The sequence below is a fragment of the Protomyctophum parallelum genome, assembly GCF_964188405.1.
Source record: "Protomyctophum parallelum genome assembly, chromosome: 6".
NCBI lineage: Eukaryota > Metazoa > Chordata > Actinopteri > Myctophiformes > Myctophidae > Protomyctophum > Protomyctophum parallelum.
This window is the reverse complement of record NC_139701.1, coordinates 43132570-43275586: the sequence shown is the minus strand read 5'-3', so window position 1 is coordinate 43275586 and position 143017 is coordinate 43132570. Positions and strand designations below refer to the sequence as shown.

At 38.7% G+C, this 143017-nt stretch overlaps 2 protein-coding genes and 1 long non-coding RNA gene across 3 annotated transcripts; all 3 read right to left on the bottom strand.

Moving 5' to 3' along the window:
* Window positions 1-46320: 46320 nt before the first annotated feature.
* On the bottom strand, window positions 46321-64766 carry LOC310860571 (myosin heavy chain, fast skeletal muscle-like). Its single transcript, XM_083767563.1, has 40 exons — window positions 64639-64766; window positions 64287-64508; window positions 64042-64185; window positions 63614-63770; window positions 62853-62880; window positions 62658-62766; window positions 62432-62524; window positions 62274-62337; window positions 61984-62082; window positions 61186-61289; window positions 60538-60676; window positions 60061-60179; window positions 58471-58620; window positions 58194-58364; window positions 57515-57818; window positions 56459-56523; window positions 56164-56251; window positions 55956-56073; window positions 55720-55843; window positions 55486-55622; window positions 54328-54583; window positions 53333-53575; window positions 53021-53197; window positions 52783-52928; window positions 52587-52677; window positions 52111-52500; window positions 51851-51977; window positions 51570-51688; window positions 51278-51474; window positions 50524-50707; window positions 50098-50263; window positions 49841-49965; window positions 49394-49702; window positions 48670-48873; window positions 48451-48576; window positions 47782-47952; window positions 47431-47535; window positions 47235-47330; window positions 46546-46674; window positions 46321-46451 (listed from the first exon to the last, which is right to left on the bottom strand). The coding sequence occupies exons 2-40, from the start codon at window positions 64494-64496 to the stop codon at window positions 46434-46436; spliced, it is 5802 nt and encodes a 1933-aa protein (XP_083623689.1). The 5' UTR covers window positions 64497-64508; window positions 64639-64766; the 3' UTR covers window positions 46321-46433.
* A 4392-nt stretch (window positions 64767-69158) lies between these two features.
* LOC310860568 (myosin heavy chain, fast skeletal muscle-like) lies at window positions 69159-86002 on the bottom strand (the record flags this gene model as incomplete). The annotated part of the gene is made up of 39 exons (XM_083767560.1): window positions 69159-69226; window positions 69321-69449; window positions 70014-70109; window positions 70204-70308; window positions 70555-70725; window positions 71227-71352; window positions 71449-71652; window positions 72158-72466; window positions 72605-72729; window positions 72862-73027; window positions 73301-73484; window positions 73879-74075; window positions 74177-74295; window positions 74472-74598; window positions 74717-75106; window positions 75198-75288; window positions 75400-75545; window positions 75634-75810; window positions 75945-76187; window positions 76926-77181; window positions 78089-78225; window positions 78323-78446; window positions 78562-78679; window positions 78770-78857; window positions 79061-79125; window positions 80111-80414; window positions 80769-80939; window positions 81046-81195; window positions 82310-82428; window positions 82782-82920; window positions 83434-83537; window positions 84223-84321; window positions 84422-84485; window positions 84580-84672; window positions 84802-84910; window positions 84996-85023; window positions 85124-85280; window positions 85548-85691; window positions 85793-86002. 39 exons carry the CDS (start codon window positions 86000-86002, stop codon window positions 69206-69208), a joined length of 5805 nt encoding a protein of 1934 aa, XP_083623686.1. The 3' UTR covers window positions 69159-69205.
* An 18072-nt stretch (window positions 86003-104074) lies between these two features.
* On the bottom strand, window positions 104075-108535 carry LOC310860292. Its single transcript, XR_014569364.1, has 3 exons — window positions 108440-108535; window positions 107362-107500; window positions 104075-104483 (listed from the first exon to the last, which is right to left on the bottom strand). It is a non-coding gene; the product is annotated as an uncharacterized lncRNA (long non-coding RNA).
* Between the last annotated feature and the right edge of the window lie 34482 nt (window positions 108536-143017).

The window sequence follows — 143017 nt, the reverse complement described above, 5'->3', positions numbered from 1 at the left end:
TGATGAAAAACGGCGTGCTAGAGTATGCCGTACGGTAGGGGCTATAGCCCATGTTCAAAAATGATGAAAAACGAGGTTAATTCTTTTTTTCAAAAATTCAAAAAACGATGGACTATAACCCATGTTTTTTTAAATTTTTAAATTTTTTCAAATCCTCAAAAATGATGAAAAACGGCGTGCTATAGTATGCCGTACGGTAGGGGCTATAGCCCATGTTCAAAAATGATGAAAAACGAGGTTAACTTTTTTTTCAAAAATTCAAAAAACGATGGGCTATAACCCATGTTTTTTTTTTTTTTTTTTTTAATCCTCAAAAATGACGAAAAATGGCGTGCTATAGTATGCCGTACGGTAGGGGCTATAACCCATGTTCAAAAATGATGAAAAACAAGGTTAAAAGAAATTTCAAATTTTCAAAAAACGATGGGCTATAACCCATGTTTTTGGAAATTTTGAATTTTTTTCAAATCCTCAAAAATGATGAAAAACGGCGTGCTATAGTATGCCGTACGGTAGGGGCTATAGCCCATGTTCAAAAATGATGAAAAACGAGGTTAATTTCTTTTTTCAAAAATTCAAAAAACGATGGGCTATAACCCATGTTTTTTTAAATTTGATTTTTTTTTTCAAATCCTCAAAAATGATGGAAAACGGCGTGCTATAGTATGCCGTACGGTAGGGGCTATAGCCCATGTTCAAAAATGATGAAAAACGAGGTTATTTTTTTTCCAAAAATTAAAAAAACAATGGGCTATAACCCATGTTTTTTGAAATTTTGAATTTTTTTCAAATCCTCAAAAATGATGAAAAACGGCGTGCTATAGTATGCCGTACGGTAGGGGCTATAGCCCATGTTCAAAAATGATGAAAAACGAGGTTAACTCTTTTTTTCAAAAATTCAAAAAACGATGGGCTATAACCCATGTTTTTTGAATTTTAGACTTTTTTTTCAAATCCTCAAAAATGATGAAAAACGGCGTGCTATATCGTATGCTGTACGGTAGGGGCTATAGCCCATGTTCAAAAATGATGAAAAACGAGGTTAACTTTTTTTTCAAAAATTCAAAAAACGATGGGCTATAACCCATGTTTTTTTTTTTTTTTTTTTTTTTTCAAATCCTCAAAAATGATGAAAAACGGCGTGCTATAGTATGCCGTACCGTAGGGGCTATAGCCCATGTTCCAAAATGATGAAAAACGAGGTTAACTCTTTTTTCAAAAATTCTAAAAACGATGGGCTATAACCCATGTTTTTTTATTTTTTATTTTTTTTTCAAATCCTCAAAAATGATGAAAAACGGCGTGCTATAGTATGCTGTACGGTAGGGGCTATAGCCCATGTTCAAAAATGATGAAAAACGAGGTTAATTCTTTTTTTCAAAAATTCAAAAAACGATGGGCTATAACCCATGTTTTTTTAATTTTGGATTTTTTTTCAAATCCTCAAAAATGATGAAAAACGGCGTGCTATAGTATGCTGTACGGTAGGGGCTATAGCCCATGTTCAAAAATGATGAAAAACGAGGATAATTATTTTTTTCAAAAATTCAAAAAACGATGGGCTATAACCCATGTTTTTTTAAATTTAGATTTTTTTTCAAATCCTCAAAAATGATGAAAAACGGCGTGCTATAGTATGCCGTACGGTAGGGGCTATAGCCCATGTTCAAAAATGATGAAAAACGAGGTTAACTTTTTTTTCAAAAATTCTAAAAACGATGGGCTGTAACCCATGTTTTTTGAATTTTTGAATTTTTTTAAAATCCTCAAAAATGATGAAAAACGGCGTGCTATAGTATGCTGTACGGTAGGGGCTATAGCCCATGTTCAAAAATGATGAAAAACTAGGTTAATTATTTTTTTCAAAAATTCAAAAAACGATGGGCTATAACCCATGTTTTTTTAATTTTTGATTTTTTTTCAAATCCTCAAAAATGATGAAAAACGGCGTGCTATAGTATGCCGTACGGTAGGGGCTATAGCCCATGTTCAAAAATGATGAAAAACGAGGTTAACTTTTTTTTCAAAAATTAAAAAAATGATGGGCTATAACCCATGTTTTTTGAATTTTTGATTTTTTTTCAAATCCTCAAAAATGATGAAAAACGGCATGCTATAGTATGCTGTACGCTAGGGGCTATAGCCCATGTTCAAAAATGATGAAAAACGAGGTTAATGTTTTTTTTTTCAAAAATTAAAAAAACTATGGGCTATAACCCATGTTTTTTGAAATTTAGATTTTTTTTCAAATCCTCAAAAATGATGAAAAACGGCGTGCTATAGTATGCCGTACGGTAGGGGCTATAGCCCATGTTCCAAAATGATGAAAAACGAGGTTAACTCTTTTTTCAAAAATTCTAAAAACGATGGGCTATAACCCATGTTTTTTTAATTTTTTAATTTTTTAAAATCCTCAAAAATGATGAAAAACGGCGTGCTATAGTATGCCGTACGGTAGGGGCTATAGCCCATGTTAAAAAATGATGAAAAACGAGGTTAAAAAAATAAATTCAAAAATTCAAAAAACGATGGGCTATAACCCATGTTTTTTGAAATTTAGATTTTTTTTCAAATCCTCAAAAATGATGAAAAACGGCGTGCTATAGTATGCCGTATGGTAGGGGCTATAGCCCATGTTCAAAAATGATGAAAAACGAGGTTAAATGTTTTTTTCAAAAATTCAAAAAACGATGGGCTATAACCCATGTTTTTGAAATTTTGATTTTTTTTCAAATCCTCAAAAATGATGAAAAACGGCGTGCTATAGTATGCCGTACGGTAGGGGCTATAGCCCATGTTAAAAAATGATGAAAAACGAGGTTAAAAAAAATAATTAAAAAATTAAAAAAACGATGGGCTATAACCCATGTTTTTTGAAATTTAGATTTTTTTTCAAATCCTCAAAAATGATGAAAAACGGCGTGCTATAGTATGCCGTACGGTAGGGGCTATAGCCCATGTTAAAAAATGATGAAAAACGAGGTTAAAAAAAAAATTCAAAAATTCAAAAAACGATGGGCTATAACCCATGTTTTTTTAAATTTTGATTTTTTTTTAAATCCTCAAAAATGATGAAAAACGGCGTGCTATAGTATGCCGTACGGTAGGGGCTATAGCCCATGTTCAAAAATGATGAAAAACGAGGTTATTTTTTTTCCAAAAATAAAAAAAAACGATGGGCTATAACCCATGTTTTTTTAAATTTTTGATTTTTTTTCAAATCCTCAAAAATGATGAAAAACGGCGTGCTATAGTATGCCGTACCGTAGGGGCTATAGCCCATGTTCAAAAATGATGAAAAACGAGGTTAATTCTTTTTTTCAAAAATTCAAAAAACGATGGGCTATAACCCATGTTTTTTGAAATTTTGAATTTTTTTCAAATCCTCAAAAATGATGAAAAACGGCGTGCTATAGTATGCCGTACGGTAGGGGCTATAGCCCATGTTCAAAAATGATGAAAAACGAGGTTATTTTTTTTCCAAAAAACGATGGGCTATAATCCATGTTTTTTTTAATTTTTGATTTTTTTTCAAATCCTCAAAAATTATGAAAAACGGCGTGCTATAGTATGCCGTACGGTAGGGGCTATAGCCCATGTTCAAAAATGATGAAAAACGAGGTTAATTATTTTTTTCAAAAATTAAAAAAACGATGGACTATAACCCATGTTTTTTTTAATTTTGAATTTTTTTCAAATCCTCAAAAATGATGAAAAACGGCGTGCTATAGTATGCCGTACGGTAGGGGCTATAGCCCATGTTCAAAAATGATGAAAAACGAGGTTAAAAAAAAAATTCAAAAATTCAAAAAACGATGGGCTATAACCCATGTTTTTTTAAATTTAGATTTTTTTTAAAATCCTCAAAAATGATGAAAAACGGCGTGCTATAGTATGCCGTACGGTAGGGGCTATAGCCCATGTTCAAAAATGATGAAAAACGAGGTTATTTTTTTTCCAAAAATTAAAAAAAACGATGGGCTATAACCCATGTTTTTTTAAATTTTTGATTTTTTTTCAAATCCTCAAAAATGATGAAAAACGGCGTGCTATAGTATGCCGTACCGTAGGGGCTATAGCCCATGTTCAAAAATGATGAAAAACGAGGTTAATTCTTTTTTTCAAAAATTCAAAAAACGATGGGCTATAACCCATGTTTTTTGAAATTTTGAATTTTTTTCAAATCCTCAAAAATGATGAAAAACGGCGTGCTATAGTATGCCGTACGGTAGGGGCTATAGCCCATGTTCAAAAATGATGAAAAACGAGGTTATTTTTTTTCCAAAAATTCAAAAAACGATGGGCTATAATCCATGTTTTTTTTAATTTTTGATTTTTTTTCAAATCCTCAAAAATGATGAAAAACGGCGTGCTATAGTATGCTGTACGGTAGGGGCTATAGCCCATGTTCAAAAATGATGAAAAACGAGGATAATTATTTTTTTCAAAAATTCAAAAAACGATGGGCTATAACCCATGTTTTTTTAAATTTAGATTTTTTTTCAAATCCTCAAAAATGATGAAAAACGGCGTGCTATAGTATGCCGTACGGTAGGGGCTATAGCCCATGTTCAAAAATGATGAAAAACGAGGTTAACTTTTTTTTCAAAAATTCTAAAAACGATGGGCTGTAACCCATGTTTTTTGAATTTTTGAATTTTTTTAAAATCCTCAAAAATGATGAAAAACGGCGTGCTATAGTATGCTGTACGGTAGGGGCTATAGCCCATGTTCAAAAATGATGAAAAACTAGGTTAATTATTTTTTTCAAAAATTCAAAAAACGATGGGCTATAACCCATGTTTTTTTAAATTTTGATTTTTTTTAAAATCCTCAAAAATGATGAAAAACGGCGTGCTATAGTATGCCGTACGGTAGGGGCTATAGCCCATGTTCAAAAATGATGAAAAACGAGGTTAACTTTTTTTTCAAAAATTAAAAAAATGATGGGCTATAACCCATGTTTTTTGAATTTTTGATTTTTTTTCAAATCCTCAAAAATGATGAAAAACGGCATGCTATAGTATGCTGTACGCTAGGGGCTATAGCCCATGTTCAAAAATGATGAAAAACGAGGTTAATGTTTTTTTTTTCAAAAATTAAAAAAACTATGGGCTATAACCCATGTTTTTTGAAATTTAGATTTTTTTTCAAATCCTCAAAAATGATGAAAAACGGCGTGCTATAGTATGCCGTACGGTAGGGGCTATAGCCCATGTTCCAAAATGATGAAAAACGAGGTTAACTCTTTTTTCAAAAATTCTAAAAACGATGGGCTATAACCCATGTTTTTTGAATTTTTTATTTTTTTTTTAAAATCCTCAAAAATGATGAAAAACGGCGTGCTATAGTATGCCGTACGGTAGGGGCTATAGCCCATGTTAAAAAATGATGAAAAACGAGGTTAAAAAAATAAATTCAAAAATTCAAAAAACGATGGGCTATAACCCATGTTTTTTGAAATTTAGATTTTTTTTCAAATCCTCAAAAATGATGAAAAACGGCGTGCTATAGTATGCCGTATGGTAGGGGCTATAGCCCATGTTCAAAAATGATGAAAAACGAGGTTAAATGTTTTTTTCAAAAATTCAAAAAACGATGGGCTATAACCCATGTTTTTGAAATTTTGATTTTTTTTCAAATCCTCAAAAATGATGAAAAACGGCGTGCTATAGTATGCCGTACGGTAGGGGCTATAGCCCATGTTAAAAAATGATGAAAAACGAGGTTAAAAAAATTAATTAAAAAATTAAAAAAACGATGGGCTATAACCCATGTTTTTTTAAATTTAGATTTTTTTTCAAATCCTCAAAAATGATGAAAAACGGCGTGCTATAGTATGCCGTACGGTAGGGGCTATAGCCCATGTTAAAAAATGATGAAAAACGAGGTTAAAAAAAAAATTCAAAAATTCAAAAAACGATGGGCTATAACCCATGTTTTTTTAAATTTTGATTTTTTTTAAAATCCTCAAAAATGATGAAAAACGGCGTGCTATAGTATGCCGTACGGTAGGGGCTATAGCCCATGTTCAAAAATGATGAAAAACGAGGTTATTTTTTTTCCAAAAATTAAAAAAAACGATGGGCTATAACCCATGTTTTTTTAAATTTTTGATTTTTTTTCAAATCCTCAAAAATGATGAAAAACGGCGTGCTATAGTATGCCGTACCGTAGGGGCTATAGCCCATGTTCAAAAATGATGAAAAACGAGGTTAATTCTTTTTTTCAAAAATTCAAAAAACGATGGGCTATAACCCATGTTTTTTGAAATTTTGAATTTTTTTCAAATCCTCAAAAATGATGAAAAACGGCGTGCTATAGTATGCCGTACGGTAGGGGCTATAGCCCATGTTCAAAAATGATGAAAAACGAGGTAATTTTTTTTCCAAAAATAAAAAAAAACGATGGGCTATAACCCATGTTTTTTTAAATTTTTGATTTTTTTTCAAATCCTCAAAAATGATGAAAAACGGCGTGCTATAGTATGCCGTACCGTAGGGGCTATAGCCCATGTTCAAAAATGATGAAAAACGAGGTTAATTCTTTTTTTCAAAAATTCAAAAAACGATGGGCTATAACCCATGTTTTTTGAAATTTTGAATTTTTTTCAAATCCTCAAAAATGATGAAAAACGGCGTGCTATAGTATGCCGTACGGTAGGGGCTATAGCCCATGTTCAAAAATGATGAAAAACGAGGTTATTTTTTTTCCAAAAATTCAAAAAACGATGGGCTATAATCCATGTTTTTTTTAATTTTTGATTTTTTTTCAAATCCTCAAAAATTATGAAAAACGGCGTGCTATAGTATGCCGTACGGTAGGGGCTATAGCCCATGTTCAAAAATGATGAAAAACGAGGTTAATTATTTTTTTCAAAAATTAAAAAAACGATGGACTATAACCCATGTTTTTTTAAATTTTGAATTTTTTTCAAATCCTCAAAAATGATGAAAAACGGCGTGCTATAGTATGCCGTACGGTAGGGGCTATAGCCCATGTTCAAAAATGATGAAAAACGAGGTTAATTATTTTTTTCAAAAATTAAAAAAACGATGGACTATAACCCATGTTTTTTTAAATTTTGAATTTTTTTCAAATCCTCAAAAATGATGAAAAACGGCGTGCTATAGTATGCCGTACGGTAGGGGCTATAGCCCATGTTCAAAAATGATGAAAAACGAGGTTAAAAAAAAAATTCAAAAATTCAAAAAACGATGGGCTATAACCCATGTTTTTTTAAATTTAGATTTTTTTTAAAATCCTCAAAAATGATGAAAAACGGCGTGCTATAGTATGCCGTACGGTAGGGGCTATAGCCCATGTTCAAAAATGATGAAAAACGAGGTTATTTTTTTTCCAAAAATTAAAAAAAACGATGGGCTATAACCCATGTTTTTTTAAATTTTTGATTTTTTTTCAAATCCTCAAAAATGATGAAAAACGGCGTGCTATAGTATGCCGTACCGTAGGGGCTATAGCCCATGTTCAAAAATGATGAAAAACGAGGTTAATTCTTTTTTTCAAAAATTCAAAAAACGATGGGCTATAACCCATGTTTTTTGAAATTTTGAATTTTTTTCAAATCCTCAAAAATGATGAAAAACGGCGTGCTATAGTATGCCGTACGGTAGGGGCTATAGCCCATGTTCAAAAATGATGAAAAACGAGGTTATTTTTTTTCCAAAAATTCAAAAAACGATGGGCTATAATCCATGTTTTTTTTAATTTTTGATTTTTTTTCAAATCCTCAAAAATGATGAAAAACGGCGTGCTATAGTATGCTGTACGGTAGGGGCTATAGCCCATGTTCAAAAATGATGAAAAACGAGGATAATTATTTTTTTCAAAAATTCAAAAAACGATGGGCTATAACCCATGTTTTTTTAAATTTAGATTTTTTTTCAAATCCTCAAAAATGATGAAAAACGGCGTGCTATAGTATGCCGTACGGTAGGGGCTATAGCCCATGTTCAAAAATGATGAAAAACGAGGTTAACTTTTTTTTCAAAAATTCTAAAAACGATGGGCTGTAACCCATGTTTTTTGAATTTTTGAATTTTTTTAAAATCCTCAAAAATGATGAAAAACGGCGTGCTATAGTATGCTGTACGGTAGGGGCTATAGCCCATGTTCAAAAATGATGAAAAACTAGGTTAATTATTTTTTTCAAAAATTCAAAAAACGATGGGCTATAACCCATGTTTTTTTAATTTTTGATTTTTTTTCAAATCCTCAAAAATGATGAAAAACGGCGTGCTATAGTATGCCGTACGGTAGGGGCTATAGCCCATGTTCAAAAATGATGAAAAACGAGGTTAACTTTTTTTTCAAAAATTAAAAAAATGATGGGCTATAACCCATGTTTTTTGAATTTTTGATTTTTTTTCAAATCCTCAAAAATGATGAAAAACGGCATGCTATAGTATGCTGTACGCTAGGGGCTATAGCCCATGTTCAAAAATGATGAAAAACGAGGTTAATGTTTTTTTTTTCAAAAATTAAAAAAACTATGGGCTATAACCCATGTTTTTTTAAATTTTTGATTTTTTTTCAAATCCTCAAAAATGATGAAAAACGGCGTGCTATAGTATGCCGTACCGTAGGGGCTATAGCCCATGTTCAAAAATGATGAAAAACGAGGTTAATTCTTTTTTTCAAAAATTCAAAAAACGATGGGCTATAACCCATGTTTTTTGAAATTTTGAATTTTTTTCAAATCCTCAAAAATGATGAAAAACGGCGTGCTATAGTATGCCGTACGGTAGGGGCTATAGCCCATGTTCAAAAATGATGAAAAACGAGGTTATTTTTTTTCCAAAAATTCAAAAAACGATGGGCTATAATCCATGTTTTTTTTAATTTTTGATTTTTTTTCAAATCCTCAAAAATTATGAAAAACGGCGTGCTATAGTATGCCGTACGGTAGGGGCTATAGCCCATGTTCAAAAATGATGAAAAACGAGGTTAATTATTTTTTTCAAAAATTAAAAAAACGATGGACTATAACCCATGTTTTTTTAAATTTTGAATTTTTTTCAAATCCTCAAAAATGATGAAAAACGGCGTGCTATAGTATGCCGTACGGTAGGGGCTATAGCCCATGTTCAAAAATGATGAAAAACGAGGTTAATTATTTTTTTCAAAAATTAAAAAAACGATGGACTATAACCCATGTTTTTTTAAATTTTGAATTTTTTTCAAATCCTCAAAAATGATGAAAAACGGCGTGCTATAGTATGCCGTACGGTAGGGGCTATAGCCCATGTTCAAAAATGATGAAAAACGAGGTTAAAAAAAAAATTCAAAAATTCAAAAAACGATGGGCTATAACCCATGTTTTTTTAAATTTAGATTTTTTTTAAAATCCTCAAAAATGATGAAAAACGGCGTGCTATAGTATGCCGTACGGTAGGGGCTATAGCCCATGTTCAAAAATGATGAAAAACGAGGTTATTTTTTTTCCAAAAATTAAAAAAAACGATGGGCTATAACCCATGTTTTTTTAAATTTTTGATTTTTTTTCAAATCCTCAAAAATGATGAAAAACGGCGTGCTATAGTATGCCGTACCGTAGGGGCTATAGCCCATGTTCAAAAATGATGAAAAACGAGGTTAATTCTTTTTTTCAAAAATTCAAAAAACGATGGGCTATAACCCATGTTTTTGGAAATTTTGAATTTTTTTCAAATCCTCAAAAATGATGAAAAACGGCGTGCTATAGTATGCCGTACGGTAGGGGCTATAGCCCATGTTCAAAAATGATGAAAAACGAGGTTATTTTTTTTCCAAAAATTCAAAAAACGATGGGCTATAATCCATGTTTTTTTTAATTTTTGATTTTTTTTCAAATCCTCAAAAATGATGAAAAACGGCGTGCTATAGTATGCTGTACGGTAGGGGCTATAGCCCATGTTCAAAAATGATGAAAAACGAGGATAATTATTTTTTTCAAAAATTCAAAAAACGATGGGCTATAACCCATGTTTTTTTAAATTTAGATTTTTTTTCAAATCCTCAAAAATGATGAAAAACGGCGTGCTATAGTATGCCGTACGGTAGGGGCTATAGCCCATGTTCAAAAATGATGAAAAACGAGGTTAACTTTTTTTTCAAAAATTCTAAAAACGATGGGCTGTAACCCATGTTTTTTGAATTTTTGAATTTTTTTAAAATCCTCAAAAATGATGAAAAACGGCGTGCTATAGTATGCTGTACGGTAGGGGCTATAGCCCATGTTCAAAAATGATGAAAAACTAGGTTAATTATTTTTTTCAAAAATTCAAAAAACGATGGGCTATAACCCATGTTTTTTTAATTTTTGATTTTTTTTCAAATCCTCAAAAATGATGAAAAACGGCGTGCTATAGTATGCCGTACGGTAGGGGCTATAGCCCATGTTCAAAAATGATGAAAAACGAGGTTAACTTTTTTTTCAAAAATTAAAAAAATGATGGGCTATAACCCATGTTTTTTGAATTTTTGATTTTTTTTCAAATCCTCAAAAATGATGAAAAACGGCATGCTATAGTATGCTGTACGCTAGGGGCTATAGCCCATGTTCAAAAATGATGAAAAACGAGGTTAATGTTTTTTTTTTCAAAAATTAAAAAAACTATGGGCTATAACCCATGTTTTTTGAAATTTAGATTTTTTTTCAAATCCTCAAAAATGATGAAAAACGGCGTGCTATAGTATGCCGTACGGTAGGGGCTATAGCCCATGTTCCAAAATGATGAAAAACGAGGTTAACTCTTTTTTCAAAAATTCTAAAAACGATGGGCTATAACCCATGTTTTTTGAATTTTTTTTTTTTTTTTTAAATCCTCAAAAATGATGAAAAACGGCGTGCTATAGTATGCCGTACGGTAGGGGCTATAGCCCATGTTAAAAAATGATGAAAAACGAGGTTAAAAAAATAAATTCAAAAATTCAAAAAACGATGGGCTATAACCCATGTTTTTTGAAATTTAGATTTTTTTTCAAATCCTCAAAAATGATGAAAAACGGCGTGCTATAGTATGCCGTATGGTAGGGGCTATAGCCCATGTTCAAAAATGATGAAAAACGAGGTTAAATGTTTTTTTCAAAAATTCAAAAAACGATGGGCTATAACCCATGTTTTTGAAATTTTGATTTTTTTTTCAAATCCTCAAAAATGATGAAAAACGGCGTGCTATAGTATGCCGTACGGTAGGGGCTATAGCCCATGTTAAAAAATGATGAAAAACGAGGTTAAAAAAATTAATTAAAAAATTAAAAAAACGATGGGCTATAACCCATGTTTTTTTAAATTTAGATTTTTTTTCAAATCCTCAAAAATGATGAAAAACGGCGTGCTATAGTATGCCGTACGGTAGGGGCTATAGCCCATGTTAAAAAATGATGAAAAACGAGGTTAAAAAAAAAATTCAAAAATTCAAAAAACGATGGGCTATAACCCATGTTTTTTTAAATTTTGATTTTTTTTTAAATCCTCAAAAATGATGAAAAACGGCGTGCTATAGTATGCCGTACGGTAGGGGCTATAGCCCATGTTCAAAAATGATGAAAAACGAGGTTATTTTTTTTCCAAAAATTAAAAAAAACGATGGGCTATAACCCATGTTTTTTTTAATTTTTGATTTTTTTTCAAATCCTCAAAAATGATGAAAAACGGCGTGCTATAGTATGCCGTACCGTAGGGGCTATAGCCCATGTTCAAAAATGATGAAAAACGAGGTTAATTCTTTTTTTCAAAAATTCAAAAAACGATGGGCTATAACCCATGTTTTTTGAAATTTTGAATTTTTTTCAAATCCTCAAAAATGATGAAAAACGGCGTGCTATAGTATGCCGTACGGTAGGGGCTATAGCCCATGTTCAAAAATGATGAAAAACTAGGTAATTTTTTTTCCAAAAAAAAACGATGGGCTATAACCCATGTTTTTTTAAATTTTTGATTTTTTTTCAAATCCTCAAAAATGATGAAAAACGGCGTGCTATAGTATGCCGTACCGTAGGGGCTATAGCCCATGTTCAAAAATGATGAAAAACGAGGTTAATTCTTTTTTTCAAAAATTCAAAAAACGATGGGCTATAACCCATGTTTTTTGAAATTTTGAATTTTTTTCAAATCCTCAAAAATGATGAAAAACGGCGTGCTATAGTATGCCGTACGGTAGGGGCTATAGCCCATGTTCAAAAATGATGAAAAACGAGGTTATTTTTTTTCCAAAAATTCAAAAAACGATGGGCTATAATCCATGTTTTTTTTTATTTTTGATTTTTTTTCAAATCCTCAAAAATTATGAAAAACGGCGTGCTATAGTATGCCGTACGGTAGGGGCTATAGCCCATGTTCAAAAATGATGAAAAACGAGGTTAATTATTTTTTTCAAAAATTAAAAAAACGATGGACTATAACCCATGTTTTTTTAAATTTTGAATTTTTTTCAAATCCTCAAAAATGATGAAAAACGGCGTGCTATAGTATGCCGTACGGTAGGGGCTATAGCCCATGTTCAAAAATGATGAAAAACGAGGTTAACTTTTTTTTCAAAAATTCAAAAAACGATGGGCTATAATCCATGTTTTTTTTGTTTTTTTTTCAAATCCTCAAAAATGACGAAAAATGGCGTGCTATAGTATGCCGTACGGTAGGGGCTATAGCCCATGTTCAAAAATGATGAAAAACAAGGTTAAAAGAAATTTCAAATTTTCAAAAAACGATGGGCTATAACCCATGTTTTTGGAAATTTTGATTTTTTTTCAAATCCTCAAAAATGATGAAAAACGGCGTGCTATAGTATGCCGTACGGTAGGGGCTATAGCCCATGTTCAAAAATGATGAAAAACGAGGTTAATTTCTTTTTTCAAAAATTAAAAAAACAATGGGCTATAACCCATGTTTTTTGAAATTTGATTTTTTTTTCAAATCCTCAAAAATGATGGAAAACGGCGTGCTATAGTATGCCGTACGGTAGGGGCTATAGCCCATGTTCAAAAATGATGAAAAACGAGGTTAAAAAGAAATTCAAAAATTCAAAAAACGATGGGCTATAACCCATGTTTTTGAAATGTTGCATTTTTTTCAAATCCTCAAAAATGATGAAAAACGGCGTGCTAGAGTATGCCGTACGGTAGGGGCTATAGCCCATGTTCAAAAATGATGAAAAACGAGGTTAATTCTTTTTTTCAAAAATTCAAAAAACGATGGACTATAACCCATGTTTTTTGAAATTTTGAATTTTTTTCAAATCCTCAAAAATGATGAAAAACGGCGTGCTATAGTATGCCGTACGGTAGGGGCTATAGCCCATGTTCAAAAATGATGAAAAACGAGGTTAAAAAGAAATTCAAAAATTCAAAAACGATGGGCTATAACCCATGTTTTTGAAATGTTGAATTTTTTTCAAATCCTCAAAAATGATGAAAAACGGCGTGCTAGAGTATGCCGTACGGTAGGGGCTATAGCCCATGTTCAAAAATGATGAAAAACGAGGTTAATTCTTTTTTTCAAAAATTCAAAAAACGATGGACTATAACCCATGTTTTTTTTAAATTTGAATTTTTTTCAAATCCTCAAAAATGATGAAAAACGGCGTGCTATAGTATGCCGTACGGTAGGGGCTATAGCCCATGTTCAAAAATGATGAAAAACGAGGTTAACTTTTTTTTCAAAAATTCAAAAAACGAGGTTAATTTCTTTTTTCAAAAATTCAAAAAACGATGGGCTATAACCCATGTTTTTTGAAATTTGATTTTTTTTTTCAAATCCTCAAAAATGATGGAAAACGGCGTGCTATAGTATGCCGTACGGTAGGGGCTATAGCCCATGTTCAAAAATGATGAAAAACGAGGTTAACTTTTTTTTCAAAAATTCTAAAAACGATGGGCTATAACCCATGTTTTTTGAAATTTTGAATTTTTTTAAAATCCTCAAAAATGATGAAAAACGGCGTGCTATAGTATGCCGTACGGTAGGGGCTATAGCCCATGTTCAAAAATGATGAAAAACGAGGTTATTTTTTTTCCAAAAATTAAAAAAACAATGGGCTATAACCCATGTTTTTTTTAATTTTTGATTTTTTTTCAAATCCTCAAAAATGATGAAAAACGGCGTGCTATAGTATGCCGTACGGTAGGGGCTATAGCCCATGTTCAAAAATGATGAAAAACGAGGTTAACTCTTTTTTTCAAAAATTCAAAAAACGATGGGCTATAACCCATGTTTTTTGAATTTTAGACTTTTTTTTCAAATCCTCAAAAATGATGAAAAACGGCGTGCTATATCGTATGCTGTACGGTAGGGGCTATAGCCCATGTTCAAAAATGATGAAAAACGAGGTTATTTTTTTTCCAAAAATTAAAAAAACGATGGGCTATAACCCATGTTTTTTTTTTTTTTTTTTTTTTTTCAAATCCTCAAAAATGATGAAAAACGGCGTGCTATAGTATGCCGTACCGTAGGGGCTATAGCCCATGTTCAAAAATGATGAAAAACGAGGTTAACTTTTTTTTCAAAAATTCAAAAAACGATGGGCTATAACCCATGTTTTTTTTGTTTTTTTTTTTAAATCCTCAAAAATGACGAAAAATGGCGTGCTATAGTATGCCGTACGGTAGGGGCTATAGCCCATGTTCAAAAATGATGAAAAACAAGGTTAAAAGAAATTTCAAAAATTAAAAAAACGATGGGCTATAACCCATGTTTTTTTTTTTTTTTTTTTTTTTTTCAAATCCTCAAAAATGATGAAAAACGGCGTGCTATAGTATGCCGTACGGTAGGGGCTATAGCCCATGTTCAAAAATGATGAAAAACGAGGTTAATTTCTTTTTTCAAAAATTCAAAAAACGATGGGCTATAACCCATGTTTTTTTTAATTTGATTTTTTTTTTCAAATCCTCAAAAATGATGGAAAACGGCGTGCTATAGTATGCCGTACGGTAGGGGCTATAGCCCATGTTCAAAAATAATGAAAAACGAGGTTAACTTTTTTTTTTTAAATTCTAAAAACGATGGGCTATAACCCATGCTTTTTTAATTTTTTAATTTTTTTAAAATCCTCAAAAATGATGAAAAACGGCGTGCTATAGTATGCCGTACGGTAGGGGCTATAGCCCATGTTCAAAAATGATGAAAAACGAGGTTATTTTTTTTCCAAAAATTAAAAAAACAATGGGCTATAACCCATGTTTTTTTTAATTTTTGATTTTTTTTCAAATCCTCAAAAATGATGAAAAACGGCGTGCTATAGTATGCCGTACGGTAGGGGCTATAGCCCATGTTCAAAAATGATGAAAAATGAGGTTAATTCTTTTTTTCAAAAATTCAAAAAACGATGGACTATAACCCATGTTTTTTGAAATTTTGATTTTTTTTCAAATCCTCAAAAATGATGAAAAACGGCGTGCTATAGTATGCCGTATGGTAGGGGCTATAGCCCATGTTCAAAAATGATGAAAAACGAGGTTAAATGTTTTTTTCAAAAATTCAAAAAACGATGGGCTATAACCCATGTTTTTGAAATTTTGATTTTTTTTCAAATCCTCAAAAATGATGAAAAACGGCGTGCTATAGTATGCCGTACGGTAGGGGCTATAGCCCATGTTAAAAAATGATGAAAAACGAGGTTAAAAAAATTAATTCAAAAATTAAAAAAACGATGGGCTATAACCCATGTTTTTTGAAATTTAGATTTTTTTTCAAATCCTCAAAAATGATGAAAAACGGCGTGCTATAGTATGCCGTACGGTAGGGGCTATAGCCCATGTTAAAAAATGATGAAAAACGAGGTTAAAAAAAAAATTCAAAAATTCAAAAAACGATGGGCTATAACCCATGTTTTTGAAATTTTGATTTTTTTTAAAATCCTCAAAAATGATGAAAAACGGCGTGCTATAGTATGCCGTACGGTAGGGGCTATAGCCCATGTTCAAAAATGATGAAAAACGAGGTTATTTTTTTTCCAAAAATTAAAAAAAACGATGGGCTATAACCCATGTTTTTTTAAATTTTTGATTTTTTTTCAAATCCTCAAAAATGATGAAAAACGGCGTGCTATAGTATGCCGTACCGTAGGGGCTATAGCCCATGTTCAAAAATGATGAAAAACGAGGTTAATTCTTTTTTTCAAAAATTCAAAAAACGATGGGCTATAACCCATGTTTTTTGAAATTTTGAATTTTTTTCAAATCCTCAAAAATGATGAAAAACGGCGTGCTATAGTATGCCGTACGGTAGGGGCTATAGCCCATGTTCAAAAATGATGAAAAACGAGGTTATTTTTTTTCCAAAAATTCAAAAAACGATGGGCTATAATCCATGTTTTTTTTAATTTTTGATTTTTTTTCAAATCCTCAAAAATTATGAAAAACGGCGTGCTATAGTATGCCGTACGGTAGGGGCTATAGCCCATGTTCAAAAATGATGAAAAACGAGGTTAATTATTTTTTTCAAAAATTAAAAAAACGATGGACTATAACCCATGTTTTTTTAAATTTTGAATTTTTTTCAAATCCTCAAAAATGATGAAAAACGGCGTGCTATAGTATGCCGTACGGTAGGGGCTATAGCCCATGTTCAAAAATGATGAAAAACGAGGTTAACTTTTTTTTCAAAAATTCAAAAAACGATGGGCTATAATCCATGTTTTTTTTTTTTTTTTTTTAAATCCTCAAAAATGACGAAAAATGGCGTGCTATAGTATGCCGTACGGTAGGGGCTATAGCCCATGTTCAAAAATGATGAAAAACAAGGTTAAAAGAAATTTCAAAATTTCAAAAAACGATGGGCTATAACCCATGTTTTTGGAAATTTTGAATTTTTTTCAAATCCTCAAAAATGATGAAAAACGGCGTGCTATAGTATGCCGTACGGTAGGGGCTATAGCCCATGTTCAAAAATGATGAAAAACGAGGTTAATTTCTTTTTTCAAAAATTAAAAAAACAATGGGCTATAACCCATGTTTTTTGAAATTTGATTTTTTTTTCAAATCCTCAAAAATGATGGAAAACGGCGTGCTATAGTATGCCGTACGGTAGGGGCTATAGCCCATGTTCAAAAATGATGAAAAACGAGGTTAAAAAGAAATTCAAAAATTCAAAAAACGATGGGCTATAACCCATGTTTTTGAAATGTTGCATTTTTTTCAAATCCTCAAAAATGATGAAAAACGGCGTGCTAGAGTATGCCGTACGGTAGGGGCTATAGCCCATGTTCAAAAATGATGAAAAACGAGGTTAATTCTTTTTTTCAAAAATTCAAAAAACGATGGACTATAACCCATGTTTTTTGAAATTTTGAATTTTTTTCAAATCCTCAAAAATGATGAAAAACGGCGTGCTATAGTATGCCGTACGGTAGGGGCTATAGCCCATGTTCAAAAATGATGAAAAACGAGGTTAAAAAGAAATTCAAAAATTCAAAAACGATGGGCTATAACCCATGTTTTTGAAATGTTGAATTTTTTTCAAATCCTCAAAAATGATGAAAAACGGCGTGCTAGAGTATGCCGTACGGTAGGGGCTATAGCCCATGTTCAAAAATGATGAAAAACGAGGTTAATTCTTTTTTTCAAAAATTCAAAAAACGATGGACTATAACCCATGTTTTTTTTAAATTTGAATTTTTTTCAAATCCTCAAAAATGATGGAAAACGGCGTGCTATAGTATGCCGTACGGTAGGGGCTATAGCCCATGTTCAAAAATGATGAAAAACGAGGTTAACTTTTTTTTCAAAAATTCTAAAAACGATGGGCTATAACCCATGTTTTTGAAATTTTGAATTTTTTTAAAATCCTCAAAAATGATGAAAAACGGCGTGCTATAGTATGCCGTACGGTAGGGGCTATAGCCCATGTTCAAAAATGATGAAAAACGAGGTTATTTTTTTTCCAAAAATTAAAAAAACAATGGGCTATAACCCATGTTTTTTTTAATTTTTGATTTTTTTTCAAATCCTCAAAAATGATGAAAAACGGCGTGCTATAGTATGCCGTACGGTAGGGGCTATAGCCCATGTTCAAAAATGATGAAAAACGAGGTTAACTCTTTTTTTCAAAAATTCAAAAAACGATGGGCTATAACCCATGTTTTTTGAATTTTAGACTTTTTTTTCAAATCCTCAAAAATGATGAAAAACGGCGTGCTATATCGTATGCTGTACGGTAGGGGCTATAGCCCATGTTCAAAAATGATGAAAAACGAGGTTATTTTTTTTCCAAAAATTAAAAAAACGATGGGCTATAACCCATGTTTTTTTTTTTTTTTTTTTTTTTTCAAATCCTCAAAAATGATGAAAAACGGCGTGCTATAGTATGCCGTACCGTAGGGGCTATAGCCCATGTTCAAAAATGATGAAAAACGAGGTTAACTTCTTTTTTCAAAAATTCAAAAAACGATGGGCTATAACCCATGTTTTTTTTGTTTTTTTTTTAAATCCTCAAAAATGACGAAAAATGGCGTGCTATAGTATGCCGTACGGTAGGGGCTATAGCCCATGTTCAAAAATGATGAAAAACAAGGTTAAAAGAAATTTCAAAAATTAAAAAAACGATGGGCTATAACCCATGTTTTTTTTTTTTTTTTTTTTTTTTCAAATCCTCAAAAATGATGAAAAACGGCGTGCTATAGTATGCCGTACGGTAGGGGCTATAGCCCATGTTCAAAAATGATGAAAAACGAGGTTAATTTCTTTTTTCAAAAATTCAAAAAACGATGGGCTATAACCCATGTTTTTTGAAATTTGATTTTTTTTTTCAAATCCTCAAAAATGATGGAAAACGGCGTGCTATAGTATGCCGTACGGTAGGGGCTATAGCCCATGTTCAAAAATAATGAAAAACGAGGTTAACTTTTTTTTTTTAAATTCTAAAAACGATGGGCTATAACCCATGTTTTTTTAATTTTTTAATTTTTTTAAAATCCTCAAAAATGATGAAAAACGGCGTGCTATAGTATGCCGTACGGTAGGGGCTATAGCCCATGTTCAAAAATGATGAAAAACGAGGTTATTTTTTTTCCAAAAATTAAAAAAACAATGGGCTATAACCCATGTTTTTTTTAATTTTTGATTTTTTTTCAAATCCTCAAAAATGATGAAAAACGGCGTGCTATAGTATGCCGTACGGTAGGGGCTATAGCCCATGTTCAAAAATGATGAAAAATGAGGTTAATTCTTTTTTTCAAAAATTCAAAAAACGATGGACTATAACCCATGTTTTTTGAAATTTTGATTTTTTTTCAAATCCTCAAAAATGATGAAAAACGGCGTGCTATAGTATGCCGTACCGTAGGGGCTATAGCCCATGTTCAAAAATGATGAAAAACGAGGTTAACTTTTTTTTCAAAAATTCAAAAAACGATGGGCTATAACCCATGTTTTTTTTGTTTTTTTTTTAAATCCTCAAAAATGACGAAAAATGGCGTGCTATAGTATGCCGTACGGTAGGGGCTATAGCCCATGTTCAAAAATGATGAAAAACAAGGTTAAAAGAAATTTCAAAATTTCAAAAAACGATGGGCTATAACCCATGTTTTTGGAAATTTTGAATTTTTTTCAAATCCTCAAAAATGATGAAAAACGGCGTGCTATAGTATGCCGTACGGTAGGGGCTATAGCCCATGTTCAAAAATGATGAAAAACGAGGTTAATTTCTTTTTTCAAAAATTCAAAAAACAATGGGCTATAACCCATGTTTTTTGAAATTTGATTATTTTTTTCAAATCCTCAAAAATGATGGAAAACGGCGTGCTATAGTATGCCGTACGGTAGGGGCTATAGCCCATGTTCAAAAATGATGAAAAACGAGGTTAACTTTTTTTTCAAAAATTCTAAAAACGATGGGCTATAACCCATGTTTTTTTAATTTTTTAATTTTTTTTAAATCCTCAAAAATGATGAAAAACGGCGTGCTATAGTATGCCGTACGGTAGGGGCTATAGCCCATGTTCAAAAATGATGAAAAACGAGGTTATTTTTTTTCCAAAAATTAAAAAAACAATGGGCTATAACCCATGTTTTTTTTAATTTTTGATTTTTTTTCAAATCCTCAAAAATGATGAAAAACGGCGTGCTATAGTATGCCGTACCGTAGGGGCTATAGCCCATGTTCAAAAATGATGAAAAACGAGGTTAACTTTTTTTCAAAAATTCAAAAAACGATGGGCTATAACCCATGTTTTTTTTGTTTTTTTTTTAAATCCTCAAAAATGACGAAAAATGGCGTGCTATAGTATGCCGTACGGTAGGGGCTATAGCCCATGTTCAAAAATGATGAAAAACAAGGTTAAAAGAAATTTCAAAATTTCAAAAAACGATGGGCTATAACCCATGTTTTTGGAAATTTTGAATTTTTTTCAAATCCTCAAAAATGATGAAAAACGGCGTGCTATAGTATGCCGTACGGTAGGGGCTATAGCCCATGTTCAAAAATGATGAAAAACGAGGTTAATTTCTTTTTTCAAAAATTCAAAAAACGATGGGCTATAACCCATGTTTTTTGAAATTTGATTTTTTTTTTCAAATCCTCAAAAATGATGGAAAACGGCGTGCTATAGTATGCCGTACGGTAGGGGCTATAGCCCATGTTCAAAAATGATGAAAAATGAGGTTAATTCTTTTTTTCAAAAATTCAAAAAACGATGGGCTATAACCCATGTTTTTTGAATTTTAGATTTTTTTTCAAATCCTCAAAAATGATGAAAAACGGCGTGCTATAGTATGCCGTACGGTAGGGGCTATAGCCCATGTTCAAAAATGATGAAAAACGAGGTTAACTTTTTTTTCAAAAATTCTAAAAACGATGGGCTATAACCCATGTTTTTTTAATTTTTTAATTTTTTTTAAATCCTCAAAAATGATGAAAAACGGCGTGCTATAGTATGCCGTACGGTAGGGGCTATAGCCCATGTTCAAAAATGATGAAAAACGAGGTTATTTTTTTTCCAAAAATTAAAAAAACAATGGGCTATAACCCATGTTTTTTTTAATTTTTGATTTTTTTTCAAATCCTCAAAAATGATGAAAAACGGCGTGCTATAGTATGCCGTACCGTAGGGGCTATAGCCCATGTTCAAAAATGATGAAAAACGAGGTTAACTTTTTTTCAAAAATTCAAAAAACGATGGGCTATAACCCATGTTTTTTTTGTTTTTTTTTTAAATCCTCAAAAATGACGAAAAATGGCGTGCTATAGTATGCCGTACGGTAGGGGCTATAGCCCATGTTCAAAAATGATGAAAAACAAGGTTAAAAGAAATTTCAAAATTTCAAAAAACGATGGGCTATAACCCATGTTTTTGGAAATTTTGAATTTTTTTCAAATCCTCAAAAATGATGAAAAACGGCGTGCTATAGTATGCCGTACGGTAGGGGCTATAGCCCATGTTCAAAAATGATGAAAAACGAGGTTAATTTCTTTTTTCAAAAATTCAAAAAACGATGGGCTATAACCCATGTTTTTTTAAATTTGATTTTTTTTTTCAAATCCTCAAAAATGATGGAAAACGGCGTGCTATAGTATGCCGTACGGTAGGGGCTATAGCCCATGTTAAAAAATGATGAAAAATGAGGTTAATTCTTTTTTTCAAAAATTCAAAAAACGATGGGCTATAACCCATGTTTTTTGAATTTTAGATTTTTTTTCAAATCCTCAAAAATGATGAAAAACGGCGTGCTATAGTATGCCGTACGGTAGGGGCTATAGCCCATGTTCAAAAATGATGAAAAACGAGGTTATTTTTTTTCCAAAAATTAAAAAAACAATGGGCTATAACCCATGTTTTTTTTAATTTTTGATTTTTTTTCAAATCCTCAAAAATGATGAAAAACGGCGTGCTATAGTATGCCGTACGGTAGGGGCTATAGCCCATGTTCAAAAATGATGAAAAATGAGGTTAATTCTTTTTTTCAAAAATTCAAAAAACGATGGGCTATAACCCATGTTTTTTGAATTTTAGATTTTTTTTCAAATCCTCAAAAATGATGAAAAACGGCGTGCTATAGTATGCCGTACCGTAGGGGCTATAGCCCATGTTCAAAAATGATGAAAAACGAGGTTAACTTTTTTTTCAAAAATTCAAAAAACGATGGGCTATAACCCATGTTTTTTTTGTTTGTTTTTTAAATCCTCAAAAATGACGAAAAATGGCGTGCTATAGTATGCCGTACGGTAGGGGCTATAGCCCATGTTCAAAAATGATGAAAAACGAGGTTAATTTCTTTTTTCAAAAATTCAAAAAACGATGGGCTATAACCCATGTTTTTTGAAATTTGATTTTTTTTTTCAAATCCTCAAAAATGATGGAAAACGGCGTGCTATAGTATGCCGTACGGTAGGGGCTATAGCCCATGTTCAAAAATGATGAAAAACGAGGTTATTTTTTTTCCAAAAATTAAAAAAACGATGGGCTATAACCCATGTTTTTTTTTTTTTTGAATTTTTTTTAAATCCTCAAAAATGATGAAAAACGGCGTGCTATAGTATGCCGTACCGTAGGGGCTATAGCCCATGTTCAAAAATGATGAAAAACGAGGTTAATTCTTTTTTTCAAAAATTAAAAAAACGATGGGCTATAACCCATGTTTTTTTTAATTTTTGATTTTTTTTCAAATCCTCAAAAATGATGAAAAATGGCGTGCTATAGTATGCCGTATGGTAGGGGCTATAGCCCATGTTCAAAAATGATGAAAAACGAGGTTAATTCTTTTTTTCAAAAATTCAAAAAACGATGGGCTATAACCCATGTTTTTGAAATTTTGAATTTTTTTCAAATCCTCAAAAATGATGAAAAACGGCGTGCTATAGTATGCCGTACGGTAGGGGCTATAGCCCATGTTAAAAAATGATGAAAAACGAGGTTAAAAAAATAAATTCAAAAATTCAAAAAACGATGGGCTATAACCCATGTTTTTTGAAATTTTGATTTTTTTTTCAAATCCTCAAAAATGATGAAAAACGGCGTGCTATAGTATGCCGTACGGTAGGGGCTATAGCCCATGTTAAAAAATGATGAAAAACGAGGTTAAAAAAAAAAATCAAAAATTCAAAAAACGATGGGCTATAACCCATGTTTTTTGAAATTTTGAATTTTTTTAAAATCCTCAAAAATGATGAAAAACGGCGTGCTATAGTATGCCGTACGGTAGGGGCTATAGCCCATGTTCAAAAATGATGAAAAACGAGGTTATTTTTTTTCCAAAAATTAAAAAAACGATGGGCTATAACCCATGTTTTTTTTAATTTTTGATTTTTTTTCAAATCCTCAAAAATGATGAAAAACGGCATGCTATAGTATGCCGTACCGTAGGGGCTATAGCCCATGTTCAAAAATGATGAAAAACGAGGTTAATTCTTTTTTTCAAAAATTCAAAAAACGATGGACTATAACCCATGTTTTTTTCTTTTTTTTTCTTTTTTTCAAATCCTCAAAAATGATGAAAAATGGCGTGCTATAGTATGCCGTACGGTAGGGGCTATAGCCCATGTTCAAAAATGATGAAAAACAAGGTTAAAAGAAATTTCAAAATTTCAAAAAACGATGGGCTATAACCCATGTTTTTTGAAATTTTGAATTTTTTTAAAATCCTCAAAAATGATGAAAAACGGCGTGCTATAGTATGCCGTACGGTAGGGGCTATAGCCCATGTTCAAAAATGATGAAAAACGAGGTTATTTTTTTTCCAAAAATTCAAAAAACGATGGGCTATAACCCATGTTTTTTTTAATTTTTGATTTTTTTTCAAATCCTCAAAAATGATGAAAAACGGCGTGCTATAGTATGCCGTACGGTAGGGGCTATAGCCCATGTTCAAAAATGATGAAAAACGAGGTTAATTCTTTTTTTCAAAAATTCAAAAAACGATGGACTATAACCCATGTTTTTTTAAATTTTGATTTTTTTTCAAATCCTCAAAAATGATGAAAAACGGCGTGCTATAGTATGCCGTACGGTAGGGGCTATAGCCCATGTTCAAAAATGATGAAAAACGAGGTTAACTTTTTTTTCAAAAATTCAAAAAACAATGGGCTATAACCCATGTTTTTTTTGTTTTTTTTTTTAAATCCTCAAAAATGACGAAAAATGGCGTGCTATAGTATGCCGTACGGTAGGGGCTATAGCCCATGTTCAAAAATGATGAAAAACAAGGTTAATTCTTTTTTTCAAAATTTCAAAAAACGATGGGCTATAACCCATGTTTTTTTAATTTTTGATTTTTTTTCAAATCCTCAAAAATGATGAAAAACGGCATGCTATAGTATGCCGTACCGTAGGGGCTATAGCCCATGTTCAAAAATGATGAAAAACGAGGTTAATTCTTTTTTTCAAAAATTCAAAAAACGATGGACTATAACCCATGTTTTTTTAATTTTTTTTCTTTTTTTCAAATCCTCAAAAATGATGAAAAATGGCGTGCTATAGTATGCCGTACGGTAGGGGCTATAGCCCATGTTCAAAAATGATGAAAAACAAGGTTATTTTTTTTCCAAAAATTCAAAAAACGATGGGCTATAACCCATGTTTTTTTAAATTTTTGATTTTTTTTCAAATCCTCAAAAATGATGAAAAACGGCGTGCTATAGTATGCCGTACGGTAGGGGCTATAGCCCATGTTCAAAAATGATGAAAAACAAGGTTAAAAGAAATTTCAAAATTTCAAAAAACGATGGGCTATAACCCATGTTTTTGGAAATTTTGAATTTTTTTCAAATCCTCAAAAATGATGAAAAACGGCGTGCTATAGTATGCCGTACGGTAGGGGCTATAGCCCATGTTCAAAAATGATGAAAAACGAGGTTAATTTCTTTTTTCAAAAATTCAAAAAACGATGGGCTATAACCCATGTTTTTTGAAATTTGATTTTTTTTTTCAAATCCTCAAAAATGATGGAAAACGGCGTGCTATAGTATGCCGTACGGTAGGGGCTATAGCCCATGTTCAAAAATGATGAAAAACGAGGTTAAAAAGAAATTCAAAAATTCAAAAAACGATGGGCTATAACCCATGTTTTTGAAATTTTGAATTTTTTTCAAATCCTCAAAAATGATGAAAAACGGCGTGCTAGAGTATGCCGTACGGTAGGGGCTATAGCCCATGTTCAAAAATGATGAAAAACGAGGTTAATTATTTTTTTCAAAAATTCAAAAAACGATGGACTATAACCCATGTTTTTTGAAATTTTGAATTTTTTTCAAATCCTCAAAAATGATGAAAAACGGCGTGCTATAGTATGCCGTACGGTAGGGGCTATAGCCCATGTTCAAAAATGATGAAAAACGAGGTTAACTTTTTTTTCAAAAATTCAAAAAACGATGGGCTATAACCCATGTTTTTTTTGTTTTTTTTTTCAAATCCTCAAAAATGACGAAAAATGGCGTGCTATAGTATGCCGTACGGTAGGGGCTATAGCCCATGTTCAAAAATGATGAAAAACAAGGTTAAAAGAAATTTCAAAATTTCAAAAAACGATGGGCTATAACCCATGTTTTTGGAAATTTTGAATTTTTTTCAAATCCTCAAAAATGATGAAAAACGGCGTGCTATAGTATGCCGTACGGTAGGGGCTATAGCCCATGTTCAAAAATGATGAAAAACGAGGTTAATTTCTTTTTTCAAAAATTCAAAAAACGATGGGCTATAACCCATGTTTTTTGAAATTTGATTTTTTTTTTTCAAATCCTCAAAAATGATGAAAAACGGCGTGCTAGAGTATGCCGTACGGTAGGGGCTATAGCCCATGTTCAAAAATGATGAAAAACGAGGTTAATTATTTTTTTCAAAAATTCAAAAAACGATGGACTATAACCCATGTTTTTTGAAATTTTGAATTTTTTTCAAATCCTCAAAAATGATGAAAAACGGCGTGCTATAGTATGCCGTACGGTAGGGGCTATAGCCCATGTTCAAAAATGATGAAAAACGAGGTTAACTTTTTTTTCAAAAATTCAAAAAACGATGGGCTATAACCCATGTTTTTTTTGTTTTTTTTTTCAAATCCTCAAAAATGACGAAAAATGGCGTGCTATAGTATGCCGTACGGTAGGGGCTATAGCCCATGTTCAAAAATGATGAAAAACAAGGTTAAAAGAAATTTCAAAATTTCAAAAAACGATGGGCTATAACCCATGTTTTTGGAAATTTTGAATTTTTTTCAAATCCTCAAAAATGATGAAAAACGGCGTGCTATAGTATGCCGTACGGTAGGGGCTATAGCCCATGTTCAAAAATGATGAAAAACGAGGTTAATTTCTTTTTTCAAAAATTCAAAAAACGATGGGCTATAACCCATGTTTTTTGAAATTTGATTTTTTTTTCAAATCCTCAAAAATGATGGAAAACGGCGTGCTATAGTATGCCGTACGGTAGGGGCTATAGCCCATGTTCAAAAATGATGAAAAACGAGGTTAAAAAGAAATTCAAAAATTCAAAAAACGATGGGCTATAACCCATGTTTTTGAAATTTTTAATTTTTTTCAAATCCTCAAAAAGGATGAAAAACGGCGTGCTAGAGTATGCCGTACGGTAGGGGCTATAGCCCATGTTCAAAAATGATGAAAAACGAGGTTAACTTCTTTTTTCAAAAATTCAAAAAACGATGGGCTATAACCCATGTTTTTTTTGTTTTTTTTTTAAATCCTCAAAAATGACGAAAAATGGCGTGCTATAGTATGCCGTACGGTAGGGGCTATAGCCCATGTTCAAAAATGATGAAAAACAAGGTTAAAAGAAATTTCAAAAATTAAAAAAACGATGGGCTATAACCCATGTTTTTTTTTTTTTTTTTTTTTTTTTTCAAATCCTCAAAAATGATGAAAAACGGCGTGCTATAGTATGCCGTACGGTAGGGGCTATAGCCCATGTTCAAAAATGATGAAAAACGAGGTTAATTTCTTTTTTCAAAAATTCAAAAAACGATGGGCTATAACCCATGTTTTTTGAAATTTGATTTTTTTTTTCAAATCCTCAAAAATGATGGAAAACGGCGTGCTATAGTATGCCGTACGGTAGGGGCTATAGCCCATGTTCAAAAATAATGAAAAACGAGGTTAACTTTTTTTTTTTAAATTCTAAAAACGATGGGCTATAACCCATGCTTTTTTAATTTTTTAATTTTTTTAAAATCCTCAAAAATGATGAAAAACGGCGTGCTATAGTATGCCGTACGGTAGGGGCTATAGCCCATGTTCAAAAATGATGAAAAACGAGGTTATTTTTTTTCCAAAAATTAAAAAAACAATGGGCTATAACCCATGTTTTTTTTAATTTTTGATTTTTTTTCAAATCCTCAAAAATGATGAAAAACGGCGTGCTATAGTATGCCGTACGGTAGGGGCTATAGCCCATGTTAAAAAATGATGAAAAATGAGGTTAATTCTTTTTTTCAAAAATTCAAAAAACGATGGACTATAACCCATGTTTTTTGAAATTTTGATTTTTTTTCAAATCCTCAAAAATGATGAAAAACGGCGTGCTATAGTATGCCGTATGGTAGGGGCTATAGCCCATGTTCAAAAATGATGAAAAACGAGGTTAAATGTTTTTTTCAAAAATTCAAAAAACGATGGGCTATAACCCATGTTTTTGAAATTTTGATTTTTTTTCAAATCCTCAAAAATGATGAAAAACGGCGTGCTATAGTATGCCGTACGGTAGGGGCTATAGCCCATGTTAAAAAATGATGAAAAACGAGGTTAAAAAAATTAATTAAAAAATTAAAAAAACGATGGGCTATAACCCATGTTTTTTGAAATTTAGATTTTTTTTCAAATCCTCAAAAATGATGAAAAACGGCGTGCTATAGTATGCCGTACGGTAGGGGCTATAGCCCATGTTAAAAAATGATGAAAAACGAGGTTAAAAAAAAAATTCAAAAATTCAAAAAACGATGGGCTATAACCCATGTTTTTGAAATTTTGATTTTTTTTAAAATCCTCAAAAATGATGAAAAACGGCGTGCTATAGTATGCCGTACGGTAGGGGCTATAGCCCATGTTCAAAAATGATGAAAAACGAGGTTATTTTTTTTCCAAAAATTAAAAAAAACGATGGGCTATAACCCATGTTTTTTTAAATTTTTGATTTTTTTTCAAATCCTCAAAAATGATGAAAAACGGCGTGCTATAGTATGCCGTACCGTAGGGGCTATAGCCCATGTTCAAAAATGATGAAAAACGAGGTTAATTCTTTTTTTCAAAAATTCAAAAAACGATGGGCTATAACCCATGTTTTTTGAAATTTTGAATTTTTTTCAAATCCTCAAAAATGATGAAAAACGGCGTGCTATAGTATGCCGTACGGTAGGGGCTATAGCCCATGTTCAAAAATGATGAAAAACGAGGTTATTTTTTTTCCAAAAATTCAAAAAACGATGGGCTATAATCCATGTTTTTTTTAATTTTTGATTTTTTTTCAAATCCTCAAAAATTATGAAAAACGGCGTGCTATAGTATGCCGTACGGTAGGGGCTATAGCCCATGTTCAAAAATGATGAAAAACGAGGTTAATTATTTTTTTCAAAAATTAAAAAAACGATGGACTATAACCCATGTTTTTTTTAATTTTGAATTTTTTTCAAATCCTCAAAAATGATGAAAAACGGCGTGCTATAGTATGCCGTACGGTAGGGGCTATAGCCCATGTTCAAAAATGATGAAAAACGAGGTTAACTTTTTTTTCAAAAATTCAAAAAACGATGGGCTATAATCCATGTTTTTTTTGTTTTTTTTTCAAATCCTCAAAAATGACGAAAAATGGCGTGCTATAGTATGCCGTACGGTAGGGGCTATAGCCCATGTTCAAAAATGATGAAAAACAAGGTTAAAAGAAATTTCAAAATTTCAAAAAACGATGGGCTATAACCCATGTTTTTGGAAATTTTGAATTTTTTTCAAATCCTCAAAAATGATGAAAAACGGCGTGCTATAGTATGCCGTACGGTAGGGGCTATAGCCCATGTTCAAAAATGATGAAAAACGAGGTTAATTTCTTTTTTCAAAAATTAAAAAAACAATGGGCTATAACCCATGTTTTTTGAAATTTGATTTTTTTTTCAAATCCTCAAAAATGATGGAAAACGGCGTGCTATAGTATGCCGTACGGTAGGGGCTATAGCCCATGTTCAAAAATGATGAAAAACGAGGTTAAAAAGAAATTCAAAAATTCAAAAAACGATGGGCTATAACCCATGTTTTTGAAATGTTGCATTTTTTTCAAATCCTCAAAAATGATGAAAAACGGCGTGCTAGAGTATGCCGTACGGTAGGGGCTATAGCCCATGTTCAAAAATGATGAAAAACGAGGTTAATTCTTTTTTTCAAAAATTCAAAAAACGATGGACTATAACCCATGTTTTTTGAAATTTTGAATTTTTTTCAAATCCTCAAAAATGATGAAAAACGGCGTGCTATAGTATGCCGTACGGTAGGGGCTATAGCCCATGTTCAAAAATGATGAAAAACGAGGTTAAAAAGAAATTCAAAAATTCAAAAACGATGGGCTATAACCCATGTTTTTGAAATGTTGAATTTTTTTCAAATCCTCAAAAATGATGAAAAACGGCGTGCTAGAGTATGCCGTACGGTAGGGGCTATAGCCCATGTTCAAAAATGATGAAAAACGAGGTTAATTCTTTTTTTCAAAAATTCAAAAAACGATGGACTATAACCCATGTTTTTTTTAAATTTGAATTTTTTTCAAATCCTCAAAAATGATGGAAAACGGCGTGCTATAGTATGCCGTACGGTAGGGGCTATAGCCCATGTTCAAAAATGATGAAAAACGAGGTTAACTTTTTTTTCAAAAATTCTAAAAACGATGGGCTATAACCCATGTTTTTTGAAATTTTGAATTTTTTTAAAATCCTCAAAAATGATGAAAAACGGCGTGCTATAGTATGCCGTACGGTAGGGGCTATAGCCCATGTTCAAAAATGATGAAAAACGAGGTTATTTTTTTTCCAAAAATTAAAAAAACAATGGGCTATAACCCATGTTTTTTTTAATTTTTGATTTTTTTTCAAATCCTCAAAAATGATGAAAAACGGCGTGCTATAGTATGCCGTACGGTAGGGGCTATAGCCCATGTTCAAAAATGATGAAAAACGAGGTTAACTCTTTTTTTCAAAAATTCAAAAAACGATGGGCTATAACCCATGTTTTTTGAATTTTAGACTTTTTTTTCAAATCCTCAAAAATGATGAAAAACGGCGTGCTATATCGTATGCTGTACGGTAGGGGCTATAGCCCATGTTCAAAAATGATGAAAAACGAGGTTATTTTTTTTCCAAAAATTAAAAAAACGATGGGCTATAACCCATGTTTTTTTTTTTTTTTTTTTTTTTTCAAATCCTCAAAAATGATGAAAAACGGCGTGCTATAGTATGCCGTACCGTAGGGGCTATAGCCCATGTTCAAAAATGATGAAAAACGAGGTTAACTTTTTTTTCAAAAATTCAAAAAACGATGGGCTATAACCCATGTTTTTTTAGTTTTTTTTTTAAATCCTCAAAAATGACGAAAAATGGCGTGCTATAGTATGCCGTACGGTAGGGGCTATAGCCCATGTTCAAAAATGATGAAAAACAAGGTTAAAAGAAATTTCAAAAATTAAAAAAACGATAGGCTATAACCCATGTTTTTTTTTTTTTTTTTTTTTTTTCAAATCCTCAAAAATGATGAAAAACGGCGTGCTATAGTATGCCGTACGGTAGGGGCTATAGCCCATGTTCAAAAATGATGAAAAACGAGGTTAATTTCTTTTTTCAAAAATTCAAAAAACGATGGGCTATAACCCATGTTTTTTGAAATTTGATTTTTTTTTTCAAATCCTCAAAAATGATGGAAAACGGCGTGCTATAGTATGCCGTACGGTAGGGGCTATAGCCCATGTTCAAAAATAATGAAAAACGAGGTTAACTTTTTTTTTTTAAATTCTAAAAACGATGGGCTATAACCCATGTTTTTTTAATTTTTTAATTTTTTTAAAATCCTCAAAAATGATGAAAAACGGCGTGCTATAGTATGCCGTACGGTAGGGGCTATAGCCCATGTTCAAAAATGATGAAAAACGAGGTTATTTTTTTTCCAAAAATTAAAAAAACAATGGGCTATAACCCATGTTTTTTTTAATTTTTGATTTTTTTTCAAATCCTCAAAAATGATGAAAAACGGCGTGCTATAGTATGCCGTACGGTAGGGGCTATAGCCCATGTTCAAAAATGATGAAAAATGAGGTTAATTCTTTTTTTCAAAAATTCAAAAAACGATGGACTATAACCCATGTTTTTTGAAATTTTGATTTTTTTTCAAATCCTCAAAAATGATGAAAAACGGCGTGCTATAGTATGCCGTACCGTAGGGGCTATAGCCCATGTTCAAAAATGATGAAAAACGAGGTTAACTTTTTTTTCAAAAATTCAAAAAACGATGGGCTATAACCCATGTTTTTTTTGTTTTTTTTTTAAATCCTCAAAAATGACGAAAAATGGCGTGCTATAGTATGCCGTACGGTAGGGGCTATAGCCCATGTTCAAAAATGATGAAAAACAAGGTTAAAAGAAATTTCAAAATTTCAAAAAACGATGGGCTATAACCCATGTTTTTGGAAATTTTGAATTTTTTTCAAATCCTCAAAAATGATGAAAAACGGCGTGCTATAGTATGCCGTACGGTAGGGGCTATAGCCCATGTTCAAAAATGATGAAAAACGAGGTTATTTTTTTTCCAAAAATTCAAAAAACAATGGGCTATAACCCATGTTTTTTTTAATTTTTGATTTTTTTTCAAATCCTCAAAAATGATGAAAAACGGCGTGCTATAGTATGCCGTACCGTAGGGGCTATAGCCCATGTTCAAAAATGATGAAAAACGAGGTTAACTTTTTTTCAAAAATTCAAAAAACGATGGGCTATAACCCATGTTTTTTTTGTTTTTTTTTTAAATCCTCAAAAATGACGAAAAATGGCGTGCTATAGTATGCCGTACGGTAGGGGCTATAGCCCATGTTCAAAAATGATGAAAAACAAGGTTAAAAGAAATTTCAAAATTTCAAAAAACGATGGGCTATAACCCATGTTTTTGGAAATTTTGAATTTTTTTCAAATCCTCAAAAATGATGAAAAACGGCGTGCTATAGTATGCCGTACGGTAGGGGCTATAGCCCATGTTCAAAAATGATGAAAAACGAGGTTAATTTCTTTTTTCAAAAATTCAAAAAACGATGGGCTATAACCCATGTTTTTTGAAATTTGATTTTTTTTTTCAAATCCTCAAAAATGATGGAAAACGGCGTGCTATAGTATGCCGTACGGTAGGGGCTATAGCCCATGTTCAAAAATGATGAAAAATGAGGTTAATTCTTTTTTTCAAAAATTCAAAAAACGATGGGCTATAACCCATGTTTTTTGAATTTTAGATTTTTTTTCAAATCCTCAAAAATGATGAAAAACGGCGTGCTATAGTATGCCGTACGGTAGGGGCTATAGCCCATGTTCAAAAATGATGAAAAACGAGGTTAACTTTTTTTTCAAAAATTCTAAAAACGATGGGCTATAACCCATGTTTTTTTAATTTTTTAATTTTTTTTAAATCCTCAAAAATGATGAAAAACGGCGTGCTATAGTATGCCGTACGGTAGGGGCTATAGCCCATGTTCAAAAATGATGAAAAACGAGGTTATTTTTTTTCCAAAAATTAAAAAAACAATGGGCTATAACCCATGTTTTTTTTAATTTTTGATTTTTTTTCAAATCCTCAAAAATGATGAAAAACGGCGTGCTATAGTATGCCGTACCGTAGGGGCTATAGCCCATGTTCAAAAATGATGAAAAACGAGGTTAACTTTTTTTCAAAAATTCAAAAAACGATGGGCTATAACCCATGTTTTTTTTGTTTTGTTTTTAAATCCTCAAAAATGACGAAAAATGGCGTGCTATAGTATGCCGTACGGTAGGGGCTATAGCCCATGTTCAAAAATGATGAAAAACAAGGTTAAAAGAAATTTCAAATTTTCAAAAAACGATGGGCTATAACCCATGTTTTTGGAAATTTTGAATTTTTTTCAAATCCTCAAAAATGATGAAAAACGGCGTGCTATAGTATGCCGTACGGTAGGGGCTATAGCCCATGTTCAAAAATGATGAAAAACGAGGTTAATTTCTTTTTTCAAAAATTCAAAAAACGATGGGCTATAACCCATGTTTTTTGAAATTTGATTTTTTTTTTCAAATCCTCAAAAATGATGGAAAACGGCGTGCTATAGTATGCCGTACGGTAGGGGCTATAACCCATGTTTTTTTTAATTTTTGATTTTTTTTCAAATCCTCAAAAATGATGAAAAACGGCATGCTATAGTATGCCGTACCGTAGGGGCTATAGCCCATGTTCAAAAATGATGAAAAACGAGGTTAATTCTTTTTTTCAAAAATTCAAAAAACGATGGACTATAACCCATGTTTTTTTCTTTTTTTTTCTTTTTTTCAAATCCTCAAAAATGATGAAAAATGGCGTGCTATAGTATGCCGTACGGTAGGGGCTATAGCCCATGTTCAAAAATGATGAAAAACAAGGTTAAAAGAAATTTCAAAATTTCAAAAAACGATGGGCTATAACCCATGTTTTTTGAAATTTTGAATTTTTTTAAAATCCTCAAAAATGATGAAAAACGGCGTGCTATAGTATGCCGTACGGTAGGGGCTATAGCCCATGTTCAAAAATGATGAAAAACGAGGTTATTTTTTTTCCAAAAATTCAAAAAACGATGGGCTATAACCCATGTTTTTTTTAATTTTTGATTTTTTTTTCAAATCCTCAAAAATGATGAAAAACGGCGTGCTATAGTATGCCGTACGGTAGGGGCTATAGCCCATGTTCAAAAATGATGAAAAACGAGGTTAATTCTTTTTTTCAAAAATTCAAAAAACGATGGACTATAACCCATGTTTTTTTAAATTTTGATTTTTTTTCAAATCCTCAAAAATGATGAAAAACGGCGTGCTATAGTATGCCGTACGGTAGGGGCTATAGCCCATGTTCAAAAATGATGAAAAACGAGGTTAACTTTTTTTTCAAAAATTCAAAAAACAATGGGCTATAACCCATGTTTTTTTTGTTTTTTTTTTTAAATCCTCAAAAATGACGAAAAATGGCGTGCTATAGTATGCCGTACGGTAGGGGCTATAGCCCATGTTCAAAAATGATGAAAAACAAGGTTAATTCTTTTTTTCAAAATTTCAAAAAACGATGGGCTATAACCCATGTTTTTTTAATTTTTGATTTTTTTTCAAATCCTCAAAAATGATGAAAAACGGCATGCTATAGTATGCCGTACCGTAGGGGCTATAGCCCATGTTCAAAAATGATGAAAAACGAGGTTAATTCTTTTTTTCAAAAATTCAAAAAACGATGGACTATAACCCATGTTTTTTTAATTTTTTTTCTTTTTTTCAAATCCTCAAAAATGATGAAAAATGGCGTGCTATAGTATGCCGTACGGTAGGGGCTATAGCCCATGTTCAAAAATGATGAAAAACAAGGTTATTTTTTTTCCAAAAATTCAAAAAACGATGGGCTATAACCCATGTTTTTTTAAATTTTTGATTTTTTTTCAAATCCTCAAAAATGATGAAAAACGGCGTGCTATAGTATGCCGTACGGTAGGGGCTATAGCCCATGTTCAAAAATGATGAAAAACAAGGTTAAAAGAAATTTCAAAATTTCAAAAAACGATGGGCTATAACCCATGTTTTTGGAAATTTTGAATTTTTTTCAAATCCTCAAAAATGATGAAAAACGGCGTGCTATAGTATGCCGTACGGTAGGGGCTATAGCCCATGTTCAAAAATGATGAAAAACGAGGTTAATTTCTTTTTTCAAAAATTCAAAAAACGATGGGCTATAACCCATGTTTTTTGAAATTTGATTTTTTTTTTCAAATCCTCAAAAATGATGGAAAACGGCGTGCTATAGTATGCCGTACGGTAGGGGCTATAGCCCATGTTCAAAAATGATGAAAAACGAGGTTAAAAAGAAATTCAAAGATTCAAAAAACGATGGGCTATAACCCATGTTTTTGAAATTTTGAATTTTTTTCAAATCCTCAAAAATGATGAAAAACGGCGTGCTAGAGTATGCCGTACGGTAGGGGCTATAGCCCATGTTCAAAAATGATGAAAAACGAGGTTAATTATTTTTTTCAAAAATTCAAAAAACGATGGACTATAACCCATGTTTTTTGAAATTTTGAATTTTTTTCAAATCCTCAAAAATGATGAAAAACGGCGTGCTATAGTATGCCGTACGGTAGGGGCTATAGCCCATGTTCAAAAATGATGAAAAACGAGGTTAACTTTTTTTTCAAAAATTCAAAAAACGATGGGCTATAACCCATGTTTTTTTTGTTTTTTTTTTCAAATCCTCAAAAATGACGAAAAATGGCGTGCTATAGTATGCCGTACGGTAGGGGCTATAGCCCATGTTCAAAAATGATGAAAAACAAGGTTAAAAGAAATTTCAAAATTTCAAAAAACGATGGGCTATAACCCATGTTTTTGGAAATTTTGAATTTTTTTCAAATCCTCAAAAATGATGAAAAACGGCGTGCTATAGTATGCCGTACGGTAGGGGCTATAGCCCATGTTCAAAAATGATGAAAAACGAGGTTAATTTCTTTTTTCAAAAATTCAAAAAACGATGGGCTATAACCCATGTTTTTTGAAATTTGATTTTTTTTCTTTCAAATCCTCAAAAATGATGAAAAACGGCGTGCTAGAGTATGCCGTACGGTAGGGGCTATAGCCCATGTTCAAAAATGATGAAAAACGAGGTTAATTATTTTTTTCAAAAATTCAAAAAACGATGGACTATAACCCATGTTTTTTGAAATTTTGAATTTTTTTCAAATCCTCAAAAATGATGAAAAACGGCGTGCTATAGTATGCCGTACGGTAGGGGCTATAGCCCATGTTCAAAAATGATGAAAAACGAGGTTAACTTTTTTTTCAAAAATTCAAAAAACGATGGGCTATAACCCATGTTTTTTTTGTTTTTTTTTTCAAATCCTCAAAAATGACGAAAAATGGCGTGCTATAGTATGCCGTACGGTAGGGGCTATAGCCCATGTTCAAAAATGATGAAAAACAAGGTTAAAAGAAATTTCAAAATTTCAAAAAACGATGGGCTATAACCCATGTTTTTGGAAATTTTGAATTTTTTTCAAATCCTCAAAAATGATGAAAAACGGCGTGCTATAGTATGCCGTACGGTAGGGGCTATAGCCCATGTTCAAAAATGATGAAAAACGAGGTTAATTTCTTTTTTCAAAAATTCAAAAAACGATGGGCTATAACCCATGTTTTTTGAAATTTGATTTTTTTTTCAAATCCTCAAAAATGATGGAAAACGGCGTGCTATAGTATGCCGTACGGTAGGGGCTATAGCCCATGTTCAAAAATGATGAAAAACGAGGTTAAAAAGAAATTCAAAAATTCAAAAAACGATGGGCTATAACCCATGTTTTTGAAATTTTTATTTTTTTTCAAATCCTCAAAAAGGATGAAAAACGGCGTGCTAGAGTATGCCGTACGGTAGGGGCTATAGCCCATGTTCAAAAATGATGAAAAACGAGGTTAATTATTTTTTTCAAAAATTCAAAAAACGATGGGCTATAACCCATGTTTTTTGAAATTTTGAATTTTTTTCAAATCCTCAAAAATGATGAAAAACGGCGTGCTATAGTATGCCGTACGGTAGGGGCTATAGCCCATGTTCAAAAATGATGAAAAACGAGGTTAACTTTTTTTTCAAAAATTCAAAAAACGATGGGCTATAACCCATGTTTTTTTTGTTTTTTTTTTTAAATCCTCAAAAATGACGAAAAATGGCGTGCTATAGTATGCCGTACGGTAGGGGCTATAGCCCATGTTCAAAAATGATGAAAAACAAGGTTAAAAGAAATTTCAAATTTTCAAAAAACGATGGGCTATAACCCATGTTTTTGGAAATTTTGAATTTTTTTCAAATCCTCAAAAATGATGAAAAACGGCGTGCTATAGTATGCCGTACGGTAGGGGCTATAGCCCATGTTCAAAAATGATGAAAAACGAGGTTAACTTTTTTTTCAAAAATTCTAAAAACGATGGGCTATAACCCATGTTTTTTGAATTTTTTAATTTTTTTAAAATCCTCAAAAATGATGAAAAACGGCGTGCTATAGTATGCCGTACGGTAGGGGCTATAGCCCATGTTCAAAAATGATGAAAAACGAGGTTATTGTTTTTCCAAAAATTAAAAAAACAATGGGCTATAACCCATGTTTTTTTAAATTTTTGATTTTTTTTCAAATCCTCAAAAATGATGAAAAACGGCGTGCTATAGTATGCCGTACCGTAGGGGCTATAGCCCATGTTCAAAAATGATGAAAAACGAGGTTAATTCTTTTTTTCAAAAATTAAAAAAACGATGGGCTATAACCCATGTTTTTTTTAATTTTAGATTTTTTTTCAAATCCTCAAAAATGATGAAAAATGGCGTGCTATAGTATGCCGTACCGTAGGGGCTATAGCCCATGTTCAAAAATGATGAAAAACGAGGTTAAATGTTTTTTTCAAAAATTCAAAAAACGATGGGCTATAACCCATGTTTTTTTTAATTTTAGATTTTTTTTCAAATCCTCAAAAATGATGAAAAATGGCGTGCTATAGTATGCCGTATGGTAGGGGCTATAGCCCATGTTCAAAAATGATGAAAAACGAGGTTAAATGTTTTTTTCAAAAATTCCAAAAACGATGGGCTATAACCCATGTTTTTGAAATTTTGATTTTTTTTCAAATCCTCAAAAATGATGAAAAACGGCGTGCTATAGTATGCCGTACGGTAGGGGCTATAGCCCATGTTAAAAAATGATGAAAAACGAGGTTAAAAAAATTAATTAAAAAATTCAAAAAACGATGGGCTATAACCCATGTTTTTTGAAATTTAGATTTTTTTTCAAATCCTCAAAAATGATGAAAAACGGCGTGCTATAGTATGCCGTACGGTAGGGGCTATAGCCCATGTTCAAAAATGATGAAAAACGAGGTTAACTTTTTTTTCAAAAATTCAAAAAACGATGGGCTATAACCCATGTTTTTTTTCAAATCCTCAAAAATGACGAAAAATGGCGTGCTATAGTATGCCGTACGGTAGGGGCTATAGCCCATGTTCAAAAATGATGAAAAACAAGGTTATTTTTTTTCCAAAAATTAAAAAAACGATGGGCTATAACCCATGTTTTTTTTTATTTTTGATTTTTTTTCAAATCCTCAAAAATGATGAAAAACGGCGTGCTATAGTATGCCGTACCGTAGGGGCTATAGCCCATGTTCAAAAATGATGAAAAACGAGGTTAATTCTCTTTTTCAAAAATTCAAAAAACGATGGACTATAACCCATGTTTTTTGAAATTTTGAAATGTTTTAAAATCCTCAAAAATGATGAAAAACGGCGTGCTATAGTATGCCGTACGGTAGGGGCTATAGCCCATGTTCAAAAATGATGAAAAACGAGGTTAAAAGAAATTTCAAATTTTCAAAAAACGATGGGCTATAACCCATGTTTTTGGAAATTTTGAATTTTTTTCAAATCCTCAAAAATGATGAAAAACGGCGTGCTATAGTATGCCGTACGGTAGGGGCTATAGCCCATGTTCAAAAATGATGAAAAACGAGGTTAATTTCTTTTTTCAAAAATTCAAAAAACGATGGGCTATAACCCATGTTTTTTGAAATTTTGAATTTTTTTCAAATCCTCAAAAATGATGAAAAACGGCGTGCTATAGTATGCCGTACGGTAGGGGCTATAGCCCATGTTCAAAAATAAAAAAAACGAGGTTAATTTTTTTTTTTTTTAATTCAAAAAACGATGGGCTATAACCCATGTTTTTTGAAATTTAGATTTTTTTTCAAATCCTCAAAAATGATGAAAAACGGCGTGCTATAGTATGCCGTACGGTAGGGGCTATAGCCCATGTTAAAAAATGATGAAAAACGAGGTTAAAAAAAAAAAAAAAAAAATTAAAAAAAACGATGGGCTATAACCCATGTTTTTTGAAATTTTGAATTTTTTTTAAATCCTCAAAAATGATGAAAAACGGCGTGCTATAGTATGCCGTACGGTAGGGGCTATAGCCCATGTTCAAAAATAAAAAAAACGAGGTTAATTTTTTTTTTTTTTAATTCAAAAAACGATGGGCTATAACCCATGTTTTTTGAAATTTAGATTTTTTTTCAAATCCTCAAAAATGATGAAAAACGGCGTGCTATAGTATGCCGTACGGTAGGGGCTATAGCCCATGTTAAAAAATGATGAAAAACGAGGTTAAAAAAAAAAAAAAAAAAATTAAAAAAAACGATGGGCTATAACCCATGTTTTTTGAAATTTTGAATTTTTTTTAAATCCTCAAAAATGATGAAAAACGGCGTGCTATAGTATGCCGTACGGTAGGGGCTATAGCCCATGTTCAAAAATGATGAAAAACGAGGTTAACTTTTTTTTCAAAAATTCAAAAAACGATGGGCTATAACCCATGTTTTTTAAAAAAAAATTTTTTTTCAAATCCTCAAAAATGTTGAAAAACGGCGTGCTATAGTATGCCGTACGGTAGGGGCTATAGCCCATGTTCAAAAATGATGAAAAACGAGGTTAATTTCTTTTTTCAAAAAATTCAAAAAACGATGGGCTATAACCCATGTTTTTTGAAATTTGATTTTTTTTTCAAATCCTCAAAAATGATGGAAAACGGCGTGCTATAGTATGCCGTACGGTAGGGGCTATAGCCCATGTTCAAAAATGATGAAAAACGAGGTTAAAAAGAAATTCAAAAATTCAAAAAACGATGGGCTATAACCCATGTTTTTGAAATTTTGAATTTTTTTCGAATCCTCAAAAATGATGAAAAACGGCGTGCTATAGTATGCCGTACGGTAGGGGCTATAGCCCATGTTCAAAAATGATGAAAAACGAGGTTAATTCTTTTTTTCAAAAAAAAAAAAAACGATGGGCTATAACCCATGTTTTTTGATTTTTTTTTCTTTTTTTCAAATCCTCAAAAATGATGAAAAACGGCGTGCTATAGTATGCCGTACGGTAGGGGCTATAGCCCATGTTCAAAAATGATGAAAAACGAGGTTAAAATCAAATTCAAAAATTCAAAAAACGATGGGCTATAACCCACGTTTTTGAAATTTTGATTTTTTTTAAAATCCTCAAAAATGATGAAAAACGGCGTGCTATAGTATGCCGTATGGTAGGGGCTATAGCCCATGTTCAAAAATGATGAAAAACGAGGTTAATGTTTTGTTTTGTTTTTTTTTTAAAACGATGGGCTATAACCCATGTTTTTTGAATTTTGATTTTTTTTTTCAAATCCTCAAAAATGATGAAAAACGGCGTGCTATAGTATGCCGTACGGTAGGGGCTATAGCCCATGTTCAAAAATGATGAAAAACGAGGTAAATTTTTTTTTTCAAAAAATAAAAAAACGATGGGCTATAACCCATGTTTTTTGATTCTTTTTTCTTTTTTCAAATCCTCAAAAATGATGAAAAACGGCGTGCTATAGTATGCCGTACGGTAGGGGCTATAGCCCATGTTCAAAAATGATGAAAAACGAGGTTAAAATTAAATTCAAAAATTCAAAAAACTATGGGCTATAACCCATGTTTTTTGAATTTTTCCTCAAAAATGATGAAAAACGGCGTGCTACAGTATGCCGTACGGTAGGGGCTATAGCCCATGTTCAAAAATGATGAAAAACGAGGGGGTTTTTTTCTCCAAAAATTCAAAAAACGATGGGCTATAACCCATGTTTTTTGAATTTTTGTTTTTTTTGCAAAACCCTCAAGAATGATGAAAAACGGCGTGCTATAGTATGCTGTACGGTAGGGGCTATAGCCCATGTTCAAAAATGATGAAAAACGAGGTTAATTTTTTTTTCCAAAAATTCAAAAAACGATGGGCTATAACCCATGTTTTTTTTATTTTTTTATTTTTTTCAAATCCTCAAAAATGATGAAAAATGGCGTGCTATAGTATGCCGTATGGTAGGGGCTATAGCCCATGTTCAAAAATGATGAAAAACGAGGTTAAATGTTTTTTTCAAAAATTCAAAAAACGATGGGCTATAAGTAACATTACTATAAGCATTAGTGAACACACTCGTAAGCATTTCATCTGTACACTATTAAGCATTTGTTAATAGATTAACAAATGCTTAATAGATTAATAGAATACTTAAGTCATCATTAGTAAAGCATTGTATTGCTCACTGATAACCTACTCGTGAATGTGCTTAATCATTCTATTATCATATTTTTGTAAATGATAGATTCAGCCCCTTTATAAATAAGTGTTTTATCAATTTACAAACCAGTTATTCATGAGTTAACACATAGATTTGTACATGGTTAATGTGTGGGTAATAAATGCTTTATAGATACTCTACGAATGATTTATTCAGGTAGTTATTATTAGTTAAGCCTTTTTTGGGAACCCATCTAAAGTGAGAACTATCTATGCTGTATAAAGCATGCACATGGTTAATGAGTGTGGGTAATACAGTACATGCTTTATAAATACTCTATGAATGATTTATTAAGGTAGTTATTACTCATTAGTTAAGAATTTTGTGGGAACCCATCTAAAGTGAGGACTATCTATTCTATGGCATAGATTCTATGCTTTATAAAGCATGTACAGATGAGAAAGAAGCAGTGATATAGACAATTGCATTTTTATTTTGATGGAACATGCAGGGTAAAACAATGAAAATAAATAAATAAAGCCTTTAAACATGGCTGAAAAACCTGAAAAAAACCTGAAAAACCGATGCGAGACCCCCGGAATATTTAGAACCAGATTCAGCTCACTAATCCTTCCCGCCTATATGAGCACTCATCCTGGGCATAGAACTGACCGATAATAACAGATCTACAAACACACCACATTAAATAACTCAGAAACTAAGCATGCCAAAGTTTGTGCTATTGCCATTGAGAATGCATTGGGCGTTTATATTAAATAACTCAGAAACTACAAAACATTTCAACGTAAAAAGTTCCAGCATGTGTCTCAACAGTAAACTGGATTATAAAAAGTGTGAATGAAGTTTCTAGGTGAAAGTGATTTTTTGTCGTGCCAATAGCTGCCATTGAGCCCCATTGTAAATGTATCAAACAACAAGCTGAATTATAAAAAGTGTGAATGGAGTTTGTAGGTGAAAGTGATTTTTTGTGCCAATAGCTGCCATTGAGCCCCATTGTACATTTCTCAAATTTGAAAGCACTATATTTCTAAAACTATGAATCATTTAAAAGATTTCTTTTCAGCCAAACATACAGTCCACCGTAAGATGAACCTAAATAGGTTTGAATGGGGTTTCTAGGTGTATGTATGTAGGACAAGTAGCATGCCAAAGTTTGTGCTATTGCCATTGAGAATGCATTGGGCGTTTATATTAAAGATGGAGTGCCACAATTTTTGTATTTTTCCAGCTTTTCAGGAGGAGGAGGGACTAGGACAGGTGGGTGGTCTTAAAGTAGGAGGCGGACGGATGGATTAGGTGGGTGGTGCTAAGGATAAACTCACGCATACCTAATGAACTGGTCATTTTAACAAATACTGTACACTTTTTTGAAAAAAATTATGCCTCCTTCTATAACAATAAGACCTAATGATCATGTTTAAGGCAGGAAAACAATCACGGCACTCCATCTTTAAATAACTCAGAAACTACAAAACATTTCAACGTAAAAAGATCCAGCATGTGTCTCCACAGTAAACTGGATTATAAAAACTGTGAATGAAGTTTCTAGGTGAAAGTGATTTTTTGTCGTGCCAATATTAGCTGCCATTGAGCCCCATTGTAAATTTCTCAAATATGAAAGCACTAATTATTTCTAAAAATAACATTTCAAAGATTCCTTTTCAGGCAAACATGTCCACCGTAAGTATGTAGGACTAGTAGCATGCCACAGTTTGTGCTATTGCCATTGAGAATGCATTCAACGTTAAGCAACGGACCTCCCGACCTGATGTGATTTTTGTCCTGGCGCACGTTCAAGTTCAAGGTTTTGCAGAAATGTTAAATTGCAGTGATTTCGGTGTACACCCATATTTTGGCGCACGCCGTGTTGATAAATGAGGGCCAGTGTGTGTGTGTGTGTGTGTGTGTGTGTGTGTGTGTGTGTGTGTGTTTGTTTGTTGTAAAGGACAATCTCTTACCACCCTGTGTTAAACGTTTTGACCACTAGATGGTGATATTTTCCCACTGTTGTAATCTCACTAACTAGATGTGTGCTCTAATAAGTCATTCATACCTTTACCTATAAACTTGAAAGTGAATGTATTTGTATTTTATATATTATGCTTGCTATCCTCTGCTTTTTTTGTTTTGTTTCATACATTTAGTTTTTACATAATATGTAAAAACTATGTTTTGAAATAATATTATTATTTCAAAACATCTAAAAATAAAACCTGCTGATACCAACAATAAGTCACTCCCGACCTACTTCTTCTTTGAAAAAGTATTTAATTATTTTAATTTGTATATATATTTCTTTCATGGAGAACAAAATTCCATTCCATATATAAATGTTTAAGTAGTGAAATAGCCGATCGACATGTTCACGGTGCGAAGCGAAACGAAGCGTTGTGAGCTTGTAGATCTGATATTTCCACTAGTTTGGGTCCCGGGGAGACAATTACAATTTGTCTTTTGGGAAATGTGTTCTCCGCATTTGACCCCTCTCTTGGACCGGTGAACCACAGCCACCGGTCCATAGGCTGGGTGAGATAGCGTTGCTCCAAAAAAGGGACAAGACATAATGTGGTATCATTTTGTTCGTCTGACATCCAGGAGTGCTAAATTGTGTGATAGCAGTTTCAGAACGGCAGCTGAATATGATTTTAGGGGTATAATCTGATTAATGCAAAACCATAATTAATTGTTATCTAAACTCCAAAATTATGCACTTTTATGCACATTTCTGATGTTTGTACCATGGATGGGCATGACCAACATCATAATAGAACAACAAACATGCTGAATTATACTTCTTATAGCCATACCGGGAAATCCACAATAAGTCCTTAGGCCAGAGGCCTTATTATCGGATATTGTTGCCATAAAAAGGGACAAAGCGTGTGTGTGTGTGTGTGTGTGTGTGTGTGCGTGCGACCGTGTGTGTGTGTGTGTGTGTGTGTGTGTGTGTGTGTGTTTGTTGTAAAGGACAATCTCTTACCACCCTGTGTTAAACGTTTTGACCACTAGATAGCGATATTTGCCCATGTTGTGCCCATCATTATATTTTCTCTATTATTAAGGTTATTTTTGCAGTCGGTTTGTATTGGTGGTAGGGAGGTGGGTGGGGCGGGGGTCGCGAGACATGGCCAAAGCATTCCCGGGAGTCCCCAGCCAAAAACGTTGAGAACCCCTGCTCTAATCAGTCATTCATACTTTTACCTGTAAACTTGAAAGTGAATGTATTGTATTGTATGTATTTGTATGTATTGTATGTATTTGTATTTGATTTGTATTTGTATTTGCTTTTTTTGTTTTGTTTAGTTTTTACATATTATTTCAAAACTATTTAAAAATAATACCAACAATAAGCCACTCCAGACCTAAACAACCACGAAAGTCTCATTTTACCGCTTTCCTCGCAACAACAAAGCTGCTACTCTCCCAAATCTGGCTGTGACAGGCCGTCTGCCCCACACGGAATACTATCGCCATTTTATTTCATTGTCAACTAAATCCCATTAATTGCAAACTAGATTCAACATGCTCAAGCCTGCACACATTCTAAATTTGCCCTTGAAATATTGTACTGAGCAAATGGACTGTTACCACCTTCAATAATAATGATAATAATAGTCTTTATTGTCTCCACATCATATATTTTCTTTGTCATGGACACTTGTACAAAACATTAATAATTCTACTCGAGTTGGAAGCATTAAGACCCATTTTGACCCTCAATGGCTTCCTTTCTGAAAAATAACGTCATTGTAAAAAGATTCACACGTTTAGATATTCTATTTACAATGAGATGCGGATGGGAGCTGGTGCCACTTGGACCCGGACGTAACGTAGCACTACAAAATGACGTCGGACTTAAATACTGAATAGCCGTGTTACGGCCGCAGGCCTATAGGTATGCCTTTGTCTGCGTGGTGCGCATTACCGCCGCTCCGCTGTTGGTCGCCCGCTCCGCACCTCGCTCCTCCAACCGGCTTCTACACCTGCGCCCACCTGACGGCATAAAGGCGTCCTGAAGCCTTCCATCCCGGCCGCTGTCCAACAGCCAGTGTCCAGAGTGGAGCAGGCTAGAGGCAGCGCGCCCTCCATGCAGAGAGAACATGCACGGAGTAATATAATGTATAGCAAGAGTTGCTACATGTGTGATCAGTTTATGGTGTCACCTTTAGTATCTATATATTCTGAGCACCGGGCCACGGAAGCCTGCTTTTTGTACAGTTTGGTAGATTAGATTAGAGTAGGCAATAGTAGGGCACTGTTGTCACTTTATTTTCGTTTGTTAGGTTAGTGTCTAAAACTCAAGTTAGTTTTAGTATGATTTTGATTATTTCCCTTAGTTGCTCCGTGTGTCATTTGTTTGTACCATGAATAGTAATTCACATTGAATACTTATGTAAATATATATCGTTTCACTAATTTGTATGCCACAGAGTAATAAAGAACTTTGGCATTTTTCCACCTTGCCTTCTTTAACCGTCATAGACTCAGTGAGTCGTAACAAGCCGATCTACATGTTCACGGTGCGAAGCGAAGTGTGCTTGTATATCTGCTATTTCCACTAGTGTGGGTCCCGGGGAGACGATTACATTTTCTCTTTTGGGTCACAGGCTAAAAACAAAAAGTCAAAAGTATGAATTTTGTTCTCCGCATTTGACCCATCTCTTGGAGCGGTGAGCCACAGCCAAGGAGCAGTGAGCTGCAGCCGTACGGTGCTCGGGAATCATTTGATTAGTTGATTTGACCTGACCAATCCAACCCATTGATGCTGAGTGCCAAAGCAGGGAGGGTACCATTTTTACAGTATTTGGTGTGACCCGGCCGGGGATCAAACCCCGACCTCACAGTTTCAGAGTAACCACAAGATCACTGTCGGGATAGGATTGGGAATGGGAACCACTTAAGTAGACACTTATCTTTGCAAAGTGTGAATAAAATGGTATAATGGACATGTGCGTTGAACCCATGATTTCAAAACTCACGATAAAAAAGTATTGACAACTAAATACCGTTTTTGCCATATTTATTGAATACAATGGTTCATATTTTACGACTGTGCATGGTGCCTTGAATAAGAAACAGTATTGACAACAAAATACAGTTTGCCACCTTCATTGAATACGATGGGTCATATTTTATGACGTTGAACTGAAGAACTTATTCAGCTTCTTTTCCCTGTAACAATAGGAAAATAATGTTAGATATTCAACATGAATCTTTAGTTAAATCTTAGTTAAAGGATAATGAACCTTCAGTTATTGAACATTACCTTTGCGTCGCGACTCTTAGATCTCATCTTGTTGACCTGGGATTCAGCGATGTCGGCGCGCTCCTCAGACTCTTCCAGCTCATGTTGAATCTTCCTACACTTGGTCAGGTGAGAGTTGGCTGCTTCCTCCTGCAATATGATAGAGATATGGTTCAAAGCTGCACTATTTGAAAAGAGCATCTTGCAATTATAGACACTTTCAGGAAATTATAATATGTTTATGTGGCTAATACAGTAGCAGGTTCATGAGTGCGTCGGGACCGTCTTGAATTAGCCTTGACAGGTTCTCATTGGAATGACACGATGGCTGTGGTCAGCACCATGTGACCCGAGCCAAATATTTCCACTTGCAGGGATTTTTTTGTAATGCTTTCTGTGGTCAATTTTGGAAATGTTTTTCCATTACACACACTGACTGCATGTGTGCATTGTGTAGCAGCATGCTTTCCCTTTCAGCATCCATCCAGTCACAGGTCTTCCCAACGCCCATGTGGGCTGTGTGCGCCCCATACAGCAGAAGCATGGCAAGCTAGAGATTCCATGTGCCACTTGTGGAAAGCAGCAAGATGGACACTGAAGAATGCTCTGCTGTTGGTCATATGACATTGCATCATAACTGATTCCTATTATTCCTTTTAGTTAAACTATGACGACACACACCACTAACTAACAATGTCTATTTGACTTACCGCTTCCTCGGCCTGTCTCTTGTAGCCCTTCACCTTCAGCTGCAGCTTGTCTACCAGATCCTGAAGCCTGGCCAGATTCTTCTTGTCCTCTTCAGTCTGAAGTGAGAGTGAATTTATAACATTAGCTGCATGTCCATCTATTCATTTAGCGGCTAGCCAGTGGCTTGATGATGGTTATTTAAGTGATATAGCCTACCTGGTATGACAGCTCCTTCACTCTCCTCTCGTACTTGCGCACACCTTTAACAGCGTCTCCACTGCCTTTCGTTGCACCTTCAACCTCTGCTTCCAGTTCACGCACCTTCACAATGGAAACATACATTATGAAGAGATTGAGAGAAGATTCTACACATGTCTTCTAAATCATGACCGTTTTCTGTAAAAATAAATAAATAATACTATTTCATATCACAAATGGCAGATCTACAAGCCCATTTGCTATTTTTCAATAGCCTAAGTTAAAAACAATAATGGTTAAAGTGTTTAAAAGCCACGGCGATGCAGATGCGTTCCAGGTCTTAATGGGTTGAAGTAAACTACACCTTACCCTGCCCTCCAGTTTCTGGAGCTGCTTCTTGCCTCCCTTCATGGCCAGGTTCTCGGCCTCGTCGAGGCGGTGCTGCAGGTCCTTGACGGAGACCTCCAGGTTCTTCTTCATCCTCTCCAGGTGAGAGCTGGTGTCCTGCTCCTTCTTCAGCTCCTCGGCCATCATGGCCGCCTGGAAAGTCATCGTTGTTGTGAGATCAAATACACTTTATTGTCCCACATGTGAAACAATGTCTTGGTCTCCTGCGTCATTCAACGCACGACAATGGCTCTTTAAAATCATGAAAGGTAATAAAAAGATACATGTGTGATGTGTCATGAGACCAGAAGGAATCAAACCAGGTAATACAATCTCAATATCTTAGTACTCATATTTAGTAGTAATTGCTGTTGCTATTAAATGTCTTGATTGACTATATTGATTATATTGTTGTACCAGTTCAGTCTGCATTGTAACATTCTGAGCCATCTGCCTGAAGCCAGCACCTTATGTTAAGAATGTTCTTTTCCTGAGCACATTATGTTTGGTACAAGTGCTGAAAATAGTGATAGTTCACCCCCCCCCCCCCTCTATGATTGTCATGGCTGTTTGAACATGAAATATGAAATATGCAATGCCATAAGGATGTCTCATTGTCCTGGTATAATGGACCTCTGGAATGGAACTTACATCAGTGATGGCCTTCTTTGCTTTCTCCTCAGCATTCCTTGCTTCTTGAACACTGTCGTCCACTTCACCTTGAACCTGGACCAGGTCAGCTTCAAGCTTCTTCTTGGTGTTCAAAAGGCTTGTGTTCTAAAATATAAAGAATCGGATTAGCAATACAAGTATGCATGACTTGTATGTTAAATAATGTTGACAGTTTTTTTCCTTCTCCAATTGACTTACCTGGGAGTGCAACAGTCCAGCACGCTCACTGGCGTCCACCAGTTCCTGTTCAGCCACTTTGCGGCCTCTCTCCGTCTGTTCCAGAGCCACTCTCAGCTCCTCGATCTCAGCGACCATGAGGCCGTTCCTACGCTCCACCATGGCGCCTTGTTCCTTCACATCTTCCTGGCCTCTGAGAGCATCGTCAAGGTGCAGTTGGGCATCCTAAAGAAAAAAATGATCACATAGGAGGTGGACATGTTATGAGAAATGTCAGAATGTTGTTCGGATCAAAGACCGTGTCAAGCCCATTCTGCGGTTATTTCAAATCCGCCATATTTCTATATCCGGTCAAGAAATGAATACTATATTGTCTGCAACCGCCGTGAGGGCAGGTCTTCACTCTGTAGAACCAGTAGAATTCATTTTAAAATTAACGTGACCATAATTTACTAAACGCATATCATGATGATTTAAAAAAAAGACTTTAAACTAGCGATAACAAACGTGTTTTTTAAAAGGTTTACTAAGGTAATCAAGTGTAAAGTTCGCCCACAACCTGATTGAGATAATGTCTTGCAAACAATAGAAGACATCTGCTGGGTCATAAATAGGAACAGCAGCTTCAACGAGAAACCGGAAGTGGCTTCATCTCCAGACAGCGGATGGAGCTAGCCCCTTGGTTCAGATGTTCAGAGCAGTTCCGTTGATTGAATATGTGTCTAGTAACTAATATGTTTTGCACCTTAAGCTGTCCCTGGATGTTCCTCAGCTGCTTCTGGGCCTCAGCAGCCTGGCGGTTGGCGTGGCTCAGCTGAACCTCCATCTCGTTCAGGTCTCCCTCCATCTTCTTCTTGACCCTCAGGGCATCGTTTCTGCTCCTGACCTCAGCGTCCAGGGTGCCCTGCATGGAGTCGGTCACCCTCTGGCTGTTCCTCTTGATCTGCTCCATCTCTTCGTCCTTCTCTGCCAGCTTCCTGTCAACCTCACCCTTGATCTGGTTGAGCTCCAGCTGGACACGAAGAATCTTAGACTCCTCATGCTCCAGAGTACCCTGAAATGAAATACAGGATCAAAAGGTTGTAGGACCTTTAATGTAACATTGATCATATACTGCTATGCTGTTTGAATATAAAACGTATTGAAAGGAATCTAACAATTGCGCTGTTCATCTAGGACCTAAAAGTGTTACCTCGGCTTCCTCCAGGGCTGTCTGGATCTCTGCCTTCTCTGTCTCCACCTGCTTCTTGCCCTTCTCCAGCTCATGGATGTTCTTTCCAGTCTCCCCGATCTGTTCGGTCAGGTCTGAGATCTCCTCTGTAAAATTTTCAATGAACTTTCAGCGACTATTTTGTATTTGTGTTTGAATAAAGTTGTAGCCTGATCCATTTTGAACCTTAATTTAGTTATTCTTTAACTGTTATTTAAATAATGATGTAGAGAACTTACGTTGCAGGTTCTTGTTCTCACGCTTCATGGTCTCCAGTTGGTCCAGGGACTCCTCGTAGGAGTTCTTCATCTTAAACAACTCGGTGCCGAGAGCACGAGCCTCTTTTTGAGCTCCTTCCAACTCCGCATTGCCCTCTTCATGTTTCTGCTTCCATTCTGCCAAGACCTGCACAGCAGCCGTGATGAAATGTGTCATTTACCTCCACTTTCAGGAGGAAACAATTAAAATAATTATGTCAAACCATGAATCCGAGTGGCATTAGTCCGACAACACCGCCGCTCCCGAGATGTGCTGCCAGTTAGAACTAACCCGTGGCTTACTGTGAGGTTAGGTTTAGGTTTGGGTTTTGGGTAGAAGAGTGTCGGACTCATGACTGTAGGACTGTTAGTACGTCGGACCAAACACATGCACCCATGTCAAAGCACCTTATCGAAGTTCCTCTGTTTCTTGTCGAGGTTGGCGGCTAAACCGTTGGCCCTCTCCACGTCGATCATGAGGTCTTCCACTTCACCCTGGAGTCTCTGCTTGGTCTTCTCCAGAGAGGCACACTTGGAATTCACAGCCTCGATTTGCTCCTCAGCCTCCTGAAGACGCTGGGCGAGCTTCTTCCTGTTGATCACAAATCAAACCACTGTGAGCAATAATTTGTATAGTGAGTGGAGTACAATGTTGTATAATTGTGTGTGTGTGTGTGTGTGTGTGTGTGTGTGTGTGTGTGTGTGTGTGTGTGTGTATATATATATATATATATATGTATGTATATATATATATATATATATATATATATATATATATATATATATATATATATATATATATATATATATATATATATATATAATAATTATTATTATTATATTTTGTATAATGTGTAATAATAATATATATATAATAATGTATAATTTGTTTATAATGTGATGTAGGCCTATGAGTTTCCTGGGGTCCTTTAAATTATGTCACCTCTTTTGCAATCACAGACTCTGCTTAGCGAATGATTGGTTGTTTGATCTCCTGAAGAAGGTCAGTGACCGAAGCGTTGCCTATACTTAATAACTGTATCCTCTTGTACCGAGCAGATCAACAGTGTGCAGGCGTATTGTTTTCTATTTCACTATTGATGTGCACTTGCCTACGCACCTGTTCCTAAGCCTACTTTAGGAAAAAACACTGGTGACTTACTTAGCTTCCTCCAGCTCCTCTGTGCGTTGGACAGCATCAGTCTCATACTTGCTCCTCCACTGACACACCTCAGCGTTGGCCTTGGACATTCCACGCTGCAGCTCAGCCTTGGCCTCTTGCTCTTCTTCAAACTGCTCCCTCAGGAGGTCACAGTCATGGCGAGCTGACTGCACAGCGTGGGCGAGGGCGTTCTTTGCCTGGCAAAAGAAATACGGAAAAATAATGTCAGCTGGATGAAATTACAAAAAGATGGAATTAGGTCTGTTGGTAAAAAAAAGGCTGTTCCTTATACCTTAACCTCCTCTTCAACGAGTCTCTTCAACTCCTCGATCTGCTGGGTGAAGGCCTGCTTGCCTCTCGTGAGCTGAGAGACGAGAGCTTCTTTCTCCTCAAGTTGACGAGCAAACTCACCTAGTTAGACATTTGAGTATAAGTTTAAAACATGTAAATCATCTTTGATCAATACATACAATTCCTGGGATCGCCGCTGATAGTATCTCTAATTATGGAATTTGCTCAAGGGCCATTGACAAACCATGTAGGCTAGTAGACCTTACAATCATGAACATTTACCATTTTCCGTCAACAGTCTTGCTCTCTGAGCTCCAATATCATTGATCTGGCGAACATTCTCATCACTCTTGGCCTTGATTTCACTGAATTGGTCCTCAAGGGTGCGGCACATCTTCTCAAGATTTCCCTGTTGATTATCATTGGACACATTCAATCACTGAAGTAACCTACAATGTATTCCTTCGTCCCCCCGTCCCCCCGCCCTGATTGGTTCATTGAACGTATTTTGTCATGAATTACACACAAGCACTCTATTCTACCTTTGCCTTAGCAACAGCTTCCATGTTGCTGGACAGGTCATCAATCTCCATCTTGTATTCGCTCTTCTCCTTCTCCAGTTTCTGCTTGACACGCTGGAGGTTGTCGATCTGCTCGCCCAACTCTGCAACGCTGTCCGCCTGCTTCTTACGGAGAGCAGAGGCGGTGGCCTCGTGCTGCAGGGTGGACTCTTCCAGGTCACGACGCAGTTTCTGGAACTCAGCCTCGCGCTTCTTGTTCATCTCGATCTGAGCGGCAGTGGCTCCTCCAGCCTCCTCCAGCCTCTCACTGATCTCTTCAAGTTCCCTGGAGAGATCAGCTCTCTGCTTCTCAACCTTGGCCCGAGCTGCACGCTCTGCCTCGATCTCCTCCTCCAGTTCTTCAATACGAGCCTTTCAAATTAATGGACATATTACAATTCTAATATTCACTTACTTATCATCAATGATTTTAAATAAGTATATAATAAAGTAAATACCTGGAGTTCTTTGATCTTCTTCTGCAGCTGGGCTCCCATAGATTGCTCATCCTCAATCTTACTCAGAAGCTGGGCTACTTCAAAGTCCTTCCTGTGGTATACATACAGTACATCATATGTTAGTGGTAGTTTTTATCCATGGCATTATTATTATTATTATTAATATTGTTGTTATTATTATTGTGGTCCACATTACTTCTTTATCTTCTCATCAGACTGCTGCTTGTCATTCTCCAGATCCATGATGGCTTCCTGGGCCAGTTTCAGATCACCCTCAAGCTTTCTCTTGGTTCTCTCGAGGTCCATGCGGAGCTTCTTCTCTTGCTCCAGAGAACCTTCCAACTGCACAACAATATAGTTTTCGTATTTTTCAGTAAGAAAATAAACGTACCGTATTCAAGTTTCAAAACATCCAATTGACTTGATGAACTCACGTCATCAACTTGCTGTTCCAGCTTAGTCTTGGCCTTGGTCAGAGTGTTAACTTTGTCTTCCTCTGCCTGCAGGTCATCCAGGGTCTGCTGATGGGCCTCTTGGAGCGCCTTCTTCTCCTTGGTCAGCTTAGCAAGACCTTCATCTTGAGAGGCCATCTCCTCAGTCAGGTTCTTCACCTAAATAAGCAGAATGAATGGATCAATATTGTTCTAGAACTTGATAAGACCGCTAAGCGAGAAGAGTGTATAATCGTGAATGGATCATTATTGTTCAATAACTTAATAAGACGGCTACAGCGTATGATCATGAACCTTGTTTTCAGTGGCGTGTTTCTCCTTCTCCACTTTGGCCAAGGTGAGCTCCAGGTCGTCAATGTCCTTCTTGAGCTCAGAGCATTCATCTTCCAGCTTCCTCTTCTTGGCAGTAAGCTCTGCGTTGACCTCCTCCTCGTCCTCCAGTCTCTCGGTCGTCTCTTTGAGCTTCGCCTCCAGCTGGATCTTACTTTTAATGAGACCCTCACATCTCTCCTCAGCATCATTCAGAGCCTCGTCTCCCTGGTTGTCAATGAAAGAGATAAGTGAGGAAATGTGTCAGCATTTGTTCTGGGTGAGATTTCGCTCCTATGCCATTAAGAAATGTGAATCCCTAGACCCTACCTAGTCTAGCACTTACGGACGGCTGCAATTCGAAACTGGCGCCTGTAAAATTCCCCCCTCCACCCCCCTTTTTTCCCCATACTGTACACGTTTTCCCGTTTTACTTAACTGTATATATGACTATTTCCTTTTGTATATTTTTGTATATTTCCTAGTGTATATTTGATTAATTGAAATGGAGGACCCTGATGTAAACAAGTCTTGCTTGTACCCATTCTACAAACAGTGAATACAAATTTCAATCAAAGATATATGAGTATATTTGTTTTGCAGCTGCTTCCATGGGGGACTCCTTCGTCCACAAGGGACACTAACAGAGCTGAAGAAGCTTGTGAAAAAGGCAGGCTCTATCATTGTAAGAGCCTGGATGGTACAGAGGTGAGGACAAGGAAGAAGCTGGATGCTATCAACCTCCAGCAGTGGCATATGCAGTAGATTCACCCTCCCCACAGAAGAACCACACATTGGGTCCGGCCTTTGTGCTGCTAGCCATGTAGCTATACATGCAATGATGCCAACAGCCGTTGGACCCACCAGGCATTCTCTGCCATGTGGTCTACATCTACATTAGATAAAATATACAAGGTCAGATGATAAACAATATGAAACATTATTAGTAACATTCCCTGTACAAGTGTATGTATACTTACTGATGACGCTGCCACTGAAAGGGCATTCTTCTCCTGCGTTATAGCAACCAACTTCTCTTCCAGGTTCTTCTTCGAGGCCAGAGCACTAGCCAGGTCTGTCGTCATCTTTTCGTAGTTCTCCTTCATCGCTGCGAGCTCCTTCTCAGTCTCAGCGCTCTGCAGAAGAGGCTTGATCTTGTAGTAGACCTTCATCCATGGCCAGTGTTTCACAGCAACGAACGAGCGGAGGTTGAACTGGATGGTGAAAACGGCATCTCTGTGGAAAACAGTTTCAGTGGATCATGTTTCCACATATTACGACTGCAGGCGTAATACTAGTAGTAATAATAGTTACTCTTTTTGTGTCATAGTTAATTGCACAAGCAGAGCGCGCAAGTACTGCGATCGGTTGGGTATGTACAGTATGTATGTTGGGGTATGTATGTCGGTGTCCTCCAACAGCCATTCTTGGTGACATAACTAAGGTATGTTTCAAGGTTGGTCAATAACGGGTCTAAAGGATTTGGAATAGCAGAGAGCTCTAGGACTCAGAGCAGCAGCCGTACCCAGACAGACAGCAGAGAACTCTAGCACTCAGAGCAGCAGTCGTACCCAGACAGACAGCAGAGAGCTCTAGGACTCAGAGCAGCAGTCGTACCCAGACAGACAGCAGAGAGGTCTAGGACTCGAACATGGCCTACTTGTGTGCAAGGCGCAAGTTGGCATCTCGAGAATGTTACTATTGTTGTCGTTATTATTGGTGTTGTTATTATCTTTGTTGCCCTGTGTCGTGGCAAGGTAAATGCAGATGGCTGCCCACCCAAGAGCCTGGTTTCTTCTCCTGTATTTTCCTTGCCACCGTCACCAAAAGCTCACCGGCAATTTCTACCGGGGTAGAGTGGCTGGTAGAGCAGCCGGATGGGAACTGCGAGGTTCCCAGTTCGAAACCAGGCTCCCCCAGAGTTAGTGTTGAAGTGTCCTTGAGCAAGACTCTGAACTAATTGTCCCCGATGTGCAGGTTGGTGCCTTGAATGGTTACCTCCGCCATCGGTCTATGTGAAGCGCTTTGGATAAAAGCGCTATATAAATGCACCATTTACCATTTGTAGTGATTTGACAATTTACATTTATTGTATTTAGTTTACTTATACAAATTGTACTCAATGAATCGATGCTTACCTTTGTGCAATCATCTTGACAAAGTCCTTCCTCATGAGGTAAGCTCGTGCGAGAGCCTGAGTCATTGTGACCAGAGTGAACAGCTTCTCATCACGCATCTCCTCCAGGGTACCCAGCAGACCAGCTTTGAAGAACACCTGAACACAATGTTACAAAACACTGTCACTAAACAACAGTCAAATCAACTTTTAGTCTACTCGGGATAATGTTAAAACAGGTTCACAGTGTCCTCACCTTAGTGTGTCCAAACCTGTACTCATCAACAGGAACGTCAATGGACCCAAGCAGCTTCTCTGAAGCTTTCTTGTTGTCCATGAAGGCGCCATCGGGGCACGCGCTGGCGTTCAGTACTTTGTACCTGTTTTTATAAAAGTTCTGGTCATTTTTGCGCTGGCATTCTGTACACTTTTGTAAAAGTGGGTCATTTTGCTTTTGGAAATAAAAGCTGCTGGGAAAAAAGGAATGAATACCTCTGCTTGAAGTCAGCATATGGGATTCTGCTGGGGAAGCCCTTTCTACAGATCCTGATGCCCTCCAGCACACCGTTACACCTCAGCTGGTGGATGACCAGGAAGTTCTCCATCAGGCCTGTACAGATGTTGCTTCATTATTAGAAGAACAAACTCTGGCCAAAGTTGCATGAAATGATAGTTTATCATTTTTATTTTCAGTGTTTACCTGGACACTTGGACTCGTTGGGAATCAGGCAACGCACAAAGTGAGGATGAGTGCTCCTCAGGTTGGTCATCAGCATCCCCAAGTTTGCCTAAAATAAATAAAATAAAATAGCCAGTTTATTATTAGTAAAAAGTCATACAATATTGTACTTTTTCCTCCGCTACAATTAATTTAACTCTTTAGATACTAGTCACTTTGCAGATTTAAAACATACATTAACCACTTAAGCCCTATTTTAAACTTCAGCCACAACAGAAATTGTATAATGTTGATAATAATGAATACAAAATCTTACCCTGAATGCACTAGACACAGTCTGCATGGAACCACCCTTCTTCTTGCCTCCCTTCTTTGTATTATCTGTTTATATTTGTTAGAATCGTGAGTTATCATCATTTGTCATACAGAATGCAAATCCCTCCCTTCTTGACAGATTCTGAGTGTTAATATTCATATAACAATACCCCCAGGCTCAGGTTGGGGGATAGAACACATATTATTATCCTATATTAAAATTATATTTCTAAAATGGTTAGTCCCAATACTTGAATCTGATTGGCTGGGTTCCATTGTAAATCTCACGATAATCAACTTCAATCACTTCATTCCCAGCTGATCCCGCAGCTCTGTAGCTGAACTGGGGAGCACTTGATTGCCTTACACACCCTGGCTATGCAGGCGTCTAAGCACCGCCCACGCTCATATGACTGTGAATGTGTAGCTCCGGGCGGCTTCGTAAAGACATCAAGCGCCTCCTATTCCCCCGTCACAGAGACTAGGGTAAAACAATGAATTGTGGCTCGCTCTGTTGGGCGCAAAGCGTAGCTACTTTTGTGAATGTAATGGTTTTCATTTTAGAAAAGCAATAAGCCACGCAAGGTCCCAGCTTACCGTGTAATTTATAACGGCTGACAGGTCGGAGACCCTCCATTACACAGGTGTCACTACGCCTCTCAGCCATTATAAAATATCCGGTAACCTGAGATCTCTTGTGGCTTATTGCTGTAATTAAAATTGCCTAAAGTGTGGGCTGGTGGGTGTGTTGGACGTCACAAACGTAACAGGCACACCGCTGCTCTGAACCGCACCCAACTTGTCACCAACACTGACCAGAGGTCTGCCATCAGAATAGCTGGCCGCTGGGTGTCACAGGCGCACCATTGCTTAGCCCCTTCTGTGTTCCTATTGGCTGAGGTTTAAACAGCCATAGCTCCAGTTCCCAGCATGCTTCCACAAACTTGGTAGGTGTGCCAATTAGGGACAGCAATTGCTTAAGCCCCGCCCCTCTGTGTTCCTACTGGCTGGCCTTTAAAGCCTTTATATGGCCTGGCCTTTATATTAATAAACATACCTTCAGGCTCAGGTGGGGGATAGAACTGCATTAGAAGTTTAACTGAAGACTTCTGGTACAGCTGAATGACAGAGTCGTTAAGAGGATCTTTGTTCTTGTCCAGCCAGCCTGTGATGCTGTAGTCCACCGTTCCAGCGTAGTGGACCAGGGAGAAGTGAGCCTCGCCCTTTCCTTTGGCAGGCTTGGGCTTCTCAAAGGCCTTGTTCTTTCCCAGATGCGCTAAAATCAGCGCCTCTGCGAAGGATTTGTCTGTAGCCTTCGGGAACATGCACTGCTCTTCAAGAATGGAGAAGATGCCCAAGGGCTGTGTAAAGGAGACAAAAAAATTACATCACCAAAACTTTTTTAACATCATGTCCATTAAACTAAGCAAGTATGTAAGCCTTGCCGAGCAATGACGTACATATTGTCAAGCTACAAGCTATATTACAAGCTGCCTATCTCTCTGCAGCTTTGATGTACACGCACACCCCCTGGACATGACGCTAGTATGTCACAGGGACACAATCCAAACCCTTGATGCTGAGTGCCAAGCAGGGAGTCACTGGGTCCCATTTTTAGAGTCTTTGGTATGACCCGGCCGGGGATCGAACCCCCAACCACCCAGTCTCAGGGCAGACACTCAAACCAAAAGGCTACTGAGCTGGTGCAATTAAACCAAAGAACAGAATATCTGTACCTTCTCAATCAGCTCAATGCAGATAGCCAAGTCCATGCCGAAGTCAACGAGATCCCAGGGAATTCCCTCTTTCATGTACTCTTCTTGTTCCAGAACAAACATGGTGTGGTTGAAAAACTGTTGCAGTTTCTCATTGGTGAAGTTGATGCACAGCTGCTCCAGGGTGTTGAACTGTGAGTGGAAATATCATTATTAGTCCAATCTCTTGTAATAGTGTGAAAATTACACAAAAATAATTAGGCCTAAATTCTCCCACTTAAAACAAGTCCATGCTTACATCAAAGATCTCAAAACCAGCGATGTCCAGCACACCAATGTAGAAGTTTCTCTGCTGCTTGGTGTCCAGCATCTCGTTGATCCTGATGACCATCCAGAAGAACTCCTTCTCATAGATAGACTTGGCCAAGGCACCGACTGAGTTCATTACCTAAGGAAATAGGAACGTTATTAGAGTACGAGTGTGAATTACGCAATTTACAATTTAGCCATTAGATTATCTTAATCCAGAGTGATTTACAGTAAATAATAAGGAAAACATGAGGTAGTTAAAAATGCATAGAAATTGTAATCGAGGAGCATAGGTAAACCAAGAATCACCAGTCTAAATAGTATAATCTCAAAAAAATCTATAATCTGCACATTGAAACTATTTTTTTTAATACTTTATATTTTAATTTTTTGTGAACACCACGGTGTGGTCATACAGATAAAAAAACAAACTAAAAAAACACTTAGTACAACATAAAGACAACAGACAGACAATTAAAACAAAAAACAATGACATAGCGAAAAAAAATAGATAGGCCTACGATAAAAGAAAAAAAGGACATAGCAGAACGTAGCATAGCATAACATACCTATCAATACAAGTAAGACGCGCAAACGCGGGAAGCGAACGCAGCTCGTAAATTACGTACTTTTTTTCCCTTTTTAGTTAGTAAGTTTTCTACTGTGTGTGTGTGTGTGTGTGTGTGTGTGTGTGTGTGTGTGTGTGTGTGTGTGTGTAGTTGTTTGTGTGTGTGTGTGTGTGTGTGTGTGTGTGTGTGTGTGTGTGTGTGTGTGTGTGTGTGTGTGCTACAGCTGCGCCCTCTGGTGGCGGGCGGGTGGTGTCACAGCGGGACAGACACACAGACAGACACACAGACATGATCTGCAGGGTCTCATAGTTAGTGCTCAGTGCATTCGCAATAAACATCAAAAGGAAACAAAAACACTGTAGGCATTATGCATGGTCCGAGAGCAAAACCCTTATTTTAATGAATTGTCTTTATCTAATAATACATTTTTTAAGGTTTTTGCAGGCCAAATGCCTTGCCTAAGGGAAAACAAAAAAAAACACACTGAAAAGAGGGGAAAAAACAAAATAAAAGGTGCTATTCCTGTATGGTTGTTGACTCTTCCTAGATTTTATTCCTGTTAGATTTTAAACTGTACTTTTAGTTAAGCTGGGGTCCAGATTTTCGAATTATTAGTTTATGTTATGGTCCCGCCCCATCCACTCCCACACCTTCCAAATAGCTTTCCCATTTACACCACAGAGCGATACCCCTATCAAGATTTCCTCTAATTTTATATGTTAACTGCTCCATTACTTTAATTTGTTCCGTTATATTACATATTGAAACTATACACACTATAGGGTGCCAGGTCAAATGAACCTTATATCGTTATACATAACACGCTATCTAAATTGCAATAAATCTACATTTTAGCATTTTTATAAACTGGCAAGGTTGTCAAGGCTGAAGTCTGAAGATGATTTAAGACAGTGTGGACACAACTCAAAAAGATATTCTAATGGCATGGTGTGTTAATATAAATGTGTGTATGAAATCAGAACATGGAAATCGTGCAACTTTATATTCACCTGTGGCACAGTTTGTCCTTTCGTGACAAACTCGTTTCCCACTTTCACCCTGGGGTAACAATATGCCTTAAGCATCTCTGCTGAGTTTATGCCCAACAGGTAGGCAATCTTGTCAGCCTCTGAAATGTTCATAGAATTAGAAGTTTACATTTTAGGCATTTAGGCATTAATCCAGAAAGCAATACAGTAAGCACGAGGTACTTCATCAAATGCATTAAACAAATCAAATCAGTCTAGACGCTAAACAGTATAATTTATGTAATCATAATAATAATAGAAATATATTTAAAATAGAGTCGCGATTTAAAATAGAGTCGTGAGGAATCCACTGGGAACTGAATTCCGTCTTTTATTCATATATTTATATACTATATTTATATTCTATATTGTATAACAATGACCAAAAGCTACTACTTCTACTAGTACTAGTACTACTAATAATAATAATAATAATAATATAAATAAAGACCAGCTCACCCTCTGTGCCGTCTGGCTCGGCCTGTTCCTCACGCTGCTTCTGTTTGAACTTCATGACTCCGTGGTGCATCACTGCACCGGTGAGCTTGTAGATCAGCTGTTTCTCCTCACCGTTGAAGCCCAGGATGTCGATAGCTTCCTGATGTCAATAAGCAGAGAAGATGTGTTCAAAAGATTAAGATAATTTAATCATTAGATTAGCAAACATCCTTGGTGTACAACTCAACTGTAAACAAAGCTATATACAGTGGATGCAGGGTATCTATCTGCACATTTCTAAAGTGGCAATTTAAAGACTTTTAATACCTATAAAATAAATACAAAATAAAACAAATGAGACCATTACTGCATCAAGTAATCAACAAATACTATACTATAATAATTGTCAAGCATTGGCCAAATTGACAAATATTACCTAAGAAATAGGAAACGTGAATGCAGATCGGCTATTTTCACAATATGTAGGCCTATCTGTGAAACTGAGTCAACTTTTACAATTTTAAGTTCAGTTAAAGTAGGGTTATTTGGGGGCGGGGTCACAGCCTAAAAGCGTTGAGAAGCACTGCTTTAGTGAATACATTTTGCAGAGCAACTGACTGCAGTCCACAGTAAGTATTAGAAAGTGTTTTTAAAATAATGTCCACTCACGTCAGTAGCGTCGAGCTCCGCCTTGTCGTCAATGCTGGCCACAACGATCACACCCATGCTGATCAGTGGGAAGTCGTAAGGGTTGTTGCTGATCAGGCACATTTCTGAAAAGGGATTTAAAAAACATCTGTGAACATCTGTTTTTTTTTTTTTCGGGCGGCAGTGATCAGGAGCAGCCGGATCATATAGCTGGGAACTGCAAGGTTCCCAGTTGGATCCCTGTGGGCTCCCCCAGAGTTATGTCGTCCTTGAGCAAGACTCTGAACCCCTGATTGCTCCTGATGTGCAGGTTGGTGCCTGGATGATTTTCTCAGGCCTTATTCACACGTACCAAACACCAATCAAGCAAATGTTTGGTAGTTTTTTTGTTTTTTTGGGCCATCACAATGCTTTTCCAATGGGAGTCACATGGTTTTACCAAACATTTTTGTTTGATGAGTGGGAAGGGGCAGAACACCACCAGCAATCAGCAATCAAACACAAATGTTTGATCAAACCATGTGGCTTCGTACACACATAAAGAACAACTGTGCTGTGCTCTGCCTGTGTTTCATGGCCGCCCCAATGCTTTTACAATGGAAGTCACGTGATTTGACCAAACACTTGTGTTTTATTGCCCCCCCTCCAGCAGCTTGTGCAGTGCCTTGTAGGTGCTGAGGAGAATTTTGAGGTCACAGGCAGCCAGTGGAGGTCGTGAAGGACTGTTGTGATGTGATCTCTGGAGCGGGTGGTGGTGAGCAGGCAGGTGGCTGAGTTTTGAAAAGATTTGAACTGCATCGTCAGTAAAAAAACACGTACCAATAATCTCAGGTTTGTGGTTGGTCATCATCTGGAAAAAGATGTGGTAACCCCTCTCTGCAGCAAGCTGATATGTCACTCTGGACTTCTCCAGCAGATCTGTAGGGGTTGTACATAACTCATATAACAATGATACTATACTGACTAATTACTACTACTACTACTACTACTACTACTACTAATAATAATAATAATAATAATAATAATAATAATAATAATAATAATAATAATAATAATAATAATAAAATTAAGGCATATATATTATTTTAATCTGTGAACTTCATACTTACATGTCTCAATATCAGCACTGGCCAGTTTACCCGATGTGCCAAAATGGATTCTGATGAATTTACCCTGTTTGATAAACAGTAGCACAATTAGTTGCATCGCTCTACACTGTGTAATTATTGCAGGTTTTCTCATGAGATGTCATTATTTTTACACTTACAAAGCGAGAGGAGTTGTCATTCCTCACAGTTTTGGCATTACCATAGGACTCCAGCAAGGGATTGGCTGCAATAATCTGATCCTCCAGTGACCCCTAGAATGTTTTAGACATCGCCCAGTTTTTTCAGTCAGAATTGTTTTAAACTGAATTGCTATATTGCATATAAATGCTTTTATGTTCAAAACATGTATTTGTTAAAGTTCAGAATATATCATATAGGCAATACCTGGATTTTACCGCTATCCGCTGCAGATTTTTCTCCACCGGAACTAGCTGTTGCAAAGTACTGGATGACACGCTTGGTGTTCACAGTCTTTCCAGCACCAGATTCTCCACTGGTTAGAAGATAAATGCAATTAGTGAATGTGTGAACAAGCCTACAAGGGCCTTGTTTTAATGCCTAGAGATGATGCAAACTTACGTGATCAGGACAGACTGGTTCTCTTTATCTGTAAATTGGAAAGCACACTTTTAGTCATGGATATACAGCTCAAAACCACTATAGTTGTCTCCACCAGGCCGAAGGCCTAGGGGGAGAGTATGTTTTGCACTCCGTCCGTCCGTCCGTCCGTGTGTCCGTGTGTCCGTCCGTCCGTCCGTCCGTCCGTCCGTCCGTCCGTCCGTGAGGAGCTAATCTCGGCCACCGTTAACCCGGTCGATGCCAAATTTTGCACACACACTCCCTGGATGCCAACCATGAACCTATGCCCCAAACATTCCACAACGGCCTGTTATAGCGCCACCAGGAGGCCGCTTTGGGCAAAACAAGTTTTTGCACAGTACACCTACAGATTTTGTCCAAACATCACGCAAATTGGTACACAGTCTCTCTACAGCCATTCAACAAAACCGGTCTTTCACATTTCTCAGAATCCATCCTGATTGGCTAAGATTGGCTTCCAAAGTTCACAGGAGTGCTCAGTTTCAAACAAAATGCTGAAAATCATGAACACATCGCGTGATTTCCCTGAAATTGTGCACCCACATTCCCACTAGGCCGAGGACGAAATGCCACATGAACAATTTCAACTCAGCCTCAAGGTGGCGCTATAACTGGCCGAAAAGTGTTTTTACCTCTAACTGCACGGATCTGTGGATAACCTGGTGGAGACCTGTGCCCAGAAGGGCACTTTTTCTAGTTTAATATATTTGTTACATAGTCCTGTCTAGTACTGTACATACCCATCAGCATGAACTGATAGGCGTTGTCAGAGACAGAGTAGATGTGGGGTGGAGCCTCAATACGCTTCTTGCCCCTGTAGGCATTTACAACCTCCTGGTCGTACACTGGGAGCCACTTGTAGGGGTTCACAGTTGCACAGAACAAGCCGGAGTAGGTCTGAAGGCGAGAAGAGAGAGAACATTAACATCATGTGACATAGCACTGAGTACTACGCCACATACTTGTATCTGGGACAACGGATCACTAGAGCTGGGATTATTCACTAACGAGTTGCAAACTTGTGGCAATGAGCAATAAGCGATTTTATTTGGTTAAAACAGTGTTAAAAAGCTCTAAATTGTGATAGTTGCTTGTTCAGTAACCGGAGTCTACAGGTCACTCCATGTGCAATACTGCAATTATTTTCTCAGCGCGTAAACCACCTTACATAGATCATCCATGCTGCATAACGCTCTTTGAGGTTATACAGGACGGCGGCTTCACTGAGGTGGGTCATCATGGCCATGTCCTCAATCTTGTCATACTTGGGAGGGTTCATAGGGGTGACGTCTGCCTCAGGCACAGTTCTTTCCTAATAAAAATAAATACATACAATAAAATTAAAAACACTCCAGAATGCGTTATGATTACAGTAGTACTGTGCCAGTGTTTGATTGTAGAATACCAGCTCACCTCCGCCTTTTCAGTAAGCAACTGCACAGTGACTTTGGCACCGTCCTTACTGATAATCTTACACTTGAGGTACAGCTCTGCCTTGTCAGCCACATATGCTGCCGTTTTGGCATCAAAGGGCGCCGACTGAGACTCCATTCTCTCCCTCTCTGGCTTACGGAGATATATGGCGGCCTTGCCGTACTGCTCCATCTCTGCGTCCGTACTCATGGTGGCGGCTTTCTGTCGACGGACAAATACATGGTGTTGATGCCTTTTTCTGACTTGAGATCGGAGCAGATTAGCAGCATGTTGGACTATTACGGTTGTTATAGCTTATTGCAGGTTTAATAGAAATATTATGAACACTCACTTTTCCCTTCTACCAGTAGAAATGGAACCTCGTGTGCAACCCCTAAGTGTGAGGGGGGGGGGAAACACATTTTTAGGACATCATGATTTTTTTTTTTTTTTTTTTTTTTTTTTTTTTGTGGCTTTTGCCTTTATTTCATATTTTTTATGGAGGGACAGAACCCCCGGCACACTGCCAGACAGGGTTACCTGCCAAGGTGCCTGGACCACTAAGCCATTGCACAGGCCAAACTAAATACAATTTTTAACCATGAATTAAATTGGATTATAATGAATCCTGATGTTCATTCTTGTCAAACACCACTTTCTAAGAGAGACATTTTTAAATGTCCCTTTAGTTCCACATCTGAAAAGAGTAACATTTCAATATTATTTGCATGCATTCTGTGTTTTTGTTCTTTGCTTGTTCTTAATTCCACTAAATTGTAATTCATCATTAATTACAGACATGTTTTTTCTTTGTACTGTAGAAATGCTAGACTTTATTTTCTTACACATTGGATGAATTAGGGTAGATTAGCCAAACTGTACTCAAGTTAAAATATATATTGTTACTTTAAAATAATAATATCTCTAGGCCCAGTAGATGTAAAAGTACTAAATAATTAGAAATCGCTTGATTACGAGTAGGACATGTAAAAACACATGCAATGCAACGTCTTACCGGTATTTAAATTATCATAGCATAATTGAAATCTCTAAATAGAAATAAACAAACAAAAGCAAACAATCTCACTATAAATACAAACACACAATCAATAATTTAAATATGTGTACAATGTATCATAAATTATTCTGTCCATTCTGTGTGTGTGCGTGCGTGTGTCGCGTGCGTGTGTGTAATCTTGGATCATGTCTGTAGCTATTTGGCACTATGTACAGAGTCATGTTAAAAATGAATTAGTTAACACGTCTAATAGATTCATGAACAGCATCAGTAAAACATGGGCGACTACATCAGCTAACATCACTAAAACATTTATATGACTAAATGATGGGCAGACGCAAGGCTCACTCACCGCCAAGTGGAACTCCAGACTCCTCTGCAAAGGGTTGGGATGTCAACCATCCACAGCATGCTTATATTGGGTGTTTATTGCAGGCTATGCAGAAAGTAAAAGTAGCCTACTGTAGGGGTTTCCTTTCAAGGTCCTTCCGCGCGGGAGTCTTTCGCCATGCGTCGCACCCCCTGGCGTCAAGTTCAAGCTACGCCCATGATGGTTTAAATTAAACAAATTTTGGTTCATGCTTGGTGGCGCGCCTTTCCAAAAAAAGAATTAGCCTTCTCCATTAATACACTGCGCCATGGGGCAGTAAAATGAAGACGACGCATGGAGTTATAATAGCCGCATTTTCCTAAATGTGCTGTCATGGGTAATCAAATAATTCTAAAAGAAACATATGGCAAGATGGCTGAAATTCTCTAGATGATGCTGAGATAAAAATATTCATTTAATCACGACATTTTTATATTTAAAAAGGCTTTAGGAAAAATGGGGTTGCTTCTAAATTTATTCATGCAGGAGGCCTTATGACACGTAAGGCTGTGCTCTATCTAGGTATTCTATGTCTATGTCGTCGTGTTTGACAGTGTTTCCCAAAAAAGGACATGGTGTCTGATTCGCTGCCATGCAGCCAATTAGGCAGCAGACATGCTTCTGTGTGTGGCCTAGAGGGCATCTGCGCATGTGCTACACTACAACTCTTACGCATGTGTTCTTTGAGAAACCCAGCCAATGGCTGTATTGAACTATGGAACCTCTTCCTCATCAGAGCTGTCCTGTTCAACTGTAGGCATTGAATCTTCCTCAGGTGCTTGGTTTGTACAGTTCTGGAGTTTGCTGTGGTCTGTACATCTCAAACCATTGCTGAGACAACTGCAGTTAAGAAGCTTGCATACTTGTGCACATTTACAGGCCAAAAACTCAAGGACTAAATTTGGTGCAGGGGCTGTGCACTGAATTGCTAACTCTCCACCATCAAAGTTGTCCATCCACTCTGTTTGGGATCTGGTGCAGATGGGTGAGCCTGTAGAGAGCATCTGGTAATTGGCACGGAGGGCATGGAGAAATAGACATTCTCTACATGGTGGGAGTTGACTGGAACAACTTCCCTCTCCTGGCACAGAAAAGATGGTAGCGGATCTCGTTCACGTCACTGGAGGTGGTCCCAGATACAGTAGGTACCAGCTACGTACAAGTGAACTGCTGCAGACGGTCAAAGAGCTCTGTTGAAACATCTCAAGTCTGGCTAAGTTGTTTGAATGTCTCTTGAAAATCAGGGCTTTTCTTAATAATAATAACTTCAGTGCATTCAGATTTCCATGACCAGCAAAGGCACTCACAATGTCACATCCTGTAAATATGTGACAGACTCTCACAGAGGTTCTCTCCAAAACCAAGGCCACAAACCGTGTGCGGTTTTGTGTACCACACTTAGACTGTGTACGTGCGTGCGCTATCTCTAAGTTAAGTCCAGTTTATTACATGTTTTCCTGAGTTGCGTTGTGTGCTGGGGTACAACCTTGAGTTTGAGAGTTCATGACTCTTCAAAGTAATGTCTAAATGGTTTCTACATCCTCATAAACCCATAAAAAGACGTATCGTTCAGAAGTTTAAGATGTACCCTGTTTCAGAGAGGCAGGTATTGTGGATTTTCCCGGTATTGCTACAAGAGGTATAATTCAGCATGTCTGTTGTTCTATTATGATTATCATGCCCATCCATGGTACAAACATCAGAAATGTGCATAAAAGTGAATCATTTTGGAGTTTAGATACATATGATTATATGATGATAGATGGTTATATGGTTTTGCATAATCAGATTATACCCCTAAAATCATATTCAGCTGCCCTTCTGAAACTGCTATCACACAATTTAGCTCTCCTGGATGTCAGACGAGACATGGCCAAAGCATTTCCGGGAGTCCCCAGCCAAAAACGTTGAGAACCCCTGCTCTAATCAGTCATTCATACTTTTACCTGTAAACTTGAAAGTGAATGTATTGTATGTATTTGTATGTATTGTATGTATTTGTATTTGATATATTATGCCGCTATCCTCTGCTTTTTTTGTTTTGTTTCATTTAGTTTTTACATATTATTTCAAAACTATTTAAAAATAATACCAACAATAAGCCACTCCCGACCTAATTCTTCTTTGAAAATCTTTTTCATGAATAATATATTTTTATTTTCTTTCTTAAGTATTTCATTATTTAAATTTTGTTTATTTGTGATTTCATGGAGAACACAATTCCATTCCATAAATACATGTTTATGTAGTAGTGAAATTCAGTATTTTAGACATGACGTGAGCGCCCCCTCCTGAGATACTTCCGGGTCCTACTTTTGTGTCGCTTTTGTGTCCCCATAGAGTTATACTGTTACGCTCCGTCAGACTAAATCTGAGACGAAAACAACCACGAAAGTCTCATTTTACCGCTTTCCTCACAACAGGCCTCGCAACAGGCCGTCTGCCCCACACGGAATACTATCGCCATTTTATTTCATTGTGTCAACTAAAACCTCATTAATTGCAAACTAGATTCAACATACTCAAGCCTGCACACATTCTAAATATGCCCTCGAAATATTGTACTGAGCAAATGGACTGTTACCACCTTCAATAATAATGATAATAATAGTCTTTATTGTCTCCACATCATATATTTTCTTTGTCATGGACACTTGTACAAAACATTAATAATTCTACTCGAGTTGGAAGCATTAAGACCCATTTTAACCCTCAATGGCTTCCTTTCTGAAAAATAACGTCATTGTAAAAAGATTCACACGTTTAGATATTCTATTTACAATGAGATGCGAATGGGAGCTGGTGCCACTTGGACCCGGACGTAACGTAGCACTACAAAATTACGTCAGACTTCAATACTGAATAGCCGATCTACATGTTCACGGTGCGAAGCGAAGTGTGCTTGTAGATCTGCTATTTCCACTAATTTGGGTCCCGGGGAGACAATTATAATTTCTCTTTTGGGTCACAGGCTAAAAACAAAAAGTCAAAAGTCATATGAAATTTGTTCTCCGCATTTGACTCTTGGAGCGGTGAGCCACAGCCAAGGAGCAGTGAGCTGCAGCCGTGCGGTGCTCGGGAATCATTTGATTAGTTGATTTGACCTGACCAATCCAACCCATTGATGCTGAGTGCCAAAGCAGGGAGGGTACCATTTTTACAGTATTTGGTGTGACCCGGCCGGGGATCAAACCCCAACCTCACAGTTTCAGGGCGGACACTATAACCACAAGATCACTGTCGGGATAGGATTGGGAATGGGAACCACTGAAGTAGACTACTTATCTTTGCAAAGAGTGAATAAAATGGTATAGTGGACATTTGCGTTGAACCCATGATTTCAAAACTCACGATAAAAAGTATTGACAACAAAATACCGTTTTTGCCACATTTATTGAATGCAATGGTTCATATTTTACGACTGTGCATGCGGTGCCTTGAATAAGAAACATAGTATTGACAACAAAATACTGTTTTTGCCACCTTCATTGAATACGATGGGTCATATTTTATGACGTTGAACTGAAGAACTTATTCAGCAGCTTCTTTTCCCTGTAACAATAGGAACATAATGTTAGATATTCAACATGAATCTTTAGTTAAATCTTAGTTAAAGGATAATGAACCTTCAGTTATTGAACATTACCTTTGCGTCGCGACCCTTAGATCTCATCTTGTTGACCTGGGATTCAGCGATGTCGGCGCGCTCCTCAGACTCTTCCAGCTCATGTTGAATCTTCCTACACTTGGTCAGGTGAGAGTTGGCTGCTTCCTCCTGCAATATGATAGAGATATGGTTCAAAGCTGCACTATTTGAAAAGAGCATCTTGCAATTATAGACACTTTCAGGAAATTATAATATGTTTATGTGGCTAATACAGTAGCACGTTCATGAGTGCGTCGGGACCGTCTCCAATTAGTCTTGACAGGTTCTCATTGGAATGATACGATCATGGCTGTGGTCAGCACCATGTGACCCCGAGCCAAATATTTCCACTTGCAGGGATTTTTTTGTAATGCTTTCTGTGGTCAATTTTGGAAATGTTTTTCCATTACACACACTGACTGCATGTGTGCATTGTGTAGCAGCATGCTTTCCCTTTCAGCATCCATCCAGTCACAGGTCTTCCCAACGCCCATGTGGGCTGTGTGCGCCCCATACAGCAGAAGCATGGCAAGCTAGAGATTCCATGTGCCACTTGTGGAAAGCAGCAAGATGGACACTGAAGAATGCTCTGCTGTTGGTCATATGACATTGCATCATAACTGATTCCTATTATTCCTTTTAGTTAAACTATGACGACACACACCACTAACTAACAATGTCTATTTGACTTACCGCTTCCTCTGCCTGTCTCTTGTAGCCCTTCACCTTCAGCTGCAGCTTGTCTACCAGATCCTGAAGCCTGGCCAGATTCTTCTTGTCCTCTTCAGTCTGAAGTGAGAGTGAATTTATAACATTAGCTGCCATGTCCATCTATTCATTTAGTCAGTGGCATGATGATGGTTATTTAAGTGATATAGCGTACCTGGTATGACAGCTCCTTCACTCTCCTCTCGTACTTGCGCACACCTTTAACAGCGTCTCCACTGCCTTTCGTTGCACCTTCAACCTCTGCTTCCAGTTCACGCACCTTCACAATGGAAACATACATTATGAAGAGATTGAGAGAAGATTCTACACATGTCTTCTAAATCATGACCGTTTTCTGTAAAAATAAATAAATAATACTATTTCATATCACAAATAGCAGATCTATAAGCCCATTTGCTATTTTTCAATAGCCTAAGTTAAAAACAATAATGGTTAAAGTGTTTAAAAGCCATGGTGACACAGTTGCATTCCAGGTCTTAATGGGTTGAAGTATACTACACCTTACCCTGCCCTCCAGTTTCTGGAGCTGCTTCTTGCCTCCCTTCATGGCCAGGTTCTCGGCCTCGTCGAGGCGGTGCTGCAGGTCCTTGACGGAGACCTCCAGGTTCTTCTTCATCCTCTCCAGGTGAGAGCTGGTGTCCTGCTCCTTCTTCAGCTCCTCTGCCATCATGGCCGCCTGGAAAGTCATCGTTGTTGTGAGATCAAATATACTTTATTGTCCCGCATGTGAAACAATGTCTTGGTCTCCTGCGTCATTCAACGCATGACAATGGCTCTTTAAAATCATGAAAGGTAATAAACAGATACATGTGTGATGTGTCATGAGACCAGAAGGAATCAAACCAGCTAATACAATCACAATATCTTAGTACTCATCATATTTAGTAGTAAGTGTTGTTGCTATTAAATGTCTTGATTGACTATATTGATTATATTGTTGTACCAGTTCAGTCTGCACTGTAATATTCTGAACCATCTGCCTGAAGCCAGCACCTTATGTTAAGAATGTTCTTTTCCTGAGCACATTATGTTTGGTACAAGCTCTGAAAATAGTGATATAGTTCATCCCCCCCCCCCCCCCCCTATGATTGTCATGGCTGTTGGAACAAGACATGTATGCAATGCCATAAGGATGTCTCATTGTCCTGGTATAATGGACCTCTGGAATGGAACTTACATCAGTGATGGCCTTCTTTGCTTTCTCCTCAGCATTCCTTGCTTCTTGAACACTGTCGTCCACTTCACCTTGAACCTGGACCAGGTCAGCTTCAAGCTTCTTCTTGGTGTTCAAAAGGCTTGTGTTCTAAAATATAAAGAATCAGATTAGCAATACAAGTATGCATGACTTGTAGTATGTTAAATAATGTTGACAGTTTTTTTCCTTCTCCAATTGACTTACCTGGGAGTGCAACAGTCCAGCGCGCTCACTGGCGTCCACCAGTTCCTGTTCAGCCACTTTGCGGCCTCTCTCCGTCTGTTCCAGAGCCACTCTCAGCTCCTCGATCTCAGCGACCATGAGGCCGTTCCTACGCTCCACCATGGCGCCTTGTTCCTTCACATCTTCCTGGCTTCTGAGAGCATCGTCAAGGTGCAGTTGGGCATCCTAAAAAAAAGAGATTGCATATGAGGTGGACATGTTATGAGAAATGTCAGAATGTTGTTCGGATCATAGACCGTGTCAAGCCCATTCTGCTGTGATTTCAAATCCGCCATATTTATATATCCGAAATGAATACTATATTGTCTGCAACCGCCGTGAGGGCAGGTCTTCACTCTGTAGAACCAGTAGAATTAATTTTAAAATTAACGTGACCATAATTTACTAAACGCATATCATGATGATTTAAAAAAATACTTTAAACTAGCGATAACAAACGTGTTTTTGAAAAGGTTTACTAAGGTAATCAAGTGTAAAGTTCGACCTGATTGAGATAATGTGTTGCAAACAATAGAAGACATTTGCTGGGCCATAAATAAGAACAGCAGCTTCAACAATAAACCAGAAGTGGCTTCATTTCCAGGCAGCGAACAGAGCTAGCCCCTTGGTTCAGATGTTCAGAGCTGTTCCGTTGATTGAATATGTGTCTAGTAACTAATATGTTTTGCACCTTAAGCTGTCCCTGGATGTTCCTCAGCTGCTTCTGGGCCTCAGCAGCCTGGCGGTTGGCGTGGCTCAGCTGAACCTCCATCTCGTTCAGGTCTCCCTCCATCTTCTTCTTGACCCTCAGGGCATCGTTTCTGCTCCTGACCTCAGCGTCCAGAGTGCCCTGCATGGAGTCGGTCACCCTCTGGCTGTTCCTCTTGATCTGCTCCATCTCTTCGTCCTTCTCTGCCAGCTTCCTGTCAACCTCACCCTTGATCTGGTTGAGCTCCAGCTGGACACGAAGAATTTTAGACTCCTCGTGCTCCAGAGTACCCTGAAATGAAATACAGGATCAAAAGGTTGTAGGACCTTTAATGTAACATCGATCATATACTGCTATGCTGTTTGAATATGAAACGTATTGAAAGGAATCTAACAATTGCGCTGTTCATCTAGGACCTAAAAGTGTTACCTCGGCTTCCTCCAGGGCTGTCTGGATCTCTGCCTTCTCTGTCTCCACCTGCTTCTTTCCCTTCTCCAGCTCATGGATGCTCTTTCCAGTCTCACCGATCTGTTCGGTCAGGTCTGAGATCTCCTCTGCAAAATTATCAATGAACTTTCAGCGACTATTTTGTATTTGTGTTTGAATAAAGTTGTAGCCTGATCCATTTTGAACCTTAATTCAGTTATTCTTTAACTGTTATTTAAATAATGATGTAGAGAACTTACGTTGCAGGTTCTTGTTCTCACGCTTCATGGTCTCCAGTTGGTCCAGGGACTCCTCGTAGGAGTTCTTCATCTTAAACAACTCGGTGCCGAGAGAACGAGCCTCTTTTTGAGCTCCTTCCAACTCCGCATTGCCCTCTTCATGTTTCTGCTTCCATTCTGCCAAGACCTGCACAGCAGCCGTGATGAAATGTGTCATTTACCTCCACTTTCAGGAGGAAACAATTAAAATAATCATGTCAAACCAATTCACGTTGCTTAGACAACAGTCCGAGTGGCATTAGTCCGACAACACCGCTGCTCCCGAGATGTGCTGCCAGTTACAACTAACCCGTGGCTTACTGTGAGGTTAGGTTTAGGTTTGCGTTTTGGGTAGAAGAGTGTCGGACTCTATAGGACTGTTAGTATGTCGGACCAAACACATGCACCCATGTCAAAGCACCTTATCGAAGTTCCTCTGTTTCTTGTCGAGGTTGGCGGCTAAACCGTTGGCCCTCTCCACGTCAATCATGAGGTCTTCCACTTCACCCTGGAGTCTCTGCTTGGTCTTCTCCAGAGAGGCACACTTGGAATTCACAGCCTCGATTTGCTCCTCAGCCTCCTGAAGACGCTGGGCGAGCTTCTTCCTGTTGATCAGTGTTGAAACAAATCAAAGCATTGTGAGCCATATTTTGTATAGTGAGCGGTGTACAATGTTGAATAATTGTGTATATATATTTTTTTATTTATTTAATGTCAATGACGTATGAGTTTTCTGGGGTCCTTATGTCTAGTTAAATTATGTCACCTCTTTTGCAATCACAGACTCTGCTTGGCGAATTATTGGTTGTTTGTCAAAATGCTGTGCTGAGCTTGAAGATCAGTAGTGACCGAAACGTTGCCTATACTTAATAACTGTATCCTCTTGTACCGAGCAGATCAACAGTGTGCGGGCGTATTGTTTTCTATTTCATTATTGATGTGCACTTGCCTACGCACCTGTTCCTAAGCCTACTTTAGGAAAAAACACTGATGACTTACTTAGCCTCCTCCAGCTCCTCAGTGCGTTGGACAGCATCAGTCTCATACTTGCTCCTCCACTGACACACCTCAGCGTTGGCCTTGGACATTCCGCGCTGCAGCTCAGCCTTGGCCTCTTGCTCCTCTTCAAACTGCTCCCTCAGGAGGTCACAGTCATGGCGAGCTGACTGCACAGCGTGGGCGAGGGCGTTCTTTGCCTGTCAAAAGAAATACGGCAAAATAATGTCAGATGGATGAAATTACAAAAATATTGAATTAGGTCTGTTCGTAAAAAAAAAAAAGAGGCTGTTCCTTATACCTTAACCTCCTCTTCAACGAGTCTCTTCAACTCCTCGATCTGCTGGGTGAAGGCCTGCTTGCCTCTGGTGAGCTGAGAGACCAGAGCTTCTTTCTCCTCAAGTTGACGAGCAAACTCACCTAGTTAGACATTTGAGTATTAGTTTCAAACATTAAATCATCTTTGATCAATACATACAATTACATACATACAATTCCTGAATTACATTAGGATTAGTATCTGAAATTATGGAATTTGCTCAAGTGCCATTGACAAACCATGTAGGCTAGTAGACCTTACAATGATGAACATTTACCATTTTCCGTCAACAGTCTTGCTCTCTGAGCTCCAATATCATTGATCTGGCGAACATTCTCATCACTCTTGGACTTGATTTCACTGAGTTGGTCCTCAAGGGTGCGGCACATCTTCTCAAGATTTCCCTGTTGATTATCATTGAACACATTCAATCACTGAAGTAACCTACAATGTATTCCTTAGTTCCCCCCCCCCCCCTGATTGGTATTTTGTCATGGATTACACACAAGCACTCTATTCTACCTTTGCCTTAGCAACAGCTTCCATGTTGCTGGACAGGTCATCGATCTCCATCTTGTATTCGCTCTTCTCCTTCTCCAGTTTCTGCTTGACACGCTGGAGGTTGTCGATCTGCTCGCCCAACTCTGCAACGCTGTCCGCCTGCTTCTTACGGAGAGCAGAGGCGGTGGCCTCGTGCTGCAGGGTGGACTCTTCCAGGTCACGACGCAGTTTCTGGAACTCAGCCTCGCGCTTCTTGTTCATCTCGATCTGAGCGGCAGTGGCTCCTCCAGCCTCCTCCAGCCTCTCACTGATCTCTTCAAGTTCCCTGGAGAGATCAGCTCTCTGCTTCTCAACCTTGGCCCGAGCTGCACGCTCTGCCTCGATCTCCTCCTCCAGTTCTTCAATACGAGCCTTTCAAATGAATGGACATATTAAAATCCTAATTTTCACTTACTTATCATCAATGATTTTAAATAAGTATAAATTATAATAAAATAAATACCTGGAGTTCTTTGATCTTCTTCTGCAGCTGGGCTCCCATAGATTGCTCATCCTCAATCTTACTCAGAAGCTGGGCTACTTCAAAGTCCTTCCTGTGGTATACATACAGTACATCATATGTTAGTGGTAGTTTTTATCCATGGCATTATTATTATTATTTATATTATTAATATTGTTGTTATTATTATTGTGGTCCACATTACTTCTTTATCTTCTCATCAGACTGCTGCTTGTCATTCTCCAGATCCATGATGGCTTCCTGGGCCAGTTTCAGATCACCCTCAAGCTTTCTCTTGGTTCTCTCGAGGTCCATGCGGAGCTTCTTCTCTTGCTCCAGAGAACCTTCCAACTGCACAACAATATAGTTTTCGTATTTTTCATTAAGAAAATAAACTGTATTCAAATTTTAAAACATCCAATTGACTTGATGAACTCACGTCATCAACTTGCTGTTCCAGCTTAGTCTTGGCCTTGGTCAGAGTGTTAACTTTGTCTTCCTCTGCCTGCAGGTCATCCAGGGTCTGCTGATGGGCCTCTTGGAGCGCCTTCTTCTCCTTGGTCAGCTTAGCAAGACCTTCATCTTGAGAGGCCATCTCCTCAGTCAGGTTCTTCACCTAAATAAGCAGAATGAATGGATCATTATCTTTTTAGAACTTGATACGACCGCTATGATAGAAGATTGTATAATCGGGAATGGATCATTATTGTTCAATAACTTATAAGACGGCTACAGCGTATGATCATGAACCTTGTTTTCAGTGGCGTGTTTCTCCTTCTCCACTTTGGCCAAGGTGAGCTCCAGGTCGTCGATGTCCTTCTTGAGCTCAGAGCATTCGTCTTCCAGCTTCCTCTTCTTGGCAGTAAGCTCTGCGTTGATCTCCTCCTCGTCCTCCAGTCTCTCGGTCGTCTCTTTGAGCTTCGCCTCCAGCTGGATCTTACTTTTAATGAGACCCTCACATCTCTCCTCAGCATCATTCAGAGCCTCGTCTCCCTGGTTGTCAATGAAAGAGATAAGTGAGGAAATGTGTCAGCATTTGTTCTGGGTGAGATTTAGCTCCTATGCCATTAAGAAATGTGAATCCCTAGACCCTAGTCTAGCACTTACGGGCTACTGCAATTCGAAACTGGCGCTTGTAAAAAAAAAGATTCCCCCCTCCACCCCCCTTTTTCCCCATACTGTACACGTTTTACCGTTTTTCTTTTACATTCTTTAACTGTATATATGACTATTTCCTTTTGTATATTTTTGTATATTTCCTAGTGTATATTTGATTAATTGAAATGGAGGACCCTGATGTAAACAAGTCTTGCTTGTACCCATTCTACAAACAGTGAATACAAATTTCAATCTAAGATATACGAGTATATTTGTTTTGCAGCTGCTTCCATAGGGGACTCCTTCGTCCACAAGGGACACTAACAGCTGAACAAGCTTGTAAAAAAGGCCTGGATGGTACAGAGGTGAGGACAAGGAAGAAGCTGGAGGCTATCAACCTCCAGCAGTGGCATATGCAGTAGATTCACCCTCCCCACAGAAGAACCACACATTGGGTCAGGCCTTTGTGCTGCTAGCCATGTAGCTATACATACAATGATGCCAACAGCCGTTGGACCCAACAGGCATTCTCTGCCATGGTCTACATCTACATTAGATAAAATATACAAGGTCAGATGATAAACAACATGAAATATTATTAGTAACATTCCCTGTACAAGTGTATGTACTTACTGATGACGCTGCCACTGAAAGGGCATTCTTCTCCTGCGTTATAGCAACCAACTTCTCTTCCAGGTTCTTCTTCGAGGCCAGAGCACTAGCCAGGTCTGTTGTCATCTTTTCGTAGTTCTCCTTCATCGCTGCGAGCTCCTTCTCAGTCTCAGCGCTCTGCAGAAGAGGCTTTATCTTGTAGTAGACCTTCATCCATGGCCAGTGTTTCACAGCAACGAACGAGCGGAGGTTGAACTGGATGGTGAAAACGGCATCTCTGTGGAAAACAGTTTCAGTGGATCATGTTTCCACATATTACGACTGCAGGCGTAATACTAGTAGTAATAATAGTTAGCCTACTCTTTTTGTGTCATAGTTACTTGCACAAGCAGAGCGCGCAAGTACTGCGATCGGTTGGGTATGTACAGTATGTATGTTGGGGTATGTATGTCGGTGTCCTCCAACAGCCATTCTTGGTGACATAACTAAGGTATGTTTCAAGGTTGTTCAATAACGGGTCTAAAGGATTTGGAATAGCAGAGAGCTCTAGGACTCAGAGCAGCAGTCGTACCCAGACAGACAGCAGAGAACTCTAGCACTCAGAGCAGCAGTCGTACCCAGACAGACAGCAGAGAGCTCTAGGACTGAGAGCAGCAGTCGTACCCAGACAGATAGCAGAGAGGTCTAGGACTCGAACATGGCCTACTTGTGTGCAAGGCGCAAGTTGGCATCTCGAGAATGTTACTATTGTTGTCGTTATTATTGGTGTTGTTATTATCTTTGTTGCCCTGTGTCGTGGCAAGGTAAATGCAGATGGCCGCCCACCAAAGAGCCTGGTTTCTTCTCCTGTATTTTCCTTGCCACCGTCACCAAAAGCTCACCGGCAATTTCTACCGGGGTAGAGTGGCTGGTAGAGCAGCCGGATGGGAACCGCGAGGTTCCCAGTTCGAAACCAGGCTCCCCCAGAGTTAGTGTTGAAGTGTCCTTGAGCAAGACTCTGAACTAATTGTCCCCGATGTGCAGGTTGGTGCCTTGAATGGTTACCTCCGCCATCGGTCTATGTGAAGCGCTTTGGATAAAAGCGCTATATAAATGCACCATTTACCATTTGTAGTGATTTGACAATTTACATTTATTGTATTTAGTTTACTTATACAAATTGTACTCAATGAATCGATGCTTACCTTTGTGCAATCATCTTGACAAAGTCCTTCCTCATGAGGTAAGCTCGTGCGAGAGCCTGAGTCATTGTGACCAGAGTGAACAGCTTCTCATCTCGCATCTCCTCCAGGGTACCCAGCAGACCAGCTTTGAAGAACACCTGAACACAATGTTACAAAACACTGTCACTAAACAACAGTCAAATCAACTTTTAGTCCACTCGGGATAATGTTAAAACAGGTTCACAGTGTGCTCACCTTGGTGTGTCCAAACCTGTACTCATCAACAGGAACGTCAATGGACCCAAGCAGCTTCTCTGAAGCTTTCTTGTTGTCCATGAAGGCGCCATCGGGGCACGCGCTGGCGTTCAGTACTTTGTACCTGTTTTTATAAAAGTTCATGGTCATTTTTGCGCTGGCATTCTGTATTCTTTTGTAAAAGTGGGTCATTTTGCTTTTGGAAATAAAAGCTGCTGGGGAAAAAGGAATGAATATACCTCTGCTTGAAGTCAGCATATGGGATTCTGCTGGGGAAGCCCTTTCTACAGATCCTGATGCCCTCCAGCACACCGTTACACCTCAGCTGGTGGATGACCAGGAAGTTCTCCATCAGGCCTGTACAGATGTTGCTTCATTATTAGAAGAACAAACTCTGGCCAAAGTTGCATGAAATGATAGTTTATCATTTTTATTTTCAGTGTTTACCTGGACACTTGGACTCGTTGGGAATCAGGCAACGCACAAAGTGAGGATGAGTGCTCCTCAGGTTGGTCATCAGCATCCCCAAGTTTGCCTATTGAGACATAAAATAGCCAGTTTATTATTAGTAAAAAGTCATACAATATTGTACTTTTTCCTCCGCTACAATTAATTGAACTCTTTAGATACTAGTCACTTTGCAGATTTAAAACATACATTAACCACTTAAGCCCTATTTTAAACTTCAGCCACAACAGAAATTGTATAATGTTGATAATAATGAATACAAAATCTTACCCTGAATGCACTAGACACAGTCTGCATGGAACCACCCTTCTTCTTGCCTCCCTTCTTTGTATTATCTGTTAATATTTGTTAGAATCGTGAGTTATCATCATTTGTCATACAGAATGCAAATCCCTCCCTTCTTGACAGATTGTTCATATTCATATAACAATAGCCCCAGGCTCAGGTTGGGGGATAGAACACATATTATTATCCTATATTAAAATTATATTTCTAAAATGGTTAGTCCCAATACTTGAATCTGATTGGCTGGGTTCCATTGTAAATCTCACGATAATCAACTTCAATCACTTAATTCCCAGCTGATCCCGCAGCTCTGTAGCTGAACTGGGGAGCACTTGATTGCCTTACACACCCTGGCTATGCAGGCGTCTAAGCACCGCCCACGCTCATATGACTGTGAATGTGTAGCTCCGGGCGGCTTCGTAAAGACATCAAGCGCCTCCTATTCCCCCGTCACAGAGACTAGGGTAAAACAATGAATTGTGGCTCTCTCTGTTGGGCACAAAGCGTAGCTACTTTTGTGAATGTAATGGTTTTCATTTTAGAAAAGCAATAAGCCACGCAAGGTCCCAGCTTACCGTGTAATTTATAACGGCTGACAGGTCGGAGACCCTCCATTACACAGGTGTCACTACGCCTCTCAGCCATTATAAAATATCCGGTAACCTGAGACCTCTTGTGGCTTATTGCTGTAATAAAAATTGCCTAAAGTGTGGGCTGGTGGGTGTGTTGGACGTCACAAACGTAACAGGCACACCGCTGCTCTGAACCGCACCCAACTTGTCACCAACACTGACCAGAGGTCTGCCATCAGAATAGCTGGCCGCTGGGTGTCACAGGCGCACCATTGCTTAGCCCCTTCTATGTTCCTATTGGCTGAGGTTTAAACAGCCATAGCTCCAGTTCCCAGCATGCTTCCACAAACTTGGTAGGTGTGCCAATTAGGGACAGCAATTGCTTAAGCCCCGCCCCTCTGTGTTCCTACTGGCTGGCCTTTAAAGCCTTTATATGGCCTGGCCTTTATATTAATAAACATACCTTCAGGCTCAGGTGGGGGATAGAACTGCATTAGAAGTTTAACTGAAGACTTCTGGTACAGCTGAATGACAGAGTCGTTAAGAGGATCTTTGTTCTTGTCCAGCCAGCCTGTGATGCTGTAGTCCACCGTTCCAGCGTAGTGGACCAGGGAGAAGTGAGCCTCGCCCTTTCCTTTGGCAGGCTTGGGCTTCTCAAAGGCCTTGTTCTTTCCCAGATGCGCTAAAATCAGCGCCTCTGCGAAGGATTTGTCTGTAGCCTTCGGGAACATGCACTGCTCTTCAAGAATGGAGAAGATGCCCAAGGGCTGTGTAAAGGAGACAAAAAAATTACATCACCAAAAAAAAATTAACATCATGTCCATTAAACTAAGCAAGTATGTAAGCCTTGCCGAGCAATGACGTACATAGGGCAGGAGCCTATCTCTCTGCAGCTTTGATGTACACGCACACCCCCTGGACATGACGCTAGCATGTCACAGGGACACAATCCAAACCCTTGATGCTGAGTGCCAAGCAGGGAGTCACTGGGTCCCATTTTTAGAGTCTTTGGTATGACCCGGCCGGGGATCGAACCCCCAACCTCCCAGTCTCAGGGCAGACACTCAAACCAAAAGGCTACTGAGCTGGTGCAATTAAACCAAAGAACAGAATATTTGTACCTTCTCAATCAGCTCAATGCAGATAGCCAAGTCCATGCCGAAGTCAACGAGATCCCAGGGAATTCCCTCTTTCATGTACTCTTCTTGTTCCAGAACAAACATGGTGTGGTTGAAAAACTGTTGCAGTTTCTCATTGGTGAAGTTGATGCACAGCTGCTCCAGGGTGTTGAACTGTGAGTGGAAATATCATTATTAGTCCAATCTCTTGTAATAGTGTGAAAATTACTCAAAAATAATTAGGCCTAAATTCTCCCACTTAAAACAAGTCCATGCTTACATCAAAGATCTCAAAACCAGCGATGTCCAGCACACCAATGTAGAAGTTTCTCTGCTGCTTGGTGTCCAGCATCTCGTTGATCCTGATGACCATCCAGAAGAACTCCTTCTCATAGATAGACTTGGCCAAGGCACCGACTGAGTTCATTACCTAAGGAAATAGGAACGTTATTAGAGTACGAGTGTGAATTACGCAATTTACAATTTAGCCATTAGATTATCTTAATCCAGAGTGATTTACAGTAAATAATAAGGAAAACATGAGGTAGTTAAAAATGCATAGAAATTGTAATCGAGGAGCATAGGTAAACCAAGAATCACCAGTCTAAATAGTATAATCTCAAAAAAATCTATAATCTGCACATTTTTTTTTATACTTTATATTTTTATTTTTTGTGAACACCACGGTGTGGTCATACAGATAAAAAAACAAACTAAAAAAACACTTAGTACAACATAAAGACAACAGAAAGACAATTAAAACAAAAAACAACGACATAGCGAAAAAAAAGTAGATAGGCCTACGATAAAAGAAAAAAAAAGGACATAGCAGAACGTAGCATAGCATAACATACCTATCAATATAAACATCAAAAGGAAACAAAAACACTGTAGGCATTATGCATGGGCCGAGAGCCAAAACCCTTATTTAAATGAATTGTCTTTATCTAATAATACATTTTTTTAAGGTTTTTGCAGGCCAAATGCCTTGCCTAAGGGAAAACAAAAAAAAACACACTGAAAAGAGGGAAAAAAACAAAATAAAAGGTGCTATCCCTGTATGGTTGTTGACTCTACCTAGATTTTATTCCTGTTAGATTTTAAACTGTACTTTTAGTTAAGCTGGGGTGCCAGATTTTCGAATTATTAGTTTATGTTATGGTCCCGCCCCATCCACTCCCACACCTTCCAAATAGCTTTCCCATTTACACCACAGAGCGATACCCCTATCAATATTTCCTCTAATTTTATATGTTAACTGCTCCATTACTTTAATTTGTTCCGTTATATTACATAGTGAAACTATACACACTATAGGGTGCCAGGTCAAATGAACCTTATATCGTTATACATAACACGCTATCTAAATTGCAATAAATCTACATTTTTTTTTGCTACGGCAAGTGATATGGGATAATAGTGGAGTCTGAAGATGATTTAAGACAGTGTGGACACAACTCAAAAAGATATTCTAATGGCATGGTGTGTTAATATAAATGTGTGTATGAAATCAGAACATGGAAATCATGCAACTTTATATTCACCTGTGGCACAGTTTGTCCTTTCGTGACAAACTCGTTTCCCACTTTCACCCTGGGGTAACAATATGCCTTAAGCATCTCTGCTGAGTTTATGCCCAACAGGTAGGCAATCTTGTCAGCCTCTGAAATGTTCATACAATTTGAAGTTTACATTTTAGGCATTTAGGCATTAATCCAGAAAGCGATACAGTAAGCACGAGGTACTTCATCAAATGCATTAAACAAATCAAATCAGTCTAGACGCTAAACAGTATAATTTATGTAATCATAATAATAATAGAAATATATTTAAAGTCGCGATTTAAAATAGAGTCGTGAGGAATCCACTGGGAACTGAATTCCGTCTTTTATTCATATATTTATATACTATATTTATATTCTATATTGTATAACAATGACCAAAAGCTACTACTTCTACTAGTACTAGTACTACTAATAATAATAATAATACTAATATAAATAAAGACCAGCTCACCCTCTGTGCCGTCTGGCTCGGCCTGTTCCTCACGCTGCTTCTGTTTGAACTTCATGACTCCGTGGTGCATCACTGCACCGGTGAGCTTGTAGATCAGCTGTTTCTCCTCACCGTTGAAGCCCAGGATGTCGATAGCTTCCTGATGTCAATAAGCAGAGAAGATGTGTTCAAAAGATTAAGATTATTTAATCATTAGATTAGCAAACATCCTTGGTGTACAACTCAACTGTAAACAAAGCTATATACAGTGGATGCAGGGTATGTATCTGCACATTTCTAAAGTGGCAATTTAAAGACTTTTAATACCTATAAAATAAATACAAAATAAAACAAATGAGACCATTACTGCATCAAGTAATCAACAAATACTATACTATAATAATTGTCAAGCATTGGCCAAATTGACAAATATTACCTAAGAAATAGGAAACGTGAATACATGCAGATCGGCTATTTTCACAATATGTAGGCCTATCTGTGAAACTGAGTCAACTTTTACAATTTTAAGTTCAGTTAAAGTAGGGTTATTTGGGGGCGGGGTCACAGCCTAAAAGCGTTGAGAAGCACTGCTTTAGTGAATACATTTTGCAGAGCAACTGACTGCAGTCCACAGTAAGTATTAGAAAGTGTTTTTAAAATAATGTCCACTCACGTCAGTAGCGTCGAGCTCCGCCTTGTCGTCAATGCTGGCCACAACGATCACACCCATGCTGATCAGTGGGAAGTCGTAAGGGTTGTTGCTGATCAGGCACATTTCTGAAAAGGGATTTAAAAAACATCTGTGAACATCTGTTTTTTTTTCTTCGGGCGGCAGTGATCAGGAGCAGCCGGATCATATAGATCGGAACTGCAAGGTTCCCAGTTGGATCCCTGTGGGCTCCCCCAGAGTTATGTCGTCCTTGAGCAAGACTCTGAACCCCTGATTGCTCCTGATGTGCAGGTTGGTGCCTTGGATGGTTTTCTAAGGCCTCATTCACACGTACCAAACACCAATCAAGCAAATGTCTGGTCGTTTTTTTGGGCCACCACAATGCTTTTCCAATGGGAGTCACATGGTTTTACCAAACTTTTTTTTTTATGAGGGGGGAGGGGCAGAACACCACCAGCAATCAGCAATCAAACACAAATGTTTGATCAAACCATGTGGCTTCGTACACACATAAAGAACAACTGTGCTGTGCTCTGCCTGTGTTTCATGGCCGCCCCAATGCTTTTCCAATGGAAGTCACATGGTTTGACCAAACACTTGTGTTTGATTGCCCCCCCCTCCAGCAGCTTGTGCAGTGCCTTGTAGGTGCTGAGGAGAATTTTGAGGTGACAGGCAGCCAGTGGAGGTCGTGAAGGACTGTTGTGATGTGATCTCTGGAGCGGGTGGTGGTGAGCAGGCAGGTGGCTGAGTTTTGAAAAGATTTGAACTGCATCGTCAGTAAAAAACACATACCAATAATCTCAGGTTTGTGGTTGGTCATCATCTGGAAAAAGATGTGGTAACCCCTCTCTGCAGCAAGCTGATATGTCACTCTGGACTTCTCCAGCAGATCTGTAGGGGTTGTACATAACTCATATAACAATGATACTACTACTGACTAATTACTACTACTACTACTACTACTAATAATAATAATAATCTTCATACTTACATGTCTCAATATCAGCACTGGCCAGTTTACCCGATGTGCCAAAATGGATTCTGATGAATTTACCCTGTTTGATATACAGTAGCACAATTAGTTGCATCGCTCTACACTGTGTAATTATTGCAGGTTTTCTCATGAGATGTCATTATCTTTACACTTACAAAGCGAGAGGAGTTGTCATTCCTCACAGTCTTGGCATTACCATAGGACTCCAGCAAGGGATTGGCTGCAATAATCTGATCCTCCAGTGACCCCTAGAATGTTTTAGACATCGCCCAGTTTGGTCAGAATTGTTTTAAACTGAATTGCTATATTGCATATAAATGCTTTTATGTTCAAAACATGTATTTGTTAAAGTTCAGAATATATCATATAGGCAATACCTGGATTTTACCGCTATCCGCTGCAGATTTTTCTCCACCGGAACTAGCTGTTGCAAAGTACTGGATGACACGCTTGGTGTTCACAGTCTTTCCAGCACCAGATTCCCCACTGGTTAGAAGATAATGTAATTAGTGAATGTGTGAACAAGCCTACAAGGGCCTTGTTTTAATGCCTAGAGATGATGCAAACTTACGTGATAAGGACAGACTGGTTCTCTTTATCTGTAAATTGGAAAGCACACTTTTAGTCATGGATATACAGCTCAAAACCACTATAGTTTAATATATTTTGTTACATAGTCCTGTCTAGTACTGTACGTACCCATCAGCATGAACTGATAGGCGTTGTCAGAGACAGAGTAGATGTGGGGTGGAGCCTCAATACGCTTCTTGCCCCTGTAGGCATTTACAACCTCCTGGTCGTACACTGGGAGCCACTTGTAGGGGTTCACAGTTGCACAGAACAAGCCGGAGTAGGTCTGAAGGCGAGAAGAGAGAGAACATTAACATCATGTGACATAGCACTGAGTACGCCACATACTTGTATCTGGGATAACGGATCACTAGAGCTCAGATTATTCACTAACGAGTTGCAAACTTGTGGCAATGAGCAATAAGCGATTTATTTGGTTAAAACAGTGTTAAAAAGCTCTAAATTGTGATAGTTGCTTGTTCAGTAACCGGAGTCTCCAGGTCACTCCATGTGCAATACTGCAATTATTTTCTCAGCGCGTAAACCACCTTACATAGATCATCCATGCTGCATAACGCTCTTTGAGGTTATACAGGACGGCGGCTTCACTGAGGTGGGTCATCATGGCCATGTCCTCAATCTTGTCATACTTGGGAGGGTTCATAGGGGTGACATCTGCCTCAGGCACAGTTCTTTCCTAATAAAAATAAATACATACAATAAAATTAAAAACACTCCAGAATGCGTTATGATTACAGTAGTACTGTGCCAGTGTTTGATTGTAGAATACCAGCTCACCTCCGCCTTTTCAGTAAGCAACTGCACAGTGACTTTGCCACCGTCCTTACTGATAATCTTACACTTGAGGTACAGCTCTCCCTTGTCAGCCACATATGCTGCCGTTTTGGCATCAAAGGGCGCCGACTGAGACTCCATTCTCTCCCTCTCTGGCTTACGGAGATATATGGCGGCCTTGCCGTACTGCTCCATCTCTGCGTCCGTACTCATGGTGGCGGCTTTCTGTCGACGGACAAATAGATGGTGTTGATGCCTTTTTCTGACTTGAGATCGTAGCAGATAATTTCTATAGGACTAGAGCATGTTGGACTATTATGGTTGTTATAGCTTATTGTAGGTTTAATAGAAATATTATGAACACTCACTTGTCCCTTCTACCAGTAGAAATGGAACCTCGTGTGCAACCCCTAAGTGTGAGGGGGGGAAAAAAACACATTTTTAGGACATCATTAATTAATAATTTCTTTTTTTCTTCTTTTTGTCTCCACCAGGCCGAAGGCATGTGGGGAGAGTATGTTTTGCACTCCGTCCGTCCGTGTGTCCGTCCGTGTGTGTGTGTGTGTGTGTGTCCGTCCGTCCGTGAGGAGCTAATCTCGGCCACCGTTAACCCGGTCGATGCCAAATTTTGCACACACACTCCCCAAACTTTCCACAACAGCCTGTTATAGCGCCACCAGGAGGCCGCTTTGTGCTAAACAAGTTTTTGCACAGTACACCTACAGATTTTTTCCAAACATCACGCAAATTGGTACACAGTCTCTCTACAGCCATTCAACCAAACCGGTCTTTCACATTTCTCAGACTCCATCCTGATTGGCTAAGATTGGCTTCCAAAGTTCACAGGAGTGCTCAGTTTCAAACAAAATGCTGCAAATCACAAAACAAAACACATCGCGGGATTTCCGTGAAATTGTGCACCCACATTCCCACTAGGCCGAGGACGAAATGCCACATGAACAATTTCAACTCAGCCTCAAGGTGGCGCTATAACTGGCCGAAAACTGTTTTTACCTCTAACTGCACGGATCTGTGGATAACTTTGTATGCCAACTCCCTAGAGGCCAAGGAAAAACCTTTGCCTGGAATTTTTCACATCTGCTCTTTATAGCGCCACCAGGAGGCCGACATATGTAAAACACATTTTCTATTATTACTCCTTCAGATTGTATCCAAATTTCACGCAAATCGGTCCACATGATCTCCATAGTCATGTGATCAAGACAGGTTTGTTTGATTTCTCATATTCCATCCTGATTGGCTAAGATTGGCTTCCAAAGCTCACACGATTCGTCCATTTCGAAAAAAGCCCACAAATCACAAACACTGTGCAATTTCCATTACATTATACACGCACATTTTCACTAGGCCGAGGACGACATGCCACAATTTATTCCTCAAAATCAGCCTCACGGTGGCGCTATAACAGGCCAATTCCTGTTTTTAGCTATAACTGCATCGATCTGTATACAACTTATGTATGCACACATGGAAAAACATTGTACCTGCAACCCTCCAATACGAACCTCCGGCCCAAATCTTCCTCAACAGCCTGTTATAGCGCCACCATGAGGCCACAACCTGACCTGCCCTGGTGGAGACCTGTGCCGATTGGCACTTTGTCTAGTTTTTAATGTTTTTTTTTTGTGGCTTTTGCCTTTATTTCATATTTTTTATGTAGGCTGACAGGAAATAGGGAGAGAGATGGGGGGAAGACATGTAGTAAAGGCCATCGAGATCGGCAGTCAAACCCCCGGCACACTGCCAGACAGGATTACCAGCCAAGGTGCCTGGACCACTAAGCCATTGCACCGGTCAAACTAAATACATCCATGAATTAAATTGGATTATAATGAATCCTGATGTTCATTCTTGTCAAACACCACTTTCTAAGAGAGACATTTTTAAATGTCTCTTTAGTTCTGAAAATATTATTTGCATGCATTCTGTGTTTTTGTTCTTTGCTTGTTCTTAATTCCACTAAGTTGTAATTCATCATTAATTACAGCCCTGTTTTTTCTTTGTACTGTAGCAATGCTAGACTTTATTTTCTTACACATTGAATGAATGCCAAACTGTACTCAAGTTAAAATATATATTGTCACTTTAAAATAATAATATCTCTAGGCCTAGTAGATGTAAAAGTACTAAATAATTAGAAATCGCTTGATTACGAGTAGGACATGTAAAAACACATGCAATGCAACGTATTACCGGTATTTAAATTATCATAGCATAATTGAAATCTCTAAATAGAAATAAACAAACAAAAGCAAACAATCTCACTATAAATACAAACACACAATCAATAATTTACACAAATAATTTAAATGTGTACAATGTATCATAAATGATTCTGTCCATTCTCATTCTGTGTGCGTGCGTTCGTGCGTCGTGTGCGTGTGTGTAATCTTGGATCATGTCTAATTCTAATGAATTAGTTAACACGTCTAATAGATTCATGAACAGCATCAGTAAAACATGGGCGACTATGAACAGCTAACATCACTAAAACATTTATATGACAAAATGATGGACAGACGCAAGGCTCACTCACCGCCAAGTGGAACTCCAGAATCTTCTGCAAAGGGTTCCATGTCAACCATCCGCAGCATGCTTATATTGGGTGTTTATTGCAGGCTATGCAGAAAGTAAAAGTAGCCTAGGGGTTTCCTTTCAAGGTCCTTCCATTCATATTTGGTAGTGCTTCTTGTAAGTGACAGGCTGGTATGCATGGTGGGGTGCTGGGTTTCTTCATTTTGGCAAAGCCATTACATTTACTTCAAGTCTTGTCACATAATTGTCAGGGTGGTGGGGTGCCCACTGTAAACTATTTCATAATTCCACTGCATTTCAGAAACATTGAGACTACACTCAATTTGACATCTTTAGTTATAGGCTTTAATCTGGGTGTGGATGTTTTTGTAGTCATGTGGTTCGGATGTTTATGAGGTGTTAAGTTGTAAACTAGTGCTGTAACTGTTCCAACAAATAGCCTGGCTCTGGATCTATCTTAATTTCCACGACAACTGTCTTCACTCTTGGGATACTTAATCCTTTACCGGCCTATAATTGTACTCATCATATTTCATTTCAGTATTACATTTCACCATACATGCATTCATTTCATTCAGTGGTTTTCAACACAGCATTTGAGCCACGGGGACCACCATTGATGACATTTTGCCTCTCAGACCCAGTACTTAGAATATTTTGTCCACAACTCCATGCTGTATTGATATGGTACCATAGGAGAGACAACAAGCAGTGATCAAAATAACAATTCATTTTGTTTTTTTTATATATATTTTTTTATCCCACGATTTTGTAACCCATTTTTCACCCCTGTGTCAATCATCTAATGTGATCCTGGGCTCTACACACCCTCTGCCAACCTGGAGAGAGCAACGGACTTGAACTCATGCTTCCTTCATGCCTGAGTGTCCAAGTTGCTCCAAAATAACAATTCTTCTACATTCTCTATAATTGTGCAGACGTCTTGTAAAATAAGTAATGCAGATTTAACAATAATTTAACTCTTGAGAGCGTTACATGACACCAAATGGAACCGTACAGGTCCATTTGGTCTAATTTGACACTCTCTAGAGTTAAAGATCTAGTGTTAAAGGGGTCCATTTGGTTATCAACGCTCCATCATTTAGCTAGGGACCACCTGGAACCCACGGTCCACTGGTGGTCCCCGTACTACTGGTTGAAAACCACTGATTTAATGAACAGTAACTTAATAATTGCACACTCTGAGCCTCTCACAACCGATACAGTCTAAGCCGGTTGTTGTCACAGCTTGCCTATATCAAATCAAGATATTAGAAAGTAGCCCCCGGGCCTCATACACACACATCAAACGCACATTCTGTGTTCTGTCCGTGTTTGATGGCCGCCTCAATGCTTTTCCAATGGAAGTCAACAATGGAAGTTTGACCAAACACTTGTGTTTGATGGAGGGAGGCACTTGTGTTTGATGGAGGGAGGGGACGCAATCAAACACAAATGTTTGGTCAAACCATGTGACTTCCATTGGAAAAGCATTGAGGCGGGCAGGAAAATCATTGGTAAGAAATGGAAGTCTGAGGTTTTGCCTCCAGCACATGTATGGTTCACTCAGCTTGGTTTTGTGGCTGCTTTGGAGAGGTTATCCTTTAAGATGAATAATCAGTTGGATGAATATGATTCGAAGTGGGACGTGTTCCTCAGTCATGTTGCAGGTCCTTTGGTGTGATCCATGGTCAGGCAATGCCCTTTTGATTGTTTATTGTATTAGTATACATACAGTATGATACGGTTGATGATGCTGCGTGTTTGGTCGTGTAAACTAATTTAAACGTTTTATTTGTTTATCTTGTCTATCCTTGTTTTATATTATGTTTCTGTGTTCTTACATAATGTCCATGAATACGTATTCTGTTGTTGTTGCTTGTGTTTGTATTTTATGTTTTCTGTTTTCTGTGTTTGTAAAAAATCTAAATAAAGTACTGATCATAAAAAAGGAAAAGCATTGAGGCGGCCATCAAACACAGACAGAACACAGAATGCATGTTTGACTGTGTGTATGAATATGTAATATGTAATGTATCAGTATGAATACATGTGTACCAATATAGCGCCGCCCATGGCAGCTGTGGTAACTGCATTTGTAACTGTACTCTGCTGTTCACCGAAACAAATTCCTAACATGTTTTACATGTATGGCAATGAAGGCTTCTGATTCCCACAGAGACAAAACATCGTGTTTCGAATGTGTGACTGCAGCCTTAACCCTAATTAGTCAAGTCAACTTTTTAAATCAATTACTCACCCCATGAAGCCTTGAATACATGGACATTTTGTCGCAATCCTGATATTCCAATATTTAATTAATGAATTGAAGTAGAGGCCAAGGCAATATGCAACATGGACTGTAGTTTGTCTCTGCGTCTGTCTTGCAGTCTGATCATAAACTTTCCTTCATTTCCTTGATGTTGAACTTGACCTTTTAGTGCTGGTTAGCTCTTATTGTTATTTATTTATTTTGTACAATAATGTGTATTGTTTTTTTTTTTAAGTAACTCCAAAACAACTCTGTGTAATCACTGGGAGGTCTACTACTGTCCAAGTACATATTTTAAATATAGCATTGAGATTAAGATTGACCTCCTATTTTACTTTAAATTATTATAAATGTTTGGAATATTGGTTCAGGAATTTGACACAACATTTCCATGAATCCATATAAGGCTTCATGATGTGAGTAATTGAGAGAAGAAAAAACACATGTGGGTGAGCTACGTCTTTAAGCTGGCCTCAAACAGGACTCAGGAGTATTAAAATCTTTTAAAAAAACAAAAAAAAACAAAAGGAAGACCTGGAAATCTGGTTGCCTCTGCACACCACAGAAAAATCTTATCAGATTATCTCATCATTATCTTATTATTATCTTATACATGCATACAATGTTGTGTCTGTAGAAACTCTCCGTACTGCTGCTACCCCAAAAAGGGCATGCACGCACACATTCCTTACAGGGCCATGGTGTGCTGTGCTGTGTGTGCGTGTGTGTGTGTGTGTGTGTGTGTGTGTGTGTGTGTGTGTGTGTGTGTGTGCGTGCGTGCGTGCGTGCGTGCGTGCGTGCGTGCGTGCGTGCGTGCGTCCGCGCGTGTGCATTTCATTTTTGCATAAGTAAGTATAAAGTACATTTTTATTCATAGCACTTTGCACAGAGAAAACCCGCAAAGTGCTTCACATACAATAAAATACATCAATTAGAACAATATAACAAAATCACAAAACTGTACAATAGAACTCAGCAACATACAGAAACAGCAGGGATAGGCTACAGAATTACAACAAAGGATATATCAAGGATATTTCGCAAATGCACGTCTAAAACAAAGGTGCTTCATGGTTATTAAAAATAAACAGGTCCTGTTCAAAAATGAAATAAAATATTTGAACTGAAGTCTTGTTGTGTACGTGCAACCCACTACCGTTATTGTGACATGTTTTGAACTGGTATAGGGCACCTACAGTCAGAGCGTGATTTGTAAAAGTAAAAGTGGTTATTAAAATAATGTCCACAGACACTGCAGTAGCTCTATCTGATCGGGTCCTGTGGCTGGGCATTCCAGAGTCTGGTTGCTACAGCCTGTGAAATGCTTTGTCGCCTTTGGTTATATATTTGGAGGGGTGAAGAATAGACGCCATATGTTGCATGTGCTTGACCATGACCATGCAGAACGCCTTACCCCAGGACTGGTGGTGGGGGTAATGTGACACCTTCGGCTGGACATATGGTTAACAGCCTGGCAGCCGCATTCTTTGTATTAATCGGAGGCGGTCTATGGATGGCTTTACTGAGGGCAGGTGAAAAGTGAATTGCAACAGTCCAGACGAGAGGACACAAAGGCACGAATAAACATGTTTAATTCAAGGCCTGAGCGCAACCACGTTCCTGAGGTGGAAAAGTGCATGTGCGGCCTGCCCGGGTCACCGAAAAAGGTTGGAGCGCAAATTGTTTTTCAAGCAGTCAGCCATTTAGGGCCGATACTGTAATGAACACCTTGGTTTTGGCCCCACTGCAGAGACTATAGGGTTTCAAATTTTCCACAGTGACTCCGAAAATGGCCATATTTGGAGGGCAGGTGGGGGAGGGTTATCTCTGCACTAGTGTTTATTTAGACAGTACATTTAGATTTTGTATTAGTCATTATTTAGTTTTACTCACATTTTAGTCATCTGGAACGCTTTAGTGTTAGTCTAGTTTTAGTCGACTAAATATAAGATTTTAGTCGAGGTGATTTTGTCTTGATGGCGTCGTAATGCCTGATTTTACACTCTGAAAATCGCAGATCTACAAGGTCACAGCGCGTCGTGCTGCGATGCGTTGTGAGCTTGTAGATCTTCTATTTTCAGAGCACAACCAAACATAAAACGACTTCTCTTTTGGTTCTCTTGTCCACTAGAGCACTATAAACCTGGGTGATTTTCACCCGGACAATTATTAAATGATGTATGATTTTCTTAATGTTGCCGATGTCTGAGGTGGGTGGGTCCTTGCGTACCTCCAGGATGCTCAGTGTCATCATAGATAGATGGTAGGTGTGTTTCCCTGCCCACATCCCTGTTTTCATTTATTTATTTTATTTTATTGAGGGGCGCTAGCCTCTCCTATATATACAGGTTTAATGTTTTTTTTTAAACGCCATTGGCAATTACATCATCATGTCCCTAACACAAACATTAAATGCCATTAACAATAAAGATAATTTAATGTTTGTTTTGTCACCGTTTGTTTTACATCATCAGTCATTACATCACCTAATCATAGCAACATGAGTTATACTTTAATATATTCACTTCACACGGTTGTGATTTTATACTATGTATGCAAATTGATATACATCAGGTACAAGGTGTGCATAATGGAACTTAGAAATGGCTTGTGCCGAAATTGTCGTCAGGTCAATCATAAAAAATGATTAATTTATTTTTAAACTGTATATTTGAATATTGGCTTGTTGTTTGTTCCCATGCAACATCTCTCTCCTTCTCAGAAATGTGTGCATCTGATAGCATTCAGGTCAGGAGGGTCGCTCTCTTAAAGGTCACATATATAGAATGCTGATCATTGCTGGCGAGAGGTTTTAACCGATGTGTTTATAGCTTCAATAATGGCAGCCTATTTTTGAGCCCCTCCTATGTTCAGCTCTAGTGTAGATAGAACACAAACATTAAATGCCATTGACAATGAATAGAGAATTCACGTCATATGCAGATGAGTAAATCTGCACTTTTCGTCCTACACAAAGTCTGAGCAAATCGGTATTTCTGTTCAGCTCTAGTGTAGATAGAACACAAACATTAAATTCCCATTGACAATGAATGGAGAATTTACGTCATATGTGACTGAGCAAATCAGCTATTTTTATTAAATTCCCGTTGACAATGAATGGAGAATTGACGTCATATGTGACTGAGCAAATTGACATGTTGCGTCATGATGATGCACGATTATTAGAGCGCCCCTCACTTCACACGGGTGTGATTTTCTTTTTTACAGGCAGGTGGGTTTGGGTGAATTTCATACATCAAAATAGTAAAAAATGGCAAGTTTAGGGATAAGGGATATGGGTGGCGCAAGATGGAGCCCTAATAGAGTATAGACAGAATTGCGCAAACTTCGTTCACTTCATGGGCCCGTTCTAATGGCGGCCTCTAGCGCTCCTGTGGAAGCCGAATGGGGACAATTCCCTGAACCGGATGTTGATAGAATGCATGGATTCTAATGGAGTCCAGCGGACAAGGCATGAAGAAACATCCTGTATTAATGACTGACCTTCGTAAAAAAATAACCGATGTGGACAAATGAAAGAAGATCATGTGTGCCACAGGCTATTTTCGCTTTTCGGACACTTTGTTTTCTGATTTGCAAACTATATCATTATATTGACGTCTCAAAATAGCACAATACGAGTTCCTGAGCGGACAGTATTGCGATCATCATTGACAAGCTGTTAAGAACTGAGATTCTCGCGATAACAGCCTAAATACATTACTTTTAATACTTATAGGTATTATTATCATCGCATTCAATTTGAATTATCTCATCAATGTGTGTTGATGTGTGTGTGTGTGTGTGTGTGTGTGTGTGTGTGTGTGTGTGTGTGTGTGTGTGTGTGTGTGCATAATGAGAACAAGCCTAGTCCTGAGCACCGTCATGTGAACGAATATAGCTATCATAGACGCTGCTGAGTGACATTCTTGCTGTATCATGATTCCAAGACATGTGTCATAGGCTTGTGATTGTAACATAACTGCACCCATAATGTTTGTGTGCTTGTGCATTTTCCTTTGTGTGGACAAAATTAAATTCTTAAAATGTGTGTGTGTGTGTTAACTGTCTGAATGTTAACTATCTAAAGTTCTAAACTATAGTTGACAGAACATGTTGTTTTTCCAGACAGAAAGGTGTCCACATGTGCTGACATACGGTCTCCTACGTGTCCATTTATTATGAATGCAGGTATGTTGTTTCATTGTGCCAATGGTGCAATTCATCCATCCATCCATCTTCAACCGCTTATCCGTAGTTGGGTCGCGGGGGCAACAGCTCCACCAGAGAGCTCCAGACTTCCCTCTCCAGAGCAACATTAGTGACTTCCTCCTTGGGGATCCCGAGAAGTTCCAAGGCCAGTGAGTCGATATAATCCCTCCATCTGCGCCTTGGTCTGCCTCGGGGTCTCCTCAGTGGGACGTGCATCGAGGACCTCCCTAAATACTCTAAAAAAGGTAACAGTTCATGGTAAAATATGCTACATGTATTTCATATATAGTTTTTTATATTAAGATAACAGTCTTGTTTTATTTGGTTTTATTTATGTAAACAGTTTAAAATCCACTATACGATCACTGAATCAGTCAGAACACTGTGTATAGTATACTATCTAATTCTGAGAGCAATGGGGGATCCCCAATGAGACAGAAAAGTGATTTTGATGCTGACATACTCCTCCTATCTTTTATTATGAATGCAGAATAAATAACGGACCTGCCGCTGAGCTGTTACCTGAACTCTGAGTGTGTTTAATTCAGATTCTACAGTAACATTAGGTCACATTGGTGCCGTGATCCGGATCGGGTTTCCCCGTGGGTATAGTTGGGTATAGCCTCAGCCTCAATATTAAAAATAAAATGATAAACTCAATGTTACTATAATACATTGTCAGGGGACAGATCACACACGCACGCTAGGCATGTGAATCTCGTCTCATGTCACGATTCGATACGCATCTCGATGCACTGCCAGCGATACGATACTTTAGCGATACATGGAATCTCCTGGCGATACGATGCGATACGATTCACCCCTCTACCGATACGATGCGATTTGATGGCGATTCAATTCTGGACATTGCGATACGATTCACCCCTCTACCGATACGATGCGATTTGATGGCGATTCAATTCGGATTTATATTAAAGCTCTATTAATTTCCCAAAACATGTAAAAATGCATTACATTTAAATTCAAAGCAATTTATTGTTTTACTGTAGGTTAGTATTATAGCTATGCATCTCAAACAACCCAACTTATAGAATGCTGTAAGTAAACAAAGGGTCTGCTCTCTGCTGGTTATTGTGGAATTGTTAGATTACTAATAATCATAGGCTATAGTATAATTATTATATCTCAAAGGTCAATTTGAGGTTTTGAGTATAGAGGGTTCAAGAGATTAAAATGTAATAGCCTATCGTTCATCAATTAATGTTACCAACATATAAATAGAAAAGAAACAAATAAACAAAACAAAAATTACAGGTCACATTGTAGTGTTGTCAAACAAGTATATGTCTAATTTAATCTGCAACAGTTTTATAATATAATTGCCTATGTATAGTGGGGGTCCCTACTTGATCTCTCACTCTCAGCTAAGTGGTCCTTGGCTTGACCTGAAAAACATTGAAGACCCTGGCCTGCATGTATTATTAACGTTATAAATACATAGCAGATGTACAAGCTCACAACGCGTCTCATCCACGCCCCGCTGTGAGCTTGTGGATCTGCAATTTTAGGCGTGCAACACCGTCTTGCTGCAGAATATAAGGTTTCTATCCCAGAGAACAGCAGTGGAAAGTTGTGAAACGGTTGTAAACGACTTTAAACGCAAGCAGTACACCCTGCTGTGGCGTTGTTGTTGTTGTACACGTGTGTGCAGACTGCAGAAGCTTTCTTTAATTACAAATTGATGATGATCGCGACGCAGATTTGCGTCGGATAATCAGCAAGCACAGCTGTGGAGTGTGGATCATTACCAGCAGTCCAGCACGCAGCGCTACAGTGAAAAGTCAACTGATCGACGGACAAAGCTACTCGGACAGCTATTTTATAAAGCTAAAGAGTAAAGGTGGTGCTTCTTGTTTAATGCGTGGGGCTCACTTCTGTTAGTCGTGGGTGCTCTTTATAGTCTGAGTCTGTTTGTTGTCTCAACGTGTCTACTCTGACTGCACCATCATACGGTAGCTTCTGTTCACTGACTGTGGGCGCGTTCGGAAATACCACACCGGAGCACACTCTCCTATTAGTTTGCATTGCACAGTGGGCTCAGTGCGCTATTTCCGAACGCGCCCTGTGTGTGCGCTGCGAGAGACCTTTTTTTCCTTCCTTTTCTGATGGTACGTTGAATGCGCCTCGGAAACACAGGATAGGGTGAAATTTACCATGAAAAACGGTGCAACCACGGATTTTACCGATGCAAGCACTCCGCGAACGATGCATCGAGATTTCACCCGTCAATTTTAGCGATACACAGTGAATGAACCGATTCACTCGCATCGCGCACGTCATAATCGATGTATCGATACGTATCGATTATTTTCCACATGCCTAACGCATGCAGTTGCCTCTCTTCCTGTCAAGTGTAGCTTATATTGTTGCACGTTATGTGGATCATTTAACCACCAGAGTGTTTGCCCTAGAGCGGCATCTAACCCTCAGCCTCCCGTGGCCGTGAAGGTCGAGCCCAGTGAGCCAGAAGAAAAGGTGAAAAAATCGAGCAGAGACGCTCATCCAAAATTCATCTGTCCCCCCGCAGCTTCAAGAAAAAATGAATGAACCTTCCACCCCAGTGAATGTTCCAGAGCTGAAGAAAGCTCTGGCCAAGCATCCAGACCGCTGCTTTGTGCTTTATTTACTGTCAGGACTGATCCACGGCTTCTTTGCCGGACTGTGTAGGCTTCCCTCTAAGATCTTTGTTTGTAAGATTCTGCAATCCCCCCCCCCCCCCCCCCCCCCCCATTTTGCAATTGTGGCGCCCCCTATGGATGAAAATGGAATTGCTTTTGGCTCTGTGTTGATTAAGCCACCCTCAACTTGTGATTCGGGGTGGATTTAGCCTCGGTCCCAGGCTTACTTATCTGCGAAAAGAAAAGCCTGGTCACAACCTAAGGCAGAGAAGCTATCGACGGTTGTATCCTCCGGAACAGCCGTCAAATGTATTTCCCCCGGATACGATATTTTCCAGACCAATCACAACACTTGTTTCATTCGCGGAGAATGTAAACTGATTTGTAAAGCATCAACGATTTCACTTCCGCTAAAATCCTGCAACTTCCGCTGATAGTCTTTTCAGCTTAGGTCTTGCCCAAGGTGGGGTGGATTTGGGTGGATTGGACATTCCGTTCGTGATTTGTGGAGTTTTTTGGAAAATAGGCCCCTCCCACTAACTTTGGAAGCTGATTACGGACGAACGATACGGACTATCACATTTCTGTCTGTGTTGTTTTAATTGGATAGGTCCCGAGATCATGTGTACCGATTTCTGTCCTCCTCCAGATCTGCAGGAGGAGGGGCAAAAATAATTTTAGGTTTTACGACTTACGGTTCAAGAGTTATAGGGATAAACGTAAACTGGGCTGTTATAGCGCCACCATGAGGCTGACTGATTTTCGTAATTATTATGAACCTCCCTGCCAAGTCTTGTAACTATAGCTGTTATGGTGTCAGAGAAATAAATACTTGATTTGGACTTTTAGATCTTCCCATGTTAAGTGAATGGGGAAAATTTATTCACAAATTAATTAATTAATATCAATTCACTAATTAATTAATAACAACTATACAAGATATCTAAGAAAAATTCCCGATGTAGCCAGTCAATTTGAGATATGGCTCAAGTGCGTGCGACAAAAACTGGGAGGAGTAGCGAATCAAAATAAAGTGTATCTATAATAATAAATAAAAGGTAAGGGGAACAATAGTATAGTTGCCCATAAGGCAACCACACTTCAGGGTGTCAGTTTACATTATAGAAAACTTCCTACCTAAGAAATAAAATTACCCCGGGCCCTAACTAAAAGTCCCTAACCGTATGAGAAACAAAAATACAATTACTAAACCTAACTAACCTAAGAAAATTAGAAAATTAGATCACAAAACAAAAGTGACTAAACGAGTGTCCAAAAGAGCTGGTTGCTTCCATCCAAGGAGTGGGCAAGGAAGCAAATAGCGGTATTTTGTGACAACGAGGCGGCCGTCCACATTATTAATAAAGGTCGCTCTTCAGTCCCTATCATTAACAGGCTGGTTAGGAAACTCACTTGGTCTAGCGTTTTGGGAAACTTCTCTATCCGTGCTTCTCATATTCCCAGGCTAGATAACAAAATTGCTGACGCCTCGTTTGAATTTCAGGAGTTCAGGGACCTGTGTCCCACGAGGCTGCCTCATTCAGCTTGGTTTGCCCACCTTTCGTTCAAAGCACGCTAGACTAGACGGCCGCTTGCAGTCTTTTTTGAAGTCTGCTTCTCACTATATGAGGATATAGGACTTTCTAAAAACACATTAAAAGCATATGATGCTGCCTGGTCTTTTTTCCTCTTCTTTTTGTGCAGCTTTTTCTAGTTTCTATGCTGCCTAACAATATCCCCATGATCTGTGCATTTATAGTCCATTGTGCAGAATCAAAAAGACTTCAGCCTTCCTCAATTAAAGCATTGGTCGCTGGGGTCCAGTTCCATTTGAGATGTTTAAACCCATCTGTCGGTAGTCTCCTCGGGAATCCATCAATTAAGCTCCTCTTCAATGGATTAAAGAAAGCCCACCCTCAAGGCAATGATACTGTAAACGTCTTCCCCCCAGCGTGTTTTCCACTTAAGATCAGGGTGTTTCAGTCCATTCGTAGACTCTCTTTTGGAAGCTGTCTTTCTATCAGCGTTTTATGGGTTCCTTAGATGTGGGGAATACACTACTTGCACCGATATATATATATATATTTTTTTTTATATGTTTTCTTGTGGCTTTCGCCCTTTATTTTATATATTTTTATGGAGGGATAGACAGTAGGCTGACAGGAAATGGGGAGAGAGATGGACACACACACACACACACACACACACACGCAGCAAAGGCCGTGAACCCGCGGCACACTGCCAGACTGGATTACCAGCCAGGGTTACCTGGACCGCTGAGCTGTCAAGGCTCCCACCTCCCCGGCCTCCTCCCTGTAGTTCTTAGTCCAGGGGTTATGGGCAGGGCTGCACACAACTTTTTTGGTCTAGTACTCAGAGGAGCACCTGGAGGAGTTGCTTGGTGCTCCTAAAATGCGGCGACCCGTCTCGCCGGATGGATAAAAGAGGGATGAATAACTTATAGCAAAACAATATTTATTGGATGAGTGGGGAGTCAATGGAGGGTATTGCAACTCTAGATTTAGCCCTAGAATGGCTCTTGTTGTAGATTCATCCCATTATTAAAAATATATAAATTTGCTAAAATCTAGGTCCATGTGTGGTCCAGTCCTATGGAATGCATATTATAATAAAAACAAGTTAACAACTGAATACTTCCTAAGGATAATATGAGCATCAAAGCAATATTTAGATTTTTTATTATTTTGTATTTAAATAACCAATCTAGCCTACTAGCTCACAACGTGTTGCGACACGTTGTGAGCTTGCAGATCAGCTATTTTTTTAACATGCGACACATCGTATGGCGAAGCATACATCAGGCTTCCCTAGTTCCCTTTTGTTTTTAGCTGAGGCGACGTACGTAGTCAGACAGTCAGACACACATGGCTCCTCGGTGCAAAAATAAACAGTGTACACTACCCGACTTTACGATAATAAGGCACAGTATGTCGAGACACGGTGTTCATGTTGGGCAGCAGCAGTGCCAGTCCGCAATGCTTTAAACTCTTCCCACTCCACTATGTCGGAACTAAAACCTTAGTACCCGTAAAAGTCGGTGGCCGGTGCCTAGGCTGTGAGAGACGCTAATATGGTTTCTGCCTCGGATTCGGGTTTTGAGACGGCATCGCACACGAGCAACCATGCTGCTCCAACAGCCGGAAAACAAACACAAGCACAGCGGCAAATGGGAAGAGTGCAAAGCATCCAAAGCATGCCCTTTTACACCGGGGACTACAGTAGTTTGCTATCTGAAACGGAGAAGACGAAACTATTTGTGTAAGGTTTTCCTGTCAACCGCCCTCCGCCTCCTCCCAGGCTCCCAGCAGAAAGCAGCATGAACTCCTCCCCCTTTTGAGTAAGGACGCGCTGTGATTGGGCTAGTAGCCACTTTGAGTGGCAGTCGGTGGAAAATGCTCTCGCCACAGAATTTACTAGTATTCTGGCCATAATAATCATTCTAGGCGGCCCCGGCTGTTGGTACGCAGAAGCGCTTCCCGGCGCTTGATTGACAGCGCATTTTGAATTTTGACGACGCATGCGCGGTGGCGCACCACTTATGTGCAGCCCTGGTTATGGGTTATCATGGTATTGTCGCGATTGTGTAGTTTCATTATGTTGATCATGTGTTGATGTGTCATTACTGTGTATTGTTGTTCATGCATTATTGTATCTTTGGCTCTGCTCAGGGGGGGTCGTTGATATCAGAGCTGTGTCTCGGTGCACAGTTAAGCGGAGATGTCAAATGTGATATCAGACCTGCGTCTCGGTACGCAGATCATCTGATATGACATGAGCAGAGCCACACCGCCATACTAACATGCAATAGCTTTGCAATAAATGGTCTATGGTCAATCTGAGTGTCTCCTGTCTCAATGAATAATAATAATTATTTGTAATTGTAACGTACATAAAAGATGTTCCATTTCTTATTAGCAATCAAAATGGGGGTCAGGGGTTGTTTTCTCCAATCCTTTCAAAATAAGAAGCAAGCAGATTAGCTCCACACTTGAAATTCACACACTAAAAAAATTAAATAAAAACACACTAAATTGAGCCTGATGTGTGCACAGAGCAGGAAAATAGAACAATATGCACAGTACAAAGTATAGGAGGGTGTCACGCTGTGTGCATAGAGAAATAAGCTATGGAAAAAAAGAGAATAGCACTCAATTCAGCCAGCAGTCTCACTAATATTTGAACTGAATTGTCTCAGTGGACTGAGTAGAAGAGAGGTCGAAAATGGAGACATATAGCTGCATGTTAGCCAAAGTTAGCTTTTTTAAATACCTTTTGGTAAACAAAAAAGATTAAGATGAAATTATGGAGATCATTTCATCTCTACCCACAGAACCATCAAAACCTTTGCTATGCAGCACCCCCTGGTGGACAGTATTGTGACATTTCAAACATACTAATTATGCCAATGGTGACAATCTCACAGTAAAGGTCCCTGCAAACTGATTTTTAGCAGCGTTTCTCCGTCGGGTTTTCCGAAAAATGCAGTGTGCAACCACCTTTAAGCTATAGAAACCAGAAACACAACTATGAATCTGTGAATCTTTGAGGTCATCAGAGTTGCCCAATAGCCTATATACAGCCAACTAGACCTGTTACTTGTTACTTTTTAGAACAGAAAAAGTAATCTGAAAGGGTGTCACTTATCTGGTAAACAAAACAAAAACCTCTCCAATTTAGGCCTGACGTCGAAATAAAAAAACGTTCACTCTGAAAGAATATATATTCAAATATTTGTGCCTCATGGAGGAGGCTCCTGTGCTGCGTCTTCCGGGTGCACCAAGATGGCGGGTGGTGGATCGTTCATAACAAACGGAGGAAGCTTTTTTCGCTGGATTTTCACAGATTAAAAGCCCAAATAATTCAGCGTATGCTCTAAAGGTAATACAACAATCTCGGCAGTGAAGGGGGGTTGATTAAAATGCGGGTTACGCGTGTAAAACAGTCAAAACTGTTTTAAATTATCTGCAAAATGTCAGATAAAAATGTAGTGATTTGGGCTAGAACTCATACCGTATATTCTCTTGTACTGAGAAAATGTCATTATGAAAATGAGGACGACACCTCCCTGTAAGACCTGGATATATTCCTACTCTGTGGGGGCTATTTATATGCAAATATCATGACCAATGGCATTGCAAGACTAAACAATGAACATCAATGATGATGTTTAGGTGAAAAAAGAACAGAAATCAAATAATAATAATTAAGTAATTAATTAAATGAAAAATGTTGCCGAGAAGCATCGTTGGGTCTTACAGGTAAGTAAGTCAAGTGCACAGAAACAATGCACAGTACAATCCTCAGAGTGTTAGTTTATCCAAGGACCCTTAAGGGTCTATTTGCATGAATCAGAGGATTTTTACAGTTTAATCGTAATAAACGGGGTGGATGTGAAACAATGTGAAAAGTTCCAAATGACCGCACGTAATTATCTTGTACGCCCTCTAGTCCAGGGGTTCTCAACCAGGGTTTCCTGGTTTGTTCTCACAGGTGTGAGACCAGCTGCAAACGACTTCTCCAAAAAGATAAAGGAAACCCAGATCTACTCAACATTAAACATGCCAAAACTAAATTATACACTACTGAACAAAATGTATTCCATGTCCATCTGCAACATACTTATTTTATTGCCATCAAGAAGGTTTTATTGAGTGGTGCAACCACTCCAAGGAACAGCAATGTCCGTGTCCGCCTATGTAGCCTATGTGATGCCTGATGTATGTGACGTTAATGAGCACGAGTATGGCTATTACGCTGTTGTGCCAGAAACAGAGATAGTGCTGTACTGTTGCCTGCTAATGAGAGAGAGAGAGGAGGGGGGGGGGGGGGGGGGAGGGGAGTTGCAACACTCAGTTCACACGGGTGTGATTTTTTAAATTAGCGTATTGCCATATATGTATGTTCTTTTGCAGTTGGAGGAGTCGGAGGCTACGGATAGTTTTGACTTGGATATTGCTGTCACCAACCCAGAGAATGCTATTTCAAATATTTCCCTGTGATTTACAGAATTCATTGCCTTTAGAATATTAAAACGTTTAACACTCAACACTATTTCTTTCTGGCCCATTGCTCGACCAGACGTCTTTGCCAATGTTCAGGAACAAGACCCTTTCAGTAAGGAGGCGTTTCAGTGACTTCCTGGGCTTGTACGAGAAGCTGTCAGTCAAGCATAATTTGCTGAATGGCTGTGTCATTCCATCACCGCCCGAGAAGAGTGTTATGGGTGGGTTGCATAGAGCGCCGAAGTCCTGACGTCACTCGCTCTTCCCCTGATTCTGCCCGGTTCACGCAAGTAATTTCGAGAATAACATGGGGTCATCTTAAAATTGTTTCATATAAGCATTGTGGTCCAAAAATAAACAAGCTAATTCAGTAGCAGTAGCAATAGTGTTTTCTCTCAGTCAGTTGATTCTTCATATACATATGAGTGAAACGGCCAGGATGACATGTTTATTTTTCAAACACAGTTCTTATATGAGGCGATCTAAAATCCCCCTATAGGGATTACAATGCAAATAATAAGTACATGAACCCGTGAATTTGCGCCCTCTACCGATATTGACGTCAGACTTCGGTGCTCTATTGTCCTCCTGTTATGTTATTCACCAAACACGCTAGTTCGTTTGGTGAGTTTTAGTTTGTTCACTGTTGTATTTAACTTTGGTTCAAACAGGAATGACCGAAGTGAAAGTTGGAAAGGACGACTCTTCATCAAGTCGAGTTTGTGCAGAGAAAAAGAGCGGCTCTGGAGAGGTGAGGGTGCTGGTCTTACGTGCTTCATGTAGGGTCCACTTCATCCTAATGATTCCATATGTCCTGTTTTGCAATCCATCGGCTGAAGACAAACCTTTAGTGTGCCAGTCGGAGCTCAGTCAGTGGATCCACGTCCAGCTCTCGATCTGCCTACAGCTCTCCCAAGGCCACATGTCTGTCCTCTCCCAATCGAGACAGAATGGCGAGGTCTATCACTCTTCTGAGACTGAAAGTGTGAGCTCTGTAAGAAAGAACGTAAGGCTAATGAATATACTGTATATCAGGGGTGGGCAACTGAGTAGATGGTGAGAGCCACTACATTTCCACACTCAATCTGGGGGGCCGCATTGTTTATCGGCAGTCCCGCCAGTAGTACCCCATCACTCAAATAGCCCATAATAGTCACAGAGCATGTGACTTATATGCCTTGGAATGTGTTCTGAGGGCAGCATTCAATTTCATTGGTCCTCAGATGTGATAAATAAGGCATACAAACAATTATAATTCATTGTAACTTTGTTTTTATTCCATTTTAAAACGCATTTAGTAATGCTTAATAAATACAGCTGAATTTGAAAGTATTGCTGTAACCCAAATATCAATGTCAAAAATTACCTAAATTATAATTAAGGCTTCTATTAAAATAAATGTATGAACTTCACTGCTCAACAAACACAAAGCAGCATTCCTGCTGCATTTCACTACAACAGTAAATCAAAAGTGCAATAATACAAAAAACAAAACATTCCTGAGTGCTTCATATTCATAACATGCATTTCTGTTATTAGTGTTATCTGAACACTACAAAACAAGTAGCCAAGTGCAATACTCATCAGAATAATGAATTCATTTTAGTGCAATTCCACATGCCTCCCATTCCGACATGTTTATCAAACTGGCATGATATCAATAATGGTGTTGTCTTTAATGAGACACTTGTGGTCTCTCTTGTTGGCGCACAATAGAAGGAATGTCAACTTCAAATAACGTCCTGTTTCTCTCCTTTGACTTAATGTGCTTCATGTTTGAGAAATTGCTCTCACAGATGTATAGTGCTCCCAAACATATACTGGCCATAGAGAGGGTAAAGTCCCTGAGGAGTGGGAAGCGGGGCTCAGGTAGCAGTTTCCAAAACGAAATTCCCTTCTCATTTCTCAAAAAAAGGATCTGACTGTAGCTCGCACAGTTCAAGCTGCAACGTTGGGGGCTGCTCTGACACCATAGTGGTGAGTCACAACCAACCATATAGAGGGTATGCGCGTGACATCATCACCATACCCGGAAGTTATGCGGGAACGCCTACTGAGTGGCAAAAGACTACTTTCATAGCCCATGCATCCACACAGAAAAGTAATATTTGAATGACTTTAAACAACATTAAATTCACTTTGTCACTCTCTATGCCACTCGATCTGCCATTCACTTTATGCATGCGCATACCCTATCTTGCAACTGTCTACACCAGGGGTGGACAACTGGCGGCCCAGGGGGCAACATGCGGCCCCCACCTTCACTTCATGTGGCCCTCAGGTTAATGTCAGAATACTGATATAGTATTGGTTTCAGCTGTTACAATTCCACAACATGCGAACATGACCCGCTGTAATTGCTTCCGTCTAAATTAGTAGCTCATTGCTCAACACAAGTATAATTAAAAGGCATTTGAAATGACATAAAAATGTTAATTTTCAGGATTCCAATTCAAAAATAGCAAAAAATAATTCAAGATTTCAATTTGAATATAGCATAAATAGTCGATCTATAAGCTCAAAACGGGGTGCATACTTAGTTTAGACATTGGTTAGACATGGGTTAGGCATGCTGCCCCTTGGGAGGTTAGGTTTAGCGTGAGGGTTTGAGATGCGACACGTTTTGAGCTTGTAGATCGGCTATTTTTGCTACGACAGTACTATATGGCCCTAGTGAGTGAGTGTGGAAATATAGTGGCCCTCTCCATCGTCAAAGTTTCTCACCCCTGGTCTACACTCTACAAGGAAAGAAGGAGCAGAGCTCAAGCATTGACTGTATTAGAATTTAAAGACTCAATTGTATGGTCCATATGTCCATCGCTTCTTTTATTTCCAGATTGAGAAAGAGAAACTGTCACTGAATGTCCACACAATAACGTTCCGTCAGGAGCAGTTCATTTGTTAAGGTCAGTTCAAAGGAATGCTCCAAAAAACATTTTTAACCAGGATTTCTCCTGTTTCAATTGAGTTATTTTTGTTATGATTGACTGGCTGTTCTGCTTAAAGGTCCTTAGGCCTACCCATAAATAAAGGTGATGATGATAAAGCAAGCATTTGTCTACTCCCATGTTGATAAGAGTATTAAAAACTTGAAAGGGATCTGTTTTTTTCTTATAATTTTTATCCCTCAATTTTGTAACCCATTTTTCACCCCTGTGTCAATTATCTAATGTGATCACAATCTATACGACACCAACTTAATTGGGAACAGGAGAGGAGCATAAATATTGCTGCTTGGTGACATACTCTTCACACGCAACACTCCTTGCTGCCTGGATTACGTGCAGTGACAATTATCACCCTCCCCGCCCTGTGTGTGTGTGTGTGTGTGTGTGTGTGTGTGTGTGTGTGTGTGTGTGTGTGTGTGTGTGTGTGAGGGTGTGTGTGTGTTGTTGACCTATTAGCTAAGGACATAAGTTAATATGTTTCATCATCTGCCAAAATGTATAAGCACTCACATGTTTATCACATGAAAATGATGCCTTTTCAGATGTCACAGCTAATACACCAGATATTGTTGTTGTTGATGAGGACAGTATAGAGAAGTGACCATTTTGGAAGTGTGTGTGTGTGTGTGTGTGTGTGTGTGTGTGTGTGTGTGTGTGTGTGTGTGTGTGTGTGTGTGTGTGTGTGTACTGTGCAGATGTCTACCAGTGATTCCTACAACTCAGCAGCCATGAGTGAAGACCTGAGCTATGCTGCCCCCTGGAGGACTGCTGCCTGCATGACTCCCATCTTCACCCTTGATGATAACAACTGCTGTGTGTGTGTGTGTGTGTGTGTGTGTGTGTGTGTGTGTGTGTGTGTGTGTGTGTGTGTGTGTGTGTGTGTGTGTGTGTGTGTGTGTGTGTGTGTGTGTGAGTGACTCACAGCCTGTCTCAGTGTCAGTGCAGTAGTTGTTATCATCAAGGGTGAAGATGGGAGTCATGCAGGCAGCAGTCCTCCAGGGTACAGCATAGCTCAGGTCTTCACTCAGGGCTGTTGAGTTGTAGGAATCACTGGTAGACATCTGCACAGTACACACACACACACACACACACACACACACACACACACACACACACACACACACACACACACACACACACACACACACACACACACACCAAAAAAATACCAATACAAATATTGAAGTTAGAGACACCAATTACTCAGACAATGATTTAGTATTGATAATCCAAAATTAAGTAAAATTAAAGCAAGGTTATTGAAGGTTTAAAATAAATAATATGATACTACTACGTATACGTGATAACATATATTTTTCAACTGATATAGAATTCTTTTCATCTGATATGCATTTTTTTCTTCTTTGAGAAACTACGAGTGGATCCTGGACACTTCTAAACCGATGGGACTGTATTTATTTTATAGATAGAAGCATTTACCATACATTACCATGCATTTACATTCAAAATATATATTTTTTTACCTCCAATGACTATAGCATATAGCTGGTGGTGGTGGTGTAGCGAATCTTGTGGACCAGACCCATTGCAAGATGCTCTACTCTGTGGTCAACCCTAAGCCATTCCAGCTTGTCAAAGTGTGCAGGGGTGAGGTGGGTTCGGGGGTGAGGCCCAGTAGAAGCCTGACAAGTTTGTTTTGGGAAGTCTGGAGACTAGTTTTAAGGGCCTTTGAGGTGCTATAGTACCAAGGTTAGGGTTAGTATAGTCGAAGAAACTTTGTACGAGGGCTCCTGTTATAGGGTCTTCAAGGTGTTTTTGTTGACCAGTGAGGAGATCCTGTATAGGGATCTTGTTCTTTCGTTGACTTTTTTTATTAAGTTGGTGGCCATTTTATCACCGGAAACATTTGCCGCCAGGATGGAACCTACAGTAGGTAGGTATAATTTCATCTTTCCGTGTGATAATATTGTGACCCACTCTAACCAAGAAGCCATCTGATGTATTCAACCATTCAAGAGCATAAATACTCATGTTTGTACCTGAAAAGTGGAGATTTCAATGAAGATTCTGGAACACCGTCTCTTAGAGCTGAATTCCAAAGCTCCAAATTTCAGTACAGCCTGGCGGTGTTACGGTGGCATTGGTGACCTGCAAAAATGTGTGACAATCTACATCACATAACGTTACGTCAGTATCCGAAAGTAAATCATCATTGCGGTTTGCGACTCTTGCGAGTAGGGAAAAAAAAACGTGCTTGCCGGTTTTTTATTAGCAGAGTTCAACCTAGCGGTGTATTTCGGCCTCGTATTTAAAGACCTCCATGTAAGTTATTATGTGAAGTCCACAAGATGGTCACATATTTCGTACGCTACTAGGTGCCCTTTGAGAGCGGTTTAGAAGGAGTCCACATTTTGGTGGCATATGAGCGAAATATGAATTTAGTCCCTTGTTTGTGCTGAATCTGTGTACTTTCATAATGTTGTTGACATTATGAAAGTATTTAGACAGGTACATCTTGGTGGTGTAGCGAATCTTGTGGACCAGACCCATTGCAAGATGCTCTACTTTGTCGTCAACCCTAAGCCATTCCAGTCTGTCAAATTGGGCAGGAGTGAGGTGGGTTCAGGGAGTGAGGCCAAGTAGTAACCTGACCAGTTTGTTTTGGGAAGTCTGGAGCCTTGTTTTAAGGGCCTTTGAGGTGCTTAAACTCTTTCATGGGACTTCTGTTCTGTGCGGTAGGCTATATAGTTCATTCTTCACAAATTGTTTCACATTTTATAGGATTTATGCATTTAATTTATAACAATGTATCTGCATGAATTATCCTTGGTCACTGGATCTTTTTTTTTTCATCAATTACCTGAACATAAAAGTAAATAATGGAAACATATTATCTTAAGATAATATTTACTACCAATTACTACCAATTGGCAGTAAACTTGGTGTTTTAATATACAATGTGTAAAGGATATCAGGTCTATTGATTATCTTGCTAGTAACCTTGGTGGTTTTCCACTGTAGACCAACCTATAGAAATCCTGCTTTCTATGTACTGTTGTGTTCAGAGCTCATAATCTGCTCTACATACTGTGTGGTTTCTCCTGTGTGATAGTGCCCCCTAGTGGACTGCATTCATTCCTGCACGGATAACCATCCATCATAACTCAATGCCTGAGTGAAACTCTTCACTGCAGGTGTTCCTTCTGTTCTCTGGACTATTTATAGGAGTCAGAGATATCTGATTATTTGTTAGTTTGTTAAATATTATTATTATTATTTATAGGAGTCAGAGATATCTGATTATTTGTTAAGTTTGTTAAATATTGGTAGACATTTTATTTTGACATAATTTTTTTTGAAATGTATTGAAATGTATTGAAAAGATTTCCAGCACTGGATGAAATCCTCTACGCCAGACTCACAACAGACATAAATACATTCACAAGTGCATACATACATACATACATAAATACATTGGTATTATTATTTTTTTTCTTTTTTTTTTACACTTTTTTACACACAAACCAAGTTCATGTGGACCCGCCCTCTTTGGTTTTTTTCTTATATCTTATACATAATACACTTTCAAGTCCCGTATTTACCAGTCTATGACCTTACAAGCCAGCCCTATCGTTATACAAAAAACCTTTTGTTGACCAAAATGTGTCAAGTCTATTCTTAAAAGTATTGACTGAAGGAGCCTGGACCACTTCCTCCGGAAGTTTATTCCATGCTCTGACAGCTCTAAGTGTAAAGAAATTATTTATCTTTTCTGAATGACAATTTAGTGGTAAGAGTTTAAGAGAATTCCGTCTCAACTCATACCTGCTGTCCCAGAAATGGACAACAGGCTCGGCTGTAAAGTCATATATCTGGTGAACAAGTTTATAGACCTCGATCATATCTCCTCTCTGCCTCCTGTACACTAACGTTGGTAACTGTAAAAGTATCTTAACCTTTCTTCATATGACCTTTCTTTCAACCCTGGTATTAGTTTAGTAGCCCTTCTCTGAACCTTCTCTATTTTCTCTATGCATTTGATTTTGTAAGGGCACCAGACCGAGCTTGCAAATTCAAGATGTGATCTCACCAAGGATTTATATAATGGAATAAATAGTTATTTTCGTGAATTTAAAAAGGTTCTTCTTATTATCGCCAACATGGAGTTTGCCTTTTTTTACTTTTTCAGAGATGTGCATTTCAAATTCTAGTGAATCATCAAGTAGAGGAAGCAAAAGATATAGGGGTATATCTTTTGCTTCCTCTACTTGATGAATCACTAGATCTCCAGCTGTATAATTAACCAAGTTGTCAGTTTTTTTCCCCAATGTGCAGCTGTTTAAATTTATCTGGATTTAATTTCAGTAACCACCTGTCACACCAATTGCTGGTACTCTGGAGGTCAGCAGACTGACCTCATGCTTCCTTCTATCCACACTTTTCCTGGGCTGTGTGTGCTCCAGTTCCTGTCGATTTGATCCAATGAAATCCAATGAAACTGGTCAGATGACCAATGATATCCAATGAAATCAACAGGAACTGGAGCACACACAGCCCAGGAAAAGTGTGGATACATGAGGAGTCCAAGCTGCTTCTTTACACTTAGCCTGGAACTCACCTATGGTATTTTTATGGCATAGGCAGCTCCCGGCAGGATCTGCCGGGAGAAACTATGCGCAGCTGCGTGACAGACTAGTTACTAGAGACTAATTACTTAGAACGACAGAGAGAGAGAGGAATGTGTGTGTGTGCACGTGTGTGTGTGTGTGTGTGTGTGTGTGTGTGTGTGTGTGTCAATTTAACAAAGGTGCAGACGATCAGAAATCAGCAGAGAGTGAGCAATGTTTGCGCTACTCTATGCCGAATTGAAGTGGACCCAGACTTTTTTTTTCTCCCTGGAAATAAAAGCGTCTGTGTTTCCGAGGGTACTTTACACCTGACAGGGGAGGGTTACTCCGGTCTAGTTGTGAGGTGACAGCACTACCGACTGTGCCACCATGCCCCCCCCCCCAAAAAAAATAGTCCCCGTAGTAGTACTACGGGGACCACCAAACACTCCTTGGGCTCAAAACGGCCATAGCCACTTGCTCAATATTGTACTGACCTCATCATGACCTTGGAATGGATTCAGAATCATGAAAACCCCCTAGTTTGACACATGACATGATACTCAAAGAATGGTGAAATTTAGATTTGTTTTTGCACTGTATACTGTTATGGTCACATATTATGCTAATTACTCAAATTGCTCAACGTGCAACTTTTAGCAACCAAGTTTAATCTCCTCTGCTAAGCCTATAGATGACATTTGAATCATAACAGTTTATACTAACCAACATTTCTGGGTCTAACATGGGACCTATGGGGGCTTCCAGTAGACTCATGCTGAAATGGAATGTGATGAGGATGAGTAAAGGATTAAGTTACAGTGTCCCTAGAGTGAAGACAGTCCCTTAAATCCAGAGCCAGATCGACTGTTGGAGCAGTTTACAACTTCACACCTCATAGACATCTGAACCGCATGACTACCAAAACATCGACACAAATAAGAGAGCGTAAACTAAAGCTGTCAAATTTCAAATGTAGTGTTCAAGTCTCAATGTAACACATTGAGACTATTCTCAATGTGTTTCATCCTGAAATGCAGTGCATGCAGTGGAATTATGAAGTAGCATGCATACAATTGAAATGCTCAAGTAAAATGATAACTTCCTCCAATGTATACTAAAGTACAGCATTTGAGTACTTACTCACTATTAAACACGTTCCAAATGTATCTGTCGAGACATGCAGTAAAGTATACTCCACATGCCAGAATTGTACCTCTCAGTATAGTAGTAGTTCCGGAGTAGTTCCAACGGATTGTGTGGCCCTGGTCTTTCCCTAGTGGGTCTGATCGAGGGTAGCTACTGGGACGTAAGTCTGGACTTGATGACCCCGGCTGGGTCACCCGAGTGAGGGGTATGATGTTCGCGAGACCCGAAACCCTGATGACCTTGGGATACATCACTGACGATAGGCTACGTCCCAGTTGCATCCATGCGATGTATGTTCGTTCGTTCTTCTAATGACTTTACCAATAAAGAAAGCCGGCACCCCACCACCCTGACAATTATGTGACAAGAATTATGTACTGTAAGTAAATGTAATGACTTTGCCAAAATGAAGAAACCCAGCACCCCACCATGCATACCAGCCTGTCACTTACAAGAAGCACTACCCAATAGGAATGGAAGGAACGTGAAAGGCAACTCCTAGGCTACTTTTACTTTCTGCATAGTCGACTAAAATGTGTTTTGGGGGGGCCTTGATGCCGTCGTAATGATAGTTAATATAGCAGTGTAAAATTACTTGGATCTCTTGTCCATTAGTCCCTGTTTGACATTTAGTCTAGTCTTTTTCTGTTGATGAAATTGTCAATACATTTAGTCTTAGTTTTAGTCATCATAGCTTAGTTTTCATTTAGTTTCCATTTAGTTTTCATCAGTGAAAAAAGGTAGTCGACGAACATTTTTCGTCTTAGTTTTAGTCGACAAAAACAACACTGAATCGCCCCAAGCTTACCTTCTACATAACACCAGTCCGTCTGAGCCCGCTTCAGCTTGAGGCCTGCCTTGACCCTCGACATCAACTTGGTGACTCCATGGCATGTTATTGTATCCCAACGCCATCTCCACTGTATCCACACGCTGAATGATGAAAATAGCAGATCTACAATCCAGTGTGAAAGTAGCTAACCACTGTAGTCGATCTACAAGCCGAAACAGTGGCATGTTAGCGGTCTTGCAGGAGAGGTGCATAAATATTGTTGCTTGCAACATACTCTTCCCACCCAACACTCCTTGCTGACAGGATTATGTGCAGTGACAATTATCACCCTCCCCGCCATGTGTGTGTGTGTGTGTGTGTGTGTGTGAATGTCAGCGTGTCAGCGTGTGAGAGCAAATCCAGTTGGAGCAGTTTAGAACTTGACACCTCATAAATATCTGAACCGCATGAGTACCAAAACACCAACACGAGAGCGTGAACTAAAGCTGTCAAATTTAAAATGTAGTAGTGTAGTCTCAATTATGTTTCATCCTGAAATAGTGCATGCAGTGGAATTATGAAATAGCATACAATGGAAATACTCAAGTAAAATGATAACTTCCACAAACACATACTAAAGTACAGTATTTGAGTACTTACTTTGGTACCTTACTCACTATTAAACACGTTCCAAATGTATCTGACGAGACATGCAGCCAGCTCAGTGGCCTTAATTGCGGTTAGAGTGTCCGCCCTGAAACTGGGAGGTCGGGGTTTGATCCCTGGCCGGGTCATACCAAAGACTGTAAAAATGAGAACCAATGTCTCCCTGCTTGACACTCAGCAACAAAGGGTTGGATTGGGGGGTCAAATCTACTAATCAAAGGATTCCCGAGCGCAGCACGGCTGCAGCTCACCGCTACTTGGCTGCGGCTCACCACTCCAATAGATAGGGCAAATGCAGAGAACAAATTTCACTGCGGTAACGTGTGTGACAAATCGTACAATTTTGACTTTGACTTTGACATGCAGTAAGGTATAATAATGTCTTTACCAATAAAGAAAGCCGGCACCCCACCACCCTGACAATTATGTGACAAGACTTGAAGTAAATTTAATGACTTTGCCAAAATGAAGAAACCCTGCACCCCACCAGGCATACCAGCCTGTCACTTACAAGAAGCATTACCCAATAGGAATGGAAGGACCTTGAAAGGCAACTCCTAGGCTACTTTTACTTTCTGCATAGTCGACTAAAATGTGTTTTGCGGGGGCCATCGTAATGACAGATTTTACACTTGCTGAAAATAGCAGATCTACAAGCACAATGCACAAGTGTAGAATGACTTTTATCTCTCCATTAGTCCCTGTTTGACATTTTGGTCTAGTTTTGATCTGTTGACGAAATTGTCAATACATTTGACAATGACTTAGTATTAGTCATCATAGCTTAGTTTTCATTCAGTGAAAAAAGGTAGTCGACGAACATTTTTCGTCTTAGTTTTAGTCGACAAAAACAACACTGAATCGCCCCAAGCTTACCTTCTACATAACACCAGTCCGTCTGAGCCCGCTTCAGCTTGAGGCCTGCCTTGACCCTCGACATCAACTTGGTGACTCCATGGCATGTTATTGTATCCCAACGCCATCTCCACTGTATCTATACACTGAATGACGAAAATAGCAGATCTACAATCCAGTGTGAAAGTAGCTAACCACTGTAGTCGATCTACAAGCTGAACAGTGGCATGTTAGCGGTCTTGCAGGAGAGGTGCATAAATATTGTTGCTTGCAACATACTCTTCCCACCCAACACTCCTTGCTGACAGAATTATGTGCAGTGACAATTATCACCCTCCCCGCTGTGTGTGTGTGTGTGTGTGTGTGTGTGTGTGTGTGTGTGTGTGTGTGTGTGTGTGTGTGTGTGTGTGTGTGTGTGTGTGTGTGTGTGTGTGTGTGTGTGCGTGCGTGCGTGCATGTCAGCGTGTGACTCACAGCTGGTCTCAGTGCAGTAGTTGTTAACCTCAAGGGTACAGATGGAAGTCATGCAGGCAGCAGTCCTCCAGGGGGCAGCAGAGCTCAGGTCTTCACTCAGGGCTGCTGAGTCACAGGAATACAGCGCGCACACACACACACACACACACACACACACACACACACACACACACACACACACTATTACTGTACTAAAGTTAGACACAGAATGCACATAATGTGCGTCGAACATTTGCAGAATTACAGTACATTTCAAGCACAAACTCAATACAAAGACTGTTAACTGTGAGTGGACGACCCAATTAAGCATTACACTTGTTTACAAGAGGGTCCACCTTGTTCAATTCATCAAAACATTTAGAGACGTACAAATAGACACTTCTATATAGTCAAAGAACAGAACAGGAATTCATCATAAAGGAGGTAAAAAGGGAAAAGAAACATATACAGTGAGGGGGAAAAGGGGTGGGGGGGGGATTCAGATTTTACGGGGGCCAGTTTCGAATTGCAGCCATCCGTAGGTGCCCTTTGAGAGCGGTTTTGAAGGAGTCAAGGGATTGGCACCAATTGCTTTTAGCTTGTTTACCACTTTGGAGTGGTTCACGGTGTAAAAGCCTTTTGGAGGTCCAGCATGACCATGCCGCAGTATTTGCCAGCATCCACCTCATGTTTGATGTGGTCGCTCAAATAGAGAAGGCATGTGTCAGTGGAGTGGGATGTTCTGAAGCCAGATTGGAACTCGTACATTAATCTATTTGTGGCAAGATACTTTTCAACCTGTTAGGGCCCACCATGTTCAATTCATCACAACAATTAGATACGTACAAATATACTCTTCTATATAGCTAAAAACAGGAAATCAGGAGGGAAATAGGAGAAAAAACAAACATATACAGTGAGGGGGGAAAGGGGTGGGTGGGGGATTCAGGTATTACGGGGCCCAGTTTCGAATTGCAGCCATCCGTAGGTGACCTTTGAGAGCAGTTTTGAAGGAGTCATGGGATTCACATGTCTTAATGACTGCTGACAGGTACAAGGGTGGCATAGGAGCGAAAATAATTTAGTCCCGTGTTTGTGCCGAATCTGGATTGCACATGGTTTGTTGCACTCCCTCTGGTGTTGTGGGTGTGGACTCGTTGACATTAAGGAAGTATTTAGACAGGTACATCTTGGTTGGTGGTGTAGCGAAGGAGAGCATGCAGGCGCCACACGGGGGGGCCCTTTTGCCAACCCTGCCTCAGGTATGGGCACTGATGACACGGAAGAGAGAGCACGCCCACGGCATCCCCAGCGGGAATCGAACCCAGGACCTTCTAGCTGTGAGGCGACAGCGCTGCCGACTGTGCCACCATGCCCCCCCCAAAAAAACATTGTTTTTCAACCAGTAGTACGGGGAGCATCAAACACTCCTTGGGCTCAAAACGGCCATGCTGACCTCATCACATTTGTGACGATGGCTATGTTTTTAGCCCAAGGAGTGTTTTTTGTGCAAAATGAATGCTTGGAATGGATTCAGAATCATGAAAACCCCCTAGTTTGACACATCTTATGATACTAAATTAAAAGAATGGTGAAATTTAGATTTTTTTGCCTTATACAGGATGTTAATGGTATGGTCACATATTATGTTAATTACTCAAATTGCTCAACGTGCAAATTTTAGCAACCAAGTTTAATCTCATCTGCTAAGCCTATAGATGACATTTGAATCATAAAAGTTTATACTAACCAACATTTCTGGGTCTAACATGGGACCTATGGGGGCTTCCTGTAGACTCATGCTGAAATGAAATGATGAGTATACAATTATGGGCCGGTAAAGGATTAAGTTACAGTGTCCCTAGAGTGAAGACACTCTAGGGACTGCAGTTTACAACTTCACACCTCATAAACCATGACTACCAAAACATTAACACAAGAGAGCGTAAACTAAAGCTGTCAAATTTCAAATGTAGTGTATAGTCTCAATATGTTTCATCCTGAAATGCAGTGCATGCAGTGGAATTATATGAAGTAGCATACAATGGAAATACTCAAGTAAAAATGACAACTTCCTCAAACGTATACCAAAGTACAGCATTTAAGTACTTACTTTGGTATACCTTACTCACTATTAAACACGTTCCAAATGTATCTGACGGGACATGCAGTAAATATACTAATGACTTTACCAATGAAGAAACCGGCACCCCACCACCCTGACAATTATGTGACAAGACTTGAAGTAAATGTAATGACTTTGCCAAAATGAAGAAACCCAGCACGTACCGCACCATGCATACCAGCCTGTCACTTACAAGAAGTACTACCTAATAGGAATGGAAGGAACTTGAAAGGCAACTCCTAGGCTACTTTTACTTTCTGCATAGTCGACTAAATTGTGTTTTGGGGGGGCCTTGATGCCGTCGTAATGACTGATTTTACACTCTGAAAAATAGCAGATCTACAAGCACAATGGACATGCAACCAAGTGTAAAATTACTTGGATCTCTTGTCCATTAGTCCCTGTTTGACATTTTAGTCTAGTTTATATGTTGACGAAATTGTCAATACATTTAGTCTTAGTTTTAGTCACCAAGCTTAGTTTTCCTTTTTCATGCTGAAATGAAATGTGATGATTATACAATTATGGGCCGGTAAAGGATTTAGTTACAGTGTCCCTAGAGTGAATTAAGACACTACCGTAAATGCAGAGCCAAACTTTTGGAGCAGTTTACAACTTCACACCTCATACAAATCTGAACCGAATGACTACCAAAACATTAACACAAGAGAGTGTAAACTCAAATTTGAATGTCAAATTTCAAATGTAGTGTATATAGTCTCAATATATTTCATCCTGAAATGCAGTGCATGCAGTGGAATTATGAAGTAGCATACAATGGAAATACTCAAGTAAACTTCCTCAAAGATATACTAAAGTACAGTATTTGAGTACTTACGTTGGTATTAAACACGTTCCAAATGTATCTGACGAGACATGCAGCCAGCTCAGTGGCGTTGCGGTTAGAGTGTCCGCCCTGAAACTGGGAGGTTGGGGTTTGATCCCTGGCCGGGTCATACCAAAGACTGTAAAAATGGGTCAAATCTACTAATCAAATGATTCCCGAGCGCAGCACGGCTGCAGCTCACCGCTCCTTGGCTGCGGCTCACCACTCCAATAGATGGGGCAAATGCGGAATTTCTCTGCGGTAACGTGTGTGACAAATCGTACGATTTTGACTTTGACTTTGACATGCAGTAAGGTATAGGCTACTAATGACTTTACCAATAAAGAAAGCCGGCACCCCACCACCCTGACAATTATGTGACAAGACTTGAAGTAAATGTAACGCACTTTTATAAGCTGAAGAAACACTGCGAGCCACACTTTCGGGGATCCGGAGTGCATGAAGTACATTCGAGCACGGGCAAAGTAATTATATTACTCAAATTGCTCAACGTGCAACTATTAGCAACTATGTTTAATCTCATCTGCTAAGCCTATAGATTACTTTTTAATCATAAATGTTTATACTAACCAACATTTCTGGGTCTAACATAGGACCTATATGGGGGCTTCCAGTAGACTCATGCTGAAATGAAATGTGATGAGTATACAATTATGGGCCGGTAAAGGATTTAGTTACAGTGTCCCTAGAGTGAAGACACTCTAGGACTGCAGTTTACAACTTCACACCTCATAAACCTCTGAACCGCATAACTACCAAAACATTAACACAAGAGAGCGTAAACTAAAGCTGTCAAATTTCAAATGTAGTGTATAGTCTCGATATGTTTCATCCTGAAATGCAGTGCATGCAGTGGAATTATGAAGTAGCATACAATGGAAATACTCAAGTAAAATGACAACTTCCTCAAACGTATACTAAAGTACAGCATTTGAGTACTTACTCACTATTAAACACGTTCCAAATGTATCTGACGAGGCAGTAAAGTATACTAATGACTTTACCAATGAAGAAAGCCGGCACCCCACCACCCTGACAATTATGTGACAAGACTTGACGTAAATGTAATGACTTTGCCAAAATGAAGAAACCCAGCACTGCACCATGCATACCAGCCAGCAAATTACCCAATAGGAATGGAAGGAACTTGAAAGGCAACTCCTAGGCTACTTTTACTTTCTGCATAGTCGACTAAATTGTGTTTTGGGGGGGGCCTTGATGTAATGACTGTTTTACACTCTGAAAATAGCAGATCTACAAGCACAATGCACATACCAAGTGTAAAATGACTTGGATCTCTTGGATCTCTTGTCCATTATAGTCCCTGCTTGACATTTTAGTCTAGTTTATATCTGTTGACGAAATTGTCAATACATTAAAGTCTTAGTTTTAGTCATCATAGCTTAGTTTTCATTTAGTTTTCATCAGTGAAAAAAGGTAGTCGACGAACATTTTTCATCTTAGTTTTAGTCGACAAAAACAACACTGAATCACCCCAAGCTTACCTTCTACATAACACCAGTCCGTCTGAGCCCGCTTCAGCTTGAGGCCTGCCTTGACCCTCGACATCAACTTGGTGACTCCATGGCATGTTATTGTATCCCAACGCCATCTACACTGTATCCACACGCTGAATGATGAAAACCACTGTAGTCGATCTACAAGCCGATGTGGAAATATTGCGAAAATAGCAGATCTACAATCTATGACACCAACTTGGGAACAGGAGAGGTGCATAAATATCACTGCTTGGGCGACATGCTCTTCCCACCCAACACTCCTTGCTGACAGGATTATCTGCAGTGACAATTATCACAATTATTCACATGTCTTAATGACTGCTGACAGGTACAAGGGTGGCATAGGAGCGAAAATAATTTAGTCCTGTGTTTGTGCCGAATCTGGGTTGCACATGGTTTGCTGGGTAACAAGATGACTCGCCCCGTTTCTGTTTTCCTCCCAGAATTTTCCCCAGTGAGGTGTGGGAGAGGCTGGACAGCAGACGGCTGGACTTTGAATTTCTCTAACTATACATTTTCATGACAGCAGACAGCCTAAGTACAAATATAATTTATGAAAAGCTACTACAGTAAAGTCTGTTCACAGAAGTTGTTGTAGGATATGTGGGGATTATCTGACGAGGTACCATTTGAGTGGGCAAAACCTTACATAATACTAAATAATACTAAATTGTTTATAGGGTCAATATAAGTCAAATAATATAGCCTTTCCACAGGAGTATCTTTTTATATTTTTCCAAAAATAATACAAACAGCCAATAGCATATTACAAAGTTATCCCCCTCACTGGTGAAAATTAGCATGCAGCGAATTATACATAATAACATAAAGAGACTGCTGTGTTATTATATTACAGATGTTTACTTTGAGTCAGGTGTGTTATTATATTACAGATGTTTAACATTGTCCCTATGGTTTCATTTTACACTCTCAAGAGTTAAGGATCTATAAGAGTCCATTTGGTTACCAACTCTCATTTAACGGGAGACCACCTGAAATCCCCTCAACGACCACTGGTGGTCCCTGGACCACTGGTTGAAAACCACTGTTCTAATTTATTGAAATTATATATAGGCAAGCCATGACAACAACCTTAGACTGTATCAGCTGTGTGAGGTTCAGAGTGTGAATATGATTAATTACTGTTAAAGGACCACTTCACAACTTTTCAACATATCTTCATATAGGTCCTCACTAATAATCATGATAAAATGGCATAATCTTTTTCTACTCAGTCTGTGTCTCATAGGAGGGCTGTGGGCAGTTCAGAAACCCGTCCACCAGTGACATCATCATTAGGCAGATTTCTTTTAAACAAGATATTTTTTAACAAAAATTAGATTTGTATCATCGTGAGAACGATGGCTTCCATTTTCGCATTGCAACTTTTCAGGAATAGAAAGCCTGCAGTTTCTATTAGCTTGGATTCCCCATTGGTGATGTCACTGGTGGACGGGTTTGTGAACTGCCCACAGCCCTCCTATGAGACACAGACTGAGTATAGAACAAAATTGTGCCATTTTGTCATGAACATTAGTGAGGACCAATTCTATGAAGATAGGTTGAAACGTGGTGAAGTGGACTTTTAATTAAATCAATGTTTTTCTTATTATTTTTATCCCACAATTTTGCAACCCATTATTTCACCCAATGTCAATTATCTAATGTAATCTTTGGTGCTACACTTCCTCTGCCAACCTGGGGGGGCAACAGAGCAGACTGACCTCATATGCTTTCTTCTATACATGAGGAGTCCAAGCTGCTTCTTTACTCCTGACAGGGGAGATTTTCCCCGGCCGGACATAGCGTGTGGAAGGAACACGTTATTCCGACCAGTTCCTTTCCCCTCCATCGGGCGCCCCGGCTGGCCAAGGGGAGGTATTTAGTTTTTTCTACCCTAGGGAACACGGGGAGAACATGCAAACTCCACACAGAGGGGCCCTTTCGCCAGCCCCGCCTTCGGGTATGGGCACTGATGACGCGGGGGAGAGAGCACGCCCACAGCGTCCCCAGCAACTGTGCCACCATGCCCCAAAAAAATCATTGTTTTTCAATCAGTAGTACGCGGAACACCAAACACTCCTTGGGCTCAAAACGGCCATATAGCCACTTGCTCAATTGTGCTGACCTCATCACATTTGTGATGATGGCTATGTTTTAAGCCCAAGGAGTGTTTTTTGTGCAAAACTAATGCTTGTAATGGATTCAGAATCATGAAAACCCCCTAGTTTGACACATCACATGATACTTAAAGAATGGTGAAATGTTGATGTGTTTTTGCCTTAGGCCTATACAGGATCACAATATTATGCTAATTACTCAAAATGCTCAACGTGCAACTTTTAGCAACCAAGTTATTTTAATCTGCTAAGCCTATAGATGACATATCAACATAAACATAAAAGTTTATACTAACCAACATTTCTGGGTCTAACATGGGACCTATGGGGGCTTCCAGTAGACTCGTGCTGAAATGAAATGTGATGAGTATACAATTATGGGCCGGTAAAGGATTAAGTTACAGTGTCCCTAGAGTGAAGACACTCTCGTAAATGCAGAGCCAAACAGTTGGAGCAGTTTACAACTTCACACCTCATAAACATCTGAACCGCATGACTACCAAAACATTAACACAAGAGAGCGTAAACTAAAGCTGTCAAATTTCAAATATAGTGTATAGTCTCAATATGTTTCATCCTGAAATGCAGTGCATGCAGTGGAATTATGAAGTAGCATACAATGGAAATACTCAAGTAAAATGATAACCTCCTCAAACGTATACTAAAGTAGGCCTACAGCATTTGAGTACTTACTCACTATTAAACACGTTCCAAATGTATCTGACGAGACATGCAGTAAAGTATACTAATGACTTTACCAATGAAGAAACCGGCACCCCACCACCCTGACAATTATGTGACAAGACTTGACGTAAATGTAATGACTTTGCCAAAATGAAGAAACCCAGCACGTACCGCACCATGCATACCAGCCTGTCACTTACAAGAAGTACTACCTAATAGGAATGGAAGGACCTTGAAAGGCAACTCCTAGGCTACTTTTACTTTCTGTATAGTCGACTAAAATGTGTTTTGCGGGGGCCTTGATGCCGTCGTAATGACTGATTTTACACTCTGAAAATAGCAGATCTACAAGCACAATGCACATGCAACCAAGTGTAAAATGACTTGCATCTCTTGTCCATTAGTCCCTGTTTGACACTTTAGTCTAGTTTATATCTGTTGACGAAATTGTCAATACATTTAGTCTTAGTTTTAGTCATCATAGCTTAGTTTTCATTTAGTTTCCATTTAGTTTTCATCAGTGAAAAAAGGTAGTCGACGAACATTTTTCGTCTTAGTTTTAGTCGACAAAAAAACACTGAATCGCCCCAAGCTTACCTTCTACATAACACCAGTCCGTCTGAGCCCGCTTCAGCTTGAGGCCTGCCTTCACCCTCAACATCAACTTGGTGACTGAATGATGAAAATAGCCGATCTACAATCCAGTGTGAAAGTAGCTAACCACTGTAGCCGATCTACAAGCCGATGTGGAAATATTGCAAAAACAGCAGATCTACGACACCAACTTGGGAACAGGAGAGGTACATAAATATTATAATAAATATTGCTGCTTGGCGACATACTCTTCCCACCCTACAGTCTCCTTGCTGACAGGATTATGTGCAGTGACTATTATCACCCTCCCCTCCCCTCATCTCCTGTCCCCTCCCCTCCTGTGTGTGATGTGTGTGTGTGTGTGTGTGTGTGTGTGTGTGTGTGTGTGTGTGTGTGTGTGTGTGTGTGTGTGTGAATAACAAGGCGAGGGGCTGGTTCTGTCTCCGAATATGGAATGGGTTTATACCGCCACCAGAGCGACGACAGGGAAATGGCTCGCGAGTCACTCATTCAACACATGCAGCGACGTAAAGTACCACCCGCGCTGGAGAATGACACGCAGTTCCTTGGATTCAAGACTAAGGCGAATGGTAAATTGGACATTAAAGCCGCTGGATTCGGTGTGCGGTCCGACTGGATGGATCTTAATGATCTATGCCAGCGATCAGGGTTACAGTTAAAGTGGGTGGTGCCTGATACAACAACTGCTGCCCTCAACTCCTCAACTCCTGCCCTCAACAACAGCATCATCATAGATCCGCGTGTCCGTGCATGTGCGACCTACGAGCAGGACAGTGCACACCATGAACTGTCAATCAAATCCGCGGAATGAAGCGATCAGAAAGTGCACAACACTGGACCAGTCTGAGGCTGCAGGGGAAACTGGCTCTTCTTCCCTTTGCAAACCACTCATTATCACACTCTGTAGGCCTACTGTCAAATAACACCATAGGTGAGGACATTCTTATTTTCACTATTAAAGCCTGTTTACAGGTGTTGCCGACCAAGTTCAATTTGGCAACCTGGGGCCTGTTTCACGAAACTTGGATTAACTAATCCAGGATTTAGGCCAAAACCAGGCTTTTTCAATCCTGGTCTTTACAGCCTGGTTTATTCCGTTCCACTAAAGCCAAGCGAGGCTCAGAATTGGCGGATTTGGCGAGCCGGGATCAGCAAGCCTGGCTGAATAGACAGCCTGACTTTTTGTATCTAGACCATAGACTGTAAAAAATATGGACAAAGCGTTCTCCGGGTCTTATATGGACGTAAAATGAAGCCTGTCAGTCCTTGAACTGTAAGTCGCCATCTTTGTAGATCTGTTTGGGCCCAGCTGGCCATTGGCTGGCCCAGACAACGAGGCGGGACTTCCCCCCTTCTTCTTCGTTGGTTTTTATTTTGACTCGAAAGGGGGGTGGCTCCCGATCATAGACTGTAATGGTAGCCACGCCCCTCAGAACATACGCGACTTTATGGTCATTTTTTTAATAAATGGGACCATAGTTTTCCAAAAAGAATATTATGACATGAGAAATGAGACTTTAAACTAGTGACTGGAAGCAGAAAGTATTCATGACCATGTTTATTAAGGTAATACAGTCTAGGTGAAGTAGGGCCCAAATACATGGACCTCTATGGGGTTTTTTGGGCCCAATGACAGCGCCACAACAGGCCATTATATGAACTTTCAGGAAGTCCCGATTTCCTTAGTGGCTTCAAAAAATATCTGTCTGACTGCCCCCCTGCTCTAGACCCATTCTGTGGAACACAGATTTACTGATCCAATTCTTCTTCATGGGGTATTATGGCAGTTTGCATCCTTAATAGTTGCATTACTGCCCCCTTCTGTATATCTCAGTATCTTTACTAATCTATTCAAGATGTACTGATACAAGGACTTAAGCTTCTAAAATAAATACTGCTGCTGTAATTAAAGAGAGAACATACTCTCAATAGTGGATAGACTGAATGATTAACTACCCCAAAAATGTAGTTTACATTTTACCACTACTATTAACTTAAAACATAATTCTTAATATTGTAAGCATAATGATATTGTCGCATTGTGATATTTGGCCATAACTCCCTCCTCTGAGGGAGCTACCTTTGGGGAAGGGGGTTGTTGTCCAGATAGGGGCCAGACTGGTGAACTGTGGGTCATGGGTTCAATAGTGGGTGAAACGTTACAATGGAAATATGTTGTAAAACAATGAGTAATAATATAATATAATATAATATAATATAATATAATATAATATAATATAATATTATTCTTAACCGTGCACTTGCACGACAGCAAACCTATTCTGGGGAACATTCACCAAAAGCAGCTGATCTACAAGCTCACAAGCTGTCATGATGTTGTGCAGCCTATATATTTTGGTTATTTGATTTTATATAGTGCTTAAATTAGTCCTTTAATGCAGACCGATACAAATAAGGCAACATAAACCCATACTAATTGAATAAGTCTGGAAAACATCATTGGTTTGTGATCAGTTTGACTGCTTAATGAACAGTAAAGACATCAGGATTAGGTTAAACCTGGCTGTTAGCCTGGTCCGGAGCAGGCTAAATTTAAAGCATTAGTTTCCATGGTAACTAATGTAACTTTTACATTAGTTACATTTTACATAACTTTCATGAAACCGAATCAAGCCTCAACATATCCAGGTTAACTGGTTAAATTAATCTGGCAAGATTAACCAGTTTTCATGAAACCGGTTAATCGCTGATCCAGGATATATTAAACCAGGATATGTGTTAAATCCCGGCTTAATCTCTAATCCAAGTTTCGTGAAACAGGCCCCTGGTACAGCACATGATCCACACTGCATCCTACATCCAGTACCACATTACAAAGAAACAGTCACACACATCTTAAATGGTTGCAGCCACTATAAAGGACTGTACATTGCCAGACATGACTGTCTGGTGGACCTGGTCTCAGACAAGATCAGTACAGGACAGGACAACAAGAATGTCTAAACACAGCACTGTAAAAATAGACTGGTTTGATCACAATGACATGCATGTCAATTCACCACAAGATATTCCAAATACCCCAGATATTGTGTTCATCAATGAAATTAGAAAAACTGTCACTATATTTGAAATAGGCTGCCCATTTGATTTGTATATGGACACTTGTTTTACATCCAAACTTATGAAATTTCAGCTTCTGGTGGAACGTATTATGGCCTTGGGATATAACTCTCAATTTATTGTCAGTCTGAGCCATGTCCATAAACTTGTGCTCAGGGGTCTGCAATTGCGTGGATTGCAAAAGACAAATGCAAAAAAGCTGGATAAACTGTTCTGTCTCAGCTACTATGGGCAGTCTGTCTATCTGGAGAAGGCGTTGTTTCATTTATCCCTAGGTGGCTTAAAAAACCCAAAACAAACATCCTGTCTATAGTGTCAAGTAATAGTAGCCTGCCTATGTCATCAATGTACTATATATGTTTTTTTTCTTCTCTCTTCCCTCTGTGTGTTGGATAATGTAACCTAATTCTGATCAGTGTTTGGGTCTATTGGGTCGATGCTGTATTACGCCTCTTGTGTAGATCCAAATAAAATAATTCAAATGTGTGTGTGTGTGTGTGTGTGTGTGTGTGTGTGTGTGTGTGTGTGTGTGTGTGTGTGTGTGTGTGTGTGTATGTGTCTGTGTGTGTCTGTGTGTGTGTGTGTGTGTGTGTGTGTGTGTGTGTGTGAGAGAGACTCACAGCCTGTCTCAGTGCAGTAGTTGTTATCCTCAAGGGTGCAGATGGGAGTCATGCAGGCAGCCGTCCCCCAGGGGGCAGCAGAGCTCAGGTCTTCACTCAGGGCTGCTGAGTCATAGGAATCACTGGTAGACATCTGCTTAATACAGCACGCATGCACGCACTCACACACGCACGCATGAGGTACTTAAAAAACTGAGTGCCCTCCAACCCCACAAGGCCATTGGCCATGACAATATTCCCTCCAAATTCAGACTCATCCATTTCCATAGCTGCAATCATCACCCACATAGTAAACCTCTCCATCAAACAGGGACAGGTACCTGCACAAGAAAGGGAGTAAATTAGAACCCAGCAACTACTGCCCTATTTCTATTCTAAGCTCCATCTCGAAAGTGATGGAAAAAATAGTCTATGAACAGGTTGAAAAGTATCTTGCCACTAATAAATGAATGTACGAGTTCCAATCTGGTTTCAGAACATCCCACTCCACTGACACATGCCTCCTCTATTTGAGTGACCACATCAAACACGAGGAGGATGCTAGCAAATACTGCGGCATGGTCATGCTGGACCTCCAAAAGGCTTTTGACACCATGAACCACTCCATACTGGTTAACAAGCTAAAAGCAATTGGTTTTGATAGCACATCAGTGAGCTGGATGAGAGTTATGCAAACAACAGTGCAACGTATTATGCAAACAAAGTAAATTAAATGGCACCAAATTACAGTACAGTAGGCCTAGCCTAGTGCATCCATATGGGACCCCCAGTTCCACGGATGGGTCCATTATCAATAAAATAAAAGTTAGTCAATCTGTAAGTTAGCCTTGCTGTTTGAAATCAATCACTTCTATCTTCCTTCCTGTATAATATATTTTGTAACTGCAAATCATTTCACCTATTGTTCTCCTCTAAACTTACAAACTGACAATAACTGAACCAGATATTTTATACAAAGAAAGTGGCTATCATCACTGTTATACACTGATGAGGCAGAACATTGTGGCATTGTACACACTTTATATTGCTTACACATTACAATTTGAGGAACCAAAAGCATAGATAGAATGTTACTATGTATGTTTATTTTGAGTGAATGGAGATTTTTGCATATACCGTCATTCTAATGCACTGGCTTTTAGAGAACATTCTTGTGGAAGTAAAAAGAAGAAGAAAAAAAAGCGTACTGCATTACTGTGTCCTTTTTCATTGTAAGATTCAACCAATGTTATTTTGTCAACCCATGAAATTGATATTATAGTGATAAATATTGAACTCCAGCTAGAAGCTTTGTAAGCATTCAAGTCTATATAGCTGGACTGTTTTTTACTCTTCACATGTTTTCACTGTTACTATAACTTGGACAGTAATAATTGACTTCTTACACTGGTATCAGCAGACATGGTCAAATGAATCATGGACCAAATGAGACGATTATCAGACCATTTCTAATGAAGATGACCCTTCACATTACAGTGTCAGTGCCACAGCTGAAATGCTAGCAAATGTCAAACTGAAACAGTTGAATTACTGGTAAAGTAATATATGTACAGTAGGCCTACTTATTATAGCCTAGGCATACCTTCAATGAATTGAAACCAAAATGTGAAGCTCTGTTTTATTTACAGAACAAAATAAAAATATATTGCAGCTGGGATGTTATAGTTGCAAAGACTTCCTCAAATCCGAAGACGGTTTCCAGCACCAAATCTCCTTGCAGTCAGAAGTTCTCAGAACCCACTAGTGTCTGTAGGCAACCAAGCGATTTTGACTGAAAGATATTAATAAATATTCTCTGCTGGTTGTGGTAATAGTTGGATCTGACCACCCAAGGTTCTCCGATCAGAGAGACGGTTTGTGTATGTTCAACAAATAGGCAGTTTATTTTCTCCTTAATCCATGAAACCGTGGTTTCTACAAGCAATAAGAAATGGAAGGCATTAGCAACTCAAACATAATTATGAACACGTATGTATAGCAACCCAAAGCATATATCGTACAAGCACCAGAGTAAACAAGGCCCGATTAGCACTGGTCATTTAACACTAGACCATGTGGAACAATAGAGGACAATATGGAATGACAATGACAGCACATTCAAGTCAATACAGAGTAGGGGTGTTCGATATGGCGATAATTATCGTCGGGACGATACAACGTCTCCACGATATGGCTTTTTAGAGTTATCGTTTCCATCACGATAAATGTGCTGCATCAGACACAGTGAATGCACACTAGCAGTTCTATGCTGTAATTTTTACTTCTGCAGTACGACGGTTTCATTCACAAAAAATAAAAGATCTACAAGCTAACCACACGTTGCTACGGCACCCCAATGGTCGGCGTGGTTTGCTTATAACTCTGTTGAGATCTCAGCACTCCCAAAGTCCCCGCCCCCTTTCTTCTAAGCAGAGGGGGAAACGCCGAAACAGCATTGCGCTCACACCAGGGGGGCAGTCAGCCAGATATTTCGTGAAGCCTCATTTGAAATCGGTAGTTCATATAATGGCCTGTTGTGGCGCTGGACTGGACCCAAAAAGCCCCATAGCTCCATAGAGGCCCATGTATTTTGGCCCAACTTCACCTAGACTGTATTACCTTAATAAACATGGTCATGAATACTTTCTTCTTCCAGTCACTAGTTTAAAGTCTCATTTCTAATGTCATAATATTCTTTTTGGAAAATTATGGTCCCATTAATTAAAAAAATGACCATAAAGTCGCGTATGTTCTGAGGGGCGTGGCTACCGTTACAGTCTATGATCGGGATTCCCCTCCCACTCAAGAGTCTTCTCCTCCCACTCGAGTCAAAATAAAAACCAACGGAGAAGAAGGGGGGAAGACCCGCCTCGTTGTCTGGGCAGCCAATGACCAGCTGGTACAAAACGGAGCCAGCCAATGGCCAGCTGGTACCAAAAGATGGCGACTTACATCAGGAATTAGCATATTATTACAGGCTTCATTTTACGTTCATGTTAGACCCGGGGAACGCTTTGTCCATATTTTTTACAGTCTATGGCTCACACTCACAGCACACCTCACTCAGTCTCCAGCCTTCACACAGGCAACATGCAGAACCTGCTCTCACTGAGTACGCCACACAACACCACTCACTTCCTTGCAGCCGTGTGTCCATGACAAACGTAAGCCTTTGTTCCCCTGTCTCTGTATTAGGGGTGGGCGATAGACAAAAGTTTTATCACAATATTTTTTCAAGCTTATCACGATACACGATATTATCACAATATTTTTGCGCACGTTTTTTATGGTTATTTTTCAAGTTACTTAACAGTACAAGGTAACAAACATTTAAGAAATACCATTTAGACTGTCTTCAAGGTTTTATTCTGCAATGAATCAGACAAATTCCAACAGGAATTTTGATAAGGCTGCTCAGTGTTCAAGTACTGTAGGTACAGTAGGCCTAGCCTACAAAAACAGTTAACATTGGTTTATTTTGTAAACAACCAAGTAAAGTGCACTCTTAAAAAATAATATATATATATATATATATATATATATATATATATATATATATATATATATATATATATATTCAAGGCACAGTTTCACAGTAAAACAATTCACAGTTCTGTTTAGGTAGCAGTACTAGCAGTAATGTAACATTGTTAAGGAGAGTAAAATAAACATACATCAATGAGGAAAAGTCAGTGCCAAACTGTAGACTTTGAGCCAACTAAACTACAGAACTAACGAAGACAATGAACCAACAACCAAGTGCAATACTGTCTGAATTCTGACTAGAGTCACAGCCTTAGATTTTCACATCATTCTTTGTTACTTTTCTTTTTGTATGACATAGTAGAGTCACATATTTCCTACAAGGAAAATCAGTTGGTCAGTGCCAAACTTGAAGTGCAATCAAAGACTTTAGCATAACTGTCTGAATGTTTCAAAATGGAAAAACATAAATTCTTATTGAAGAAAGAATGTATTAAATGTAAATAATGTAGTTGGGTCATTCCAACTACAGAACCAACAGACAATGAACCAAGTGCAATACTGTCTGAATCCTAACTAGACAGATTTTTACATTCTCTTGTTTTTTTCATCACTTTGCAAAGTGATGAAGACCAAACTTTGCATTGTGTCGACATCGGTTCCTTCAGAGAGGATCTTCAGCAAAGCCGGGCAGTTGATTTCTGAGCGAAGAAGTCGGCTGAAGGGAGAGAAAGTCAGTCAACTGGTTTTCCTCAACGTTAACAGTCTACTGGGTCTAGCTAAGCAAGCTAAAAATAACTGGAAAAAAAAGATAAAAACGTTAACGTCAACGTTAACAGTCTACTGAGTCTAGCTAAATGTCGAAAAAAATAACTGAAAAAAGAACTGTGCACACTGCACAAATACTGCCACTTAAATTCCAATGTCATGCTTTTTTTCCACATTTAATTTCTTGTTCATTTGAATTTATGCTTTAGTCTACTATATTATTATTATAGCTTGCATTTCTTTTTTGTATAGCTCATTTTTTGTTTAGATTTTTGTCGCCATGTGCTTTTTGAGATCACACAGAGGCTACTAAACAGTATTGTATTTTTCAACATACTGCATTTTTCATTTCATTTCTTAATGTTCTTATTTTTGTTGCACTGTAGGATCATTGATGTTGTAATTAAGCTACTTATTGCTTGGTTTCGAAATAAAAAAACTATTTTAACTGAATTTTAATTGTACATTATTTTATTTCAAAGAACTGTCACACACAATTCAATTCAAAGGGTTTTATTGACATGAGAAAACATTGAAGTATTTATGAACAGTTTGCAGAATGAGTAGGCCTACATTTCACATAAAAGCACGACCGTGAGCCGACTCAGCCGACATAGGTTTAACATAGCATTAGTTTTTTTTTTTTATTATCCGTTTGGCGGAATTATAGGTCAACGTGTAACTTTAATGTTTCCGTTGGTGTACTATACTACTGCCGTCCGTCACGGGACCATGCGTGTCATGAGTTACACCGACGCCTGCAGCTGAGTGTGCTGCTGTGAGTGTCAGTGTTGCTACAGACAGTACAGTCAGTCAGTTACAGTGCTCGCTGCAGGGACCGTGAACCGTGAATCCGATTCAGTGAATCGGATCATTGCCGTGGGCGTGAACCCAATCGCTCACACACTGAAATGATCCGTTTGGCACATCACTAGCTGAGGAGTGTGGAATGAGTGATGGCTTATGCAGGTCACACCTAAACTGTGATTGGGCAATGAGTTGAGTGGTGTGATGGCAAACGGGTGTCTCATTATGGATGCAGGGAATGGGGAATGTCCACCAGAGGCTGCCATTCAGACAGCATGCAGATAATTCACAACAGATATAATTGGCAATAAAAGTATAAAACCGACGTGATTATCGTTCGGTAAACTAGCTAATGTCACATAGGGATATTCCACTAATATGACAGCTCGAAAAAGACAGCAGTTGAGTAGAATTGACTCTTCAGTTACAGTACAGTAATATACACACCGCTACCTAAAGTAGCCTAATATGTACAACGGACACTTAATGGACTGGGTTGAATATCAATTCGGACACTACAATTACAAGATAGCATATCAAGTCTCTAGAACAAACAAGCCTGAGATTTAGTCTGTCGTGGATGTATTTGTCGATTCTGACATGTCATAGATTCGTGGCAACACAGCACGTCTCCTCCTCGTCTCTGAGTTGTTTTTTTCTGTATACTCTCTCTGGTGCTGCTCAGGTGCTGCTCTACGGCGACATGATACAAACACAATAACCAAATGCGCATGTGGGGGTGGAGTCAACGGAGGTTGTAGGTCGGTGGAACAGTGTCCGTGACGGCTGTGTCTTGGGGCTGGTCCTTAGAGTATAAGGGCTGGTCTAGCTGCAGTGTGAAGAGACAAATGTAGTCCAGAAGGATTACGGAAGAGTGTCTCTGACGTCAGAGCCACTCGGATAATCTAAAATATCTAAAACCAGAGATTACACAAACAATAACGCCAGGAAAGTGTTCTAAATCGTATAAAGGTCATTGATATATATATATTTTTGCTAAAAAGGTGAACTGTGCCTTTAAAACAAGGCTCCAGACCTCCCAAAACAAACTGGTCAGGCTCCTACTTGGCCTCACCCCCCGAACCCACCTCACCTCTGCCCACTTTGACAGGCTGGGATGGCTTAGGGTCGACGACAGAGTACAGCATCTTGCAATGGGTCTGGTCCACAAGATTCGATACACCACCAAGATACCCATGTACCTGTCTAAATACTTCCTTCATGTTAACGAAGTCCACACCCACAACACCAGAGGGAGTGCAACAAACCATGTACAACCCAGATTCGGCACAAACAAGGGACTCAATTATTTTAGCTCCTATGCCACCAAAATGTGGAACGCCCTATATACGGACGGCTGCAATTCGAAACTGTCCCCGTAAAAACGGAATCCCTTTTTACCTCCTTTAAGATTAATTCCTGTTCTGTTCTTTGGCTATTTGTACGTCTCTAAATGTTTTGATTAATTGAACAAGGTGGACCCTCTTGTAAACAAGTAATGCTTTATTGGGTCGTCCACTCACAGTTAACAGTCTTTGTATTGAGTTGTGCTTGAAATGTACTGTAATTCTGCAAACTGTTAATAAATATTTCAATCAATCAATCAAAAACACACACACACACACACACACACACACACACACACTGTTGTATAAAGACATTTAGTTGTATAATTAATTATCTCACTGAGGCAATATGAACAGGTGCACGCACGCACGCACGCACGCACGCACGCACGCACGCACGCACGCACACGCACGCACACACACACACACACACGCACACACACACACGCACACACACGCACACACACACACACACACACACACACACACACACACACATTACTAAACACAGAATGCACATAATGTGCATCAAACCAATAATGTCCACATGCTGTCTTAATGGATATGACACTAGCCTCAAGCAAGTTGTTTGGGGCTAACATGACACTTGTGTAAACAACTCCATATTCGGTCAGAATGTATAACTAAACACAAATACTTCATTGATTTATTGATTGATTGATTGATTGATTGATAGTTTGACACATCACATGATACTTAAAGAATGATGAAATTTAGATTGTTTTGCCTTATACAGGATGTTAATGGTATGGTCACATATTATGCTAATTACTCAAATTGCTCAACGTGCAACTTTTAGCAACCACGTTTAATATCATCTGCTAAGCCTATAGATGACATTTGAATCATAAAAGTTTATACTAACCAACATTTCTGGGTATAACATGGGACCTATGGGGGCTTCCTGTAGCGTGAATTCCGTTTGTGTCTGAGCATAGGCATGGTAACGCCCCGTCTGCCTGTTTTTTAATGATTTTAAATAAAGCATACAAAATCCACATGACTTACACAAAAGAAAAAGACAAGAAAAAACAAACAAACAAAACACACCTAGCAGTCAAAAAAAAGAAAACCCCTGGACAACACCCCTCCACACTGACACTGCACGTCTTGACTGTCCTCCGAGGTGGATAATGCTGGATAGTCTGATGCGTGGTTACTCCGTGGTGGGAAATGATACAAGTAGTACGCTAACTTGTACGTTTTATTTTTGTAGAAGAGGCAAACTAATATTGTTTTTGCCGTTTGCTTTGATGGAATAATTGATTGAACATGGTAAATGGTAAATGGTGCATTTATATAGCGCCTTTATCCAAGGCGCTTTACATAGATTGTGCATTACATTCACACACACATTCATACACTGATGGCGGCGGAAACCATGCAAGGCACCAACAGCACATCAGGAGCAATTAGGTCAATTCAGTGTCTTGCTCAAGGACACTTCGACAGTAACTCTGGGGGAGCCCGGGTTCGAACTGGCAACCTTGCGGTTACCATCCATTACCATCCAGCCACTCTACCCCTGAGCCATAATATGATTTAATTTGGGTGTGTTCTAAAATAAAGTGTTTGTGTTGATTATTGTGTAATTTGTGTAAACTTGAAACATTATTGTAGTATAAAAAGGTCTATTTTCCCTTCATCTTTATCCTTTTTAGTGTAATTATTTAATACAGAAGGATGGTCTTCCTCCTTTCTTTGTTGCACCTCCAACGGTGCCATGGTTTAGTTTACTATAATTAGATTAATACACGATAATCAACACTAACACTTTAGAACACACCCAAACCCAAAAATTAGTTACAAGGCTGCATTCTGTTGCGCGTGCCAAGCTGTCATTATCTTGTAGCCTATAATTTATTTCTCAATCTCACCATGGAGTAACCTCGTGTCTCGGAGGACAGTCAATATGGGCAGTGTCAGTAGACCAATCACAGGCAGGCGGGGCGTTACCATGCCTCAGCCATGCTCGGACACAAACGAGATTCACGCCTTCCTCTAGACTCATGCTGAAATGAAATGTGATGAGTATACAATTATGGGCCGGTAAAGGATTAAGTTACAGTGCCCCTAGAGTGAAGACAGTCCCGTAAATCCAGAGCCAAACTGTTAGAGCAGTTTACAACTTCACACCTCATAAACATCTGAACCACATGACTACCAAAACATCAACATTACACAAGAGAGCGTAAACTAAAGCTGTCAAATTTCAAATGTAGTGTATAGTCTCAATATATTTCATCCTGAAATGCAGTGCATGCAGTGGAATTATGAAGTAGCATACAATGGAAATACTCAATGGCAACTTCCTCAAACGTATACTAAAGTACAGCATTTGAGTAGGCCTACTTATTTTGGTACCTTACTCACCACACGTTCCAAATGATGTATCTGACGAGACATGCAGTAAAGTATACTAATGACTTTACCAATAAAGAAAGCCGGCACCACACCACCCTGACAATTATGTGACAACACTTGAAGTAAATGTAATGACTTTGCCAAAATGAAGAAACCCAGCACCTCACCATGCATACCAGCCTGTCACTTACAAGAAGCACTACCTAATAGGAATGGAAGGACCTTGAAAGGCAACTCCTAGGCTACTTTTACTTTCTGCATAGTCGACTAAAATGTGTTTTGGGTGGGCCTTGATGCCGTCGTAATGACTGATTTTACACTTGCTGAAAATAGCAGATCTCAAAATGAGCAATTTATTAAGAAATGGACGCCCTTCGCACGCATCAAGATTTAACATTACCAAGATGTATTTCTACACAGAGATTATGAATGTTTAATGTGATATGATTGTACAATATGTGGGTAGATGACTAGATGCGCACTGTGACAGTATTTAAAAAAAATATGTATGGTACGCTCTGTAACTCGCATAATATATTCTCTTTGATTGATTCCCCCTTCCCCTCTTTCCTTTTCTTTCCTTTTTTTTCTCCTTTCATGTCCGTTGACTGAACTACTCGATCAGAGTTGTCTTTCATGTTTATATTTCTTCACTTTCACTCATGGGGAACATATTATGTTTGTATTATATTATGTTCCCCATGAGTCAAGGAACAAGTGGAAACAAGTGCCTTGACTTTTGGACAAACGAGGCATGAGTTATGCCTGTTCAAAGGTTTCATTTTCAAAAAATGGCCATAGCACCCCCCTTTGACCTACTGGAGTAAGACTGCTATCAGTGCTATTTGGCATGACCCTCATACTGTACAGTTGCAAAAGCATATGACGCTGCATGTATGTATTAGGGACAAAAGAAGAATTTTCACAAACCAGCAATTTTCATTGGAGCATAAAAACTTTTTTCACTTAAAAGAAATGTACTACGATTTCGTGTCCGTATAGGTCCAAAGTTCACATGTAAAAGTGCATTTTGAGCAAAGATCCTGGGGGGGAGATACATTTTAACTGTTTTTCATATAATTCAAAATGGCGGGTGATCTAAAGGTCAGAGGTCAAAAGTCAGAACACGAAAGTTGTTCGGCATGAGGAGGCACATGATGTGTATCGAAGTGTCATTGCCAACGGTCAAACGGTTCATGAGCTATGCACGTTCAAAGTTAGCATTTTCAATTGAGCGCTATAGCGCCACCATTTGGCCAATCGCCATGGGCTTCGCACAGTCAGTTTGGCATGGCCCCTATACCAGATTACCGGGTTTCACGAAAACCGACTGCACAGTTCAGCCAGAACAACTATTTTTGGCGGAAGCAGAAGGAGAAGAAGAAGAAGAAGAAAAAAAGAAAAAACACAAAAACAATAAGTGACCAAAGCCACTTCGTGACTTCTTGGTCCCTTAAATAAGTTGGGAAAAAAAAGAAAATAGCAGATCTACAAGCACGATGCACATGCAACCAAGTGTAAAATGACATTTTAGTCTAGTTTTTATCTGTTGACGAAATTGTCAATACATTTAGTCTTAGTTTTAGTCATCATAGCTTAGTTTTCATTTAGTTTTTCAGTGAAAAAAGGTAGTCAACGAACATTTTTCGTCTTAGTTTTAGTCGACAAAAACAACACGTCTGAGCCTGCTTCAGCTTGAGGCCTGCCTTGATCCTTGATATCAACTTGGTGACTCAATGGCATGTTATTGTATCCCAGCGCCATCTCCACTGTATCCATACACTGAATGATGAAAACCACTGTGTGTGTGTGTGTGTGTGTGTGTGTGTGTGCGTGCGTGCGTGCGTGCGTGCATGCGTGTGACTCCCAGCCGTCAGTGCAGTAGTTGTTATCCTCAGGGGTGAAGATGGGAGTCATGCAGGCAGCAGCCCTCCTGGGGGCAGCAGAGCTCAGGTCTTTACTCAGGGCTGCTGAGTCACAGGAATCACTGGTAGACATCTGCTTAAAACAGCACACACACGCACGCACGCACGCACGCACATACACACACACACACACACACACACACACACACACACTCATCTGTTGTATAAAGACATTTAGTTGTATAATTAATTATCTCACTGCATGAGGTAATATGAACAGACGCACGCACGCACGCACACACACACACACACACACACACACACACACACACACACACACACACACACACACACACACACACACACACACACACACACACACACACACCTATTACACCTATTACAAGTTAATAGGTTGAACACAGAATGCACATAATGTGCGTCGAACCAATAATGTCCACATGCTGCCTTAATGGATATGACACTAGCTATCTAAGTTGTTTGGGGCTAACGTGACACTTGTGTAAACAACTCAATATTCGGTCAGAATCTTTAACTAAACACAAACAAGACTACACTTACAGTATTACACTTGTTTACAATAGGGCCCACCATGTTCAATTCATAACAACAATTGCAGACGTACAAATATACTCTTCTATATAGCTAAAAACAGGAAATTATCATAGAGGAGGTAAAAAGGAAAAAACATATAGCCTGCAGTGAGGGGAAAAGGGGTGGGTAGGGGATTCAGGTTTTACGGGCCCAGTTTCGAATTGCATCGAATCTTGTGGACCAGACCCATTGCAAAATTCTGTACTCTGTCGTCAACTCTAAGCCATTCCAGTCTGTCAAAATGGGCAGGGGTGAGGTGGGTTCGAGGAATGAGGCCAAGTAGTAACCTGACCAGTTTTTTTGGGAAGTCTGGAGCCTTGTTTTAAGGGCCTGGAACCTATAGGTAATTTCATCTTTTCGTGTGATAATATTGTCACCCACTCTAATCAAGAAGTCATCAGCCTTGCTGAGATTACATTTGAACCAAAGAGAATGGATTCTGTTCAATCAACTGTTGACGACACCATAAAGCATTACACTTGTTTACAATAGGGTCCACCATGTTCAATTCATCACAACATTTAGTCCATAGTCCATGAGCCAGACCCCCCTAATTTGCGCGTTAATTACGAAATGGCCCTGGGTGGGCAAATTCTTATTTGCATTTTTGACTAGCTGTACATCTCTACGTCACATTTTTGTATGATAACAATTGAAGACTAGCAGCTTAGTGGTTGTTATCATGCATTGAATGCATGCACCCCTATATTGTCACATGCAAATTGTGACAACAAATATAGAGCACCGAAGTCCTGACGTCACTGTCAGTAGAGGGCGTCAGTCCACAGGTTCATGTACTTTTTATTTGCATTGTAATCTCCATAGGGGGATTTTAGATCGCCTCATATAAGAACTGTGTTTGAAAAATAAACCGATCACCCCAGCCTTTTCACTCATATGGATATGAAGCATCGACTGAAGGTGGAAATGTACAAATATACCCAAAGAGTAACAAAATAAGCGTTATAAACGAGTCAAACAACCCAGAGACTACATTTCCGGGTAGGCGGGGTTGCTGCATCTGCCCGTCGCACAACAGAAACTGAAACAGAAACTGCAGTTTAATGTTTCATATAGTTCGAGTCGAGTCGCCACCAGCTGAGCTTACATCAACAAGGAATCTTAGGAACGCAATGTGTTGACAGCTGGGTGTGACGTATATTAGCAGCAACATTGCCTTCATATGTAGTTTCAAGGCTTTTGCGGCCACATTCATTCCATTTTCTCCAGAAACTGGCTGTATCAAATATGAATGTACATCATTAAGGACGCACAGCCACTCCCCTGACAGAATTAAGGCCGGGGTGGTCGGTTTATTTTTCAACCACAGTTCTTGAAGCGACCTAAAATCGCCCTATGGGGATTACAATGCAAATAAAAAAATACATGAACCTGTGTCTTGGCACCCTCTACTGAAAGTGACGTCAGACTTCGGTGCTCTATATGATCAACTTTTGAACCTTACTTTGTGCAGAGACCAATGAAACCACTTTTCTGCATAATTCAAATATGGGGAATTGATTGGAATGGTTATTTTACTTACACAAAACTTCCAAATATACTGAAATGGTCTTTTAATGCAGTATTTTGCACATCTAAGAAATTTTAAATAAGGCTCGTAAATATCCCCATTTTGGAAGTGTGTGCTGAGAACCAACATATTCCTAATTGCTATAGAAAACTGCTCACAATTATAAGCTTTAATATGAGTGGTAACATGTGTTTTTTAAGTTTTGTAACTGTAGAGATACAATCAGAAACACTATTATAGTGTGATAACACAAGCCAGGGCCCTAAACTCGAGCTATAGAATAGGGCAAGGCTGGTGTGATTTTTTAAACTTGCTGTGCATCTCTACTTCACAGTTTGGCATGATTTCAGAACGTGCCCATATTATCAGACAATTTGGCACTAGGCTGTGTATTTATTTATTTTGCATTAATGGTTTTAAAAGTCATTCAATATTGTCATTTCACTTTCATCTGGAGAACCCCAAAATCATGTGGGGACCCGGGGGGTTCTCAACCCACAGATCAGCCTGTGGATTATCAACCCACCTGTGGTTAATTTAGTTAACATCACCTGATAAATCAGTGGTCCCTGTGAAGGTATGCCTTCTGGAGGGAAGCCACACTGTGTGTCATAGGCTCAATATGTCAGTTTGACACATTCAGTAGATCCTGTGATCTTTTGTGGACAGATGTAATTTCTTGGGTCTAGTAGGAATAGTAAAAAAAAAAAAAAAAATCGCAATAACATTTAGTAAAGAAATACATATTTAGCCCCATGATCGGATGCGCCGCCCCCCCTGCCAAAAACAGCTAAAATCCCTAAAACCAAAAAGGAGCAAATGGAGAAAAAAAAAACTTACTCACCTTCTACTTTCGCTAATAACAACCTAAAACATGAACCTTGGTTGAAAAATAAATAAAGTTGTCTTGTAACTTTAGAGAGCGTAAAATGAAACCAAATGGACCTTTACAGTTCCATTTGGTTTCATGTTATGCTCTCAAGAGTTAAATTATTGTTAAACATCTGCATTACTTGATTTACAAGACGTCTACACAATTAGTATAAGTCCAAACTAATTATCCATAATGTATAAATGATGGATAAGGGGTCAGGACAGCTAGGCCATTTCGGGGAGGGGTCGGAATACATTATGGACTTGTTAACTGCTAAATTGTTATTTTGATCACTGCCTGTTATTTCTCCTATGGTACCATGTCAGTACAGCATGGAATTGTGGACGACGACGACAACGACGACAACAAATTATTAAATATTCTAAGTTGTGACCACCTAAATGGTGGCTCAAATGTAAGAATAAATAATGGACCTTGATATGAAAAGATTTTAAAACCACTGAATGTAATGTAGTGTACTTAGGCCTACTGGAAATTTCATTAACCCAGAAATGGTGGTTAGTATATAAACTTGTATGATAGAAATGTTATCTATAGGCCTAATGGATGAAATTCAGCTTGGTTGCTAAAAGTTGCACGAGCAATTTGAGAAATTAGTGTGAACATTAAGTGAACATACCATTAACATCCTGTATAAGGCAAAAACTAAATCTAAATTTCACCAATCTTTAAGTATCATGTGACATGTCAAACTAGTGGGTTTTCATGATTCAGTTTTGCACGAAAACACTCTTTGGGCTCAAAACGGCCCTGAGGTCAGCTCAATTGTGCTGACCTCATCACATTTGTGATGACGGCTATGGCTGTTTTTAGCCCAAGGAGTGTTTTTTGTAGCCTACAAGACTAATGATTGGAATCAAATGGTATGGTCACATATTATGCTAACTACTCAAATTGCTCAACGTGCAGCATTTCTGGGTTTAACATGGGACCTATGGGGGCTTACAGACAGTAGACTCATGCTGAAATGAAATGTGATGTCAAGTTACAGTGTCCCTAGAGTGAAAACATGCCCGTAAATCCAGTTGGAGCAGTTTACAACTCCACACCTCATAAACATCTGAACCGCATGACTACCAAAACATCAACACAAGAGAGCGTAAACTAAAGCTGTCAAATTTCAAATGTAGTGTATAGTCTCAATATGTTTCATCCTGAAATGCAGTGCATGCAGTGGAATTATGAAGTAGCATACAATGGAAATACTCAAGTAAAATGATAACTTCCTCAAACGTATACTAAAGTACAGCATTTGAGTACTTACTTTGGTATACTGTAACTTACTCACTATTGACACGTTCCAAATGATGTATCTGACGAGACATGCAGTAAAGTATTACTAATGACTTTACCAATAAAGAAAGCCGGCACCACACCACCCTGACAATTATGTGACAAGACTTGAAGTAAATGTAATGACTTTGCCAAAATGAAGAAACCCAGCACCCCACCATGCATACCAGTCTGTCACTTACAATAAGCACTACCTAATAGGATTGGAAGGACCTTGAAAGGAAACTCCTAGGCTACTTTTACTTTCTGCATAGCCTGCAATTAACACCCAATATAAGCATGCTGTGATGGTTGACATGGAACCCTTTGCAGAGGAGTCTGGAGTTCCACTTGGCGGTGAGTGAGCCTTGCATCTGTCCATCATGAATGTTTTAGCGATGCTGTTCATAAATCTATTAGACATGTTAACGATTCATTTATAACTCTGTACATAGTGCCAAATAGCTACAGACATGATCCAAGGTTACACGCATGCACGCACACAGTGTGTAGAGTGTAGAGTTGTTGGAATAAGTTAAGATCAAACTGGAGAAAAGAAACATACAGATGAAATGTTATTCAAACAATAGAATAATAGCATAATATAAGCATAATAAATAATAATAGCATAATGAGCATAAGTCAAAGGTGTATTGAATTGTAACATTATGCTTAAATTAGAAACACACATAGAGACTATACACTACATTTTAAATTTGACAGCTTTAGTTTACGCTCTCGTGTTGATGTTTTGGTAGTCATGCGGTTCAGATGTTTATGAGGTGTCAAGTTGTAAACTGCTCCAACTGGATTTGCTCTCACACGCTGACACACACACACACACACACACACACACACACACACACACACACACACACACACACACACACACACACACACACACACACACACACACACACACACACACACACACACACAATAATTTATATGAATACATTATATTGTACAGATTAAATGATTGATGGTGTGTAACTGTATTTCATTATAGTGGTGTGGTTTCGGCCAGATTGTAATTAGCTTTTGTTTGTTTATTTCTATTTATTTAGGATAATTTAAATAATAAGTTGCATTCTACCGTATGTGTTTTTACATTTCCCACTCGTGATCATTACTTTTTATTAATGTAGTGAGTACTTTTACATCTACTATATTATACTTAGATACTTATTATTATTTTAAAGCAACAATGTTTATTTTTATAATTGAATACAGTTTGCTAGTCTGCCCACCTCTGAATGTAACCTTAAAGGAGAATTCCATATGCTAGAATGCTTTCTTATCTTTCTTACCTTTCTTTGTAGTCGTTACGTCCCCACCAAAGAGGTCCAGGTGTTTTTTTTGTGCAAAAGCTCCTTATTGGCTATTTCCCCTTCCATAAGCCCTCAATGAATTGCATTGCATTGAATGGGAATTGAATGGGGCTATGGGGTGTTATGCTAGTTCGCTTATTTCCATCGAAAGAAGTAGTAAAGTGTGCCGCTTGGGATAATATTTACATTATGAAGAGAGGATATATACAAAGAAATTATAATTTTG

What these genes read in the sequence shown, in the direction of transcription:
- LOC310860571 (XM_083767563.1), bottom strand. Translation starts at nt 64,496, where the DNA reads ATGAGTACGGACGCAGAGATGGAGCAGTACGGCAAGGCCGCCATATAT. An exon ending in TGAGAACAAGAACCTGCAAC is followed by an intron (nt 49,966 to 50,097) that starts GTAAGTTCTCTA and finishes AAAATTTTACAG; the next exon opens with AGGAGATCTCAGACCTGACC. An exon ending in AGAGACAGGCCGAGGAAGCG is followed by an intron (nt 46,675 to 47,234) that starts GTAAGTCAAATA and finishes ATCATATTGCAG; the next exon opens with GAGGAAGCAGCCAACTCTCA.